This window comes from Lampris incognitus, chromosome 12, assembly GCF_029633865.1.
Source record: "Lampris incognitus isolate fLamInc1 chromosome 12, fLamInc1.hap2, whole genome shotgun sequence".
Taxonomy (NCBI): Eukaryota; Metazoa; Chordata; class Actinopteri; order Lampriformes; family Lampridae; genus Lampris; species Lampris incognitus.
In genome coordinates, this window is record NC_079222.1 from 33,979,108 (window position 1) to 34,123,286 (window position 144,179).

The following is a 144,179-nucleotide window of genomic DNA, read 5'->3' on the forward strand; positions in this document are numbered from 1 at the left end:
TGAGCTGGTCATCAACTCGCGGAGACACCTGTGCAGAAGGCAGGATCCAGAGGAATAGCTCGTGCTGGACAGCTGTCCCGAGACACGAGGGGCAGAGGAAAGAAGAGACGGGAATGGGAATGGAAATGGAAACAGAGGCTCCTCTGTTCGCACAGAGCAAGAGAACGCGATCTCAGATCTGTTTGTCAAATATCATTTCACACGGACACTTCTTCAACCGTAAAGTTATGCATAACTTATCACCAGCAGCCCATGCTGCAATAATTGAACAATCAGTCTAGCATGGTAAGTGGAAGGGCTTTAAAACAGATCACGCTAGGAGGCTTGTTGTAGTTAGAGGCTCGACGAGGTGAAGACAAAGTAGAAGTCACACATCACACGCAGGTACTACACCCTACGGTAGCATCCAACTAGGAGGCTCACTATTTAGCCCCCAGTGAGGTCTTCATGAGGGAACTCAGGAATCAGGAACACTTTCTCATTTCATTTCATGTACTCCCCCCCCCTTTTTTTCCCCTTCCCAGTTGTTCCTGACCAATCACCCCACTCTTCTGAGCCGTCCCGGTCTACAGACTACCACGTGCCTCCTCCGATACACGTGGAGTCGCCAGCCATTTCTTTTCACCTGACAGTGAGGAGTTTCACCAGGGGGGACGTAGAGCGTGGGATGATCACGCTATTCCCCCCCAGTCCCCCCTCCCCCGAACAGGCGCCCCGATCGACCAGAGGAGGCGCTAGTGCTGCGACCAGGACACATACCCGCAAAATGGAATGAAATATCGTTTCCCCAAGCCCACAGCAGTGCGAAACAAAGACAAAACACATATCCCCAAAACTACAAGAACTTCAAGAACACATATACCCAAACTAACACATATACCCAAACTAGAAAAGAAATAAATGAAAAAATAAATCACTGTCCAAGGGAACGAACGCCGGCCAGGATGACTGTCGGAACTGCCGGTCTGCACGGGCTAGCAGTTAGCTTAGCCTGCCTCGCTTCCGCCTCCCGTCAGGCCGCCGTCGGTGCCTCGGAACTGTCATCGCAACGAAATCCTGCACAGCTTAGTGAGTAGTGTAACGCCCCCGGTCTGGGTAATTGATTGCACACATTACTCATGATGCTTTATGGCTGCGTGGTGTGTGAACTGCAGAAGCCGCATGCTTGTCAATTCAACTGCGAATAAGTATGAAGGAGGAGGTTTCTGATTTGAGAAGCTGGAAATCTCACGTGCCGTGCATGACTGTCACAAGCAGCAGCTCCCCTCGCGCTGTACTCACATTTACGTTACAAGACTCCGGTTTCGAAGTGCAACGCCTATGTTCAGTTTGCTGAAAAGAAATAAAATAAAAATGAAGCATTTTCACTCATCATTCACCAGAACGGTTTGCACGGAGTGACCAATGCCCTCACTTCTGCATGGGGGGTTGATGGACTTATGATGAGTGCAACAAGCTTCATGGGTAATCTACCCATAAACCGAATACAGTCTGAAAGCAATATGAAAGCACAAGTGTGCCTCTTCGGCCTGTTTGTCAGGAGACGGTCTGCAAGAAGTGCAGTCTGCGAATCAGACAGTTGTGTGTCTCCCACCACAGAGAAAACACCTACAGCCATACATTATTGATCCCAAATGCAAACACGGTGCCGTGCAAACACGTTTTCAGCTGAATTTCATATCAGCATCCTCCTCTCCCGACGGGCCGCTTTCTTTTGCTTACATTAAGGCGCATATGGACTGCGCTGCACGTGACAAGAGAGCGGCGTCACGCGCGACTTACGATACGGCGACGCAAACCTAAAAGATCAGTCAGAGGCCGATGGTCGCCGCGTGCGTGTTTCCCGTAGCGCCCGCTCGTTTAACTTGTTACCCGTTAATAAAGAGATGGATACAAACGGATCCACGTGAGAGAAGTGTTGGTGCAGAGTCATCTTACACGGGGGGGGGGGGGGCAGTTGATCCTGTGTGGTTATACTCAATTTCACTTATTCTACCTCCACCCCCCCCCACCCCCAGGAGAACACACCCGGTGAGACGTGTCTTCACCCCACCCGTGACGTCATCTAAGGTGCTGGACGATCGGAGATTGCCTCCACTTCCGTCTCGCTGGCACCCTCGACGAACATTAAACCCGCGGAAGGCGTACGGGGGTCCGGTCTCTGCTTTGCTTCCTCAGGTAAAGGTGGACGGAAGAAAAGAAAAAAACAACAACAACAACAAAAGAAACAAAGAAAGAAAGAAACGAGACACAATATTTGCCCGGGACTTGCAGTCTATATTCGGGAAAAAACCCCCATTACAGGCGCGCACACTTTGCGCTGACAACACCACGCGGGAGGAGCTGGTTTTACTCGGGAGCGCAGCGGTCACAGGAATTCAAATATGACCATTTCTCAGTCATCCCCTCCCCCAAACATCTAACTCCCCCCTCTCCCCCCCCCCCACACACACACACTGACAAATGACCTGTGACGGGTCTCTGTGAACATGGCACGAAAGGGTCTGCTCCCTCTTCCCGGGGCTGATAAGGCAGAGCTGTACTACTACTTCCTCCTCCTCCGTCTCCCGCCGTCTCGTATGGAAACGAGCAGGATTAGCCTTGTCTGTAGTTAAGCTATGGTGGTCAGCTTCTGGGAGATTTGCAGATATTTCATGGGCAGACCGCAGAATTCAGTGGGTCGGGGCGCCTGTTCGGGGTGGGGGGCGGTAGCGTGATCCTCCCACGCGCTACGTCCCCCTGGCGAAACTCCTCACTGTCAGGTGAAAAGAAGCGGCTGGCGACTCCACATGTATCGGAGGAGGCACGCGGTAGTCTGCAACCGCCCCTGGATCGGCGGCAGCGGGGGGGGGGGGGGGGGTAATTGGACGGGTAAATTGAGGTAAAGGAAACAAAAACATGCTGCACTGATACATGCAGGATACAACCTTGGAGGGGAAAGGTTTGCTTCCAGGACAAACAAATTTGAGGTTGCAGTTGCAAAGTTGGGGTTGCAATTATAGATTAGCATGGTAAAGGTTGAGATAATCATGGTACAGTGTGGTTGTAGAACCCTCGAGAAATATGAAATGGGGGGGCTACTAAGAATGCAGTTCAAGTATGTATCTGGCACAAGAGTGTGACTGTAAAACAGTGGAAGGCCGCGTTCATTGCCTAACAGAGGGACCGCTTTTGTTTAATTCCTTATATAGGTACAACAAAACGTGTCAATTTTAAAAGCATGGAAACTACTCCGGTTATTTATTGCTAGAGGGAAATACGCTAAAAGGTTCTACTCCATTCATGGAAACTCTGAGAATTTGTTGGATGAAGGTTTGATATGGTCAGATTTTGAGTTATTTTGAAGAGGTCTTCTGGGCTCTGTTTGGATTAAGTGAAGGAGGAGGCGGAGGAGGAGGAGGAGGAAAGGAATCCAAATTCACACAATAAACTTACGCCATCCTTGTTTAGTCAGATGGTTTTCCTTGTGTTTAAGAGAGAGATCAAATGGGCACATCAATTACCAATTGTCCATAAATGTTACTGATGTGGGGCTCGCTCTCAGGATTGTAGAATAACTCAAATCTATGGCTCCAGTGGACCTCTGGACAAACATATATGTGACGGTGGACAACAAAGGCCCAATGCTCCATCTGCTCCAGGCATTTAGTGAAGCAAGTTCTGAAGTCCCACCTTTCTCAATTCATACTAAGACACATGATTTATTGGCTGTTTCAGTCTGCATTCAGCTTTTCTCTGCAGGTCCACAGATGTCTCACTCACACCAATCCCACCTCGAACATCAGGGATCAGGAACCAGGAACACTTTATATCATGTAGTTTCCCCCAGCCCACAGCAGTGCAAGACAAAAACACATATCTAAAAACTGCAAGACCACACGTATCAAAAAAACAAAAACAAAAAAATCACTGTCCAAGAGAACCAACGCCAGAATGACTGTTGGAACTGCCGGTCTGCATGGGCTAGCAGTTAGCTTAGCCCGCCCCGCTTCCACGCCCCGCCAGACCGCCCTCGGTGTTTCTTCTTCGGGCGCCGTTCTGGGCAGGGCCGTGGTCCCTGGGCCCACCGGACGCGACAGACCAAGCTCCCCCAGCCGATCCAACACCGGCTCTCTGAGCCAGACACCTTCGACACACTTCCCCGCACTCCACACGACGACGCCAAAAACACAGTCAACGCCAGGCGAGGCTGCTGCCAGACCGCCCTCGGTGTTATCGGAACTGCCGGTCTACATGGGCTAGCAGTTAGCTTAGCCCGCCCCGCTTCCGCGTCCTGTCAGAACGCCCTCGGTGTTTCTTCAGGTGCAGCTCCGGGCAGGGCTGTGTTCCCTGGGCCCACAGGATGCAGCAGACCAGGCTCTCCAAGGCGATTCAGCGCCAGCTCTCCCAGCCATCAAACGAAGATGTGGACAGACATGGATAGAGACACTGCATGGACGGTACTGGGTGAGGCCGCCGCAAACGTGAATTCGTGCGGCCATCTTCCCACATGCCATGCTGTTCTGCCTCAGGCTCCTCTCTATGTATGTACCGTACACAGTATCCATCAGGCAGTTTTATCTTTATTCAATGACCTACCTTCACAGAACAAAACATTTTTTGCAAATTCACAGATCCCCTGAAGGCCAATAACTGTCATGGGTATCACTATTTCTACAAAGTAGTTTTACATGGACTGACGTGGTAGCTAATCACGATTTTAGTTCACATATCACACTTTGCTTTTCTGAGAATACCATCATTTGCCAGAAAGTTAAACATCTCATTCCTCTTGTCTAAGTGAAGTGGACAGGGAAAAGCAGAGCCAACACAGACAGCTCACAAATCTGGTTGTAAATTAAAAGCTCAAAAGCTCTTTTTCAAATAGCTGGAAGGAGGTCGCTTTGTGGAAAGACACAAGGCCTTGCTAAGTATGCAAGTATGAACATGGTGCAGACAATACAGCTGAACATACACTGATGAGCCAAAATATTATGACCACCAGCCTAATATGCTGTGGGTCCTCCTTGTGCCACCGAAACAGCGCCTACCCACCGAGGCACTCTACGAGACTCTACAAGACCCCTGAAGATGCCCTGAGGGATCTAGCACCAAAACCTTAGTAAGCACATCAATGCTGCTGTTCTAAAAGCCCACGTCTGCATTTACCCCAACCAAAAAACCCTGGCTCAGCTGGGAAATCCATGCTAAACTCAGAGCACGGACCACCGCCTTCAACTCAGGGGACCCTGATGCCTACAAAGCAGCCAGATATGACCCCCGGATGTCCATCAGGGATGCCAAGAAGGACTAGATAGCCAAAGTTGAGTCTAATTACAGCTCTGACCCCAGACACATGTGGAGTAGATTACGCTGCATCACGGACTATAAAAGGAAAAACAGGAGCATTGTTCAGCCACTGCATCACTCCCGGATGAGTTCAACACCTTTTACGCTCAGTTAGATGTGAACAACTCAGCACCTGCTACATGTCCACCTGTGGACAGGGAAGCTGCCATGTTGACCCTAGCAATGGACAACATGACACGGTCCTTCAAAAGTGTCAACCCCGAAAAACTCCGGGGCCAGACTGCATCCTAGGCTGGGCTCTCAGGGTGCTTGCTGATCAACTGGCAGAGGCGTTCAGCAACATCTTCAACCTCTTGCTGAGTCAGTCCATGGTCCCCACCTACTTCAAAACACCCACCACCGTTCCTGTCCCCAAGAAGTCAGTGGCCTCCTGTTTAAACAACTACCGCCCTGTTGCATTGACATCACTCATCATGAAGCACTTCAAGCGGCTAGTCAAAAGCCCCATCTGCTCCTCCCTTCCCAACACCTTGGACCCCCTACAGTTTGCATACAGACCAAACAGGGCCACAGCTGCGCTCACCCACCTGGATAAAGGGAGAATATGTGGGAATGCTCTTCATCGATTATAGTTCAGCATTCAATACCATCATTCCCTCAAAACTCATCACTAAGCTTGTCGAACTTGGACTGGACACCTCCATCTGTAGCTGGATCTTTGACTTCCTGATGGGCAGCCCCCAGGTGGTGAGAATCAACAGCCACACCTCCTTCTCGCTGACCACCAACAGACGCACCACAGGGCTGTGTGCTCAGCCGCCTCCTGTACACCCCGTTTACCTATGACTGTGTTGCCAAGCACAGCTCAAATGTCATCATTAAGTTTGCTGACAACATGACCTTCCTGGGCCTCGTTATAGACAATGAGATGTCCTACAGAGAGGAGATGAAGGCACTAACCAGCTGGTGCCAGGACAACAACCTCTCTCTCAATGTCAGCAAAGCAAAAAAGATGGTCGTGGACTACAGGAGACGACAGTGAGGTGGACATCTACCTATCCTCATTGGTGATGCCGAGGTTGAATGGGTAAGCAGCTTCAAGTTGCTTCACATCACTGAGGACCTCTCCTGGGGGCCTCATGTATCAATCGTTACTATGGGTAAATCTGTGCGTACACACCCATGGAATGTTTTAACCCTCAAGTTTGTCTGACAGTCGGTAGCAAAGCATGATGGTTATTTGTAATTCCTTCTTCCTAACATCTATTGTCTACCTCTTGCAACGAGCAATCACCCAGGCCTGCAAAGACATCAGTGTTAGCCAGTCGGTGTCTAAATTCAGGGGTTACTCACGTTCTACACTGGCCTCTGAGACAAACTTAAGGGCTAAAAAATCCCATGGGTGTGTACGCACAAAATTGCCCATAGTAATGATTGATACATGAGGCCCCTGGACCCTACACACAGCCACCGTTGTGAAGAAAGCTCGCCAGCGGCTCTATTTCCTGAGGAGACTGAGGAAATCTGCTATGAACCTCTACAGATGAACAGTCGAGAGCTTGCTGACCGGCTGCGTCAAAATCTAGTCCAGAAACTGCTCTGCCCACAGTCGCAAATCACTACAGAGTAGTGAAAACAGCACAGCGTATCACTGGCAACAGACTCTCTTCCATTTAGGACATGTTCCAACAGCGGTGCCTGGGGGAAGGCAAACAGTCTCGTCAAAGACCACAGCCACCCAGCATGCAGAATGCTCTCCGTTACCGTCTGGTAAATACAGGAACATGGCTGCATGCACCGCCTCGCTTAAAAGTTTTAACACCAGGCCATCAGGCTTCTGAACTCACAAAATTAGGTACCTCTCATTGCATATCTACTCACCTGCTGTCTGCACTGTTTAGATAAAAATTGCACTATTCCATAAACTGCTGCTATTTAACCAGCACTGATACATACCCTCTGTGCAATGCACTTGTCACTTTTGTGTACATAGATCTCACTTTATGTATGTATACTGCTCTTATATTCTATTGATATCCTATTTACATTTATTTTATATTTTATTACTTATTTTTCTCCTTATTCTTACTGTAGCTTTTTTTTTTTACTGCTTCGCTGAGCTTACTCTCATCCAGCACATTTCATTGTATTGTTGACCCTATGTTAACCCACATATGCCCAATAAAACTGAAACTTGAACATTAGCGGCAGATCCTTCAAGTCCTGTAAGTTGTCAGCTGGAGCCGCTGTGGATCGGACTTGTGGGTCCAGCACATCCCGCAGATGCTCAGTCAGATTGAGATCTGGAGAATTTGGGGGCCAGGGCAACATCTTGAACAATTCATCATGTTCCTTGAACCATTCCCAAACAATGTGTGCAGTGTGGCAGGGTGCATTATCCTGCCGGAGGCCACTGCTATCTGGGAATACCATTGCCACGAAGGGGTGCACCTGGTCTGCAATAATGTTAAGGTAGGTGTCACATGTCAAATTGATGTCCACATGAATGGCCGGACCCAGGGTTTCCCAGCAGAACATTTCCCAGAGCATCACACTCCCTCCACCGGCTTGTCATCTTCCCACAGTGCATCCCGGTGCCATCACTTCCACAGGTAAACGGCACACATGTACACGACCATCCACGTGATCTAATAGAGAGTGGGACTCATCGGACCGAGCAACCTTCTTCCACTGCTTCAAGGTCCAATTCCGATGCTCACGTGCCCATTGTAGGCGCTTTCGACGGTGGACAAGGGTCATCATGGACACTGACCGGTCTGCGGCTACACAGCCCCATATGCAGCAGGGTGCGATGCTCTGTGTGTTGTGACACATTCCTCTTGTAACCATCATTATAATTTTCTGTGACTCCTGCGCCACAGTAGCCCTTCTGTCAGTTCGGACCAGATGGGGTAGCTTTCGTTGCCCTCAGCCACGGATGAGCCTTGGGCGCTGGTTTGTGGTTGTTCCTTCTCGGACTACTGTCAGTAGGTACTCACCACTGCTGACCAGGAGCATCCCACAAGCCTTGCTGTTTTGAGAGATGTTCTGACCCAGTCATCTGGCCATAACAATTTGGCCCTTGTCAAAGTCACTCAGGTCTTTACTCCTGCCCAATTCTACTGCGTCCATCACGATGGCTATGAGAACTGATTGTTCACTTGCCATCTACCGTGTGCCTTATTTTGGAGATGATCAGTGTTATTTGGTTCACCTGTGAGTGGTCATAATGTTCTGGCTCATCATTGTATGTGCATATTGATGTATAAAGCCTCAAACACAACCACCAACACACTCTAAGGACACCACAGCTTCTTAAGTTTGTTATCAAGTTTGTCACTGGCAACAGGACGCACAGTGCAGCAATTGCAAACAAAATGCTTACAGGGCATGAAGTCTGATGGAATCACATCCTGAATGTCACTAAATTGCCCAATTAACAACAACCCAAACTAAAAACTATAACTGTATACACTTTTCAAATCCAGCAAATGGTATGACAAATGATCTCTGTCCTTATGACCAGATGAAAGAAACACACAGAATTCATGTTAAGTAGTAATTTCCATACATATATTTAGATATATTCATATATTACACATTTAATACAGGCACAATGAAAAATCATAAAGTGAAGAAATAAGTGGCTGAGATATTGGTAAAAATGTACATTTCATGAGAATCATTTACACAATTTTGCTTTTTTTTTAAAAACTCTCATTTTTATATAACATAATAAAAAGAAGGATGTGAAATTGACCAAAAAAGAAAACCTAGGAAATGTTTCTTGTATATTTTGTAATGACAGCAAGAACCAGCTTGCTCCTTTTGACAAGTTCATGAGCAGTATACTCCTTTTTGAATAAGGCTTGTCCAACTTTGTCCAAAAAGAGTACAGCGACTAATGACTCCAATTGTACTTTAAATTTCCACTTTGCAAAATGTGATGCGGTGATTTCAAGACTCTAAGGGAACTCAGTGTGTACTCCATAACAACATTTGGCTGATTAAAGTACAGAGCGAGACACCAATCTAAAAAGTGATGGTGACATTACAGAACTGGAAAGCTCCGTCATCCATTTCAAGTTAGTCAAAGAAGGTTGAATCAGCCCAACTGAACACAGTGTTTATTGACAGATACGTTTCATCACTCGTGTAAAACAACAAATAAACAATACAGTACAATACAGATGCATAACGACCGAAACCACCGACCAGTTTCATATGCAAATATGGGTTTTACGATTATAACTAGAGTTTCAATGGCCATGTGTACTATTCAAAGAGGATTAGGGAATGTTGCAATCACAGCATCGCAAGATGGAGACAGGTGCATAACAACCGGAACCAATGACCAGTTTCATGTGAATATATTCACATTGAAACTGGTCGTTAGTTTCGGTCGTTATGCACCAACGACTAGTTTGAAACTGGCCGTTGGTGTATACATCTGTTGCCATGGTTTTGGTCGTTATGCACCAACAACTAGTTTCATGTGAATATGGCTGTCACACCCATGTTCACATGAAACTGGTCGTTGGTTTCGGTCGTTATGCACTGTCCATAGTCACATGAAACTGGTCGTTGGTTTCGGTCGCTGGGTGAATATGGGTGTCTGGTTGTTGGTCTTGGTCGTTATGCACCAACAACCAGTTTGAAACTGGTCATTATACACCTGTCGCCATCTTGCAATGCTGTGACTGCAACATTCCCTTAATCCTCTGTGAATAGCACACATGGCCACTGAAACTCTAGTTAAAGGTCACACCCATATTTGCATATGAAACTGGTTGTTGGTTTCGGTCGTTATGCAACTGTATTGTACTGTATTGTTTATAAGGGTGGGATATCTGAAGCAGTGTTGTAGTACTCGAGTCCAGGACTCAGACTCAGTCCGACTCGAGTCCTGATTTTCAGGACTCACGACTCGACTTGGACTTGAGCACTGATGACTCGGACTTGGACTCGAGCACTGACTGCATTCAGACTCGGAAGTTGGAGATGAGGACTCAGACTTGTTAATTGATAAAGACTGTTTTTTTGTTTTTGTTAGTTTTTTTGTAAAAGGCCCTAATAATTCGGCATAAGATATTGATAGCTATATTAATACTGTAACATTGATCACCACATTCTAATAGAATGTAAGATCAATGGCTTTTGTACGTTGCCAGAGTGGAGCACTGGAGCCCATCTCGAACTCTTGGACTCAGGTAATGGGGACTTGACTCGGACTCTTCTTTGGGGACTCGGACTTGGACTTGAACACTGGGGGCTCGACTCGACTCGGACTCGAGGTTTAGTGACTCGACTACAACACTGACCCGCAGTCAGTTTAGACTAAAGCGGTCACTTAGTTGAGTGATGAAACGTATCTGACAATAAACGTTGTGTCCAGATGAACTGATTCAACCTTCTTTGAGTTTCTTACCTGGATTATTGAGGAGCATCAAGACATTTCAGGTTAGCATCTGCCTCTACATTATAAATAAAGGCCTAGTCTTTAGCCAGGTGAAGATACCTGTAAAAAGGATTATAAAAATTATTTTAGAAAAGATATAAAAAAAAAAACATGATCAAGATTGCCAAATATGAAGCTTGCAATCAGAAAAATCACCAGCAAGCAGTTTCAAGGTGGACATAAAGTGAGTAAAAATGAAGTCGTCTAGGTACACAAGATTAAATGGAATCTGGACATGAACGCACATTTCATCAAGTCCTCTCTGACGGGTGAGATGGCTGCATGACGACTTGAAGTTAGAATCAATTTGCAGTCAGTTTCACATCTAAAGTCACAGCACAGTACGGCTCCTCCGCCAGCTTAATGCACAGTGATAAGGGGGTCGCATAAAGGGCATTCTAAACTGTATTGAAATATACTGCAAAATAATTTGTTCTCACTCCATCAAGGAGAAGCACAACACTTTCAACAGCGACACTTCCGCGTCGGCATACAGTGGGAACAGAATGGGAGGCTCACTACTGATATGATCAGCACCAAGGACTAAACGTGATGGCAGTGTGTCACAATACCATCTACTCACAGTTACTTGCTAATTAGTGTTGGGTATTTAATGCATTCTGATAAGGAATTGGCCCGGTGATGCAACTACAATCATCGGCATTGCCTTCGGCATACGAGGGGTAAGAGCTATCGCCGAATTTGAAATAGGAGAGAGTACTATAAAAGTGTTCAATGGAAAAGCCAGAGCATGAGCCATTCATTTCACTGGAAGACAGTTTGGTTGTACAAAGTGGACACATTTTCCCTTCAACATCCCAGTAAAGGACTATAAAAACACAATTGGCACAAGGTCGGTGCTATTCTCATTAACTGTGCTTTCGCGTACAAAACAATTAGAGAAAAGTTAGATTCAGGCACGTTTCTCCGTTATTCGGGCACAAAAAGTGTTGCCAACATTTATAAAAAAAATTAGTCTATGATGTATGCAAATGAAATTATATGCTCACACTTTTAAGGGGTAGCATCCCTTGAATGTTTGTTAAGAAAAGTGTCTGATATTTTTCATGCTTCATATGCGAGACAGCTGGGAACTTTCTTCTCCAAGAACATTACTGGCTTAATAATTACAACAACAAAAAAAAAACCCAGCCTCATTTTAAGGAAATAGAAATTTACACGAAGTTTTAAAAAGCTTATGTTGATCATCGGCAGAGACCTAAACTGCCGTGGATATAGCTACTGAAAAATCAGATAACCCAAATTTGGGCAAAAGCACAACGACACACTTTGGTTGCCTGTTTATCCACAGTAATAAGAGGCACTGAGGTCAGATTTTTTTTTTTTTTTTTGCATTTTGTGTGAAGCACTTCAAAACTGCTTTCAAGATATCAAGTCGAGCTTGTGCTGCAAGTGTGAGAGAGAAACTCATACTGTATAAGACAGATTCTTCATTGCTCCATTGCACGTCATCGAAAAGATGGGAAAGTAAGAGAAATCAGAAGGAGGAAAAAGACCATCAGCAAGTTTTACAAGTTGAGAATCGAGTCTGCTTATATTTACAAAGAAGGGGAGAAAGGGGGCAAACAGGGGTTAGTTCTTCTCTTCTCATCCCCTCCCACCCTGAAATTTGTAATTTTCATTTTTTACGAGTCCATGAAAAATACAAGACAGGAAAAGAAAAGGAACACTTAAAAGAGGCCAGAAGATTGTTAGTGCACATTTTTTTCGTTCTTTTTTATGACTTCATATCATAAGAGATTTACATAAAACCCATGTTTCTCACATTACAAAGAGTGAACTGGTCAGAGAGAATTAGAATCTTATATCTATACATTTTCCTGAAAGATTGTTTTTTTTTTTTTAATTTCTTTTAAACAGTGTTCAGTACTCAGTGCTGCTTTTCTCTAGTGAGATTCTTGCATCCCAGGTAAAAGCGCATTTATACAAACTGCACTCAGGTGGGTTCAGAAGGTGTTTTAAAGTTCTGTGTGTTCAACCTTCCTTTGGGCGAGAACTTCTCCAGAATCAGAGTGGTGTTCGGGTCTAGCAATCTGCCATGTAGCGCCCTGGGGAAACACAAACACACCAACAGAAAGCCACTTTATTCTTGTCGTTGTATTCTGATGATGAATGTGTCATCTGAATGTAACCCATCCTATTGTATAGGAGCAGTGGGCAGCTGCAGCACCCGGGGACCAACTCCAGTTCTTCTTTCCATCGCCTTGCTCAGGGGCACAGGCAGGAGTATCAACCCTAACATGCATGTCTTTTCTTCTTGCTGTTAGGCAACAATGCTAACCACTGGGCCACTGTGCAGCCCCCCAAAATAATATTTAATATATAAAATAACAACATTTAAGTGGTTTTGCACTGTCTGCTTAATATCAGTGTGTTGTTAATAGCAGCATTTTAAATTGAGGCTGTTGAAAACTGAATTTTGCAGTGGACCACCCTGAGACAAGCTTCTGATGAGACAGCTGTCCTACATACCTGTGGCAAATCTTTTCTTGTTTAGAGAGAGTCTATATCCAGTACCCTGCAGCTCCATATCCACTCCAGACAGGGTGCTCCCCTCACTCATAAACTGCACCGCCAGAGTTGTAGGGGTTGACGGGCCATTTGAAAGGTCAAATTTAGCCCTCAAAGACCCTGTACCTGAAGTCAAACACGCATACCTCATTACACGATCCATTGACGGAGGCCCATTCAGCTCTCAGCCGCCACACAAATTCTTTTGACTTTACAATCCAAATTACTGTGATTCATGGAAATCAGCATTAAATATATGTAGTCTGTCAATAAACATTACTCCTCAATTGATTGTTGAACCACAATTATACATTGCACTATGCTTGTACCTTCATTCTCAGACTTTTCTGAGATGTCGTTCAGTTTCCATAGAAACTTATTCTGCTCTGAATTCCTGAAATAGAAGAATTGATTGATAAACTTAACAGAGGCAACACTCAATCAACATAGTGTTCAGTGATCACAGAAGGTCGAATCGGTTCATCTGGGCAAAACTCATCTAAGTAACCTCCTAACTCTGAACTGACTGCAGGTATCCCCACCCTTATAAACAATACCATGGCATAACGACCGAAACCAACGATCGGTTTCTTATGCAAATTGCCGTGACTTTTCAATGGCGATGTGAACTATTCACAGAGGATTTGGGAATGGTTGCAATCACAATGTTGTAAAATGGCAACAGATGTACTCTTAGGGGGGCCTAAGAGTACATAATACATTACAGTACATTATTTCATCTCATCTCATCTCACCATCAGCCGCTTCTCGGGGTCGGGTCGCGGTGGCAGCAAGCTAAGTAGGGCACTCCAGATGTCCCTCTCCCCAGCAACGCCCTCTAGCTCCTCCTAGGGGATCCCAAGGCTTTCCCAGGCCAGATTGGACATGTAGTCCCTCCAGCGAGTTCTGGGTCTGCCCCGGGGTCTCCTCCCAGTTGGCCGTGCCCGGAAAACCTCCAAAGGAAGGCGCCCCAGGAGGCATCCTAATCAGATGCCCGAACCACCTCAACTGGCTCCTTTTGACGCGAAGGAGCAGCAGCTCTACTCTGAGCTCCCTCCGGATGTCCGAGCTCCTCAACCTATCTCTGAGGCTGAGCCCAGACACCCTATGGAGGAAACCCATTTCAGCCACTTGTATCCACGATCTCACCCTTTCCGTCACTACCCAAAGCTCATGACCATAGGTGAGGGTTGGAACAGACTGACTGGTAAATTGAGAGCTTTGCCTTCCGACTCAGCTCCCTCTTCACTACGACGGTACAACATCCGCATTACTACTGATGCTGGGCACATTACATTACAGTACATTAATAGTGGAGGTGGGTGGCCGATGTGTTTTTTTAACAAGATAAAGACACTGACGAGGTCACTTAGATGAGTGATCAAACGTTTCTCTCTCAATAAACACTGTGTCCAGATCAACTGATTCAACTGTCTGTGATTTTCTTACCTGGATTATTGAGCATGCATAAAGACAAGTGTTCTATGATATTTCACAAACTTCTCTTTAAACAAAGTTCCACTTCTCACCAGATGACGTTGGGCAGAGACTGCACGTTAGTAACCCCTCCATCTACTGGCACTAGGATCTGTACATTGGTGAGCATTCCGGGGGAGGCCATGGATTCTGGGTTGTAGCGGTAATCTAGCCGCAGGTCTGTAGTGCTCGGCGCACACTTCCAGTATACAGCAAGGTTAAGAGGAGTGGACTGGGTTCCATTAGACACCACCTGCACACGTGTAGAGCACAATGGCTCCAGTTCAAACATGAATGCAGCAGGTCAGGGTGGAGCAATGAGGGTGGTGCTCCAAATATCTTCGGTAGCATATTTACACAGAGACAGTAGGACATACTTGCAAGGTGTGAGTGCCATTTTCTGAAATAAAACCTTTAAATTCAGATTGGAAAGTTAAAGTGTTTAAATTGTGATGATTCACTTTGCTAAAGTGAAACTTCAAGCTTTTACTACGATGGTGGAAGACTTGATGAATTTATATGGTCATTATCAGTACACTTTTAGTTTAGCTGCTCCATTGACAGATTGATTGCATGTTTGATGCTCAGACTACCTATAGAACATTTCATATATTGAAATAAAATGTATTGCACTTTACATGAAAAAAGGAAAAGTCAAGCGTTTAACTGCAGATAAAAGAACATGTGTGTGTGTGTGTGTGTGTGTGTGTGTGTGTGTTTGTGAGTTTATTGGTATTTTTTTTTTTGGATTCTCCCCCCCGTTTAGATGATGGATGGATGTACTTGGCCAATTATCTCACTCTTCCGAGCCGTCTTGGTCGCTGCTCCACCCCCTCTGGCAATCCGGGGAGGGCTGCAGACTACCACATGCCTCCTCCGATACATGTGGAGTCGCCAGCCGCTTCTTTTCATCTGACGGTGAGGACTTTCACCAGGGGGACGTAGCGCGTGGGAGGATCACGCTATTCCCCCCAGTTCCCCCTCGCCCCTGAGCAGGCGCCCCGACCGACCAGAGGAAGCACTAGTGCAGCGACCAGAACACGTACCCACATCCGGCTTCCCACCTGCAGATACGGCCAATTGTGTCTGTAGGGATGCCTGACCAAGCCAGAGGCAATACGGGGATTCAAACTGGCGATCCTTGTGTTGCTAGGCAATGGAATAGACCATCACGCTACCCGGACGCCCTCTCGTGATTGGTAATGTTGAGGCAGCTTGGCTAATGGAAGTGGGTTGGGAGTAGTGTTCAGGTAGTGGGGTTGTGAATGTCTTGCGTATGTATGCATATAAGTTAACAGTGGGGCTGGGTGGCCAATGTGTTGTTTTAACAAGATAAAGAGCGGAAGAAAAATATCACATGCTGCAGTAAAAAGATAAATAAATCATCAAATAACCCATAATTGTGAAAATCAACATAAACAGGACCTAATTAAAAATTAAAACTAAAGCTGGACAGTACCGTCTGAGTGAGGGCTTGATTTAACTCAATAACATGCGAGCAGAGAGTGGAAACTAAATTGTGAGATAAACTGTTGTTGTGTTTGGTTGAAATGAAAACCTGGATACTCCTGGATGCTGGTGATGCAGGTTTGAACATCTCACAATACTGCAATCTGATATCAGTGGAATGTGCAACATATGCATTATGTTTTGGAGCAGTTTTCACTCACTGACCTGATATTTCAGGATGTCCACATTATAATAGGAAGCTGCAGGATTTTGCTCTGAAGCTTTTCTGAGGTACGAGGTCAGTGCTTGCATGTTAAACCAGAAGTCCTTCGAATTTGAGTCACTTTGAGAAGGATCACTAGATAAAAGGAAAACAGTCACACACACACCCATACACACACCCACACACAAGCATACACACACACGCACCCATGCACACAGGGAATGATCACAGGCTCAATTATTCATTGCTCTTCTTGGCGTTGTGTGTATAGCTCCAATAGCTTGGAAAAAATGACCCTGTTAAAACAAACCAGCTATTAAATCATGAATTCCACTTGATTCAGTTAGTCAAGCAGTGTGGTCTTGGGACAACCCACAAAAAAGGGAGAAATGTAAAAAAAAATAAAAAAAAATAAAATCTAGCTATCTAGATGGGCTGAAACGGCTAAAGAAAACTAAATTTGGTAAATTTTAACCTTTCAGTGTTGTCCGAGCTATATAATATTTTTGCAGATGTCAGCCCAACAAGGCTTCTGCCTGTTGTTCTTGCAAACAAAGAAAATATATAAACACATTTGATGAAGACCAAATGGGCTCGTCTGGACAAGAGTTTCGAAAATACAATAATTTGTGCTTTATTACCGTAAACATGGTACGTAGATAGGGCAGGATTTACTATTTACTCAAGATATGACAAGAGCTAAAATAAATAGACGGTCCAAAAAGGCAGCTGCTGCTGCTGGAGAGACATCAGCTGTGCAGACCTGACTACCGAGGACCGCTGGAAAATATTTCACTTGCAGCCTAATAACAGGCTAATGTCAGAATGCAAATTGAATTTCCGCTCAATGACGCACTCGCCTCCCTTAATCTTGAACCCATCTAAGCTCCTTTTACTTCACCAGGAATTAGACAGACCATTCTCCGATGCTTCAGACCATCTGAACCTCGGATGAGCCGACCTTTTTGAAAAACTACTGCAAAATGTTACGTACACCTGTACACTTTTTACTCAAGACTTTTAGTGAACCCTTACCTGAATAGTAGCTGCTGGTTGGGTAGAACTTGCTCCAGCTTGCTGATGTTTTTCAGCTTGAACGTGAGCACGGCAGGGGAGGGGTTGGTGGTGAACACCTTAATTATTCCCATGGGGAATGACAGCGTCATGTCCCCTGTGATCTTCACAATGCACCTGTGGACACCAGCGAGAAGATACAAAATTGTATCTTGGATGAGCTCTTATGTAGTTGAGGAAGAAAAAAAAAAACAAAACAAAAAAATACGTGTTCCACATATTTAGTCTAAATATAAATAACATGTAGTCAATTGCTAGCTAGCAACTGCTAGCTGCTAGCCCATGCAGACCGGCAGTTCCGGCAGTCATCCTGGCTGGCGTTCGTACCCTTGGACAGTGATTTTTTTTAGTTTGGATATATGTGTTAGTTTGGATATGTGAGTTCTTGTAGTTTTTAGATGTGTCTTTGTGTTGTACTGCGTGGGCTGAAATGAAATGACAAATAAAGTCGTCCTGATTCCTGATTGATTTAGTCTTTTTAGCTCAAGTTTTTTTTCCTTTTTTTTTTTTGATTTTTCTCCCCAGTTGTACCCAGCCAATTACCCCACTCTTCCGAGCCACCCCAATCACTGCTTCACCCTCTCTGCTGATCCGGGGAGGGCTGCACACTACCACATGACTCCTCCCATACACATGCAGTCACCAGCCGCATCTTTTCACCTGGCAATGAGGAGTTTCACCGGGGGAACATAACACGTGGGAGGATCCTGCCATTCCACCCAGTCCCCCCCCCCCCAACAGACGCCCCGACCGACCACAGGAGGCGCTAGTGCAGCAACCAGGACACATCCAAACCCGCAGACACGGCCAACTGTGTCTGTAGGGACGTCTGATCAAGCCAGAGGTAACATGGGGATTCCAACTGGCGATCTCCATGTTGGTAGGCAATGGAATAGACCACCACACTACCCGGACGCACTTAGCTCACAAGTTCTCTAGAGTGCATACAGAATCTGTTTTTGGTGGCATTCGCTACACCAGCTATATGTAGAGTAGAGTCCTGCACGGGTCCGTTTTTTGAGACCCACACCTGCCCCGCCCCCGCAACGTGCAACGCCGTACCCGCCCCACAACCCGCACATATAAACCATTACTTCCGCAACCCGACCCGACCCGGTGACACAAGACCTGCGACCCCACCCGAAACCCGAAAAATGTAGGCCTAATAATAACCATGTCTGATCTGTTTTCAGTGTTTTTCAACATTGTCGACAATTCATGTATAATTCTGGTACTTCAATTAAAAACATATCACATCTGAGATAAACACTAACATACTATTAGAGGAGAGCTGTTGCGAGGTGTGCCACGCCATGTCCCACAGTGCTATGACACAGGACGCGCTCGTGTAAGCTAAATATGCGCAGATTCTACGCAGAGCAACTGATCATTATATCATGGATTCCTGTTTGTTCAATTACAACCCTTGTCAGATGTTGTGAATATCAGCTGAATATTGCACAGTCTATGCAGATCTGATCTACATGAACGCGTGGTAGGTAAATAAATGGATGCTGACATACAATGCCAATAGCTTAAATTTAATGTTATGCTTGACAAGGTCTGTCGATAATAGGATAAAATATCTAGGAGTACGCCAAAAGCCCCCCAGACATTGGACTTCGCTCTTGGAGAAGAATTGTCGGCAATCTGATATTCTCCACAAGCTATTTTTGCCCTCAGCTCATCAGCCATTTCAATTTCGAGCGTGCTGCAGCAGCTTAAACGCTTCCGGGCTAACGACTGCCGACAGCCGGATATGATTGATGAGGTGAGAGGTTAAAAAAGAAAAAGAAAAAAAAACCACATAGTAAATACTATTTTTAAATGTTATTATCCCACACCCGCAACCTGCACGCATGTTCCTTTGTTTTACCTGCACCTGAACCCGCAAATAAAAACAAGACAAAATATCACCCGCCGACGACATTTTTGCGGGTCACCCGCCAGGTACCCGACCCGATGCAGGACTCTAATGTGGTGTCATTTGTATTGTCTTACACATGCACCCCACCAAAGACATTGGCAAACCAGGAAGTGAGGGTTGTCGTTTTAACATTCGCAGATTGTCTGCCAGTGACATTACTGGTGGCCACTTTTCCGCACAACTGTATCAATACTAGATAAGACTGGTACAGGTTTCACTGAACCAATAGCTCTAGGCCCATACTGGTTTAGTCTGGTTCTGCTTGGAGCTGTGTGAAACCATGCAGTGGCAGTATGACAGCCCTGCACTGTATCTACACTGCATTGCTTGAAATGTTCCATTTGCTAATCCTTGCAAAAATAAGCCTTCTGCACAGCAGCAATTTAACAGCAGTTAACCAATAAAAGAGTGTATGTTTTCACTGCCCCAGACTATAATCTGCCCCATGTGGGTTATCCACTCTGAAAGAATGGTGTCAACCTAACGTAAATCTAAAACATTCCACATTTGCACAAAGGGAGTGAGAGCGAGAGACCCACATTGCGATGGGCAACACACCATTGGTTTACTTATGTGTGAATGTGGGTTTTGCTATCTGGGTGAGGTGACATAAACCAAAGTTTGTATGGAGGTCTTTACAGAGTATGTGCTGCTGGTGTTGCAGTATGTGCAGCACTACGTAACTCATGTAGTCTTTTCTCAAATAAGGACAAAAAAAAAAAAATGGTCGGGTATCGAGCCAAGTTGGGATCTTTGAGTAGTCGAAGGTCATGTGAGACTCACTTAGTGGGATCAGCTCCTTTGAAGTAAGCATTAACTGACTCGGTGAAGGCCACAGCAATTGGCAAAGCATCTTGGGATGCGAGGGTCACAGGGCTGGGACCGCGAGACGTCCCTAAGAATAAGAAATGCACTAAATTGCAGTTATGCTGGATTAAACGGTACTTCTCCTGGCAATGGACCAAGCCCATTCATTCAGTTAACTCATCAGATTAAGGGGCTTTATCGATAAGAGATGCATTATAAAATTTACAATATTTCATATTTCAGTCATTCAAATATGTATATAAAAATATGTATATAAAATTGTACATTATGTTATTTTAGGTAGTTGGACACATTCGTGCAAAAGTCAAAGTTAGCGACATGTTACAAGTGCTGCATCTTTTTTTTTTTTTTTTGGATTTTTGTCCCCCTTTTCTCCCCAATTGTACTTGGCCAATTAAACCACTCTTCCGGGCCGTCCCGGTTGCTGCTCCACCCCCTCTGCCGATCCGGGGAGGGCTGCAGACTACCACATGCCTCCTCCGATACATGTGGAGTCGCCAGCCGCTTCTTTTAACCTGACGGTGAGGAGTTTCACCAGGGGGACGTAGCGCGTGGGAGGATCACGCAGTTCCCCCTCCCCCCCAAACAGGCACCCCGACTGACCAGAGGAGGCGCTAGGGCAGCGACCAGGGCACATACCCACATCCGGCCTCCCACCCGCAGACACGGCCAATTGTGTCCGAAGGGACGCCCGACCAAGCCGGAGGTAACACGGGGATTCGAACTGGCGATTCCCGTGCTGGTAGGCAATGGAATAGACCGCCACGCCACCCAGACGTCCCAAGTGCTGCATCTTAAGTTATAGATTACATCATGATGACTCCAGCGTTCTCTCTGAATTACAGTTATTATGGAAGAGGATGAAGAACAACAGAACATACACCAGAAGAAAACTCCGGTTTACAACATTAGATAATGCCAGGAGCTGACGATGTGGACAGAGCTGAGTTTGAGAGACGAGCTGAACATTTCAAGATGGAGCGCACACAGGACATTGTCAGAAGAATACACTCATCATTCATCCAGCCCCGTTCAGGTGTTAGTTAAACAGACAGCCATGTTCTGTTGTATTGACTGCAACCCTACCTGCTGGCATTTCACACCGCTTCTCAGAGGTCGGTGGCTTCGTTATGAACACATCATCCTCTTTACAGGCCAAATTAAATTCATAAACAAGAAAAGAAGAGATGAACCAAACCCAGAGAACAAAAAAGTGAGATGGGATCATGCTATGCACAACAGTAGGCCCACACCTAGATGACAGTGGAGGTAAGGGGTAAGCTGACTAGGCTGATGTAGTTATACAAATATGAATGGGAGGTAAGGGTTGCAGGTTAAAACAATATTCTCCACATCACCGAACTCTAAGCAGGGTAGGACGGATGCAAGCAAGATGGAAGGCAGTCTTTCAGAGAAAGAGTCGGGAAAGGCAGACTCACGTTGGCTTAGGAGAAAGAGAGGAGACGGAGAAGAAGAAAAGACCAGCTCTGGCTCTGGAGAAGAGAGGGAGGGGACATAATTTTGCTCAGGTCCTGCAACAAAAAGAACGAAGGAGGGAGGATGAAGAGTGAGGAGGAGAAAGAAAACTGCCCATTGAGTCGCAGGAGGGGATTGGTGAGGGGCTGGTGAAGAGGTGGAATTTGATAGGAGAAAACTTGGTAACTGATCAGGACAAGTAAACTAAAAGTAGAATAAATGGACAGTGCAAGAGGACAAGAAAGGGTACTTTTTTTCTGAGGACAGAAGAACAACACTGACAAGCTGAGTGACATGGGCATAGTGAGCGTGTCCTTACCAACAGTGGGGGTGTTGCTGGCACTGATTGAGGCATTAGAGGACAGGGAGGAGGAGCTCTCTGCCCGGGCCAGTGGTGCCGCAGGAGGAGGGCTGGCATTACAGGTCTTGGGTGGGCTGAATGGCCGTACCTAATTGATTGATTGAAGTCAAGCAAGCAGCCATTAAAACATAATCTTAGCATCACTAACAATCACAGAGATTTCGTCCGCAACATGTCCGTCCAGCCGTTATCCAAACTGCTTATCCTACTCAGGCTCGCGGGGATGCTGGAGCCTATCCCAGCAGTCATTGGGCGGCAGGCGGGGAGACACCCTGGACAGGCTGCTAGTCCATCACAGGGCTGACACACATACACATACACACATTCAGACCAAGGGACAATTTAGTACGGCCGATTCACCTGACCTACATGTCTTTGGAGTGTTGGAGGAAACCGGAGCCCCAAGAGGAAACCCACGTAGACACGGGGAGAACATGCAAACTCCACACAGAGGACGACCCCCAACGTTGAACTACCCCGGGGCTCGAACCCAGGACCTTCTTGCTGTGAGGCGACTGCGCTAACCACTGCGCCTCCGTGCCGCAATCAGTGACATGTTCAATCTCTAAAAGCAGTGTTATTTTAATAGCTGGTATGTATTCACCTAGAGGAATCATGCAGCTACTCACAATTTCATTGATTCCTGTGAGCTTCCCAGTGGGGAGTTTGGGTCTCGAGGAGGGGCGCGGTGGGGGCACTAGGGTGCCAGCTGTCAACGGTGTGGTAGGTCGGTTTGGGGCTGTAACTATACACAGAAAAAAAATAGAAAAATAACATGGGAGTCAGTGGAAGTTAAACATCCTGCTCAAATAATAAAAAAAAAAGATCATTAACAAAAGGCTCACATGTTACAGTGTTACAACAACGAATCAATTCCAGAAGACACAACACCATCATGCATCACAACCTCTACAATAAAATCACACAGGCAACACTGGACGTTGAATACTACATGTGCAATAACACATATACATTCCAAAACAAAACAAAAAGAAAAAAACAAACAAAAAACCCCCCACAATGTTACAATCACAAAATCCTTTGAAAACAAGGCTTCAGATTAGTAAGAGCATCCAAGAATAAAACAACAACAAAGGAAAACAACTTGCTTCAACACACTAAACCAAAGCAACACAATACTTTCCAATAGATAAGAAAAGAACTGAAACGGATGCAGTTAAAAACAAAAAAATTAAGCAAACTCTTCAAGCCAAAAAAACAAAACTCCTTATCTGTGGCATCAGTGATGCTGTTACCATTAGGCATTTGGACAGATGGCGCAGTGGTCACCGTCTTATCTGTAAGCACAGAGAAGACATCGGGGCTGCTGTCCTCTCTCAGTGCACTGCTGCCCACCAGCTTGTCAGCAGAGTCCTCAGATAATTTATGGGCTGACCTGCCTGTACTGGACTGGCGTCTAAGGGGATCCTTTACACCTATCCCTGGGACCTGACTCAAAGATGGAGCAAAATTATCATTGAAGGCAATCCACTGGCTCTGAGACCAGTTCACGGAGGAGAAGATGTCTACGTTCTTCAGGGGGTTGACAAGCGGAGGGCTCTTGATGGGGTCCAGTGGCTCAGCTGGTAGGGTGATAGGGGCACTCTGTGCTCGTGCAGGGATAGGCTTGAGGGCTTGGAAAGGGTCTTCCGGAGAGGACATCGGTGAAGATAAAGAGTGGACGTCTTTGGATTGCTGGCTCTCAGCCAAGGGAGGAGAGCGCTCTTCTTGTAGCGCCATCTCAGCTGAAGAGGCAGTGTATTGGACAGAGCAAAGCAGGATGACAATTGCAATTAAGAACAAAGAAGGTAAACATTTAGGACAACAGCTATAGTGACACAACAGTAGTAACTTGCATAATATTCTATCCCTTTAAATGTATATTAATCTATCATTTTCTCCCTTTTTCCTCCCCAATTTCCCACTCCGGCCAATTATCCCATTCTTCCGAGCCGTTCCGGTCGCCGCTCCACCCCCTCTGCTGATCCGGGGAGGGATGCAGACTACCACGTCTCCTCCGATACATGTGGAGCCGCTTCTTTTCACCTGACAGTGAGGGGTTTTGCCAGGGGGACTTAGCATGTGGGAGGATCACACTATTCCACCCCAGTTCCCCCTCACCCCCGAACAGGCGCCCCGACCGTCCAGAGGAGGCACTACTGCAGCGACCAGGACACATACCCACATTCGGCTTCCCACCCGCACACACGGCCAATTGTGTCTGCAGGGATGCCCGACCAAGCCGGAGATAACACGAGGATTCGAACCGGCGAGCCCTGTGTTGGTAGGCAACGGATTAGACCGCTACGCTACCCGGACGCACCCTTCTTAGTCTGTCTCTTGAGACAAATATGAGGTTTTGCTGTATAAGATAACCGTTTCTGGAATACAGTGCACAAGCTAATTAACATCTTCCTTAATATAACAATAAAAATAAGGATGAAAAATAAATTTAAAAAAATGAAGACATGTATTATGCAATCAAACATAAACACCATGTGAGTAAACACTGCATTGTCGAAATTTGGGCTAGCTGATCATAACACACTTAGAGTAAATAATGGCATCATAAAGTACGACCTGCAATTTATGAATTAGACTTTTTATTTTAATTAATGGACATGTGAGTCAAGATTAGTGCTTAAGGAAGTTTTCATCTAAAACGAATTAATCAAAATATGTTGGGCACACACATTTTACCTGATGTCTCTGGTAGAAAGACATCAATGTCATTCATGTGAGGAGACTGAGATGGAGGGATCGATAACAAAATATGGGCTAGGTCTGACAAGGGCGGATAAAAGATATTAGATAACCAGAACAGTACAAGTAAAAACAATACAGAAAAAACACTTTCACTTTGAAATGTACATATAATGACAAAGTAAAATTACAAAAATCTCAAACAGAAAAAAAAAATACAAAAAAGTTTCTGGTCTGGTCAGTACAGGAACTCTTGCCTCAAGAGCAATGTTGAGCGTGTCATGAGTCCATTAGCAGCTGGTAAAACCTCCACACTGTACACAGAGAGATTTAACGGGCCATAAGTGGGGACTTAAATTCCATCACAATATCCTAATCAGGGCACTTTACGATGCTCTTTTGACTTTTAAGCTGGGACCTTTGACAGTAACAAGACACTATTTGACAACATACGTGCCAGTGGGCTTTATAGCCGGCCCTCTGACCTCAGCTAGGTGCCAATTAACTGTGGATTACACCTAGCTTAGGCAATGGGTCACTGCTGATGTCACTCCACTTAAATGCTGGTGTCATGTACATAGAGGCATGAGAATCACACCATCACTATGATACGCTGCATAAACCCTGCCGTGACACAAAAACAACCAACTGCATGAGTGAGAAAACAAACAAACAAACAAACAAAACAAAAAAAACCTAAACAAACAAAAACATTTTGCTCCGGAAACACGAGGTATTAACAATGTTAATGTGAGAGAAGGGGGGCACAGATAAAAACTCAAAATCTGTTGAAGCAACACATGGTTTTTGACTTATGAAGAAAGACATATAATACTATCCTCAGCAGAAAAAAGTGCCACATACAATATTAATCTTTAAAACTTAACAATACATTGCATTTATGCATGGAAGCAGCCCAGGTAGAGAGAGAGAGAGAGAAAGAGAAGTTGACAGAGAGAGCACAATAGCGAGAGATAATGACAACTATACAGACAGATATAAGTCTGCAAAGACACACAAATACAGAGATAAAACCAAAAAAGTGTTTCTTTGCTTAACTTGCACCTGGAAAAATTCACCTTCCATGAAACTCATCAGTCAATACTTGATCGACGCTGCTGACAACAAGCAGGCCAATAACTTTATGTTGTGTTTGTATCTCCTGATGGGCCATTGCTGTGCGAGCTAGGCTAAATGAGTCAAAAGACAAACTGCAAGTTGGGAGAAAAAATGGCTGCTACTTTAATTCTCGAAAGTCGAGTATTCAGTTGACTTTAGGGGTCAGCGCCTCCCTCTGGGACTGCTCTACGAGCAAAGACTTCCAACTGAGTAACTTAGGAAAATAAAAAAAAGGAGGGAAAGGACACAGCACAGCGTATGGAGGGATCTGGGATCATAGGAGAGACCACAGGAGAAACTGACTGGCTCAACAGGGAGAATTAGAGAAAACTTGCGTACTTGTAATTGAGTTATGTCTTCCAATCTGGGGTAAGACTAAGAGCCAGAGAGTTTCAAGGAAATACAATACCTCCAGTTTTTTTTCCTCTCTCTTTGGGGAATCAACATTTAACTGGGGTTTGGTTTAACGCAAAAACAGAATGTACAGTACAGTGAAGACAAAGGTAAAACCCGAAGGTGTGGAGAAAGAATCAAGACACAAATAGAAGTAAGTGCTCACCCGTTGATGAAGACATAGAGGAAGAGGACCCTGCTAGGGTTGGGCTAAATGGGTCCAGAGACAGCAGGTCATTATTAGTCAGTCTGCTGGACATACAGACAGAAACAGAAATAAATGGTTGTCATTAGCAGTTCAGTGTGTCCACAGCCTTGCATTTGTCTTCTGTTAACACGCAGGGAGACTTTCCGTTCTCATACTTACTCATTGTAAGATGTTGGCAATCTGGTCTTTGTCAGTTCATCACCTACGGTGAAAGGAAAACAAGCATAAAACAAAGCACAACAGACGATGATGGGAAATACAAATATTTCTCAGCAAGTGAGAAAAAGTCACGGGGAGAAAAAGTAACATATAAATAGAGTCCAATTTCCTCAGAGCTGACGACAAACCGTGCAAGGTGCTGTGACCAGAAAAAGGCTTTGCACTAGCTAGTGTTGCCAGGACCTTGCCATGAGAATATATATATAATTACGTGAATCACTGGATTATTTTGCCCTTTGGGTTGTTGAGCACTTTCCCTACCATTGAAGGTTTCATATCTGTATCATATATAATTTCATATCATATACCATACATATATATCATACTATACATATATGTAGTGTTATGTGATCACATCACACTACATTAAAAACAAATAAAATATAAGCTGAGGGTTTGTTTTTGGGATCAAAATATGAGAAATATGTCCTGAAAAGTAAGAAAATAACATTTGCACTTGCACGTTTTGTCTGTTCTTCAAGTTCAAACCCTTCGAAATCACTCCTTTAGAGTTTCATTGAAATTGTATTGTCTTTACTTAACCCCAAGAAATTCCTAGATAAGTGGCCATAAGAAATTTTACCATGTACATATCATGGTATACCATAGTAGTACTATGGTATACCATGGTATACCATGGTATTATCATGGTGAAACAGCACGGCATGCAGCTTTCTATCAAGTGAATGGGGCCACTTTAAACTGTACATCGTTAGATATTGTGTAATCATTGCGGGGCCCTTTCTGAGAAGGGACTGTGTGCAGTTGGTAAAATTGACATGGAAAGATATAACCATCATTAAACACACTAGTACAGGTTCAGTATGCTAGTGCTAAGCTAACCACAGCGCTAAGCTAACCACAGGGTGACTCTGGGAGCATGAACCCTGAGCGTTACGAGTCGTGGGGTCAAGTTTGATTGATGTGAGTACAATACATTCATCTCTTTATGGACTGATGCTGTCTTCGCTGCAGGACCTCAGGGGTGTCTTTATCAAGCGCCGTGTTTCAGCAGAAAGACAAATCTGACTTTCTTTCCCAAGTTTAAGCTCCATTAAATCATAAGCAGAAACAATCGTTTTTTCAGAAACGGTTACGCGGAAAATAGAAGAAAGTGAACTCGAGGTGGAGTGTTGGTTCACGGCTCCTTCTGGACGCTTTTCTAAACCGTGTTAAAGCTGAAGACCTTACGGGTCGTGACGGGTTCCTGGCTTTTAAACTCAGCCGAGCAGAAAGCGTTCGTGAAAACACTCGGGCCGAAATCAAACAAAGCAAAACAAACAACGAGGGCCCTGGGTTTAAAGGAGGCAGATGGGTAATTTCTGACATGCAAAAAAATAAATAGGTGATCAGAAAGTTATTATTTGCAGCTTGGAAGAGGGATAACTCGCGAAGGCACATTCGCAAGAGAGACGGCCTTGTTTACTTTATCTGGGGAGTCGTTGGTTTTGGCAAGGCTTTCTGGATTTTTTCCTTTTTAAAAACAACCTCTTCAAAAAACCATCCCGGCCAAGTGAAAGCGTAGATCACGCAGAAGTTGTAGTGGCGAACCCCTTTAAAGTCATCTGGCATCACACACACACACACACACGCACACACACACACACAGACACGCACACACAGACGTCAAGACGGTCAAGAGAAAATACTCACTAGACTGGTTCCTCCGCATCTGACCCTGCAAACAAACAAAAAAATCTGCCATTAATCAATCACAGCAAAGACAAACAAGGCCCACAATAGTTTTCGACGCAAAATACACCGCCCACCCACTTAAACGTCTCCAAAACTACTGCCAAATTAAGCAAACAGTAATTTATAATAACACAACCACACACAAAAAAAAAAAGTCAAATGGAGGCATGTTAAAATTGAAGTACACATTTGGCTCCTTGTGTTAAAGGACACAGACTATGTGCAGTTGTGTTACACTGAGTTCAACAATGTGTTTACTTCTTAAAAAGTTCCACTTGTATGCAACTTTTTCTGCAAACTTGAAATTTACTATATACATACTTATACGTGAAGACGACAATCCAACGCAAATGAAAGGTGATTAGTACCACCACTAGTGTTTATGTGAACCGTGCAACACACTACAAATACACAAATATGTCTTATGATACAATTGACACTCTGAAAAGGGGTGCAAAAATGATATATCAGGATGAATTCCCGGTGGCAGCGGAAATTTTCCACTTCGCAGTTAGAGATAGTAAATCACAGGATTTTTCTCTACTCGCACATACCAGATGCTAAACCTAGTGTGAAAAATTCGGCAGCACAAGACCGTGCATATAACCCCATGCAACGATCAATCAGGGACAATAGAGAGCATGCCCCCCAACACTTCCAGCAACTTCCCATACCGAGTCAGGACGGGGCATAAATCTGCCATGTCGTGCTGCAGGAAAATAGATATGCGCTCCTGGGCCACCGACTCGATGGAAACTTACGGCATCGGTTTCAATGAGGAATATATTCGCACACAGATGGATGGCGGTGCGATGGTGGGGGGCTGAACCAGAATCAAAATGGATTTGAGGAACATAGCTAAAGCGTTAAACCACCAAAGCACTATGAGGCCAGGGTTTAGTCCCACAGGCGCTAAGCGGCAAATGGGTTCAATTACTGCTCTTGCCGGCCACACACACACACACACACACACGCACGCACACACACGCACGCACACACAAACTCTCACTGCTATTTCAATAAAGGAACACCACGAAGGGCAACCAAACAGGAGGAGGACTGCAAAGAAAGAAAAATGAGGGCTGGGGGGGGAGGGGGGGGGATCTCTCAATAATTTATACCAGATGATGCAATGTTTGTCATCACCTAGACTACATGCTTCAGCCCCGAAACATCCGCCCGTAACGCAACTGTGAACGATAGGAATCGATTCGCGTCTTTCGTCGTAAAATGTGAAAGCAGTGCCCAAAAGCAATCTGACGAAACACAGCATATTACTATTTATCATATAGTTTTCATTTCACGATCGAAATCAAAATAAAAATAAATAAATAAATAAATGTTTTTTTTTAAAACACGCAGACTCATCTCTAAACTTAAGTCCAACTCTTTTTTTTAAATTAACTACACAATTTTTACTCAAGTGAAAAGAAACCCTGCCTACACACGTTTAGTGTTACATGAAATTAACCTTTTAGGAGTCAAAAATTACAAATGGAACCTTAAAACAAGCATGTGATTCACAAGTTGATAAAACAGTCCTAATAAAACACACCAAACTATGAAACAAACAACAAAAAAGAAAATTGAACGAGGTACATTTTTTAAACAATGAGATGGGAATCACTGGTAAGTAAGAAAGAGGGCAGCACAAGTTAAGGACGAGAAGCTCAAGGAGTCCCGTCCAGCTTTTGACTGTGCAGAAGGGGAGTGTGGCAGGCACAACACACGAGACCTCCATCATGAAACCCGGTGTACACTCTCACTCGCTCCAACACAACAACAACAACAACAACAACGTGCACATGCAAAAACACATGCACAAGCTGTGTATGTGTGCAAATATGCACAAGCTGTGTATGTGTGCAAACATGCACAATTTGAGTATGTGTACAAACATGCACAAGCTGTGTATGTGTACAAACATGCACAAGCTGTGTATGTGTGCAAATACGCACAGCTTGTGCATGTGTGCAAACATGCACAGGTCGTGTATGTGTGCGAACACACACAAGCTGTGCATGTTTGCACACATGCAGTAGTGGTTTTAAATTTTAATGGCAGGAGTTATTTTTATAGTACGGCTGAGAGGGCTTCACAAACTGAATGATGCTGGGAGACAAGACACTGAATGAGGAGGTCAGCGCTAGTCATGATGTCACTTCTCAGGCCAGGCTACGTTGCCTGCTGACCGTTTCTTCACGCTACCCCCCCCCCCCCCCCGGGGACATGTCTGGATGGGGAGCTGTGCGTGCACATCTTCCTATTTCAAATCTACACTTAAAGGCTAGTACATAAAAAAAAAAACAAGGTATCTTGACTTTTGCATGACCTTTCCCGGAAAGGAAAAACGAGAATCGGTTCTGCAAAACCGAAACGGACATAAAACTAAAACATCAGGTTTACAAAAACACACACCTTAATAAAAAAGTTTGGCTTGACAAATGTTACACATGGCACAAAAACTTGTCCAGTGTACATAAAGTAAAGCCTAAAGTAAGCGTGACTATGTTTTTACAACAGATAGCTCTGCTAAATGGCCTTTCCACAGGCCTGAAGGGTGGTAAGATGTTCTGCTGTTGCCCCCTAGTGTTACTAATGAATGGACAAATGCTGGAGTGCTCTCTTTCTTGCAGAACTCAAGACCACCAAGTTTGTATCCAAACTCTGGCCGTCTTTTTGTTAGTTATGAGTGTGTCGTGTCACCCTACCGAGGTGGAGGGCGACAAGATGATGTTTCCGATAGAGGCCTTGAGCTCATCGATGGTGGCTCGGTTCTGATGCGTGCCGTTGTTGGGCTGGACCGGTTTGATCTCCACGTGAAACTTCCTGGGCTCGTCTTCATCCTCGGAGTCACTCGACGAATAGAAGGAATTCTCTTTGGCATGTGCACATGGGAGTTAAAGAAACAGGGGAAAACTCTCGATGATCATCTACAACGTGGTCAGCGTTTCATAACCGCGGGGTATCAAGGGGGCGTGCAAAGGAGCGTTAACAGAAACACCACCATCTCTTAAATCTCCGATCTCACAGTTAAAACAGAAGCTGATACACAGCCCTGCTACGGTTTTACAAGCTTCTACAGAGCTGAGTATTCCACATGAAGAGGATATCGTTTTCGTTGGCCTCCGGTCGAATACAGAATCCCTCTTCATCCACTCGGGGAACGTTCTGGAAAAAAAAAAACAAAACAAAAAGAAAAACAGAACAGAAACACCTGATTGAGAGAGAAGCCAACGCTACCAAAATATTTATCTACGATGGACATTTTCCCTCTAGAAATTCTGGTTGTGCTATATTTATTTATCCGTTTCAAAATTCATCCACGGTAATGCTTTAAGCCCTGTATTTATTTCATATATACACTATTGGATTGCAAAGGAAACTGTACGAATGTTAAATTATAAAACACAAATAATCCCCCCCCCCCAAAAAAATGTGTAAACATCCTTACGACTGATTATTAAGTAGCTTAAGGAAGAAAAAAAACACTTATGATATCTCACTTTACATGTTACTCAGACGTAGTCTTCAGGATTGTTTGGTTGGATTTTTTTTTCATAACAAAAGCACTTAAATAATGCAAAATAATGCAAAAATGCAAATTCATGATAACTGTATGTGAAAGAAGGTCACTACCATCTCTAGTGTGCATGTGCTCGTGTGTGTGTGTGTGTGTGCAGTGTGGGTTCACTTACAGCATTCTGGAAATCTATGGCCCCATAGTATCCAGGGGGAGCACCGTTGGCAGTGTTCTGCAGTCCCCATACCCGGCGCATGAATGGATCAATGAATGAATGAATTAACAAATCGATTCACAAACAGGAGGAAATATAGAACGATGAACCACTAAGTATTTTCCTGTCACATAATCACGAATCAGTCGAGAGCCATATAAATAAGTGAGTGATGAACATTACCATCCCCTGCTGATCACAAACAACAGACGACAAACCTAACATACTTTAAATTGATAGAATATTCACAGCCGGCCCAAGGCTTTATGGGGCCCTAAGCAGAATTTGATTTGCCCCCCCCCCCTGCTAAACCCACCTCCCACCACTGACAATATTATGTCCATACTTGATCATTACCATACCATTGTCGGGAGTTACTACTGTGCTGGAAAGTCTTAAAATAAAGCGGCAGACAATGCATTTACTGAACAAGTTAACTATTTTAATTGCTTCTGAACTGTGCAAAAGTGCAGAACAGTAACAAAGAAATAAATGATTTTCTTGCATCAAATGCAAATGCAAAAACAGACAGTATTAAATAAATTAAACGGAAACTTAAATAATGACATACAACGAACAGAGGAACTTCTAACATCTAACAATATAACAATAATGCACACGAACCTGACCCTAGCTCTGACATAGGCAGCAGAAATGATTAAACCAGTAGCATTAATTTGTCAGCCTGTTAACATGATTTCAAAATATTTAGTTTTTGGTGATTACTACTGATATGATATATCACACACACAAAAACATATATATTTATCCACCTGTCGGGTTTGACATTTCAAGCGCTCTGGGGGCCCCCTGCTGGTGCGGGGTCCCTAAGCGACTGCTTTGTTCGCTTATGCCTTGGGCCGGCTCTGAGAATATTGATTAGCAGTGTCATGATATACCGGTATTGACGGAAACTGTGATCGTTAACAAAATAAATATCAATATCATGTTACTAATACACATGATAATATCGTGAAAATAATCCAGCGCCTCTCAAATCGTTAAATCGTTTCCGTTTCTTCCTGTTCTCGCTGTGCTGCCCCACACCCACACACCTGATGTGACGCCATGACGCAGTAACTGGCTAGCTAGCTAGTCACTGGCTAGCTAGCCAGTTACTGTGTGTGGTTACTACTGCCGTGCAAAATGTCATGAAAAATGGAAAGAGCAATAAAGTATGTAAGGATGTGGTCAGTGGACATTAAATGACAGTATATCAGAGTGGTTAATTGTCAGCCGGCGGTCTCACACACAAACTCTCCATCCTGCTCCCCGACAGTGGTTTAGTTTCAGGTGACATTGTGTCGATGGCAGTTGTTAGGCCTTGTGGTTGTTTTGTTTCTCACTTCATCTGGTTGCCTTTTCAATATCCTTAAGTGTAATTGTTCTTTTTGTACGCTTTTTGTACAGTTATGGGTACAGACTCTCTCTCCACTTCCCTACACTCGTATTTTGAGTATAATTCATTTGTCAAAAAAGAGACAAGACGCACAATAAACAAAGTTAAAGATGAATTTGACAGATAGCATTAATTTTTTTTCTTTCAAATTTTCTATAAATATCGCAATAATATTGGTATTGTGAATTATTTTTGGCCGCGATAATCGTGTAGTGAAAATCTGACATCATGACAGCCTTAATTAAAATGATAAGTAAAGAAAAAATAAATAAATATATACTCACAGCAGCTTCAACTTCAGCTGATTCCCTGGAAAAAGTCAAGAAGGTCACAAAACGATGAAAAATTCCTTAACAAGAACGTCTGCGAAAAATACTGAAAGGAGGTTGGTTCAGTGATGTTTCTGATCGTATACATGAATGTCTTCACTTACATTGAGTCAGAGTCTTTGTCTTTCCTGCGGCCGGGGATAGCAAAGGTTTTCCTCTTCCTGGGTTTGGCACCTTGCAACAAAAATAAAAGTATTTTAACGGTAGGCAGGAAAAAAAGCACGTTAACCACGTTTTAATCACAAATAAAAACCCAGCGTCAAAGTAATCAACAACGAAGCGAAACTCAGTACAGTACAAGGATTTTGCGAACAAACTTGCTGTGCACGGTTTAAACTTTGCTTATTTAAAACGACACATTTTCACGTCCGTTACGCTTTTAAAATTGATTCCGCGATTGTGCGAGTTGAGTTTTTTTTTTTTTCCCCCCCAGTGGAATTTTCTTACCTTCAGTAGCGATTGCTGCATTGCACTCCTCAAACTCAATTGGTCCTAATGAGACAAAAAAAAAATAGGTTAATTTGACATGGAAAGGGTCAATGACCTACTGCTGGGAACCCTGTGAAGGCACATCACGCAACGATCACAAACATATACATAAACACGCAAACACAGGCACAGGCACACACGCAAACACACTTCGGCGAACATGCAGCGTGCAGTCAGGCGTGCTACACGGGCAGCAGCGTATACAAACAGGGCTCTCGGCCGGTCCCACAGGGCAGACGGGGTCAATAGCGGAGTCAACTGAGTGTCTGGTGGCCATCACCAAGATGAGACTCTCCCTCCTCGGGACATAAAAAAAAATATATACTACAAGACCGTTTTTTTTCTTCTTTCTTTCTGACACGCATACAGAACCCCGCCTGGGGCACGGGACGAGACAAACTCGACCCGAGAACAATTCAAAATCAAAGCCGTGCAGCCGTGCTACTCACAACAAGCGTCGGGTCTACGGAGCTGAAACTGGACCCATGACGGACATGCTCAGCCAACATAAACTCTTCACCATAAGTTAAACACGTCCAACATTACATTTAGTGGTGGGTTTTAGCTTTCGGGTTTTTAAATTGCTCTCACTCGCAAAAGTCGCACTTCATTTTGAACCCAGAGCAGCCAGAGAGAAACCAAAGGCAGACACGGACACTCAAACTTGGGACATTTATGACACTCTTCTGCCACGACAGACATCATAACGTTGAACAAGTGCCATGTTAAACCTGCTTGAATCATGATGAGAAACCATGATTTCATGAACAGAAACTGAAATCCACACTAACAAATGGTTCCAGTTACTCAGGCCATTGCCGGTGTCGTCATGTGCAACACACCGGTTGTTTAGTCTGAACACAAAACGTGGATCTGGGTTGTGCATGATTCATATGAACAAATACTGTTAAATAAGAAGTAACAAAAATAAACAACCCCCCCCCCAAAGTTCACAGTGTTCATTACTTATACACAGTTGCTCTTATTTCCCTAATTATTGTCCGTTAGAAAGAATCGGTACTGAGCTAAAGGAGGAAAAGAGAATCATTTCATCTGCATACGGGTTATAGCTGTACATGTGTAAGGGTCTGCAGCGAGTGATGCCAAGCAGAGTCAATACAGCCAACAGCTAAGTTATTTTACATGTTATATTACTACTGCAACTTAACTGGGGTAATAGTTCCCATCTTCCTTAAACGAACATGCAAGCTGCCCTTCCTATCAGACCAGTGGTAAAAAAGACTGATTATATTCAAATATAAAGTCAGGATATCTATAGGTAGGTAGAGGTGTGTGTGTGTGTGGGGGGGGGGTGAGCAAGAGGGAGAGAGACGGAGGGTGTAAGAGAGAGGACAGAGAGACACTGTGTGTGTGTGTGGGGGGGGTGGCGACACAGGAAGTGTGTGCATGTGTGTATGAGGGAGAGAGCGAGAGAGACAGTGTGTGTTTGTGTGAGAGAGAGTGATAGAGTGAGAGTGAGACTGTGTGTGTGTGTGTCTGTGTGTGTGTGTGTGTGCGTGTGCGTGGTGAGAGAGAGACAGCGACAGAGAGAGAGAGAGAGAGAGAGAGAGAGAGAGACAGTGTGTGTTTGTGTGAGAGAGAGTGATAGCGAGAGAGTGAGAGTGAGACACTGTGTGCGAGAGAGAGAGAGCGACAGAGTGAGCAAGACCGTGTGTGTGTGTGTGTGTGTGCATGTTGAGAGAGAGACAGCGACAGAGAGAGAGAGAGAGAGAGAGAGAGAACAGAGATAAGAGTAATCTATACAGAGGGAATAGGAGCCGCTGGCAGTATTTTAAGGCACTAACGTGCCCTGACCTGAAAAGAAAACAAAGCTAATGATATTTACTGGACACGTACACAGGAGCTGCGGCCCGACAGTCTCTCCCCGGAGAGCGCCGGTCGCGAGCAGAACTGATGCATTGTCTGGCGTGTGCAACGCTGGGTGAAGTGCAGGGAAGCGGCGAGTCACGAGAGGCACGCATCACGCCAAGCGAAGTGGATGAAGTACACCGATGACCAATCTACTCTACTGTGCAATACCAGGCCTCTTCACTGCCAGCAAACGCACAATGGCATTAACACTGTGCACGTCACATCCCAACCGAACCAACAAAAAAAATGACACGGCCATTCAAGAAGTCTGTCTCGGGGTGGGGGACAGAAATTCAGGCCGTCCATTTTATTAACCGCAATGACGAGAGAAAAAAAAAGGGAGATTAAATGAATATTTACAATAACGAGGAAAAACCTCATTATCCTTATTTCATCCCAATTTAGACTTGATCTTTCATTAATTTAATCCGCTGCTATTGCCAAACTAAAGCAATTGGAAAAAAAAAAGGAAGATCCGGAGAGGAAGCAGCTAGCGTAACGTGTGGTGGTGGTGGGGGGGGGGGGGCAACAGTTACATTCACGGGGCTTTGAGACATCCAACAAAAGCTGCCGTGGGCCGATTGTGAAGCCCAGACGGAGCAGAAACCCCCCCCGCGACCAACACCCCACTATTATATCTGACAATATTTACCCACACCGACTGCAGAGCGGCCCCCAGCACCAGACACCCCGTTCTTACCCCAGCCTGGGCGGGGGGGGGGGGATTTAGGAACTGTTTAAACGTCTCGTAAACAGACAATCCGGCTTGTTTATACGGGCGAAGATGTTTCTCTTCCTCTTCCTCCCTGCTTGGCGAGGAAAAGCATGCAGTCACGCATGAGCGGCGAGTGGTTTTTTTTTTTTTTTAGATTGCATATGCTTCACATGGCACCGGGAGTGGGAGAGGGGAGGGGGAGGGGGGGCTTGCGTGTCTGGCCCGCCGCCAGTTGACAGCTCAGCTGGATATCGGTGAACACTCCGAACCCCCCTGCCTTGCAGCGTGTCACTTCGGGATTGTTTCCGCAATAGAAAGTTTATTCAACCTCTCTCTCTCTAAAGGCACTGGACCGGCCATCCGTTGCGGCCATTTAATCAGGGGACGGACGGGTTATTTTTCTGACAGGGCCGAGGCTGCTGTGCGATCCCTAATGAACAGCTTGATAGAGGAGGAATTTCCTAACCGTTTTTTAGCCTCAATTAATTCTGCTGTCCAAACAAATGAGGGCCACCACTCGGCGGACGTAGCGTCTGGACACGGGGGTCAGTCACCGCCTTGTATTCGCCAAAACACGGCACAGGTGAAGCCTCGCTGTCCATCGCTTGAGGTAATGAGTACAAATACTGGCAATACCGGCATGTGCCGTGACACTTATGGCGGAGCTTTACCGATTCAAATCTGCAATCGTGTGAAATTCACATTGCTAAGAGGGGGAACTGTAAAAAGTCCTACAGGAGTTACTAATAAAGCTGAGATTAATCTGTGTGTGTGTGCAATGTGCACGTGTGTGCATGCATGCTTGCATGCGCGTGTGTGTGCATGCAAGCATGTGTGTGTGTGAGTTAAATATGTGTGTATATGTGTGATATGGGATACTGAAGCAGTCAGAAGTGTTCCCTTGATTACTGTGGCATGGCAAAGTTTACACAAGAGTCATTGTTGAGCCCTGACCTCCTGAGAAGGGCGGTTCTGCCTGCTTAGTCCACAGGCCAAGCAAAGCCCCCCTGGTGTCACATGCTTACTGGAATGCCAAGCCTGCCTACCTTTACAGCAGATTACCGTGATTGACTCTGATGGCGCCCTCCCACTTCTAATTACCTGTCTCCATACACCCCCTCCCCACCAGGAAGGAACATGCAGCGGGGCCCTTACCACCGACCCACTCGCGTACTTCCAAGGGTTCGGCAGATAACGGACGCAGAGGTGTCTGTGCTGTTATTGTACTCACATATTTATATTGTACGAGTCCGCGGCGGCTTACCTGGTCTGTCTTTCCCCGTTCCTTTGCTCTCGGCCAGTTTCTGTATCAAGCCCTCCACCGACGTGTTGTCCATATTCCGCACAAACTCACCGTGGACCTGGAAACACAATTCAAAACAAACGAAGCACATTCAGTTGTCATTTTCATATGCACAAACCCAGGGAGAGAGCGGATTCAGAAGAAGAAGGAGAAGAGGAAAAAAAAGAGGCTACGCTGAATCCCGACTAGAAATGAAAAGGGCACATCGCTCTAATTCACCTGTCGCCCTTATGTCGCGATAAGCGGCGAGTCCCGCTCTTCCCGAGCCGTCCCGGTCGCTGCTCCACCCCCTGCCGATCTGGGGAGGGCAGCAAACTACCACGTGCCTCCTCCGATACATGTGGTCGCCAGCCACTTCTTTTCACCCGACAGTGAGGAGTTTCGCCAGGGGGATGTGGTGCGTGGGAGGATCACGCTATTCCCCCCCAGTTCCCCCCTCGCCCCAGTACAGGCGCCCCGACCGACCAGGACACGTACCCACAACTGGCTTCCCGTCCGCAGACACGACCGATTTTGTCTGCTCGGACGCCCGACCGAGCCGGAGGTAACACGGGGGATTCGAACCGGCAACCCCCATGTTGGTAGGCAATGGAATGGATGCCCCTGAAATAAATGTTTCATGGCTCCAAATATGTTATTGCGCACCCCTGTGGCAGTGTGTTTGAAAAAGAAAACCCTATGAATAGAGAATAGGGGAGGCGGTGTGACAACCCAGACACAGACCAGATACAGGGAGACAGTCTGAGGCGTTAACGCCAGTCCACGTCGTACAACACAGGAGACGTGGCGAATGCACTACGGTATTGTTGCGTCTCTGGCAACGTTTGTTCTGCCCTCAGCTGTTTTTCCCCCCCGCCATATTTGGTCAGTAAAGACAAATGTTGATACCGTTCCAGTAAGTCGGTCTGAGCTGGCAGTACCTCCCGCCCTCTGGGTGGTATCAAAGGAAGCGGCATAGTGTTTGTTTGCTTGTTTGTTTTGGACGTGCATGTCGGGCTTTGTGCCTGCTGAGGCGGAAGTGAAAGGGATGTATGGGCACGGCATGAGGAACAGGAACTGACTTTGTGCCGTCTCACCGAACCATTTAGTTGTGCGTGATACTGTTAAGCACAGAATGGCCCCGCTATCTTCCCCAAATACACGCATACACACACATATGTGCCTCCCCTCGGGCCCCCGTGGCGAGGTGGAGTGCATTAGCCTTCTGTGCCCTGGAAGGAGAGACTGGGGGGAGGGTGATGGGGGGGGGGGTCGCCTCGGTGGAGCAGAATGCTCACTGCAGCACACGCAATCTGTCAGGTGGTGCTGCCATGAGGGAGGACGCTGATGTCATCACCTGCGTGCCACGCTCGACTCTCTCTCTCTCATGCGCCACATGCACAAATATACACAACTCTCCACATCCAGGAATCTTTTCTTACACATGCACAAAACATCCGCCCGCAAAAACACCTCACCGACACGAGCTCACTTATAAAGAACAACGCAAAACCCACACACACTGACAAACACACCTGCACTGATGTTACTTAACAGTGCAGCTCATTAGTGACTTATGTAAAGGGAAACACACAAGTTGTAGGTTAGTCTGTGAACTAATGTATCCATCCATCCACGTTCAAAATCAGATAACATCCCTTCATCCATCTCTCTGTCCAGCCGTCCGTCCATCCATCCATCCAGGTTTCAAAATCAGATAACAGCAATTTTATCAGTATCCTAGTAGGATAATTAAGTACTGTGACTATCAGGCACATTTTTTTTTAATCTTAGTCCCTCCCCCCATTTTTCCCCAATTGTACTTGGCCAATTTCCCCACTCTTCCGAGCCGCCCCGGTCGCTGCTCCGGGGAGGGCTGCAGACTACCACATGCCTCCTCTGATACATGTGGAGTCGCCAGCCGCTTCCTTTCACCTGACAGCGAGGAATTTCACCAGGAGGATCACACTATTCCCCCCCCCAGTTCCCCCTCCCTCCCGAAGAGGCGCCCCGACCGACCAGAGGAGGCACTAGTGCAGCGAGAAGGACACATACCCACATCCGGCTTCCCACTCGCAGACACGGCCAATTGTGTCTGTAGGGACGCCCGACCAGGCCGGATGCCTTTGCCTTAGTTTTGACCTTTCTTTATAGTGTGTTTCCTTCGTTTTGGTAATCACTTTTCTTTCTCATCCGTGTACTGGTACTCGTGAGTCTGATGACGGCTGACACAGGATGGGAACCACACCACTGCCACATCCTGCATGTCTGTTAAAACTGCTAATCTTGTCAATTGTCAAAGTTGCGTTTTAAGCTAAAATTTAACAACTCCAGTCTTGACACCATTAAGCTGAAGAACAACTTGAGGCGTCTTACTTTTAAGTGATACTTGCGACTGACACTTCTAAAGTATCAATGCTAGTAGAGCACTACAATAACAGGCACCTATAGTAATACATAACGGACACAGCAAAGAAATACACTTTAACTTACACGTCAGCATGGTGGCATAAAGACAACGAAAACAGGACCTTAATTTGAAATGTAAGAGATTCCTCCGCTAGGATCCACAGAGAATTTAAAAATGACTCAGGATAGGTAAAGACAAAAAAAAAACTATTTTACGTAAAACTTTAACCAGCATCTACTGCTTTTTAAAAGCATTTTATCTTTGGGCTTGCAGAAAGTATCAAGTCTTTCAAGTCAAAAGGTTCAAGTCCAAGTGAAGTCATGACTCACTGGTATAGTCAAAGTCCAGCTGCAAGTCTTTTCCATCTTCGTTAAGTCAGGTCTAAAGTCATCGAATTTGTGACTTGAGTCTGACTCGAGTCCAAGTCATATGACCCGAGTTCAAATCCTGTGACCCGAGTCCAAGTCGCGTGCTCAGAGTCCAAGTCACGTGACTCAAGTCGAAGTCACATGACTCAAGTCGAAGTCACGTGCCTCGAATCCAAATCACGTTACTCGAGTCCAAGTCACGTGTCTTGAGTCCAAGTCACGTGTCACGTGACTCGAGTCCACGTCTCTCATTACAGGATAAGTTGTGAGCTTCAATCTTGAAACTTTTTCTGTGGAAATCCCACCATTCCAGCAAAAAAAAAAAAAAAAAGGTTCTAAGGAAGCGCTGAATTGGTAGATAATGTCCAAGTCATAATCTGAAAATGTAAACTGACACTATTGTTCTCCTTTTCTGGGAACAGAAAAGCACAACTTATGAAAATTATAGAAGACGATCTAATCTTACAAGCGATTCAAACAATTTGGTAAGCAAAACTACACTAAAGTTTGATGAGTCATATTTGAAAATTAACCACGAGTGAGTTTATCTCTGGTATGAGTTTCTTCACAAAATAAAACGAAGTGTACAGCTCTCCCTTTTCAATTCAACAGTCCTGCACTCTCTCAATAGCACAGGTATGCTTGTTCATCCACAGAAAATTGTGGATTGTATGTTTGCTTGAATTCAAGAATTGTAAATTTCCCTTCTGCAGCAAACAGACCCACTGTTCTCCCGGAAACCAAGAATTATGAGGAACACACGATGAGATATGATATGTGATATCTCTGTAATATCGATACTGACTTTGCTCTTTTTCTCTCATCCTTATATCTCCTTCACACGGAAGCGGCGTCTACCTCTTCTGAGGGATGGGATGGTATTCATCACATAATCATCACCGCCCAGGCTCGGTAACGGGCAGCAGTACTGTCTGTCCTTCACAGGAACTCTGTGACTGAGTAACCTGCCTACCATCTCTCCACACCCTTGTCTTTTTGTATTTCTGCCTGAGCTGTGGCTGGGATTGATACACTGAAAGTGGGGCTGTGTCTCCCTCTATGGACAACATCGGCAACACAACAGCATTAGTGCAAACGGCAGCAGGACCCAGGTAATCCAAGTGGCACGAGTAATATTGGAATGTATAAATAAAAACATATTTCTTCAACTAAAGAATAGATTAATTTAACAGTGATAGCATGTGTTTTTTGTACAAATCTAATTAGAAGTGTACTAAGTGCACTCAACTGAACTTCATAACTTTTGGTTCTGTTATCTAAATGTGCACCTAGATACAGAAGAGACTCGTAGGATATTTCAAAGCTCTCGGATATACCTTTAGTTTGCACGCGGAAGGTGTTTCAGATAGGCCGAGAGGGAGTTTTGATCAGTTTTTAATTGCTCAGCATAAAAGGCTGAATGGAACATTTCCTGGTTCTCAGTTAAATGATTAGAGAGATCAAAGACTACACTAATTGATATGACATGCAGCGAACCCAATGAGCACAGCGTCAGGTCAGCAAGACACCCTCCCAACCCACAGGAATGTGTGTGTGTGTGTGTGTGTGTGTGTGTGTGTGTGTGTGTGTGTGTGTGTGTGTGTGTGTGTGTGTGTGTGTGTGTGTGTGTGTGTGTGTGTACTCACCTCTCCTATCTGAATGTGTGTCTCATCAACAGACCGCGAAAACGACTGTATGATCTCCTTCATGTGAAGAATGTGGCTTTCTTCAATGTCCTGAAATTTCTGAGACACACACGGGGAAGGTTGTTATGGCGCGCCTTTGGGAACAAATCGTTCAATCATTTGGAATAAAAGTGGCTCGCCGCCACCAAACATCTGCATCGTGTTGTCATTTTGGGTTTAATAGGTTTGAGATTAAAAACTGGTTAAGGACACAAGAGGGAAATGGGACTTCCTCATTCCGTCTCTGCCACTTCCTGTCTGTTTGGGTGTTCGGTAAATGAAGGTACTCGCGAGGATGCAGATTCTTAGCACAAAGTGGGCAGGTATTGGGAGCATGCGCTCAATGACACACATGAAGGGGGGTATCATCCATCAACCTAAATACTAGCGTTTCCTCCCATCTCCGTCTGGCTATGGGTTTGGGAGTAAACCGAGGAGAATGACTATAAATAATCATAAAATGGAAAATCACAGTGCGGATAGAAGGAGGATGAGACTTTCCAGCCACAACACACACACAAGACAGATACATACACATTCCTTCGAACGAAACGCACACACTCACAGACTCGCACTTTTTTCGTTTGTAAAGATAATACCTAACATGCACTTGAACGCACGACCCATGCAACGACCCACCGACGCACACACGGACAAAGAGCACACACATGCAGGATGCTCAGTGATGTCAGAGAGAACATGTGTGTGGTGTTTATAACACATGTCCACATGTGTTGCGTTTGAGATGGGCTGTACACAACCACCCTGGGAAGCATAGCTGCTTTCTCTGGGGGAAAATAAAAAAAAAACAGGGTTGGCTAACTGGAACCATTTCTGGTGGCAGGGCCGCTGCGGTACAAGAGGATATGGAGTCCAAGAGGAAATGGAGTCAAAATTCTGATTTTAATTTGGAGTTTATCTAATCAGGTCCTAAGATGGAGCCAATTGGGGCTTTCCACAATGATTCCATTACAAAGAAGAAAAAAAAAGAAAAAGAAAAAAAACACAATCTAGAGATGTTGTGGAACGAAATGCGGAACTAACACTCGTGTGTACACACACACACACACACACACGAACCTGAACATTCAGACACTAAACCGTGTAACAGAAGACACAAACAAAACAGACTAACAGGTTACACAACAACAGTGTTGCATATCGCACAGCAATTGAGTGTAGAGTATGTGAACACACAGGTTTGATGTCATCGAGACGCATACACAGGACGAGATAAGTCAAATACACCCATACCTGTGCAGTTTCTGCCATTTTCTGTTCAAACTCAGATTTGGCCGTGGCATATTTCTCAACATAGGACTTGTAGGTCTCTGTGGCTTTTTTGGCCTTCACTCCAGCCTGTAAAGCAAAAACAGAGACAGGCATTTGCAACCTTTGTTCTGCACATCGCAAACATGGCCATTTGCCCTTTTGGATGAGGTGGCAGGGGCAAGAAACCAAGACTCGCTCACTGTGAACTGGTTTATAATTTTGCTCTTGCCAGTTGTGTTGTGAAACTTAATCATGTTTGTATGGTGACTGCGTGTGCGCCCATGTGTACGTGACCTCCCACCTTGTCCACGTCTCTCTGGGTGGCCCCCTCCTTGCGGAGCCGCTCCTGCTCCACGGTTTTGGCGTTGTAGTTTTCCTTGGACTTCTGCAGCGCCTGCGAGATGGTCTGAATGTTCTGGACTGCCTCCAGAGTGGACGCCACCTCCTCCTTCGTCTTGTAACAAACATTCAAGGAATTCAAGGTAAAAGCTCAACAGATTGAATCACAAGTGTTTTCCAATTATGTCTCCGTTAAAACTAAAATAGTTTCTTTGTGGGTGTCTTGGTGGCGTGGCAGTCTATTATGTTGGTTACCAACACGGGGATCGTAGGTTCGAATCCCTGTGTTACCTCCGGCTTGGTCGGGCGTCCCTACAGACGCAATTGGCCGTGTCTGCAAGTGGGAAGCCAGATGTGGGTATGTGTCCTGGTCGCTGCACTAGCGCCTCCTCTGGCCGGCTGGGGCGCCTGTTCGGGGGGGGGGGGGGGGGGGTAGTGTGATCCTCCCACGTGCTATGTCCCCCTGGTGAAACTCCTCACTGTCAGGTGAAAAGAAGCGGCTGGTGGCTCCACATGTGTCGGAGGAGACATGTGGTAGTCTGCAGCCCTCCCCAGATCGGCGGGATGGGGGGGTGGAGCAGCGACCGGGATGGCTCGGAAGAGTGGGGTAATTGGCCGGATACAATTGGGGAGAAAGGGCATCTGGGTAGCGTAGTAGTCTATCCCATTGCCTACCAACATGAGGACCGGCGGTTCAAATCCCTGTGTTACCTCCGGCTTGGTCGGGCATCCCTACAGACACATTGGCTGTGTCTGCGGGTGGGAAGCCGGATGTGGGTATGTGGCCTGGGAGCTGCACTAGCACCTCCTCTGGTTGGTGGTGCCTGTCGAGGAGGGGGAACTGGGGGGAATAGCATGATCTGCCCACGTGCTACGTCCCCCCTGGCGAAACTCCTCACGGTCAGGTGAAAAGAAGCGGCTGGCGACACCACATGTATCGGGGGAGACACGTTGTAGTCTGCAGCCCTCCCCGGATCGGCAGAAGGAGAGGAGCAGCAACCAGGATGGCTCGGAAGAGTGGGGTAATTGGGAAGAAAAAAAAAAGGGGGGGGGGTCCAAAAAAAAAAGTTTCAAGTACGGGCACAACTGAAACTAGTAAATAATCCTGCGAAAATATTTAGGAGTTTAAAACCCCATGCGTCCAGGATAGTTAGCATAAAAGACTGTGTCCAACTGCATACAATTTTACCCCAGTGGAAGTTTTTTGAGAGTAGGATCATTTTCAAACATTCAGTTGCATCTAAGTTTTTTGAAAGCAGCATAAAGAATACAACAAACACACATAAAGAGGATGCAGCAGTTTCAGTTATTGTGGTAGCACAGTAATTTTTGTCTTAACTGTCCTCACTAAACATCATGAACCTTGCTTATTACTTTTTATGAAATAATGGAAAATCATCTTTTCAACACAAAATTCTCATTTCTGTTATACTGTTGAGTACAAATTCAGGACAGCATAATTCAACATTTTGAATTAGGCTTCTCGATATGTTACCTAATAGTACCGTGTTGGATGATAGTGTTGATCAGTCTTCTTGCTCTAAAATATACATGCTAGTACTGGATTATCTTGCTGGTGTTACACCAACATCTGCGACTGTCAGAAATTGTGCCCTTTTCGTGACCGCTTCCTGTGCATTCAGGACCGTGTCCATTTCAAACAGAACACCGGGATTTGCAGTATGAAAACTAACTGGCAAACCACCAGAAATTAAGGGCAACCGTGTTAAATCCATAACTGTGATGTTCCCTTCACATTCACAGGTGAGGACAACGTTCTGACACCTGCCCGACATAGCAAAACGATAGCAGTGAACTATTCGTCTCAGTTCAAGTAGAAACACAAGAGCAATCACAAACAGATTCGTGACTTTAAATTTTACAGGATGCCTCAACCCAAATCTCTACCTTTTTGTGTGCCTTGGCTTGCTCGTCCACATATTTCTGCACTTCTTTTATCAGTTCCTGCAGCTTTCTCACGAGCTCCAGGTGACAACTGGCCAGCTTCTCAGTGGAGGTCTTGAACACATCCCACACTGGTGCAAATGTCCTGGGAAACAAGCATGATGACAGAAACAACTCACACACAATGACTTTCACACTGAGACAAAGTCCACCTCTTCCAGGGTATAAAAGTTTTATACTTACCCGAGCTGAGAAAAGTTGCCGGCTGACTTGGCAAGCTTTGTCATCGACCTTGCATAGGCCTCCTCGATGGTGCTCCTTGAGCAGAACAAAAAATCGACAAATAAAGATGACCTGTGATCACTCCATTATCCAAGCAGATTATCCGAATTCGGGTCGCGAGATGCTGGAGCCTATCCCAGAAGTCATTGGGCGGCAGGCGGGGAGACACCCTGGACAGGCCTCCAGTCCATCACAGGGCCGACACAGTCACGCCTAGGGACAATTTCGTATGGCCGATTCACCTGACCTACATGTATTTGGACTGTGGGAGGAAACCGGCGCACCCGGAGGAAACCCACACAGACACGCAGACAACATGTAAACTCCACACAGAGGACGACCTGGGACGACCCCCGAGGTTGGACAACCCCGGGGCTCGAACCCAGGACCTTTTTGCTGTGAGGCGACCGCGCTAACCACTGCGCCACCGTGCCGCTAACCCCACGTTAAATCTGATAAAAGAAGGCAGTTGATCTTTAAATCTCCTATTCCTTATTCCCTCTACCTTTATCACTTCCTGTTCCTGCAGATTCAAAACTTTGTTGGACATTTGGGCATTATTTCAGCAGAAGGTTGAATTATGCACATGTCATTTACTCAGCGTCTCACTGCAGTCATGTCACATGACCGGGTCACTCCAGGGGAGGCAGGAAAGCACATACATACACAAGTTCACACAGGCATATAATCACACAGTCAGGCGAAACCACAAACACACACAACTTAAAATAGCACGGACAAAGGGATGCACACAGAAACACCGATACGCAGAATGGCACCACCACCAGCAAACATGAAGCAGAGATGGGAGCTTATTATGCATTAATATCTCCATGTATCTGTGGGCTAGTGCAGAGCAAACATTTATTTGTACAGTGTTTCTTATTTGAATTATTGTCAGCAGTCAATTGTGCCTTTTTTAATAAAACATACAATGCCAGTATTTCTACACTGCTGACAAACACAACTTTTTCCCCTTTGCCATGCTGTATGTGTAGTAACTAAAGGTACAAATACAGTGTGGGGCCCTAGCTATGGCAAAGCAATATGGATTACATACCATGAAGTGCACAGAACGCTTTCGTCCATCAGAGGGCGCCAAAGTGCAGTGTTTGAAAGGGAAAAGCCATGAGGCATCATAACCAAATAAACTGATATCTAGGCTGCCAGGGTCCGCCTGCATGTGAGCACGGTTTAACAGCGCTACCTTTATAAGCACAGTTAATAAAACACAGGTCTCGGGTAGAAACAGGCACCTAGGTATCTGGAGAGCCACTTGGAAGCTTTCCAGAGAGCAAACTACCATTCCCCCTGTATACGTAATCATTAATTTGAATTTATAAACATAAACATGGGAATGTTAAAAATTAATAAAATGTGCACAATGCAAACAAACGAATGAGTCAGTCAGGAAAGGAGGATTCTGAACAGGTCAGAATTTAAACTCAACCTTCACAAACAAGACACTGGTCATCAGGTCCGACCATTATAAAACATTAATTTGCATTTCTTTTCTGTAAAGGTCACATATAATCTACTGCGGCACCTGTCCCAGCTGAACCAACATGCTGTGGGTATGGATACGCCGCATGATTAGCTTTTAGCAGGGTTAAATGTCTTAGCAAACACTTCTTCTTTTGGCTTGTTCCATGTTTCTCAGGTTCTCAGGGGTCGGTCGCCACAGCGGATTAGCACAACAAGTAAGGAAATGTGTGCTTGGTAGATGATTTCTTTGTTGTAACAATGCTTCTTGGCCCCAAATCTTATACCGTTGGAAAGCCTGTTTATTTCCCTTTTAAATGGCGCCACATTTGTAAGGAACATGCATTTGTGAGATGAGCAGCAGAGCTGAGTATGTGGGATGCGCCCATGAAAAATTTGCCAAATCTTCTCTGCCATTGCCAAACAGCTTATTTTGCTGCTGCTATTGACTCTTGTTTTGAGCTTCTGGTACCCCAGCTGCTGACAATAAGGTGCCCGATATAAGATTTATTGCCAAGAAGCATTGTTACAACAAAGAAATAATCTACCAAACACACATTTCCTTACTTTTTGTGCTAAGTTTAGTTTCCGTCGGTACCATGTGAGGGCACAGCACCAATGGCAGCCATTGTCAACCCGGGCCTCAACCGATCCAGTATGGTCTTGTCAACCTGCCTAACGATTTGGCAAAATTTTACGTTGGATGCCTTTCGCTGACACAACCGCTAACCAATCCATCCAGCCACTATCCAAACTGCTTATCCTGCTGTCACGGTCGCGGGGATGCTGGAGCCTATCCCAGCAGTCATTGGGCGGCAGGTGGAGAGACACCCTGGACAGGCCGCCAGGCCATCACAGGGCCGACACACACACAGATTGCCACCTAGGGACAATTTAGCATGGCTGATTCACCTGACCTACATGTCTTTGGACTGTGGGGGGAAACCGGAGCACCAGAAGGAAATCCACCCACACACGGGGAGAACATGCAAACCCAGACCCCAAAGGTTGGACTACCTCAGGGTTCGAATCCAGGACCTTCTTGCTGTGAGGCGACCGCGCTAACCACTGCACCACCATGCTGCCAACCGCTAACCCTATACACTGTAAAAAATAATCTGCTGATTTAATTTTAAAAAGTAAGGCAACGAATTACAAGCCCTTTTCTGAGTAATCTCAACTAGAGTATGAAAAACTCAAATGATCAATGGTCACTTCTCCATAACATGGGGGCTACCTAAGAGCCACCATAAAGACAGACAAATCTGATATGTGTGTGTGTGTGTGTGTGTATTATGAAGAAGTGATCACTGATCATTTGAGTTTTGCACACTTCAGTTGAGATTACTCAGAAAAGGGCTTGTAATAGGTGGCCTTACTTTTTTAAGTTAAACCAGCAGGTTATTTTTTACAGAGTGTGGACGGGGGCACAGGCAAAGCGCTGGACGCCATCCCAGTATTCATGGACTCGCGCCCATGCCTGTCGCCTACCTTAGCAAACACAGCAATCGATAAAAACACAAGAAGCTGGTTTCCGCTGAATAAATGTATAAAGCTTAGTGCTGGGTCATTTATTAATCCTTAATGATAGTTTGAGAATGTTTAGCTGTGGATTCTGGGAAAAACAGAACAATAAAATTGTGGATCGTCATTGTACGGTCAAACGTCTTTGCTTTTCAATTGCAGCAGCAGGTGGAGGGCTATAAAAACACGTTTCACACACAATAAAGCATATTTCGAGGACAAACAACTATTTCTATAGTACTGAGGTTGTATTATCTTATTGCAACAATGACCTGCTATTTAATAGTGCTTACTATAGGGGAAGACCCAGGAGCCAGGCGCCTTCAGAGAGGATAAAAGTAGGTAAAGTTTTCAAAGTCTATTGACAATTTTGTATTTATTAACTGCTTTTTTAATTTAGAGATACTGTATTAATCCCTGTAGGGAAACTATGCTCTGCATTTAACCCATTTTAGCTGTGTAGCTGGGAGCAGTGGGCAGCCGCCGTGCAGCACCCGGGGACCAACTCCAGGTCATCTTGCCATGCCTCGGTCAGGGGCACAGACAGGAGTATTAACCCTAACATGTCTTTTTTGATGGTGGGGGAAACCGGAGCATCCGGAGAAAACCCACCCTAGACACGGAGAGAACATGCAAACTCCACACAGAGGACGACCTGGGATGACCCCCAAATTGGACAACCCCGGGGTCCGAACCCATGACCTTCTGGCTGTGAGGCGGCAGCGCTAACCACTGCACCACAGTTATGTATTTTAATTTTAATTTTTTTCTTTTTCTTTTCCCCCTTTTTCTCCCCAGTTGTACTTGGCCAATTACCCCACTCTTCCAAGCTGTCCCGGTCGCTGCTCCACCCCCTCTGCCGATCCGGGAAAGGCTGCAGACTACCACATGCCTCCTCCGATACATGCGGAGTCGCCAGCTGATTCTTTTCACCAGACAGTGAGGAGTTTCGCCAGGGGGACGTAGCGTGTGGGAGGATGACACTATTCCCCCCAGTTCCCCCCCCCCCAAACAGGCGCACCGACTGACCAGAGGAGAAGCTAGTTGCAGCGACCAGGACACATACCCACATCCGGCTTCCCACCCGCACACATAGCCAATTGCGTCAGTAGGGACGTCCGACCAAGCCAGAGGTAACACAGGGATTCGAACCAGCGATCCCCGTGTTGGTAGGCAACGGAATAGACCGCTACGCTACCTGGATGCCCTCCCACCGTTATGTATGTTGTCTATGTTACCACAATTTCACAAGTTTTATTTCTAAATAAGAATTGGGCATACGGGTGGTATAACAACTAAAATAATGCATTATGAGCAGCTTGGGGGAAATTGTGAACATCGCCCTCGAAATCAAATTCAGATAAACAGAACACAAGGAGACAACACCTAGACACGCAGGGTGATTATAGGATATGTGGGTAATGGTTTTTGATTCATCAGAGGAAGAAGTGGCTGCATTCTTCTTCCTCCGCGATACACGAGACCATCGTCTTACCTTTCTCTGATGAATTCTGTCAGTTCCTTGGAGGAGATTTGGCCATGTTTCATGTTGTGATAGAGAACATCGAATCCATTGTTTTTTTCCCCCTGCATTCCCGAGGAAAACAGAAAGACAGTATGAACAGATCAGTCACGAGGGCAGGCGGTAGTTCCATCAACAACAAAAAAAAAAGACAAAAGAAAAAGACAAAAGTAAAGAACACTTCATTTAAGCACCCTACTTTACCATGAACACCCTCTCCACTAGAAGATTTCTGACAGTTTGCACGGTTGCCAGCTGCATCTGAAGCAGCTTTTGGTCCACCATGGTCATCCTGGCCATAGTCTTGACTTGATATGCTCAGCACCGTTCTACGATGACCTGACTTCTAACAGATAATGTCCACAACGGCTACACCGCCGACTGTCTGTCGACAGCAACCGAGTCCCTGTAACGATATCTGCTTCTTGCACCGGTGGATTAAAAATGCATATGCTACCACTAAATAATTCAGATGAAATGAACATGTTTAGCTGAATCCCTTGAAAGTTCAGACATTATGAAAAACAAAAAAAACCTAATTTGACAACAATACGCGACTACATCTGTTTATTTTACTGCAAAAAAAAAAAAGTCAAAAAGCGGTGCATGGTACTTAACACTGTAAAGAGAAAGTACAATGTACTTCCAATATTGGAACGATGAGGATACAAGCCCATTCTCTCCCTCTCACTTCCTCTCTGATCACGGTGCAACATATTCCAATATTGTGCAATAATAGCCGGTGAAGAGTTAATGTGTCCTATTGTGCAAGCCTACTCTTGATCCATTCGTATGTCAAAGGCCAACCCTTTATGTTCAGTGATGCCCTGGAGAAAAACAAATTCTCAAAAGCACAAAATGCACACACAATGAGGAACGCCTTTCGCTTATTGACCTTAACACCAACCTGGGAGTTGGATTCAGTGTGCCGGTTGTGGTTCACCAGCTGATACTCAATACAAACCCCAATCTGTGGTTCAGTAACTAAGTACTTGTTGCTGCTGTGCAGTTTGAAGTATTGGCAATATGGGGTTAACTTTATTTTACCCTCCATATGCACATGAAATAAAGGTGAGGAAATCTGTGACAGATTAAAGGGCTGAGCTTGCTCAAACCAGGTTATGTCAACAAAGCAAACAGAGTGAAAGGAAAGCACCCTTGTACGCAATACATTTTATTGACCTATATACAATATTTTCCTCAAATGAGCCGACCAGCGAGATACACGTCCTGTTAGAAAGAGAGCAATCTAATCCGAGCCTCAACCTTGTGGACATTTGATGTTGTTGCCTGCAATATTTAAGTCCTAATGACCCATATGTATTGGTTATAGAGTGCAGTTTCTGCAGCCTACAAAACAGCACTGCAATAATCACAAGAAACATATGAGGCAAGAAACATAAACACAACTGGCCAGCAAAACAACACAGCAGGAGTATGAGAGAAAGCATAACTCCAAACAGAGCTGAGAAGCATAAAGCGGAAACTCCATCACATTAAATCGCTACGCTCATGAGGGAGACCTGCAACATCAAAGTGTGCACAAACACAGGAAAAATGTTTGAGGCATTTTTACTTTCTCCCCAGGTTATAGGATGCCAGATGCCAGAGTTCCTAACAAGCACAACAGAAACTATTTGAAAGAAGAAAAAAATAATAAAGCCACTTTATTTTGTCATTGTACGGGTTATAATGAATTTCTCTGCATTTAACCCATTTAATTTTAATATAATATAACTTTAATTTACTTTTGTTCTCTGCATTTAACCCATGCTATTGTAGAGGAGCAGTGGGCAGCTGCAGTGCCCGGGGACCAACTCCAGTTCTTCTTTCCATTGCCTTGCTCAGGGGCACAGGCAGGAAGTATTAACCCTAACACGCACGTCTTTTTGACGGTGGGAGGAAACCGGAGCAGCCAGAGGAAACCCACGCAGAAACGGGGAGAACATGTAAACTCCCCACAGAAAGGACCAGGGACGGCCTGGGGTTCGAACCCAGGGACTTCTTGCTGTGAGGCAACAGTGCTAACCACTGGGCCAACGTGCTGCCATCTGCATCCCAGAAGAGCTGCAACCTAGCAGAGCGATAGCAAAGATCAAGATAAAGGGTTACCCCGCGTAAAACCAAAACGGTCTGGGTTTAAAGATAAACCATAAATTGCTCATTGGTCTTTGAGCTTGTTTGAGACTGTGTGACTGCAGTGAAACACCAGTGAGAAGTGACGCCACACAATGCCAGTTACTCAAACCCCTTATTCTGAGGACTCATTGACAGTGTGTCTCGTAAGGGCTGATTAATATTTCAACCGCATCTCGTGAAACTCTTACGCACTTGCTATGTGGACTAAGACCAAGTAGTTATACTCTCCACCCATATCCCAATAAAAGACATGTTGATCGGGTGGGAAACTAACATAAATGTTTTAGTTATCCATTCATCCATCCATCCATCCATCCATCCATCCATCCATCCATCCATCCATCCATCCATCCATCCATTATCGTACTCAGGGTCGCGGCCTCGCGGGGATGCTGCAGCCTATCCCAGCAGCCATTGGGCGGCAGACGGGGAGACACAACGGACAGGCCGCCATTTTTTTTCCTCATTACGTATCTTAAGATGTGGAGGTCATCTCAAATAAAGACATAAAGATGTGTCAGCTCTATAAAAATATAAACGTGCAACGACGTCAGCAGAGTTATATCGACAGAGACCTGCATTGTGTACCACTTGGCTGGTGTAGGTGGAGAGCGCTAGCTAGCAGCATGTGGCTAGTTAGCGAGAGCTCCGGGATAGCTGATTAGCTCAGAGAGTCGACGGACAACGAGCTGGGGATTTCCACACTGCTACTTTACTCTCTGGTACATACATCGACCGGGTCACTATGTTAACCGATCATACATGAACAGTAAAACGAAAAATATAACCTGCACCAACTTGTCACAGTGAGGGTTCGCTGTTGCGGACGACGGTCGAAGCAGCACTCTGCTTCTAGTGCGTCACAACTAAAAAAAAAAAGGAGCCACCCTGTGGCGCTATTTGGTATTGCATTTATATTTACCGGACTGACCGTTACTTGGATATCCGTCCATCCATTATCCCAACCGCTTATCCTGCTCAGGGTCGCGGGGATACTGGAGCCTATAGGCAGACTTGTGTTTTGAGTCAGCTGGCTTTTGGAAAAAAACAAACAAACAAACTTGTGAGGACATTACTTTGTGATGTCTGTGAATGTCCTCATTCATCCGGGTCATGGTTATCCAAAGGAGTTGAATCAAGTGCAACTGGACTTGGTATATATATATATCCCTGAAGACGTTTCGCCTCTCTTTTGGATTACTTTGTGATGAAGAGTAAAACCTTGGGAACAGGGGCTTTTACTCCCTCAAATAGAGCTTTCGGACAGATAGAAAAAAAGTTCAATAAAACATAAGCCTACATGTTTAAACAAATAGCAAATTTTTTGTCGGTGATGATAATAATAGTAATAGTTCTAATAGCTAGTAATAATAGCGTTGTTGCAATCTCACCACTCCTTTACTTGAATACTGCGGCGTTAAGCTGCATAAAGCGATTTCTGTCCATTTTCTGGCAGGCAGTAGCCCCGCCCCCTCCCTCCCTCCCTCCCTCCCTCCCTGCCTCGCAGGCCAACGTTACGTCACATTTTCCCTTGTTTACATGCAACTAAGTTGCATTGTGTACCAGCCCGGGCAATTCATAAAAAGTTGCAAAAAAAAAAAGAAGAAGTTAGTTGCATCAAAGTTCATGGATCGTCAGGGCAAACTTGTCGCTGGATGTTAAGTCACTCTGCAAATCTGTACCTGTTCTTACCTTAGGGCTTAGGCCTGGGGTCTAACTCGCGAAAAACGGGAAGCAAACCGGCTGCGGAACCCAACTCCTCCTTTTCCATCAGTCTCGTCTACCGGGTCAGCCCACACGAGGGCGCTCTGCGCTGTACCCGCTCTGTTCTTGGCTACAAAACGTAGGCCGGTCGGGAATGTAACTAAATCTTCCCCACGTTCTGCTCCTATCGGTCTGCCTGATCTCATTGGCTCTCCTCCCTGTGCAGTTCCTCCTGGACTTGTGTTCCCAGTTTGAGTTGCAAGTGGCTCGGGTTTTACGGGGTGGGGGAGGAGGGACTTAACGGAGAGAGGGTGGATCCATTTTGAAGACTAAACAAAGAGCTGAACGTTAAAGTGGCAGTAGACAACTGTTTTTGCTTTAACTTATCATTATTCTCACCGGCCAGAACGGGCCAGAACTGACAACAACTGCATGCAGACTTGCTACAGCGCCTCTCCTCCATGGGCGAGCCGAAGCTAGGAACTTCCTCAACGACAACATGCACGACTACTATCTCAGCCCAGATTCCAAACCGGTGAAGGTAACTGGGATGGAAGATTTTCCACCTCTTCCCGTTGCACCGTCTAAGCCTCCTGCAGTTAAACAGAAAAGAGTTGACGACACGGACACCACTACCGTTCTCTCCCAAGTCTCGCCTCTCTCTCGCTCCTGATAAACAGCACATCGGATGCCCTGGAAAAGATGGTCGGTGACAACTCCAGCGTGACTGCAGGATTGAAAGAAGTCAAGGAAAACTGTAGGCTGATTGCGGGCGTTAAAGAATCATTTGATTGTGCTGAGTTAAAAACCATGAAGGCCAGAGATGATCACATAGAATCACGGATCATAAAATATAAAGCAAACTCTGACACCTGAGGAACGGATCTCTCATTTTTTTTAAAAAAAATTTAATTTCTAGTTTTTCCCCTTATCCCACCCGATTAACCCAATGGCATATGGCCGGAACTCTTGTCGAATAACTCGTTTCCACAGGAAGGAGATAGTCGTAACACCAGCTTCCTTCAAACTCGTGTCGGCTGCTCTCGCCATTTTACACGCTGAAGCCTCGCATGGATCGCATTACCTTCAGGCCGCGAAGGAGGCGTAGGGAGAAAGCTTTCGGTTGCTTGGCTGCAGGCGCCCGGGTGGGCCAGAGGGGGTCGCTGGAGAACGACGAGTCCCCGAACACTACACCGATCTACACCCACTATCCCTCGGGTAAGGGTGGCCTAATGAATGCCTTACCGCGTGGACGCTCTGGCCGTGACCGGTTACGACGAGTCCGGGATACGAACCTCCCAGCCACATGACGAGCGGGTTGCAAGAACGGCGGTTTAGTCCGCTCGGCCATCAGAGCGGCCCCCGGATCTCTCATTTGGAAAGCTACTCACACCACTGGAATCTAAAACTCTACGGCTTCGATGAGAATGAAAAGCAGGACGTACGACAAGAAATAATCCAGTTGTGCCAAGCTCGTCTTCCAGAGGCCAAAGATAAGCTACCAGAGGTCACTGATTGGGCCTTGGCCCCAGGAAACCAAACAGCACCCAACTCAGAGGCATCATCCTACAGTTCACTTCTCAGATCTATCGCGAAGCTGTTTGGCTTTCTGCGAAAACTTCAACCTTTCCGAATAATAAAAACGTGACGCTGGCAGAGGACTTGTCCACAGAAGACAGAGCAAGAAGGGATAGGCTGTGGCCCGCCGTGGAAAAGGTACGGAAATAACACAAGCTGGCTTTCTTTGTTGGAGGCCGTGCTTTTGTGAATGGAACTGAAATATTCCCTCCTTCAAGACACAGTTGGTGTGCCAAATTTAGCACGAGGTACAATCAGGGTACAGTTTACAGTGTTACTTAATATGTTTTGTTTTTACATGAGCAAGTTAATTAGAAACAAGATGCCCTATGCTAAAAGCTGCTAAGCTGAATATGTAATTTATGTTGAAGATATGTACAAGTACTACTTAAAAGATGCTGTAGGGTATAGTTGGAAGCAGCTACTTTTAGTTTTTTCATTACCTCTTTATTTAAAAAGATGAGAAAAATAACATTCTTACAACTTTCGAGAGGATATTTGCCACATTGAACACATTTTACTGTATTTTCATGTTCACATAATGTTACTTGATTCTGCACCATGTGTTCACATTTGTCCTAAAAAAAGGTTTGCTGCTCTCATCCCTTTGTTAGTACATTCTTAGTGGTCACAAGTTTTCTGTTTCGGTGTATTATCACTTATTTGGTCTAGCAATCTATTCCCTTTTCTTATTATTCCTTTTCATTCATTATACTTCACTAAACGCAGAAGGCTAAGAAACGACGACAAATGTAAAGCTACATTTCCATATTGCATACAATATAATACTGACTATTGCTTTATACAACAATCTCCCTCAACTAAACAGGATGCTCATTTCTGGAGATCACAGTGGGTATGTGATTTATGGTTGTCTCATGGGTCAGAACGCTCGGCTGGTGTTTGCATTTTGAAAGAAACCGTTTTTATGGGAAAGTTTTAATTTCTGACTAACAAAGATGGCCATTTTAATATATTCCTTGTACTTGAAATTGCAAACTTCAACTACATCATAGTTAATGTTTATGGTTTTAACTCACAAACAGAGAATAACATTTATATTGACAGATTAGAAAGACGACTACCTCACTGGTTATCGAAATTTCCAAATTCTTCCATAATTTCCAGTGGAGACTTCAATAATGTGCTGGATAATCATGTTGACAGATGGCCTTCAAGGAGTTCAGACTCCTCCAGTTCTCAAGTGAAGAAGTTCATACACAGACTTAATTTAACTGATGCATGGACGTATACCCATCTACTACAGAAATCATATACATGGTGCAACAAGTCACAATCAAGCCAGTCACGTATTGATTATTGGCTTATCTCTAAAGATCCCCCCCCAAAAAAAATCACAGATCAGTAATCAGGAACAATTTATTGTCATTTCTTAGACGTACTTGCATACACAAACAAATGCAATTTCGTTTCCCCCAGCCCACAGCAGTATAACACAAAAAACACACAGCCAAAATGTCCCAATTTTTTTTTACATTTTTGATATTTTACCGTCATCATTATCTGATCATAAGACTATCCATATTTCTATTCCTTTATCGTTTTCTCCACTACTCCTAAATCCACATACGGGAAACTTAATACCACTATTCTTAAACATAGTGTTGTAACTATTGAAATTGAAAAAAAATTAGTAAACATTACTGGAACAAAGCTCTAAAGGAAAATGTGTATGATAATAATTGGAGTTGTTTAAATATCAGATTGCTAAGTACTAAGAAGTTGTACTCACTGAGTCAGAAAAGACTGAGCAGTGTAGGCTGGATGCGGTGAGTAAGTGTAAAGCTGAAGGAGCATTTGTTAGATCACGTAGAAGATGACTCATAGAGTGAGAGCAGAACTCTGCATATTTTTTTAGACTAGAAAGACAACAATCTAAAACAACACTATACAGTAACGAGAACTGATGGGTTGATCACTGATGATCAAAAGAAAATAGCAAACAATTGTGCTCAGTTTTAAAGCAACCACTGCGCTTCCAAGTACTGCCATCAAATATTAATCAGTTGAGTGAGGCTGACAGTGATTTTTGTGACAGACCCATTTCATTGGCTAAAATCCCCGGTGCTATAAACAATTTGAAAATCAATAAATCAACTGGGACAGACTGCTTCACAGCTGAATTTCATAAACAATTTTTGGCAAGCTTAGCCCCGTTTCTAAAAGAAGTTATTCACAGAAAGTACTAACGGAGGTTCACTCCCTCCTACATTATCTACTACTACTGTTAGGGGTCGCCACAGCGGATCATCCGTTTCCACCTCTTCTGTCCTCTGCATCTTCCTCTGTCACGCCAACCCACCTGCATGCCCTCCCTCACCACATCCATGAACCTCCTCTTTGGCCTTCCTCTTTTCCTCTTCCCTGGCAGCGTCCTTCTACCGATATACCCAGCATCTCTCCTCCACACATGTCCAAGCCATCTCAATCTCACCTCTCTTGCTTTGTCTCCAAACCATCCAACTTGAGCTGTCCCTCTAATATACTCGTTCCTAATACTGTCCTTCTTCATCACTCCCGATGAAAATCTTAGCATCTTCAACTCTGCCACCTCCAGCTTCGCCTCCTGTCTTTTCATCAGTGCCACTGTCTCCAAACCATACAACACAGCTGGTCTCACTACCAAGTTTTAAACCTTCCCTTTAACTCTTGCTGGTACCCTTCTGTTGCAAATCACTCCTGACACTCTTCTCCATCCGCTCCACCTTGCCTGCACTCTCTTCTTCACCTCTCTTCCACACTACCTGTTACTTTGAATAGTTTATTTAAACTTATCCACCTTTCCCACCTCTACTCCTTGAATCCTCACCATTCCGCTGCCCTCACTCTCGTTCACACATATGTATTCCGTCTTGCTCCTACTGACTTTCATTCCTCTTCTCTCCAGTGTATACACCTTCACCTCTCCAGGCTCTCCTCAACCTGCTGCATACTCTCACTACAGATCTCAATGTAATCTGTGAACATTATAGTCAAGTCAGTTTTGTTTGTATAGCCCAATATCACAAATTTGCATCAGGGGGCTTTACAGCATCACATCATCCTGTCCTTAGACCCTCGCATCGGAGGAGGATCAACTCCCTAAAAATAAAAAACCTTTAACAGGGAGAAACCTCAGGGAGAGCAACAGAGGAGCGATCCCAGGATGGAAAACGTGCAATGGATGTTGTGTATACACAATTTTACAGAATACAAGATTGAAAGAGGATACCAGAATTATAATGAAATTATAAAATACATGAAGAATATGGAGAGGAGGATGCCAAGCAGTGTCCAGACGCCACCATAATCCACCATAGTCCACCATAGTCCTAGTCCACGGAGACTCCTTTCTGATCTTGTCCATCAAACTGTCCATCACCATTGCAAACAAGAAAGGGCTCAGAGCCAATCCTTGATGTAATCCCACCTCCACCTTGAACCCATCTTTCATTCCTGCCGCACACCTCACCACCGTCACACTTCCCTCATACATATCCTGCACCACTCCTACATACTTCTCTGCAACTCCCGACTTCCTCACACAATACCACACCTCCTCTCTCGGCACCCTGCCATATGCTTTCTGTAAATCCACAAAGACACAATGTAACTCCTCTTGACCTTCTCTATCCTTCCCAATCAACATTCTCAAAGCAAACATCGCATCTGTGGTGCTCTTTTGTGGCATGAAACCATACTGCTGCTCGCTGATCATCACCTCTCCTCTTGATCTAGCATCCACTATTCTTTACCATATCTTCACGCTGTGGCTGATCAACTTTATTCCTCTGTAGTTACTACAGCTCTGTACATCGCCCTTATTCTTGGAAATCGGTACCGTTATGCTTCTTCTCCACTCCTCAGGCATCCTCTCACTTTCCAAGATCGTGTTAAACAATCTAGTTAAAAACTCCACTGCCATCTCTCCTAAACACCTCCATGCCTCCACAGGCATATGTTGGCATGTGTCTGCATTATGTCAGGACCCAATCGCCCTGATTTCTAAATCTAAGAGATCCCCTCATATTAAATAACTGACACCCAATCTCTTTATTAAATAACGATTACAAAGTCTTTGCTCTTATATTGGTTAATAGATTGAGATCTTTTAGATTTTTGAAAAGCCTTTGACCCCTAGGAGCATGATTTTAAGATGATTGCACTAAACTTCCTTTGAAAATCAGTTATACTTGGAATATGTTATACAGCAATATGTTATACAGTTACAGTTAAATATGTTATAGTTATGAGTTGTGGGGCAGTCCTAGAGTGAATGAACCAGCCCTATCATGCTGGTCTCCATGCCAGACTCCATCAAGAGGTTCTCGAGTGACTTTCAGAAAGTTAGTGAAATATCAAAATTTGCATGGGTTTCCTCCGGGGACTCCGGTTTCCTCTAACAGTCCAAAGACATGTAAGTCAGATGAATTGGCGTTACTAACTTGTCCCTAGGAATGAATGTCTGTGTGTGTATGTGTGTGTGTATGTGTGTGTGTATGTGTGTGTGTATGTGTGTGTGTGTGTGTGTGTATGTGTGTGTGTGTGTGTGTGTGTGTGTGTGTGTGTGTGTGTGTGTGTGTGTGTGTGTGTGTGTGTGTGTGAGCCCTGTGATGGCCTGGCGGCCTGTCTAGGGTGTCTCCCCGCCTGCCGCCCAATGACTGCTGGAATAGGCTCCAGCATCTCCGCGACCCTGAGACCAGGATAAGCGGCTAAGACAACGGATGGATGGATGGATGATGTCAACCCTACGTCCAGGGTGGACAAGTCATAGGATCAAGAAGTATAAGGTGAATACCCAAGCTTGTCTAGAAAACTCAACCCAAGGGAGAAAAAAAATGCTACGGTAGAAGAGGAAGGGCTGTCCATCAAGACAGCTTTGGGGCACCAACAATCATCATCGGCGGTCACTCAGAGTCGAGTATGACTGTCCTCCCTCTGGATCCTCAGATGGGTTTACAGGCTGATCCTGGAGCCACAAAATGAGAGGACATCTGTATGTGTCAGCTTTTTACGTGGAGTGGCTAATGCGCCTGCAGCCACCACACGGTCCTTGGCAGGGGGAGGCCAGAGTCCAATGGCTTGTAGAACCAAAACGATTGGGTACCACCCTCTGTTGCAGCATTCATCCGCCTTCACTGCTGTTGTGACCTGGAGACATCTTCCGCCAGTTCCGCTGTTGAGGTCATTGTTGGATCGCGCTTTATCTGGAACCTCCACCTTGACCAATTCGCCTTGGAAAACCCTACCAGGAGCCAAGCTCCAGACGGCAAAGCTCTTGGGACCATTGGTACATGCAAGCTTCTCCACCACGGCAAGGTGGTGATCCAGGAGATACCATCTTTTTGGATGCCAGTTCATTCTCCTGACAGATCATAATTCCATGGTATTGGTGTAGCGGTCTAAGCATCGGCTCTGTGTCGATGCAGTTGCCCACTGGGGACTGGGGTTCGCGCCCCGGTCTCGTCAGATCCGACTATGGCCGGACTCGACGAAGCAGCGATCATTGGCAACGCTGTCTTCAGGAGGGGGGCGGAGTCGGCTTGTGTTCGTCACGTGAATGCGTCTCTGTGTGTGTCGGAAAAACAGTGGTTCGGCTTGGTGTCGCCTTGTCACGAAAGTGGCGAGGCGGTCTCCTTCGAGACTGCCGGCCGGAGAGATGCAGTTGGCGAACGCATACAGTGCGAGGGTGGGTGTTTGAATTAAAATAGGGATCGATTGGCCACTAAATTGGGAGAAAAAAGGGAAAAATCAGAAATAAATTTATAAAAAAAAATAATAATTCCATGGTATGAATGACAAAAGGGGCACAGTTGTCGAAGGATGGTCATTCATCATGCAAGAGGCAAGTTTTTCTGTAACCTCAGATGAAGAGCACAACAAAGTAATGCAGATGTTCTGCCCATGAGAGATGCACTCAAGGTGGCCCTACATTTGGCGACTGAACCAGTCTTTGCTGATGTAGGCCATTCAGACTTAAAGACTGTTCTTAACCACCGCTATTGCCTGCTGTCTTGATCCAATTCACACTAGGTTGACAGGGGACAAGTAGAGGGTTTCACACTGTCTGGTTCTTCATGTCTTGTTCTAAAATGTTGTGGAATCTAGCAGAAACAAAGAGTCGGGGGGAGCGCTAGTAGACGTGCTTTTCCAGGGCTCCTCTCCATACTCGAAATAATTTGGTCACTCAATATTTAATTTAACTTGCCGGTTTTTCTTCTTAATTTCCTATGTCTAAAAAGCCCCAGGATGACAAAACCGAAAGCCAAAAGGGGGAAGAAGCAGGATAAAGCCCCAAAGGAGACTGATGGTCAACCGCATTTGGAGCTAGCTGAGCAGGCCGCAGCAGCCTCAGAGGCGAGTAATGAGCCTTACGCAGAGTCCACAAACATCCTATCCCTACCACGATGTATGAGCAAGACCGACCGATCTGACGACTTGAAGTACCGCTGGCATCTTTGTTGAGTCTCGGTAACCGAATAAAGGAGGTGGAAAACGCTAGCTCCGACTATGACTGCCGCCTCTTGCTTGTCGAGCAGACGTGCACGAAAATGCAGTCAGAGAACGACACACTTCTCAGGAAAGTAAGTGACCTCAGGGCTCGCTCCAGGCGGCAGGATACTAAAATCATTGCCCTACCTCAGAAGATCAAGAACGGATGTCCAACGGACTCCTTGACGAAGCTTATCCCTGAGCTGCTGCGTGCTGGCAATTTCTGTAAGCCGCTGGAAGCAGATCGAGAACATCGCCTGGGAAGGCAGGTTCCTGAAGGTGCCGCGTAATGATAGCACGGATTCATCATTTCCAAACGAAGAAGAGAATACTACAACTGGCCCGCCAGCAGTTTCCCTCTGCACTAAAAGGTTCACTTCTTTCCCGACTACCTGGCGGAAGAGATTAAGTAACGCCAGGCTTCTGATGATGCCCGAAACCGACTCCAGGAGCCTGGCGTGAGGAACGGTTTCATCTACCCGGCACAGCAAAGCGTCACCCATGGCACCTTCCGACCAGGTGTTTTCTTCCCCGCGAGAGGCTGAGGCTTTTGCAGAGACTTTGGTTTGAACATTAATCACCCATTCAGTGACATGGCGTATTTTGATATGTGATTTTAATTTTGCTGTCACTCACACCGGGACATTTTCATTCATTTTCATTTGTCCACGGAGAGGGAGCAGAGGGTCCCTTATCAACTTATCTGCCATGTTCATATATGGTCCAGCAACCCCTAAGTGAATATGTGGGGCTTTCGCTCTCACTTTGTTTGGGAAAGTGGGGCGGGGGGGGGGGTAATGTACTTATTGTTCCTGTTTTTTTTTAAACTTATTCGTATCATCTGCCAGTGTTTTACAAGGGCATTATGTGTGTACACTGCTACTATTCAAACTCGACATGCATCCTGGTTTCCCTTCTCAAGGTGGTGGCATTACTTTCACTAAGCTGGACTGGGAGACGTGCACAAACGAGCTTGAGTGTCTTTCTCATTTATAATCTCTGTCCGCTGACATCATATATTTACACGTAACACTCATTAGACCCGCAGAAGAAAAGTTGCTTAGCTGGGCAAACCAGATTTTTCAGTCCACGTTCTCCAGTAAAGCCAGGGGAGCGACAATTTTGATTCATCAGACTGTTCCATTTAGATATGTTTCTACTGTGAGTGATCAAACAGCCGATATATTTTGGTAACTAGCCACATTTATTCATTTCATGCTACACTCACTAACGTATATGGTCCGAATTTTGATTACCCAGCCTTCTTCCGTAAGATGTTTAATTTACTGCCCGATCCCTCGGATAACACATGATTATAGGTGGCGATTTCAACTGCGTGCTTGATAATTGCTTGGACAAGTCAGCCCAAACAAGTAAATCACCTACCTCCCCCACGGTTTTGAATAACTTCATAACTTCCATAATTTGGTTGATATTTGGAGACTGGTACATCCTACAGACAAAGATTATTCTCCCCCCCCCCCCCCCACAAATACACAAATTCAGTCTTTTTCAAGAATAGATTATGTCTTACTTGATTCTAAATTGATGTCACAATATTTTAATTTCTGACTATTCCTCGACTTCATTAGTTCTTGACCTTAATCGTAAAAGGCAACAGTATAACTGGCGCCCTCACCCATCACTGCTCTCTGATGCATCATTCTCACATTTCATAGCTACTAAGTTTTCAGAATTCCTTGAAACCAATGATAACTTGGATGTCACAGACTCTATTTTATGTGAAACCTTTAAAGTTGCGATTAGGGGCCATATCATTTCAAAAAGGAAAGACAAAAACGCCTCTTAGAAATTGAAACTGAACTATCACAATTGGAACTTATTTATAGAGATTTCTCCAGCCCTTCCATTTTAAAATATATTCTTAAAATTGAAATATGAATATAATATCATCCTATCTGCTCGGGTGCGTGACCAACTGTTTAAGATTACACAAAAAAATTTTGAGCTGGGGGATAAGCCCCAAAAATTATTGACCCAACAGCTAAGAGTTTTACAAGCTAGTAGAGCCATGCACAAAATCAAATCAAAATCTGAGGACATTGTTATTGCTCCTAAAGGTATAAATGATTGCTTTAAGGAATATTATGAATAGTTATACATGTCAAAAGCAAAAGGGGACATTTCTGATTGGTTGGGGTGGCTGAATCTCCCTAAGTTGAGCGATGCTGCTCGAGAGGCTTTAAATTCTGATGTCACCACTCAAGAGATTTTGGACGCTATAAAATCATTCCCCAATGGCAAGGCCACTGTCCCAGATGGTTTTGGCATTAAACTGTACAAAAATATTCCAGGAAGGTGGCTCCCCTTCTTCTGAGGACGTTCACGCGTTCATTTGAAATTTGGAAACTCCCCTGTACACTACATGAAGCCAATATGTCCTTATTACTAAAAGAAGCTAGGGGTGAAACTGAGCCTTCGTCTTTTCATCCTATTGCATTACTGAACTCAGACATGAAATTTTTTATGACGTTATTAGCAAACAGGTTAAATAAACATATTCCACCCATCATCCATGCTGATCAAACTGGCTTTGTCACCAATAGATTTGTATTTTTTAACGTCAAAAGACTAATGAAGATAATGTACCATAGGTGTAGGAAGGGTACTAAGGTGGCTGTCCTTTTCCTAGATGTAGAGAAGGCATTTGATCAGGTGGAATGGGCCTATATGGTGAAGGTATTGGATGATATTTGGTTTAGTAGCCAAATTGTCTCATGGATTAAAACACTGTATGCTCACCCATCTACCTCCATCCTGACAAACCAAGAAAGATCTGTGCCAGTCTTGTTGCATCGCAGCACATGAAAGGGCTGTCCCATCAGCCTGTTGCTCTTTGCAGTCACTGTTGAGCTCCTCGCCATCAGTATTAGTGATCACCTTTCTATTGAACCCATCTGATTGAGGAATGTGGATCATCACATTTCCCGATACGCGGATGATGTTGTCCTCTTCCTATCCCAACCTGTTTCCATTTTGCTAGATCTTGTAACGTCATTTGGTGACGTTTCAGGATATACAATTAATTGGCAGAAGAGTGAATTTATGTCACTGGGTGCTGACCTTAACACTGAATGTCTGCATAATCTCCCTTTCAAAATTACGGATAAACTGAAGTATCCTGGAGTAGTTCTGCCAAAAGTCCCTAAACTAATTTTTAAGATGAACTTTCTTGAAAAAGTGGAAAAACTGAGGGGAACGTTGAAAAATGGAGGACCTTTCCTTTTTCTATTGACCCTTTGCACGTGACGTCACGTCCCACTCGTGGGGAATATGAACGCCATGACGGACGGCAGGAAGTGATAGACCGGAAAATTCAAAAGCGAACAACAAAAACAAACAAAATATTGTGTCGTATGAGTAGCTATTATAGTTTACATTTAAGTGATGGCTACCAATAGTCAGAGTAATGTTGTGGAGTTGTCCTGTGAAGTGAGTCACCTTGTAGGACGGCACAAAGAGCGATATGTGGAGAAGCTAGCGATAGCAGGGTTAGCTACCGACCCGTACCTTCTTCCTACCGATGTGTTCATGGATCTAGCAAAACCGTCCAGTCTGCCCGAGTTCAATCCACACGATCTGTACCACTATGTTACCAACGGAGTGTCCCCATACACAGGTGCTGACCTAAAAGCATACCAAAGTCTGGATGCTTACCAGTTCTTTGTAGCTGGTTGGGTTACAGAATCGCGGTGCTACGCTCACAGCAGGGGGACGTACCTCATAATGGCAAAGGTAAGACATAGCTAGCCAGCTGTGTATTTTTTTAACCTGTTTCCCCTAGGATGCAATCAAAACTCAAATCGACTGTAACCAAAAGCAGCTCATACTTTCCTTGCCATTTCATAGTAGGTTACACAGTCTTGCCATCTAGCTAGCATTTGGGCCATTCCATAGAAAGTGTTAAGTTTGAGTCCACAACATTCAAAGGGGACAAGGAGGCATAATAAAACTGTCAGTAATGTTTTCAGTGTCTAAAGCCACTGATTCAAGTGTACTGGTTAGCATGAAGCAAAATACAATTAAATAATAAATCTACAATTTGTATATTTTTAGCTGTTCTTGTTAAATTACAATCATTTTCTCATGTCCACTCTGACCATTTCTCACATTCATGTAAGGTAACACTTAAAAAATGTCACATAAATCTCAGACTTTTATTGTTCTTATGAGCAAAAATACTTCCCTCTTCATATGAAATTTTTTAATTAAATTAAAAATGCATAATTTTTGGTTAAAATATATAATATATACATATATTTAATTTTTGGTTAAAATATAATATATATATATGATTTATAAGCTTTTGTTGGGCCCACCTGAGTCCAAAAAACTGGTCTCAGACTTTGTAAATATATTTTCTGAACAAGTGAATTATGCTATACACTCTGAAAAATGCCTAGGAGAAGGAACTGGGTATACAGATTAGGGATGATGTTTGGGAGGAGGCCCTTAACAGGACCGGGTCTTGTTGTATTAATGCTAGGCATCAATTAATCCAATTCAAAGTGATGCACAGGCTTCCTTATTCAAAAACTAAATTGCACGGAATCTTTCTTATCATTTCCTCTCTACGTGATCGATGTAAATCTGTAGAAGGCTCTCCAACCCACCTTTTCTGGACATGCCCAAAACTGTATCATTTTTGGTGTGACATTCAAGTGGTTCTCTGACATGTATGGCTGTGTGTTTGAACCTGATCCAGAGATGGCACTATTTGGGTTTTCTCTTTCTCTACTAAACCAGTGTCTCCGTGCAAAGCACTATTATGTATGGAATGGTAAGCGCAAAGAAAGTAATTTTAAGGCTCTGGGAGTCAGATACTGTGCCTCAGGTTAAGACTTGGTTAACTGAGCTCACTGGTATATTACAAAGGGAAAAAGTTTGTTATGGCATGATGGCCAATCTTAATAATTTTTTTGATATATGGCAGCCATTTCTGGATCACCTTGCTCAGTACAACACTGAACCTGACCAGCAACAAAATACATAGTGTGCCGTTCACCTCTAATATTGAGTGCTAAGATGTGTTGTGCTAGTGATGCAGCGGTGTAATTCATTATTTTCCTTAAATACGCCCTGTTTCTTTTTTCTCCTTTGTTTCTTTTTTTTAATATAGGTTTCTGTTTTCTGTACTGTACAGTGGAAAATCCCAATAAAAATATTGTAAAATAATTTTAAAAAAAAGGAAACCAAAGAACAAAGACCACAGAAGAAGAGAGCAAGATGACCGGCAGACTGGTAATAGCACTCTCATCCAAGTCAAAATGTTGGTCAAAGTATAGTAAATAAACAAATACAGAACACGAACAGTTAGTTTTTAGCATAGTTTTTATAGCTGTCTCGCTGCTTCAAACTCACAGTCAAGACACACTGAAGAAGACTGCTTGAGAGATGGCCACGGCGAAGACTGTATAGGTTACTCTGCATAAAGAGTAAAGGCGGCTCTACAAGAGCCATTGTCTTGGCCATTGTCATGAAATGTTTTTTTTCCCTTGTGTGTGCTGGTAGAATTTATTATTGATAAAGTGACTGCATGACTTTCCCGTTCCGTTTATGTTCCAAAGCTTCAATTCCATTGGCTGTTGCCAGAGCTGGTCTCTGATTTCAGTCTTTGACTCATTCACACTATGCCATGCAGTTGTGATAAAAATCAAACTTGCTTAGACAGCCGCACAGACTGGTCGGACATCAGCCGGGAGGAATGGAACCATGAGTCTTGAACACTTTCCCACAAGAGGATAATCTGCCCCTGATTATTGTGTGGTTTCACTTGGCGAGGACAGCCTGATGCAAAAATTGGCCCGATTCTCATCAAGCGTAGAGCCGTCCTCGGGAGAATGTTCGCCCCGTCCAAGCCAGAACTAGAGAAAGGTAATGTAAGGGTCTGAGGGCCGGGATGGAGAAATGCCACTACATTCCAGTTTGCAGCTCCGTTCACTTATCACTGACAGAATTGGAGGCAATCCAAGCCGGAATTTGGAGTATCTGCAGCTAGTCCCATACCTGCAGCCACTCAACTCATCATGGGCAGCTTTCCAGAATAAAAGCTCGGTGCACACAGTTGGTGAATGGTTGCTTGGAGAGACAGACCACCCATGGATACTCGACCAAGTGGACCACTGCTAATTTGGGTAGCAGCCAAGGATTGGGTCACCCCAAGTCAGATTATAGTAGTTTGTAGCTCCAGAGCAAACCAGCAGTGTTGTGTGTCTTTTTTTTTGTTTTTTGTTGATAAAAGCAACTTTCTGTTAATCATTAATCATCTCTGTATCTGATTGATGTGCAGTCACTTGCTTATTCCTCGTTACAGCGCATACCTAATAAGTTAGTAATACTGCTAAATAGCAGTTAAATAGTAAGTATCCCGCAATAAACCCATAAAGAAACTGAATAAAAGATGGAAAATAAAGCTGAATATATAATACGTAATGGATAATATTCATCAATTTATTGGTAGTATAAAACCCCAAGAACTATAAATAATTTAATTTCCCAAAGCACAGAGGTGTCAAGCATATTATAAAGGACAAAGTCAAATAGAATTAAGAATCTGCCTCAACTAACACATCTAAAGAGTTTTTGTGTCCTAACTGATTTGCTCTAAATGACTGCTAAGTAAAAGCTATGAAGAAAAAAAATCACTTCACATGGTCACTGAGGCATTCAGCATTATGGAAAGCTTAACACGACTCCCTCTCTCGAGACAGACTGTAAACCGTGGTCTCAAGCGGGTCTGTAGACCAGGGAGCCCTCAGCACATAGGGAGTAACACAGACAGTCCTATGACGTCACGCTGTCTGCCCCAGGTCATGTGATGGGGAGGAGTCTGTAAACAGTGCAGTGAGCTGTCACAACCTATCAGACCAACAGAAGCACACATAGGGAATGTGTATGTCAAAGCACATACTGGCAAAGTGCAGTTGTGGTACAAAACCTGGCGAAGAAGAATGTGATCGTCTGTGGATTTGTATGCAACAACAAAACCTTGGTCATAGTCTAAACATGATAAGACTGCGTCCCCATAGCTAATAATCTCATTTTAACCCACTTCCTGATTCCTATAGCTCTAGCGCACATGTAATCATTTATTTCATTAATTTATATCCTGATTTGAGAGTTCTTAATATGCAAGGTGTAACAGAAACGTCATTACTTTGTGAGTAATTTTAAGCACATAAGAGTAATTGAAACCATCTGGAACATAAAGACTCTGTTGACCTGGACCCTCTCATCCGCTCAGGGGGTTCCCACTGTCTTCCATGGCTTAAACAATTCTATATTATCACAAACACCTAGAGGAAACAGTACAGGCTATTATTTAAGACCATGGTGGTAAGAAATTGTAAAACTTGTCTGCTGATATTGTTATTATTCAAGGCTTTGTTGAGGGAAAAGAAACAAAAAAAACAGGCCACGATTCTGTATTTGTATCACTATTATTTGTCATTACACTTGAGTATTTGTGATTGTGTGTTAGCAATCTTGTACGAGACGCAATGTGAGACTCCTGAAGACTGCACACTACCGTCTATTGGGGAGAGAAAGCTACAATACCCTGGGGCTGTTGTCTGTCTCAGCATTGTCTGCTCATCACTGTAACCTTATTTTCCCCACTGAAATGCTAGGGGGTTATGGAACACACTAAGCATGAGCCTATTAGAGAAATCTTGACTATTGTCTGTTATGCTCAAATGCACTGTCTGCTGCAGTTGTACCAACATACTGACTAATTCACTGAGTCAATTTTGTGCTTATGGGGGCAGTTTACATACATAAGCAGACATCCTGTGAGCGCTGCAAAATACAGACCATAGAGACACAACCTAACTGCACATTTCAAGAAAAACAACAATGCCCAACTAAGTTGTGTCAATCTCTAGTTTACCAACTGGGCAGAAGTTTTCCACTAACATATGAATTGATGCAATTTTGACGGATACTTCATGGTGTTTCCATGGCAGGCTTTTGATACACTGATGAGCGAAAACATTATGACCACCTGCCTAATATGCTGTGGGTCCTACGCGTGTTGCCAAAACAGCGCCGGCCCTTCGAGGAGTGGACTCCTACAAGACCCTTGAAGGGATCCTGTGGTATCTGGCACCTAAACAGCAGATCCGTGAAGTCCTGGAAGTTGCGAGGTGGAGCCACCATGGATCGGGACTTGTTGGTCCAGCGCATCCCACAGATGCTCAATCAGATTGCGATCTGGAGAATTTGGAGGCCAGGGCAACTCCTTGGACCATGTTGAATCATGTTCCTCAAGACATTCCCGAACAATGTGAGCAGTTCGCATTATCCTGCTGAAAGAGACCACTGCCATCAGGGAATACCATTGCCATGAAGGGGTGTACCTGGTATGCAATAATGCTTAGGTAGGTGGCACGTATAAAATTGACGTCCGCATGAATGGCTGGACCCAGGTTTTGCCAGCAGAACATTGCCCAGAGCATCACACTCCCTCCACCGGCTTGTCATCTTCCCACAGTGCATCCCGGTGCCATCACTTCCACAGGTAAACGGCACACATGTACATCGCCATCCACGTGATCTAATAGGAAATGGGGATTCTTCGGACCAGGAGAACTTCTTCCACTGCTCCAAGGTCCAGTTCCAACGGTTGCGTGCCCATTGTACACGCTTTCGATGGTGGGCAGGGGTCATCAAGGGCATTCTGACCGGTCTGCGGCTACGCAGCCTCAGACACAGCAGGGTGTGATGCACCGTGTGTACTGTGACACATTCCTCCCATAACCACCATTAGAATTTTCTGTGACTTATGCCACAGTAGAGCTTCTGTTGGTTCAGACCAGACGGGACAGCCTTCATTGCCCATGCAAACTGATGAGCCTTGGGTGCCCAACACACTGTCACTGGTTTGTGGTTTGTCCCTTCTTGGCCCACTGTCGATAGGTATTCCCCACTGCTGACCAGGAGCACCCCACAAGCTTTATCATCTCAGAGATGCTCTGACCCAGTTGTCTGGCCATAACAATTTGGCCCTTGTCACAGACGCTCAGGTCTTTACTCCTGCTCATTTCTCCTGCATCCAAAACGTTGATTATGAGAACTGATTGTTCACTGACCATCTGATCTACCCAGACCTTGACATATGTGCTCTTGTTTGGAGATTATAAACATTATTCAGTTCACCTGTGAGTGCTCATAATGTTTTGGCTCATCAGTGTACATAATTATCTTGTTTATTCAGCTGAGAGCAGATGATGTCCATATTAGAGATCGTTGTCAAGATTATATCTATGAAAAAGTGTACAGTGGGAAAAATAGAGAAAATACTTGTGTTTATTCGAGTGTATATGCACTTCTATACATCATAGCATCATCTCTTAGCAGTATGGAATCAAGACCAGTCAGTCTAATGTTGATAATATTCATTATGGTCAAGGGGAAATTGATGTATCTCCAATTGCTGGGTATGTGTGTGTCCTGCATATTAAATGAACAGCTGATCTATCCTGTCACTGGCTCATTGAAGGGCACAAAGGGCAGATTCAGGGATCACGGGAGTCTTTGCTCTCTTTTTTTCTCATTTGGCTGACAGATTTGGCGAAAAGATTTTGGAATGCTTAATTAAACAGGTCCATTATCTCCTCCTTCAACATTATTCTAGTATTTTAGGAGAACATCACGAATCCTTATTTCTAAAATAAAGAGATAAAACAGCATCGAGACATACTGAAGTAAATATGGAAAAAATACCTACATTTTCTGAATTAGAAGACTAGACACAGATAAAAAAAAAAGTAAAGAGCTCTCGGCAATACACACTTGATACTGTTTGCTTATTAAAGAAAGTCAACCCACAAAGATGCTGCAATTTTATACCACCTTGTCACACAACCTTTGCCCACTGGAATGGTGGCTATTTGTAGCCGAGTGTCGATTTGGCAACGTATCTCAATCCATTTCACTTGCCAACTAGAACGCATGAACCTCTGCCAATTTCATGTACACGCCACATTTAAGGTATGAGCACAAAGATGTCTTAAAATAAGATCTCAGCCACTTACTATGTAATGAGAGCTTTCGATTTTGGCGCACTCTACAGCGGCCTGATAATTATGAGAAACAACAAAGCAGAGCCATTCCCCTTCAGCTATGCTGCATCTCACTTCCTCAACCATTCCATTCATGTCTGTGGCAGCTCTTCAAGCCTCACTGGGCCCAAGGAAAAAAGGTGATCACAACCACAGATTACAGCCTGTACTCAGGTCTGTCTACATGCAAGTCTGTTATAATCACGCTATGATCCACTTAAAGCACATTTAAGCACAGTTACTTTAAAAACTATAGCTGGCACAAAGTATTTGTAGTTTAGTCTAATCTAAAAGGGGAGCAGTAAAGGGGGTAGCATGACCACTTTCAATCTATTGGTTTCTTGTTATGGATTTTTTGTGTGTGTGTTAAACATGAAAGGTGAGCTCTAATTACTTAAGTAGAGAGGCGGATATCCAGGATTCATACAGTTAACCGAAAAAAAAGGAAGACTTCTTCTTCTTCAACCTGCTATATTGTAGCCACGTCAAATAATGTGGAAGTCAGAGGAAAACCCGCCAGACGCTGAAATGTGGACACACATGCTGCAGCACTAAGCGGTAAACGTTAACGGCACACACCGCAACGACGTGGGCAAATTACTAATCCATATTCTTACTTTTTAACTGTTCTCCAATTTGTCCCAACATCTGGCCTCTCATTGAAACTTTGTTACGGAAGAAAATGACGCGTTTGGACAGCGCTGTGAACGACACCGCCAATGTCCAATAGTTTTCACGGAAATGACCACAGACGTTCCAAACCACCGCGTGACAGCCAATTGGCGGAAGTAAAGGGTGGGCTTCCCTGCGCTCCCATGTTAGATAGGTCCGCCGAGGCCCCGATGCCCAGGGTGGCAGAATAATAATCGCGGAGAGACAGGAGGCTCAGTGCATGCGGTTATTAACCTCGGACACCATACTTGTTATCGGCGCATGACCGCTTCGGCATTAGAAGCGGAATAACACGTCGTTATTGGCTGACACATAGCCCAGAGGAAAGCAAAACGAAGGGAAGACAAGTAGTAGTAACGGGCTTACACACATTTAACAAAACGCACCACCTACCCAGAAATTCTCTAGGAAGTATGGCGTTATCATCTTGCTTAATTCCTCTTCGTCGCAATGGATCCGCAGCTTTTCATGTAGCCTTTTTATGTAAAGGTAAACTGTTCCTCCGTCCTCCCCCCGTTTCTGTTGTGTATGCCTTTTCCCCGTTTTCCTTCTCTCCCCTTTCTTCTCCCTTCCCACCTCAGACTCCACCTCCGCCGGTTTAGTCGCTTTTGCCTCTAAACTGTAATGGGGGAAAGTCGGCGTGAAAGGTGGACGGGGGAAACAGCGCCACCCACGGCGAGTCGGAGAACGACAGCCGGATCGCAAACGTTACCGTTTGCCCGTGCGTCCGTTAAGGAGTCTAGCCGCGTGCTCGTCGACAGTTCGGCCGCGCGTCCGGCTGTCGTCGCGAGCCCACGTAGCCCGTTTTAAGCTCGACTGGTCGCAATGAAACGTCTCGGGAAGACGAACGGTGGGCTGCTGAAACCGCAGAGAAGAAGGCGAGACCCGCTGACATGAGCTGAGATGTTTGCGTAATGGCTTTTGGGCACCGCAGGCTGCCCCGTGAAACTGCGAGAGGAAATACCACGTCGACTGATCACCTGCCTTTGTACCCTTTATTCTAAAATTGGCCACCCTGTGCAACAAAAGCAGGGGGGGGGGAAAGGGAAGATGATTGAGTCACCTGCAAAGCCATAACCCAGGAGCGACGGACAATTGGAGGGATAACGTTTTTCTTGCGCAAACCCGGTGGCTGCCCTTTCATATTGCCAAATACAGACACGTTCATCTGTTTGAGAATTAAAGGAGAGCCCTGTTTCTCAAGTAGGAATTTGAATCATCTCAAGTCGGACCAAGCTCCCACTTTACACGGACTGTCATTTAGATAACTTCCCCCTCCTGGTGTGTTCGGGTCGAATTGGATTTATTTATACATTTTTCTCTCTGAAAAAAATGTTCATTTAATCTGATTGCCATAAGGTCCCGTGACTTTGTCCACACGTGGCACCCGAACACCCAAAATAAATGTTGATAATTCTCATTAAAATTGCGGATGTTTCATTTAACTTTTGTACACCTGTGGTGTTCCCCGCTCAAAAAAGTGACCGGTCGTTAAAAACGAATGGGTGTATAAAACTGAATTCAGGCACATGCCCATTAATCATACGGACACGCTTCCTCTCCCGTGCTTGTGTGTCTGAGCACGTGCGCGCGCGCACACACACGCACACACACACACCTCATTCCCCTTCTTGGCTTCCATCCCCGCAGGAACCTTCCCCAATAGAGTCTTTCGCGCACGAGAACCACACCTATTAGTGTTCTCACAAACAATCGCAACATTGTTTCTATAATATATACAACTTTTCTCGCAGCTCTGGTATATAAAGCTTTCCTTTTTTTTGCTCACAATTCATTCTGTGGTAGCACAATGACCATACGATAAACAGTATGTGAGGCCCCTGATCCTATCTTGGATCAGGACACTGGTGAGTAGAAGAGAAGCCAGAAAACTGACAGTGAAGATGCATGAGAGGATGACGTGTCAGAATTTGAAGACAACACGGAATATGATCCAGACCACACATAGGCAACCGGTGGCCCGCGGGCCACATTCGGCCCCCATCCTCACTCAGTACGGCCTGCGGGTCAATTTCCAAATGTCAATAAATTGTTGGTTTCACAATCGTTGGAAGCAATTGGACCACATTTGAACCGGATTCCAATTGTAATTATACTGTCCACTGATAGAGGGCGCGCCCTCAAAACACAAGAGGCCTGTAGCCAAGCAACTGCTTGCACATGGTCTCGTCTTGTCCTCAGCGGGCCTCTTCTGCAATGACACACAACGAGGACAGACATGAGTGGCAAAAAAAGAAAACTTGACCTAGAGAACCGCGTTTTCCAGGCAAGATGGGAAACAGAATATCTTTTTATGGAATTCAAAGGTAAACCTTTGTGTTTAGTGTGCCTGGAAACAAGATCAGCCATGAGGGATTTCAACTTGAGTCGCCACTACAACACCACACACAAAAACAAATATGGCATGTACACCGGAGGTGCCAGAGCCGCTATCATCGCTGACCTCAAAGTAAAAATACACTGACAGCAGGGGCTTTTTACCAAAGCCATGTCTACACAGGAGTCCTCTTTCAAGGTGTCCTATGCTGTTCCCCTTGAGCTTGAGCTCGCTAAAGCAAATAAGTCCTTGTCAGATGGTGAAACAGTGAAGCTATGTGCAGTAGAGATGGCTAAAGCTTTTGGAGATGATAACATGGCTAAGAACTTTGAAACAGTCTCTCTGTCCCGTCGCACGGTGACGTGAAGAATTTGCCATTCAAAATCATGTCGAGGGGAAGCTAGAACAAGTCAATGCATGACTGCAAGTACTTCACCTTAGCGTTGGATGAGAGTACAGATGTGATGGATGTTAGCCAGCTTCTCTCATTTACACAAGAGTCATTGAAAGTTCATTTGAAGTGCATGAGGAGTTATTGAAATTGGTGTCTTTGTATGACACTACTAAGGGCAAGGATGTTTTAATCCATCCATCCATCCATTATCTTAACCGCTTATCCTGCTCTCAGGGTCGCGGGGATGCTGGAGCCTATTCCAGCAGTCATTGGGCGGCAGGCAGGAAGACACCCTGGACAGGCTGCCAGGCCATCACATGGTGTCCTGTTAAAAGTGTTGTAAGTGAGCATGGGGTCTTTAACAAGCTTTCAGCTGTTGTTACCGATGGCGCACCATCAATGTGAGGATGATGCACTGGATTCGCCGGGCTCCTCCAACAAAGCAGCATTGCCTGTCCAGTATTGCACTCGTACATCAGGTGGGTAATATCATTGCTAGCTAACTATTAATATATAGTTATGAATGTGGGTTTTTCTTTGTGAGAATGTTTATCATAGTCTAAATCCTATTTTATTTTGACCTTACAGGAGGCCCTCTGTGCCAAAACAATGAACTTCAGCCATGTCATGGATTTAGTTACCAAGGTTACCAATCTCATTCGAGGGGGGAACAGGTCTCTCAATCATAGGAAGTTTGTAGCCTTTTTGGATGAAGTGAGTGCCGTTTATGGGGATTTACAGATGCACACTGAGATCAGATGGATGAGCTGCAGGAAGTGCCGGGAGAGGGTTTTTTTTTGCACTGCGCACTGAAATCCCGGTGTCCTTGGAGGACAGCATTTGATGCGATACAGATTTTCCTATTCTTTCCTTGGCCTTCCTTGTGAATATTCCCTCGGACCTTAATTCCCTTAATATGCAGGTGCAGGGCAGAGGCCAAACTGTGTCGGATCTCTATGCACACATGAACACATTGAAGCGTAAATTAGCCCTGTTCAAAGAAGGCTTTTCATCCGACCATCCAAATTTGGCGCACTTTCCCACCTGTGAAGAGATGCGTAAAGATGTGCCCAAATGTGAGGAAACATTTCTCAAGTACAGAGCAGACGTGGCGACACTGCAGCAGCAGCAGTTCAGGGAACGCTTTCACGATTTTCACGCCATGCAGCCACGAATCGCATGACATTACATTACAGTCATTTAGCTGACGCTTTTATCCAAAGCGACTTACAATAATTGCATTTAACGTAGGAAATCAGGAGAACTCATCAGAGGGCATGAGTGCATCTTCTCTCTAAACAAGCATCTAAGAGCAAAACCAGTGCTAAAGTAAAAGCACGAGAAAGAGCTTTTTTTTTAAATGAGTGAATACAGTAAGTGCTACGAGCGAGTAACAGGATTAGTAGTTCTTGAAGAGGTGAGTTTTCAACCTGCGCTGAAAGATGGGCAGCGACTCCGCTGTCCTGACGTCAGTGGGGAGTCCATTCCACCACTGTGGGGACAGGACAGAAAAGGGTCGATCGGCAGCAAGGGCCTCTGAGCGACGGGGCAACCAGGCGTCCTGGGGCAGCAGAGCGAAGTGGTCCGGCGGGGGTGTAGGGCTTGACCGTGGCCTGGAGATAGGAAGGAGCTCTTCCTTTCACTGCCCTGTAGGCTAGCACCAGAGTCTTAAACTGGATGCGAGCAGCTACTGGGAGCCAGTGTAGGGACATGAGAAGGGGAGTTGTGTGGGAGAACTTAGGGCGGTTGACCACCAGACGAGCTGCAGCTTTCTGAACAAGCTCCAGAGGTCTGATGGCCGATGTCCAGGGCCTGGATGAGCCCCTGTGTCGTCTCGTTGGTGAGGAATGGACGAATCCTCCTGACGCTATAGAGGAGAAATCTGCAGGCGTGAGCAACCGACGCTACGTTTGCAGCAAACGACAGTTGGTCGTCCAGAATCACACCCAGATTCCTCGCAGTCCGAGTTGGCGCCGCCACGGTGTTGTCAATGGTGATGGCCAGGTCTTGGTGCTGGCAACCCTTCCCCGGGAGGAACATCAGCTCTGTCTTGTCCAGATTGTGTAGTGTATTCACTGACCGCCTCTCTGCTGCTGTCAGTGAGCAGCTCCCAGAGTTGCAGCTTGAACTTTGCGAAGTCAGACCCCTTCTTTCAAGCAAAGCCCAATGAGAGAGGAACTTCATTTTGGAGACTACTACGCAAGTCCCGCTTTCCACTCCTCAGGGATTCAAGCAGCTTCTCAACAATGAAGCACATCAAGTCAAAAGAGAAAAACAGGCTGACGGATGAAACTCTGTTCCAGCTCATGCAGAGTGGATGCACAAATATTGACGTTGACATTCAGTCTATTGTACCCCAGCAGCAGAAGCCACAAGTAAACTGTATTCTGATCCACATATGGGTGAGTTTCAATGGCTTCATCGGTGTATGAACGTGTGTATGGGTGAATGTGAGGCATACATTGTAAAAAAATAAATAAATAAAAAGTGCTTTGTGGTCGGTAGACTAGAAAAGCGCTGTATAAAATGCAGTCCATTTACCAGTTTGAGCTGAGCTAAATCCATGTTTATTTGCACCGTGTCATGGAATGGGAGGGCAGAGTGTTACGGACTAGTCGGGTCTAGGCGTTACGCAATACTAGTCCTAACCTGGAGTGTGTAGAGAAGATGGAAATGAGGGAAGAAACAGAAAGAAGGACTGATTTCCAAGACCAGAGAAATAGCCGGGAGGTGGGCTAGCTCACAAAGGTAGCAGGCTAGCAGTTAGCAGGTCCCTTCGACAAGGCCTCGGCCATATGGGTCTCGGCTCCCGTAAGCGGCGGACTCCATCTTGGCAGGCCAGTTCAGTTTAGGTTGATGGTCTTGAGCCGGAAAGGTGTGAACTTGTGGTGTCCTTGTAGTGTTCAACCTGACGTATCCTGAGGCATATGTATGCAAACTTCCACCATTAATTAACTCCAGGGGACGCACCCGCACCCCACGGTGACGTCCTCCTATAAACACTGCTTAACCACCCCCTCCAATCATTTCTCAACGAAAACCAGTCCAAGTATGTAAGAAAAGAAAAGAAAAGAAAGAAGGGAAAAAGACAAATATAAATCACTTCTGACACAGAATAGAAATGCAATACAAACATGAACATTAGTTGTTGCACTTAGTCTGGATGTTAACTTTTGTACTATTATTGAATGATGATTTCTGATCACCTCCGGCTTGTTCGGGCGTCCCTAGAGACACAACTAGCCGTGTCTCTGGGTGTGGGTATGTGTCCTGGTGGCTGGTCGGTCGGGGCGCCTGTTCGGGGGGGGGGGGGAACTGAGGGGAATAGCGTGATCCTCCCACGCGCTATGCCCCCCTGGGGAAACTCCTCACTGTCAGGTGAAAAGAAGTGGCTGGCGACTCCACACAGCCCTCCCTGGATCGGCAGGAATAGTGGGGTGGGGTAACTGGACAATTGGGCAGAAAAAGGGAGGGGCAACAAAACGTGGAAAGTCAAAATAAACAAGTTTATAGCACATAGGAGCTAATTTATAAGCAATTTCAGAACGCATGAATGATGCAAACTAGTCAGCCCAGTCAGCACGTGCACTCAGGACTGTTGAACTGTTGTGTTGAACTGGTGTGTTGAACTGTTGTGTTGAACTGGTGTGTTGAACTGGTGTGTTGAACTGTTGTGTTGAACTGGTGTGTTGAACTGGTGTGTCAACTTCAGAGAGAGTCCAAACCAGTTTCGAGGCCACGTGGAAACTGGATCGGACGGAAAGCCCTATGAACAGACTTTCAGTTGTGTTGGTTCGTGTTTTAATTCTTCACAATCAAACTTCGATTTGAACAACCGTGTTACATCTGAATGAGCTTGTCAACCCACCCATGTTTTTATGTCAGTTGTCCTTCGTCATATAGATGTTATTCGAGGAAAACAAGTGCAAGCTACAACTGACATTTTGATTTCTACCCTCACACTTTGCTATAACGCAACTCAGAGGGCAACTGTGTCACGTGACCCTGGGCTCACTGGTGAGCTAGCAGCATTACACACACACACACACACACACACACACACACACACACACACACACACACACACACACACACACACACACACCTGTAAATAAGACCCACTGACCTAATTTCAGGTCTGTAAACTGGAGAGGCTTGCAAATCCCGTTTGGTGAAAAACACATGGAACAAGGCATACATCTGGGAAAATCACCCAAATTAATTTAAGCAGAGAGAGAGAGAAAACGAAAATGTACAGCAGAGAAGTCAGTCCATAAATACACCAAAACACTGTTGTATTTATACTTTCGTAGGCCCACATTTCTCAAAACAAACAAGGACAGGACTGTGTAGACGGAGCACATTAAGTCGCGCTTCTTCAATTTTAGCGTGGCAAATGGCCGGACTGCCACAAACCATCCCACTTAGACTTGGGGACAAAAACAACACGGCACAAACACATGCACGTACGTCACACTTGCCCCTGTATCCCATGATGCAATCCTTACAGCCCCCCCCCCGCCCCAATTGGTTTTGGCCAATTACCCCACTCTTCCGAGCCGTCCCGGTGGCAGCCCGGTCGCTGGTGGTCCCAAACTTCTTCCATTTCACAATTATTGAGGCCATCGTCCTCCTGGGAACGCTCAGAGATTTAGAGATGATTTTAGACCCTTGCCCTGAACTATTTTTCACCACAATTTTATTGCGGAGGTATACAGTGAGTTCCTTGGACTTCATGGCTTGGCTTTTGGCCTGACATGCAGTGTGAATTGTGGGACCTTACTAAATACACAGGTGTATGACTCTCTAAACTATGTCCAATCAATTCAATTTGCCACAGGTGGACTCCAGTCGAGTTCTAGACACATCTCAAGGATAATTAAAGTGTAACACTGAGTAAGGACCAACTGTAGCACAGGAATAAATATGCACAATTTCTACACTAATATCAATCAATGTACAGGCTGCATGTATTGGCAATGATAACGTTGGATACGCTCCAGGGGGATATAATAAACAAGGATGTGTTTGGTAGATTATTTCTTTGTTGTAACAGTGCTTCTTGGCAATAAATCTTATATCAGGCAGCTGATTGTCAGCACCTGGGGTAACAGAAGCTCAAAACAAGAATCAATAGCAACAGCAAAATAAGCTGTTTGGCATTGGCAGAGAAGATTTGGCAAATTTTTCATGGGCGCAACCCACATACTCAGCTCTGCTGCACATCCCACAAATGCATGTTCCTTACAAATGGGGTGCCATTTAAAAGGGAAATAAACAGGCTTTCCAACGGTATAAGATTTATTGCCAAGAAGCATTGTTACAACAAAGAAATAATCTACCAAACACAAATTCCCTTACTTTCTGCGCTAAGTATATATATATATATATATATATATATATATATATATATATATATATATATATATATATATAATTAACAGATATCAAATAAAATAACCATTCAATGTATACTGAATTCTTTCCAATAGGAAAATTGACGGTATGTATTAAGATCATAGTGTTAAATGCATTTGTACAGAAATAACAAAATAAACTGGCCAATAAAAAGAAAAAAAAAGTTTGTCTTTGTTCAGTCAGAGTCCATCTACCAAGATCTTAGCTGTCAAGCGCTTAGCTGAGTAGAAGAGACGAGTGTGCTCCTTTGCCTGGACACACGATGGCGCAAAAGCTGAAAAGTCACACCCTCCACGCGCGCGGGCCTGCACTCTGCTCCACGAGGCTCACTGGTTTGGGCTCGCCATCTTGTTTCAGAATCCACTTTTGGTAACTGGTATTACAAAACAAAAAACAAAAACAAAAAAACCCCCCTGCATACAGCAGTTATTTTTTTGATTAAAAATTAAATTAGAATCTGTATCTCTGTTCTGTAAAGTATAATACCTTTTTTCCCCTCTGCCTATGAAAATATGAATTCGATGATGCAATAACACATAAAACTGTGTAGCTGAATTAACTCAGAGTACCCGAGCATCTCATGGCTTCCAACACAACACAGCAACATTAGTTACTACATTTTCACGATCAGTCTGTGTCCGATTGGTTTTGAGAGTCTCTAACATACTTGACTAACGGGCCGGACCCTTTAGTCGACTGGTTAACGTTGTCGCTTGCGGTGCGGGAGATACAGGTTCGCGTCCCGGCTGTGGCAGTTCCTGGACTACCCCCCCCCCCCCCCGAATTCGCTACAATACTTCACAAAGGGGGCGTAATGCTGCACATGGCCACAAAATAAACATACCACGGAGTGAAATTAGCTAGCGTGATAAGCTAAGCTATTATCAACGTACAAAGAAAGAGATGACGCTCGCCGGTCAAACTTTGGTCCTCGAGAGTTAGCAGTCTTCTTAGTGTGAAATCCAAAATACAGTACTTGTTCGTGAACTTAAGAGAAACTTATAAGCTTAATTATGATTTCACCACGGGGATGTCTCTGCTCCGGCCGTTTGCATAAATCAAAGGGGGGGGGGGAGCGATCTGCAGCGAGTATGCGCCCTCTACTGGTGAGAACGGGGAACTACGTTGGAGTTAACGCCATATAGTTACAGACTACAGGAAGAAATGGAAACGGATGATCCGCTGTGGCGACCCCTAACGGGAGCAGCCGAGAGTAGTAGTAGTAGTAGTAGTAGTTGTTGTGCAGTAATTATACATATTCTACATTACCTCGCTCTGTGTGTAATCTATGATGTTACATTATAATTCTGTTATTTTTATGTATTTTGTGCATTTGACATCTGTTGCATGTTTGTCCTGGAAGAGGGGTTCCTCCTCTGCTGCTCTTCCTGAGGTTTCCCCCATATGTTTCCTGATAAGGTTTGTGGAGTTTTTCCTCATTTGGGTCTAGGGTCCAAGGTTACCAGATGTGTATGTCATGTATCATTGAATATTGATTGTAAAGCCCTTTGGCTTTAAAACCAACATAAATAAAATAAATTAAAAAATAAATAAATAAAAACCAAAATAAATAAAAATAAATCATAAATAAATCATAAGTAAAATACATTTGTAAAACCTTGATATTTTGGGCTATACAAATAAACTTGGCTTGACCAAAATTTGGGGTGCCACAGGGAGAGGTTCTGGATATTTATGTAAATGTGAGATTTCAGTTTTTGATTTTTAATAAATTTGCAAAAATTTCTAAAAACAAGTTTTCACTTTATCATTATGGGTTACTGGATGTAGATTGCTGGGCCAAAAGGGCAATTTTATCCATTTTAAATTAAATCTACAACACAACAATGTGTTGTGAAGGGGTCCGAACACTCTCAGAAGCCACTGTAAGTAACCTCGGTATGTGACCCTTCAGTAAGGGTTAAACTTTTACCTCGTTCAACATGTCTGGTAGATCATCCTTTGGATATACCCGTGAGGCTACTGCATCACATAAGTACATACAATCTTAGGAGAGAGACAAAAAAAGGGACAAATTTAGGGAAAGCAGAATTTCAGCTGTTTAACTTTTGCATCCTTTTTGTATCCTTGACCTCATTATTAGTATTGACCTCACCTTCGCTACACCATTTGGCTTTACACGGATCATCTTGCAAATACCTCGGGATGCATGCAGGATAGTTTCCCTCATTGTCTCCAAAGTGTCGAAGGGAACAGCACCTGACAACAAAGCAGACAAAATTCAACAAATCAAAATAAATGTTAATTATAACGCTCATGTGGTTAAGGCACCGTCTGAGTAATCTGAGAGCAGCTGTTATTTTAGCGTTGAGGAAACCTTCCGCTTGCCTAAACGACTTGGAGCAACCATCGTATTGAGGCTTTGAACACGCATAGCTGTCTCAGCTCCGTATTTTGTTTCACCGGGTAAGCTACTTAAGCTTAGAGTGCACAGAATTATTCCATACCCATTAATTCCAAGACTGGGCAATTACATGGTTTGCTCGATTTAAGAGTCTCAAACACTTAACACTGATGGAAGAACTCACCCGAGCTTTCATGTCCAGTTCTCTTTGTTTCATTTTGCGGCGGACGCTGCCAAATTACACATTATTAGGTCAAAGCAGTCAAGACTGTAAGGCTCAGGGCGTGGAGGAGTTGTTTAGATAGATTAATAAGCAGGGCGACAACTCCAGAGTGCTCAATCCTGGCTCTGTGGAACTCTGGGTAAGGACCTCTAGTGTGTGTGTGTGTGTGTGTGTGTTTGGCAGGCAGCCTGGCACAGCAGCGCCACCAAATGGTACCTGTGTACTTCAGCATAGACTTTGGGGCGTTGGGCATGTTAAGGGTTTTCACCAGCTGGTGAAACACCTTGGCAATGGGAGGCTTCATTTCAGGCCCTGTGATTATATATATATATATATATATATATATATATATATATATATATATATATATATATATATATATATATATATATATATATATATATATATATATACATATATATGCTGGGTGGTGCGGTGGTTAGTGCAGTCGCCTCACAGCAAGAAGGTCCCGGGTTCGAGCACCAGGGTAGTCCAACCTTAGTGGGTCGTCCCGGGTCCGTCCTCTGTGTGGAGTTTGCATGTTCTCCCCGTGTCTGCGTGGGTTTCCTCCGGGGGCTCCGGTTTCCTCCCGGGGCTCCGGTTTCCTCCCACAGGCCAAAGACATTAGGTCAGGTGAATTGGCGGTACTAAATTGTCCTTAGGAATGAATGTGTGTGTGTGTGTGTGTGTGTGTGTGTGTGTCGACCCTGTGATGGCCTGGCAGCCTGTCCAGGATGTCTCTCCGCCTGCCGCCCAATGACTGCTGGGATAGGCTCCAGCATCCCCGCGACCCTGAGAGCAGGATAAGCGGTTAAGGTAACGGATGGATGGATGGATGGATGGCTATATATATAAACATATATATAAACACACACGTGTACGTGTGCGTGTGACTGTGTGTACGTGTGCGTGTGCGTGTGTGCACGCACATGTGTTTCTACGTGTATCTGAGGGCCTTGAACACACTCAATGGTCAAAGCCAGAGTAACCTTGGCGAATTTAATACAGCTCTGGTGCACAGGCTCACAGTAAGGCAGGAAGCCACTCTGCGAGCCAACGGCCAGATGTGGCAGGCACTGAGGACGATGGGCAGGAACAGAATGAACAAGCACATCTGGTCATCACATGCATCACTTTGAGCCACAGTAAACTGCAGTGAGATTTATGCAACTGATAAATGTACATTACAAACTAACTTAAAATATGCTGCTACTACTACTACTACTACTACTTTTGGCTGCTCCCGTTAGGGGTCGCCACAGCGGATCATCCGTTTCCATCTCTTCCTGTCCTCTGCATCTTCCTCTGTCACACCAGCCACTTGCATGTCCTCCCTCACCACATCCATAAACCTCCTCTTTGGCCTTCCTCTTCTCCTCTTCCCTGGCAGCTCCACATTCAGCATCCTTCTCCCAACATACCCAGCATCTCTCCTCCACACACGTCCAAACCACGCCGCCCGGACGCCCTCAGTATGATGATTTTGAAGAAAAAAGTGACAATGAAAAAGTTGAAACGATTGGATTTGGTGGATCCATTCCAACCATACTCACATGAGCCCGAGTATTCCCGAGGAGGAAGTACAACAACCAAGGACCGAGAGGGAACGACTAAAGGCAAGGACCGCGCACACTACAACAGCGATTAATACGCAAGTGCAAGATAAAACTACAGCAGGCTGGTGGTGCAGCTGTGGTCATTACTCGGCAATGCTATCTGAGGGAGAATGCAGATGCTGCAGCAGGGAACGGGGCATCCGGGACCTGATATTACAGGAGGTCAGAGGTGACGAACACGACGAACCCACCTGTGTGACAAAACACCCTGACTTTGCTGAGCGGACAACATAACCGGAGTTGTCCCAGTGGGTCCACACAGCACATTGTCTGCTGAGTAAGTGACATTTATTTCTGACCATAACTGTTCCAGTTATAACCGTTATACTACTAATAAGACACGTTAGCCCCTAGCTAACGGGTCTGACCCTTTAGCCGAGCGGTTAGTGATGTCGCCTTGTGGTGCAGGACACCTCGTATCGAATCCCGCACCGGGCAAGAAAATAACCGGTTACATCGGTGGCAGCGGTGGGATCCGGAAGTACGCAGATCCTCAGAAGTCTCTTGGGAGCGCGGGAAGAACAAAGCGCGAGGGCGTGCTTCCGGGAGAGGGTGACGACTGTAAACTACTAATAAGACACGTTAGCCCCCTAGCTAACGGTTCTGACCCATTAGCCGAGCGGTTAGTGATGTCGCCTTGTGGCGCAGTACACCCCGTATCGAATCCCGCACCGGGCAAGGAAATAACCGGTTACACTATGGTAGAAATAGCCTACTTTAGTTGGTTGTTTCTCCATATTATCGGAGGGTTATTTCAAGGTTATTACCTCGTCCGGATGCGAGAGCGCGGCATGCTAAGCTAACTGCTAGCCCATGCAGACCGGCAGTTCCGATAACACCGAGCCGAGGGCGGTCCGGCGGCGACCTCGCCTAGCCTTGACTGGGTTTTTGGTGTCGGCGTGTGGAGTGCGGGGAGGTGCGTCGAAGGTGTCTGGCTGGCAGAGCTGGTGTTGGATCGGCCGGGTGAGCTTGGTCTGCAGCGTTCTGTGGGCCCAAGGACCACGGCCCTGACTGGAGCTGTGCCCGAAGAGGAAACAACGAAGGAGGTCCGACAGGACGCGGAAGCTAAGCTAAGCTAAGCTAAATTAAGCTAACTGCTAGCCCATGTTTGTAGACAGGCAGTTCTGACAGTCATCCTGGCTGGCGTCCATTCTCCTGGACACGGATTTTTTTCTTCTTTCTTTTCTTTTGTTTTTCTTTTCTAGTTTAGATATATGTGTTAATTTTGATATGTGTGTTCTTGGATGTGCTTTTGCCTGGGGGAAAGGATGACAAAGTGTTTCTGATTCTGATTTAACATGGGCTCCATTGCATTACTGTTGTAATTGTTGGCACAAGATCTTGTTTTGCAGCAGGCTTTTGCCCTCCTTTGTCGTCATGACCTGTGAAACGATTATGGTCATCAGCTCTGTTGTTTTCGGATCGAACTGAGGATTTCTGATGGCTTCCACCCACTAGCTACATAACCCTGGGTCAGAGGGGGAAACTGGAATCTGTGTTCTGTTGATAATTGCATTGTTTGTACACTTCCACAACTGGGTACTGAACAGTTCCAATGCAGGCTGTAAATTAACGTTATGCACAGGCTGACTGAAATATAGCTGTTTTTATGTTTGTGTGTCAGTAGGATAGGGCTGCAACACAGATGAAAGTGAGCACCCTGCATACCAATGAATGAATCTAAACACAATCTTCCCCTTAAGTACCTGGTGCAGAAGGTCATTAAATGCAAGAATGTCAGCCATGCAGATGACAGCATGCCAGTGCAAGAAGAGACATGTATTCAGCTAACTAAATGCTTTTATTCAGGCTGCTCTAAGTCAACAAAAGCATGTACTCAGAGTATAAAAACATGACCCAGGGTATAAAAACATGACCCTGGGTAACATCATTGCAACCACTTTCCAAGTGTCATACAAAGAACAGCAACATCACCCTCAGGAATCCAGTAGAGGTTTAAATCTATTCAATGGATGTTTGATTTTCAGGTTGAAGACATTTCACCATTCACCCTGATGGATTCTTCAGTACTAACGCTGGGTGAGAAACCTCTTATTCCCCCCCCACCTTTCCCCCTTTTTCTCCCCAATTGTACTTGGCCAATTACCCCACTCTTCCGAGCCGTCCCAGTTTCTGCTCAACCCCCTCTGCCGATCGGGAGAGGGCTGCAGACTACCACATGCCTCCTCCGATACATGTGGAGTCGCCAGCCACTTCTTTTCACCTGACAGTGAGGAATTTCACCAGGGGGACGTAGCGCATGGGAGGATCACGCTGTTCCCCCCAGTCCCCCCCACGCCCCCTAACAGGCGCCCCGTCCGACCAGAGGAGGCGCTAGTGCAGTGACCAGGACATATACCCCCATCCCCACATTCCCACCCACAGACACGGCCAATTGTGTCTACAGGGGGTGCCTGACCAAGCCGGAGGTAACATGAGGATTCGAACCGGCGATCCCCATGCTGGTAGGCAACGGAATAGACACCCAGACGCCCAGAAACCTAATTATTTATCTCCGTGGTAGTGGCATGGCTCTCTTCAAAAATGGACGTGAGTAGGGATAGCCGTGGCGTGGCACTACCACAAAGATAAATGATAAAGGATGTGTCCTGGTCTCCGTACTAGCGCCTCCTCTGATTGGTCGGGATGCCAGGTCATGGGAGAGGGGGAACTTGGGGGAATAGCGTGATCCTCCCACGCGCTACAACCCCCTGGTTAAACTCCTCACTGTCAGGTGGAAAGAGGAGGCTGGTGACTCCACATGTATCGGAGGAGGCATGTGGGAGTCTGCAGCCCTCCCCGGATCAGCAGAGGGGGTGGAGCAGCGACTAGGCCTGACTCAGGCTGTGTTCAGCTGGGGAGGAGAACACGTCCTCAGTAGAGAAGGTAGTGTCTGATAACTCAGGGGAAGTCCCACCCATATCCCTGGCAGAGGTGTCTGAGGTACTTAAGAAGCTCATCGGTGGCAAGGCGCCGATTGTGGATGAGATTCGCCCTGAGATGCTGAAGGCTCTGGACATTGTTAGGCTGTCTTGGCTGACACGCCTCTTCAGTGTCGCGTGGAGGTCGGGGACAGTACCTGTGGACTGGCAGACTTGGGTGATGGTTCCCATATTTTTAAAAAAGGTGTGCTCCATTGCTCAGCCTCTCTGGGAAAGTCTACCCTCAGGTGCTGGAAAGGAAGCTCCGACTGATTGTCGAACCTCAGATCCAGGAAGAACAACGCAGATTTTGTCCTGGCTATGGAACAACAGACCAACTCATTACCCTTGCAGAAGTGCTTCGGGAGGGGCATGGGAGTTTGATCAGCCAGTCTTCATGTGTTTTGTGGACTTGGAGAAGGCTTATGGCCGTGTTCCCCGGGGCACTCTGTGCCTGTGGGTACCGGGGCAGTTGCTACACGCCACCCAGTCCTTGTATAACCAAAATGAGAGGTGTGTCTGCGTTCTCGGCACAAAGTCAAAAAAGTTTTCGGTGGGTGTCGGACTCCCCCAAGTTGTCCCTTGTCTCCGATTCTGTTTCTGATACTCAATGACAGGATCTCAAGGCACAACCAAAGTGAGGAGTGTGTCAGTTTTGGGAACCTCAGAATTGGATCTCTGCTCTTCGCAGATGATGTGGTTTTGTTGGCTTCATCAGAATGCAACATCCAGCACGTACTGGGGTGGTTTGCAGCTGAGTGTGAAATGGCCGGGATGAGAGTCAGCGTCTCCAATCCAAGGCCATGGTTCTCTACCCGAAAATGGTGGATTGCTCCCTCTGGGTTGGAGACGAGTTGCTGCCTCAAGTGAGGGAGTTCAAGTATCTCGGGGTCTCGTTCACTAGTGAGGGTAGGATTGAGGGGAAGACTGACAGGCGGATTGGTGCAGCAGACCGCTGTGGTGAAGAGGGAGCTGAGCCGGAAGGCAAAGCTCTCAATTTACCAGTCACCCTCACCTATGATCATGAGCTTTGGGTAGTGACTGAAAGGGTGACCTCGCTGATACAAATGGCTGAAATGAGTTTCCTCCGTAGGGTGCCTGAGCTCAGCCTTAGAGACAGGGTGAGGAGCTCGGACATCCGGAGGGAGCTCGGAGTAGAACCGCTGCTCCTTCGTGTCGAAAGGAGCCAGTTGAGGTGGTTCGAGCATCTGATTAGGATGCCTCCTGGGCACCTTCCTTTGGAGGTTTTCTGGGCACGTCCAACTGGGAGGAGACCCCGGGGTAGACCCAGAACCCGCTGGAGGGACTACATGTCCACTCTGGCCTGGGAACACCTTGGGATCCCCCAGGAGGAGATGGAGGGCGTTGCTGGGGAGAGGGACGTCTGGAGTGCCCTAATTAGTTTGCCTCCACCGCGACCCGACCCCGGAGAAGCGGTTGATGATGAGATGAGACGAGATATTACTATCCCCTTTTAAATGTTAATATTATGATGAATATATGTTTAATCATTCTTAATGCTCTTGCCATAAGGGAAAAGATGTTCACATTGTGGACCTCTATGTTGTGCCCACCTGGAAAGACATAATTTAGACCCACTGCTTTGTTTGCCAGTAAGTTCTTTTTGTTGTGATCATACACACATCACCCAAGAAAACACTATATTGGAACACAGACACAGAAGTGTTTCTGTATGCTGAGGTGCATTATTTTGTCCCATTATTATTAGGAAAGCTTGAGCTCCAAGGATGCCGTACTGTTACCCGCTTGCAGGCAGCAGGATGAAGCTGATCACTATCTGCTCTGTGTCCAGTGTCCCTTTATGACCTTTGTAGGTTTTTATTTTTCAGCTCAACAGAAGGGGTTAGTGTGTTCTGTTTTCATGGATAATGACAAAATATCCTATGCAGGTTAGTTTGGTAGCTGAGAGACAGATACTTTATCTCGACTCTCTTCGCCCTGATGGTTTTGGAGATGAGGCCTACAGAACCATATTTAGGTTGACTAAAATCATTTACCGGACTTGTTCTATGGCCAAACCTGTTCTCTGGCTGCAAGTTCAACAGGGAGCCTTGTTCTCAGGCTACAGACCTGATCATTCAATTACACTTATAATTGTGTTTTCTCTGGATTGCCAGACACACTGCAGCCTTCATTGACCCGGGATCCTGGACTAAGAAAACAGGAAGAGACTTTGAAGTACATCTTAACTGATGGAATTGTGTAAAGCTATACAAGTAAATATGTTAACATATTTAAACAAGCTGTCAGTTATATTTCAAGCTCGTTTAATTTCGCATGTACTTTCTATTTTACAGTATTTTCCTCAACAGACGACAGGAAGTTCCTGTGGCGTCTTCGTGCTGATGGTAGGCATGTTTGATTCCCATCTGTTACATGTAGATGTCACAGTGTGTTACAGTTTTCTTTGTATTGCAGTGTGCCCTCTGCATCTGCACCTCATCCCCACTAATATTCACAGAGGTAAGCTGTTTTTTTTATTTCCTAGTCAGTATACCATCAAATGTACTGGTAAATGTGTCCATTTTTTAATTTGACTTTTTTTTAGTGGGAAATGCCATTGTTTCGCTGGTGGTGGTGCGTTCAGCTGATGCAGATGTTTTGCATAGAAGGGTATGACTGACACTACAGATACAATTCCAGTATCTTGGCTATATTAAGTCACTGTTGTCAAAATGGTACAATGGTATTCAAAGGAATGGACAGAGATGTGCCTACTGGACAGAGGAAGCATCCCATCTCCTTCAGGGAGCCAAACTGTCACACAGCAGGAAAGTTGCGATTGACGGGGTTGAAGAGGACAATTACAGCTTAGGAGGGTCATCAGTGAACTTGTGTGTATATATATAGATACTAGTTAAAATGATAGTTGTACATGGCAAAAATAAAGGAGTGAAACCAAATGTGTCTATGTGATAGATTCAGAAATTGTTCCTTTATTTGCATTGTACTTGTACAAACCCACACGATGTAATCTTTGCAAAGAGGAAGTGGAAAAGCACTCATTGGCACAACTGCCCCACACCCTCCCAGGCCTCACCCTCTTCGTTCCAGTCTCCCTAATTGTCTCCCTTATCTTGGCCACGCCCCCTGCCCTAGTTTCTCTATCCCGTTTGTGTATGTATGCGTGCTTCAGGATCGGAGGCAGGCGTAAGGCAGGCAGAGCAGAGGTCCACCACCTACATCTCAGCTACGACAATCAACCCTACTCCTTTTTTACTCAGCCCTGCCACATCCGCCTTGTCAGATTGTAGTGCCTGCTCAGTTCAATTTACGCTTCCAGCCTTTATGTTGAGACATTGCTTGTTACCCGTTTCCTCATTTCCTCATTCGCTGACCTTGCTCTCCGTGTTTCCCACAGTCCTGACTTCTCTGTCCAGCTCCTGCCTCCAGTTGTTGGTCTGTCTCTATGGAACCCCGTTTGTCTTCCTGCTCCCCGGTTTGGTCAAGGTTCCCCTTCCCTGTGCGCTCTTGCCCTGGACCCAGTGTTCCCTGTCTGCTCCTCTACCGGCTCCTCATCTGGCCTGGCATTGAAAGACTTGTTTTACTGAAACCCTGCCTTGAGTCTGTCTGTGTCGGGCTATTGGGTTCAGCCTTGCAGCCCTGGTTAACACTCGTGGACAGTACCACACTCTGGTAGCTTGCCACAGGTGTGAATGACTGAGAGAAAAGGGTGTGTGCCTGCTGTCTGGTCCTTGTGTCTAGCAGAAAGCAACAACTTTTTAAAAGGCCTTAAAATACAGTAGGAAAAGCAGAAGTGTTTTGCCTCATTGGTTAGTGCTAAGTGAGAAGTCTATTAGATTACATCCACTGATGCAAACAGACAAAATCCAAACGTGACACACACACACAAGGCTCCGTGCTTGGACCCCTCCTCTTTACCATCTACATGCTTCCCCTTGGTCAGATCGTCCACCGCCACGGTTAAAGTTTCCATTACTATGCTGATGACATGCAGCTTTATCTCAGCACTAGACCACCCTCTCAGCTCCCCTCACAATCCCTTGTCAACTGCCTCCACCAAATAAAAAATCAGGATGTCATCAAATCTACTCAAGCTAATTAGCAATAAGACTGAGCTCATGGTTGTGGCTCCCAGGGTGCCGCTCCGGAAGGTTGGAGATCTTCTTCTCAATGCCCATCCCCAGAAGTCCGCAACCTTGGTGTCATTCTGGATTCCACCCTCTCATTCCAGTCACACATCAAATCCGTCACCAAATCTGCTTTCTTTCACCTCAAAGACATCTCCAGACTCCAGACTACGCTCGGACTCCATGGCAGAGACTCTCATCCATGCCTTCCTCACTTCCTATCTGGATTATTGCAATGGAGTCATGTCTGGGGTACCTAACAAAAACATAGACAGGCTTCAGTATGTGCAGAATTCAGCTGCCAGGTTGCTCACCCACACCAAGCCCTGGCAATACATCACTCCCACCATTGTGCACCTTCACTGGCTCCTGGTCAGATCTCGCGTTTCCTATAAAATCCTTCTGCTCACCTATAAATCCCTCCACACCCTTACCCCCCAGTACCCCCCAGTACCCATCAGACCTCCTCAACCCCTATATTCCATCCTGGAATATGTGGTGCACAGACACAGGTCTGCTTTCAATCCCCCACACCAGCCAGCGGACTTCTGGGGAAAGAGCCTTTAGTGTGGCAGCCCCCACCGTTTGGAAGTCTGTTCCAGTAGAGATCCGCAACACTGCTTCTTTGGACAATTTTAAAAGACTACTGACAACCTACCTTTTTACTAAGGTATGGTCTGTAGTCTTTTGATCTTTGTTTTAATCTTTTTTTGTTCTTATTTAGTGTACAGCGTCCTTGGGTTCCTTGACAGGCGCTATACAAAACTAAGTTGTTGTTGTTGTTATATGCTATCTGAAACTGTGCTTCAAATGCATTAAAATTCAAAACTTAACGACAAATAAAATATAGCACATTTTGATTGACCATGTTTGTCAAAACGTGTTCATCTTTCACACATTTAGGAAAATTGGAGCCAATTATCTATTTCCATATTTCCATTGCTAATCTTGCAGTATTGGTCCTAAATACTTACTGGGCTCAAAATATTGTATAAATAATAATAATAATATATAAACAACAACAGGCTCTCGATAATTTCTGTGGGATTTTGCTTATTTCGTGTTTTGAAACCTGCAAATTTGTTTGAGCACGCTCACGTAAGGGCGATTCAACGGCTCTCAACAGATTGAAAAAGTATTACAATGTTACACAACACCCTTCAAAAGGCAATAGTGGAGAGTGTGTGGAGCAGTTCAAGTGGACCATGCCGACATATTTTGGTTGTGTCCACATGTTCAATCTTGATGCCTATCTCGTGAGAAATTGCTTGGTAAAGAGACTGTCACCAAATATTGGCTGCAGAGAAATCCTCCGAATATGGACCTTTTTAATTTCGCCTACAGAAAGACAAAGGGCAAAAATACTGGAAAAATGGGAATCTCATTTAAAGGAAACTTGTTGATTAGGGATTTCCCCCCCCCCCTCTCTTCTTTCTCATTAGGGCAACATTGCTGAAATCCATGTGCTGAAATCCACCTGTACCTGTATATCTGTCGTGCTGATGATAACAAGCAATGCCTCTTGTTGTGTATTTTATTTGTTTGTATTTTAAAATACAGTGCTGTTAAAAATAAAAAGTGGAAAAAAAGGCAATAGTCATTTGAGATAGGTTCGCCGTGAAACAACGTAGATCTGTTCAGTATGGCCTACCAATCGTTTTAATAATTGGGAATGGGGCTTAGGTGTTGCGTAAATTTAGCAGCGTGCATTATTAATTGATTAGGCCTCACGGTTTTTCAGGCGCGCCGTTTGCGTTGACGTAATCAGAACGTCTATCCGTTAATATCCAACAGATGGCGGCAAAGAGCCGAGCTGCCGGTAGGCTGCCACATAAAGTAGACGAAGAAGAAGAAGAAGCAGAAGCAGAAGAAGAAACAGCGCATTCTGTGCGCTGTTCCTCAGCGTGTGGCGGACGAGCTGGTTTATTTGCTCGAATTTGTCTGTTTTTTGCCGAGGCGTCTGAAAGAGAAACGCGGATTTGGCTTTACTGTTTTTTTATTATTATTACGGAGCAATCTACAGCAGCGAGGGCGCCCGGAGTTGGGAAAACCACCTCGTCGGTCTTGCTCCACTTTGCTATATCTCTCGGACTTTTTTCCTCTTCCCTCCCTGCGGGCTGAAGAAACATGAGCTTCCTTTTGTGAGTTTCTGAAGTGAGCTCGTTGTGACGAGCGCACGCTTCGTGCAATTGCTGTCGTTATGTGTGTTTGCGAGAATTGGCTGTGGCACGCAGTACGCTAACGCTAGTTAGTAGCCGACGATAGCTTAGTTGCGGGGACGGACCACTTCCTGGAATTGCCAACGATGCCATATATGATGCGTGTCGCTCGTCCATAGATCGCACCCGCATCGAGCGGTGTTTACGTTAACGATCTAAGAACGGCCACTACCCGTATTCGGCCGGTAAACCCCAGCGCTTTTCGGATTAACGTGATGGTGAAACGAAAAGGGGGAGGCGTGTGATGTGTAGTCTGGCCTTGCTGTTTTCTGGGTATGAGCGGTTTGTTTACGCAAGCTACCTACACCAAGTTGAACGCGACCCGCCGTGGCCCAGTATGGCATCGAGCAAGGTTACCCGGCGTGTTTGCTGCGTCTGAATGAAGTCCGGTTCGGGGTGGTGACGGGGCATTACGGCGGAATGCGCCCTCCCTTGAGGATCCTAGCGCAAGGTGACGCAGAGAGACCTGCGCAAAAACGCCAATAGGACCCACGGATGAAGGGACACTTGGAAAGACTGTTGTAGAAATTGTCCCCGCCTTAGATTTTGACGGTATTGTTCATTTCCAAAAGTGATTTTTTTTTTTAGATTTGGATTTCTCAACCCGGTCCTCAAGGACCCCCTATCCTGCATATTTTCTTTGCAACCCTGGATAGGTACCTGTTTGTAGTTATTCAGCCAATCAGCAATGAATTTTGTCAGACGTTGCACACCTTGCATAATTAAGTGCTGCGAGATGATTGGTCAAGTAAGTACAAGCAGGGCTACCTATGCAGGGTTACAATGAAAATTTGCAGGATAGGGGTTCCTTGAGGACTGGGTTGAGAAACACTGGATTAGACTTATTGGATCCAGTTGGATGAGCTAGATACCAATCAGCGTCTTAGTACTTCCAGCCCCAAGGTGTGAGGGTCTGCTGACAGTTTTGACCAGTTTCGGTTTGTAATTGTTTTAAAGTTAAGGGGACCAAACCACATGTCTAACGAGAACGGTCACTGAAGGGTAGATGACACAATTTCACTCAACCCCCTTGGTTTGAGGTTCCATGTTTGTTAAGAAAGCCATTGGCAGATGGAATGGAGAAGTGGGCGGAGTTATAGTGGTGGTGGGGGGTCCTCAGCACAACTGCATTTAAAGAATATGGTTCCTTGGAAAAAAAGACTACATAAAAACTTCAGGAGACAAGGCAGCGATGAGCATTGCATTGGTGCATTGGTGGAGCTTTGTAGCTAGATACATTATTCCAAGATAATTCAGCAGCGATTTTTCTTTTTCTTTATTTTTTTTGTGTTGATAAAGAATCGCATTTATATATCAGTACAAGAGAAAGAGTAACATGATTCCAGGGGTTAACAGTGCAAAGTGTAATAATATATACACAAAGGAAAGAAGGTAAAAGAAATGCCATAAATTAATTTACCTATCTTATAGAGCATGCAAATATTCTGGGTCTTTGGTGCCTTTTGATTCTGTTTCTTATCCAGGCTACTGTAATAATGTGTAATTTCATCAAGATTTTTTTTCCCCAACAATTTATTTTTATGTATATAGAATTTTTCAAAAAATTCTAAACTGTTGACTATGTAGACATTCTTTTCCATTATATTATTTGAGAAATAAGTCAATATCACTACCATATAGTATAACTGTTTGTCCAGTTTTGCTAGATAAAAAAGTTTTTCACATTATTCCAATATTTTATAATAGATACAATAGAAAAATAAATTACATATTCATTACTTGTTTAGACTTCAGATTACAAAAATAGTCAATATCCAGTTTAAACATGTCCAAATGTGCTTTACTTGATATAGTCTATACAATATTTTAAATGAAACCCCTTTCGCCTTATTGTTAGTACATTATTCATCTGTTATTCACCATGCCATTTCCAAGTTCAAATCACCAAAAATAGATAAGCAGAAGGATCTAATTGGGGAAATATTATCTCCTAAAATTACGTTTATTTCCAGCGATGTCCAAATTACCAATGATAATGTTTCTTCCAGTCCATTAATAGCATTGTGTCATCAAGAGTTTTTCAGTGTCTGTAGAACCCCAACCTTCGGAAGGGCACCAAAAACCATGCCATATTTTTTGGGTGTTATAGGGAATATAAACATATTCATAAATTCAACATAGGACAGTAGTGAGCCGTCTTTATTTAAAAGCACCCTGCCTAAAATAATGTTGAAGCATCAATGAGCTTTATCATTTGATATGTGGTTTGGTCCACTTAGTTTTAATGGTAATTAAAAATCAAAAATGGTCAATACTTATTAGGCCATCGTAGCTTGTGGTTAAGATAGTAAGACGCTGAGTGGCATCTAGCTCATACAACCGAATGCGACAGGTCTAATTCATGTATTAAAAAAGTATCTTTGCAAATCAGTGATTTCATTAAAAAGTATAGCAGCAAGTGGCAAGGAAAGGGCCCATGCACCTTAAAAGCTCTCACACATAAACTGTGTGATCCATCTGACATATTTCATGGATCCTGATACTTTTAGGAGAGAGGATTTAAACGTATAGGTAGGTGTTTTTCCTGCTAGGATTGAGGCACAGCCACAGCTCCATTAGTGCCCGCTTTGTTAGCTGTAGGGTCATCAGCCACGGACCACTACTCATTGATGTTTTGCCCCTTATACTGGAACATCTCATGGTGGTGGGGCAGTGAACAGGGACGTCTCCCTGGCAACCCCTACAGCTAACCTTCAGGAGTTGCTCACTTCCAATGCCTTGTCCTGTCTTCTAGGCCAGAGCCAAAAGCTTGCCTTGTCCACCTCCTCTGATACCTCCCTGGTTGCCTGTGCAGTCTGGCTCCCCGTAGCCCCAAGTCCTTGAGCGGGCACATTGTTATAAAAATACTTGTTACCCCTTTTTTCCCCCAATTGTATCCGGCCAATTACCCGACTCTTCCGAGCCTGTCCCAGTCGCTGCTCCACCCCCTCTGCTGATCCAGGGAGGGCTGCAGACCTCCTCCGATACATGTGGGGTCGCCAGCCACTTCTTTTCACCTGACAGTGAAGGGTTTCACCAGGGGGACGTAGCACGTGGGACGATTCACGCTATGCCCCCCAGTCCCCCCCCCCCTGAACAGGTGCCCCGACCAACCAGGGTAGGCGCTAGTGCAGTGACCATGACACATACCCACCTGCAGACACAGCCAATTGTGTCTGCAAGGATGCCCGACCAAGCTGGAGGTAAAACAGGAATAACACGGGGATTCGAACCAGCAATCCTCGTGTTGGTAGGCAATGGAATAGACCGCTACGCTACCCAGACGCCTTGTTGAGTCTCTGCACTTCGCGACCAGGTCCGCATATTTTGCCTTCTTCCTTTCGTGGGCTCCCTCCAAACCACTGCTCCTTAGGGCTGTGCAATATGGCGATCTAAATAAATTGTGCTGACAGAAAAACATCTACTGATTCATATGATGCTCTGTCGTTTATTTCGTTGTTTCGTAAATCACGCTCTTTTACAACAATATTTTTTTCATTTGGAGTCTGTCCATCTTTTGTGTGGCTGACGTTAATAAATTTCTCTTACTGGCTTTTTACTTGCGATGTTTTTATTGCACTTACAGTAACATAATTAGTGTCGTCGTCAACTCTCCGACTCTCCACCGCTGTGTGGTGTCTCCTCCGCTCCGCTGAGCTTGGTGTGTGGAGGGGCTCAGCCCCATCCGTGGGGAAACAGAGCGGAGGAGCGGAGACAAGAAACTAACGTGACCATAAATGACAGCAAAACGCTGTAGAGACTTTATTTATGTTATCCACCTGATTTATGTGCAGTTATTTCAGCTCAGTGTGAGAGTGTCTACTGTGTTTTGCTGTCATTTCTGGTCGTGCTGCTCTCCTCTGCTCTCTGTGGTTCAGTGAGGGTGGAGCTGCCCCTCCACACATGCGCAGTATGTACACATACTTGGAGGCGGGGGGCACGGACCAGAAACTATTTATTTTATTGAATTTGCAGAAAATGTGATCGGTATTGCTATTGAGATATGAAATGACCTATATGGGGATACGAGATTTTGGTCATATCGCACAGCCCAGTTCAACCAGCAGTGCTGATTTTCTAGCTGTGGTCCACAGCACCATGTCTGGCCACAATATGGTGCTGCAGATTTTCCCTGGAAAATTAAGCTGCCTGTCCAGGTTCACTTCCATTCTCCACTCCAACCCTGGTGTCAGGAGCTTAGGTGCTGGTCTCTTTTTGGTGTTAGCTGCAGACTCCCCCTGCTTGAGAAAGTAGGTCCTCTGTTGGCTCCCTGCTGGACTCTCATTATTTGCCTCATGTCTTCTTTTCTCCACCACCTCTGCCTCTACCTCTGCTACGTGTCGCCATCTAAACTGACGCTTTGTCAGTGTGGTTTTTCAACCTGACAGAACATGCTGTACAGAGGCATTGATGGTCCCGCAGAGGTCAGAGGTTTATTCTGTACCAAACCACTGATGGAGGTTGCGAGGACAGGATAGGGTGTCATAGGTTGCCCTGATGAGAAAGCCGAGTTGAGCCTGTGGCAGTTTCCAGACGTCTGCCCAATTGATTGCTCGACTCACGACACCGTCCCAAGTCGTCCAGCGTCCCTGCTGCCCCTGTGCCACAGCCTTCAATCAATCAGTCAAGTTGCAATTTTTTATAGCGCTTTTCTGTACTCCTCCTGATCAATCCTGGTAGCCTCAGAGACAACAAGGTCCTTCCTCTCCTTGCTTGATCTGGACCATAGGCTGGGTGGGTCACCCAATCCAAGGCCTGCCCACCCTCTCTGGATCCTGCCCACCACCTCCTGGTGTTGCAGTCTGCTCACCGCCTTCTGCACTTGCCCTCAACCCTCCATTTCCTTCCAATCACCATTCGGACATGCATGTCCTTCACTGCCTCATTGGAGGAGGCCCTTAACTCCATCACCAGCCTTACCGTCTCTTGCCTGTACCTGAGGGTGATAGATTTCAGGGGTAGCGGGAGTGAATTCCACCCATACAATCTTGCTGCTGAGAAGCACCCAGGGAGCCCTAGGTATTTGCGAGTGAATGAGTTGGCTTTGGTGTCCATCATGCTTACAGCTGATGAGGCGACTTCATACAGCTTTAGAGGCGACACTATCATTGGGTACAGATTGACGTGAAAACGCCACACCTTGTACTTTCCAGGTAGCTGGCTTGAGTCAATCTTTGACAAGCTTGCTGAAAACTACTGAAAGATGGTTTTCTTGCTTTCCTTGTCTGAGAGATTGGATGTATATTGCCTTCCCAGACGTCGGGTGGGTTGGTCTTTGATGCGGGGGATGTTTTCCCCTGTGGTGAAGGTGGCCATACCATTCCTGTCCCCTTTCTGGAAGAAAATACTCCTTGACATGTGTGGCTTGAGTTTCATCCTCACCCAGGTGGTCAGCTTGCCTAGCCTCTCCAGGAGCCTGGACATGCATGGTGCAGTCCATAGTAGGCAAGTGATGTCATCCATATATCTCCTTAGTGGGGGAAGCCTCCGGCCTACAGGCAGCTGGAATCCACCCACCACCTGCTTTGCTCCAATCGGGATGACTTCAAATGCTGCTACGAAGAGGATGAGAAAGATGGAGCATTCCATTGGAATCCCTACTTCCAGCCCCTTCCAGCCAGTGGTGAAATTTTGTAGTGCGATGCACATGTGCATATCCTGGAAGTAGCTCATAACAATGGCCATGATGTTGTCTGGGATGTAGTTGAAGTCTAGTGCAAAGGAAATGAGCTGGTGTACTGAACCGTCCGCATTGGCTAGGTCTAGCCATACGATGTGCAGATCTTTTTCTCCCTCTTAGCAGTCTGGATCTCTTGGCAAATCATTGAGGCATGTGCCACACAGCCTGAGAAACTTGGGACCCCGGCCTTCTGGCAGCTGGTGTCGATATAGCCGTTCACCATCAAATAGGTGGTCATCCTTCTTGCCATCACAGAGAAGAAAATCTTCACCTCAATGTTGAGTAGGGCTATGCTCCCGAATTGGTCAAAGGTCATGGAGTTGTGCATTCTAAAAGGACCTGTGCAATAGACACTGCAGTTGTTCCTCCATTGCAGTGACGAGGACCATCTAGTCATCCTGTAGGGATCGATTTCTGTGGGTGCGAAGACGGCTGGTTAGTCCAATCCATGCCCTGAATGTTCTTTGGCAGTGTGGGCATTGGATAGTGGAAGTAGCTGGAGGGTTGCTGTCACGGTCTTTCCTGGCTTGCCTGCGGCTCAGTGCTGCAGCAATCCTGGCGGCCTCACATTTGTTTGCACCATTTCGGACAGCCGCACGCCACTCTCCTCTGTTCAGAGCTTTCTGTTCCCACATGTCGTAGTTGATGGTGAAAGCCTTTAATGAAACCTTCAAGGTGTCTGAAGCGCTTTTTTGTCTATTAACAACTCTTATAGCGTTGAATTACTTGTGAAAAAGTGCAGCATCAGCAGTAATGTGGACGTTGTACCGGACCGTTTTGGTGAAGAGGGAGCGTAGCCAGAAGGCAAAGCTCTCAATTTACCAGTCAATGTTCGGTCCAACCCTCACCTATGGTCATGAACTTTGGGTTGTGACCGAAAGGGTGAAATTGCAGATGCAAGCGGCTGAAATGAGTTTCCTCCGTAGGGTGTCTGGGCTCAGCCTTAGAGATAGTGAGGAACTCGGAGTAGAGCCGCTGCTCCTTCGTGTCGACAGGAGCCAGTTGAGGTGGTTCGGGCATCTGATTAGGATGCTTTCTGGGCGCCTGCTTGGGTATGTCCAACAGGGAGGAGACCCTGGGGTAGACCCAGAACTCACTGGAGGGACTTCATGTCCAATCTGGCCTGGGAACGTGTTGGGATTCCCCAGGAGGAGATGGAGGGCATTGCTGGGGAGAGGGACATCCGGAGTGCCCTACTTAGCTTGCTGCCACCGCGACCCGACCCCGGAGAAGCGGCTGATGATCAGATGAGATGAGATAATGTTGAATTATCTCTGCAGAGAAAGGATGGCAAAGTTGTAGGTGTTAACTGTGTCTGTATGGCCAACAGAGAGAAGTGCTGCAGTCATACAGCAGCACTATTTTACAAGGTAAAAAGATGCTGTGACCCATGGCTTCACAGGCATGGGCTGCACTGCCAAAAGTGTGTGCCTGGAACCAATCTACCCAGAAAAATGTAGTGCCAGACACTGTTGAAAACATTGAAGGGCCAGACCATGGACCTAGGCAAAGTACGAAAATTACATCTACAGTATTTGAGACAAATGCAGATGCAGATCCCCTGAGATGGCTGACTTAGAAAAAACAAACAATAATATTAAATTGAAATGAATAATACCTGGAACCATTTTACATCATGTGTTTACTGCGCAGCCACAGGAAATGCAAATATAAATGAACTTCCCACAGATCATGCAATGTAGTTTTTGAAAGATATGTCAAATTTCAGAAAGATGAGAGAGAGAGAGAAAATAGAAACAAACACAAAGGGCCAGAAATGTCAATTTTGACTAGACCAAATAAAAATTACAGCCACCAGTAGCGAGGCAATTGAAAGTGCCAAAAAGAAAAAAAAAGAAAAAAAGCAGACCCAAGAAACTGGGTGGAAAGAAAACTGAACTGAGAGTTTGTTGGAAGCACAGCCACTAGGTACGGTCAAACATCTGAGCCTTTGGCTAGAAGATGTTCTGAGAAGACCACGGGGTAAACTGGAGACGTCAGGTTCAGCACATGATCTGTTGACTATTAAAGGCTCAAGAGATCTTCTTTTCGGGGTGGTGGGTTACCAGATGATACCCCCCGAGGAAAGACAGAAAAACAGAGAGAGAAAAAAAATGCACTTACATATTCAAACAGGATAATATAACATATTTAAACCAAAAACAATCACATGAAACAAAACATTTGGACAGCATTTTAATCAGAATCTCTTGATAAATTGTAAATATCATGGAGGCAACGACTTAAACCTATGGTAATTCCCAGAAAAATTGAATTAAACTTACACGATGATGTTCATATCCCAATGTCCCATATGCACTACAGTGTATGGGTGTTCTTTTGTTGGTTTACCATCCTGAAAGTGTATTCCACACACCTTGAGAGTGGTATAGAATAATGAGGATGAGTAACTAATACCACATAACTCACAAAATGTTCCCCATTACGTTACAGTAAATTGTATTTCATGTCATAGAAATTGCTTTGCACCAATCAACTTAAAACCCACATGTGAAAATGCCACCCAAATCTTGATATCACGCAGCCATGTGAAATGTAATAATAACCTTTAATTCCAAATGAGTGAAGAAATAATGTTACGCTTTTGTAAAGGTTGGGTCAATTTTCCAAATTAACTAGGCTAATTGATGACAAACTGGCATAAAAAGTAGACATTATTGACTGCCTGCCAAGTAACAGTGAAGTTGTCCATGGATAAAAAAAAAAAACAAACATGCCCTGTGATGGCCTGGTGGCCTGTCCAGGGTGTCTTCCCACCTGTTGCCCAATGACTGCTGGGATAGGCTCCAGCATCCCCTTGACCCTGAGAGCAGGATAAATGGTTTGGATAATGGATGGATGGACTCCTACTAATCAAAGGGCTGCCGGACACCATTGTACGTATTCTGTTTGTGATGCCGACCGAGTAATGTTTACTTTGTGGTCATTAGGTTGCCCAAGTTTGAGCAACTAAAGTTATATTTACCAATGTTGCCACCGTTAGTAGATTGATTTAATTTATTCCCTGCAACCAGCGCAGCCCCTAGACGTCTTGTTAGCCCACTTAACGTTAGCTAGCTAAGCAGTCTTAAGCTAGCTGACTTTAATTGTTCACCATGTTAGGCGAGGCAGACGCGTGCTGCTAGCATGATGCTAGTCGTTGTGAGATGAGTAGAGATTGACTACTGTTAACCAAAACCTACCGTGCTGTTGTTATTGGGAGCAAAAATCAATGTTTGTTATTATACTTCAGCCACTTCACACAATGATATTTTGCATTTGTCCTTACTGGGTTTTGTTTAAATGTACATATTCCTCTCAGGTCATAATTACTTTCCCTCAACTGGAACAACCCCTGGATACTGTCATTCATATCACGATAAAGATGCATATCACGATATAGGTCATTCATATCACGATAACGATTCATATCACAATATAGGTCATTCATATCAGGGTATAGGTCATCATATCACGATAATGATTCATATCACGATATAAGTCATTCATATCACGATAACGATACATATCACAATATAGCCCATTTTCTGTAAATTTAATGAATAAATAGTTTATATAAAATGATCACATGGAAAGGCCTATCTCTTATTACATTTTTAATTATATACCTGACAAATAAAAGGTACTTACTCATATTTGATTATTTTTCTCCTTATATTTAAGAACTTTTGCGCAAGTTTTCGATTAAGCATGTCACAAAATATAAAATATTTCTTCCTCTAGTTTGGCCCGAAACTCTGATATAAACGAGGCAACTGAAGTGAAGTGTTTCCGTCTTGGCATTGTGTACCTTGGGTTGAGTGTTCGCACCGACTCACATAACCCCCGTTTCTCAAACCGTGTAAATTGGGGCCATGTTTTTGCAGGTGTAAGTTGCAATGGCAGTCGTTCTCTCCTTCCATCTTCGTGATTCTTTGACATATGGTGTGCCGCGGGCAAAAGCGTCTTGCAACATCTGAGTCCGGGGTTTGTTTTGAGCACTCAACTGTGCTTTGCGGCTCTCATCTGTAGACCCTCGCCGTACTGTTTGACATGATTCTTGCGTAGGTGGTAAAAGATTCTTGCGTGGGTGGTAAAAGAGGCGATTGGGGTTTAAGTCTGTTGTGGGGACCAGTGTGCAGCATATTTTGCAAAGTACGGTTTTCTGGTCTGTGTCAAGACTTTTCATACCCAAAGCACGTCCATATGACAGAAGTAGCCCCTCTTAGGTACAAGCTCCTGTTTGGTCGGAGTCCTTCTGTTCGGAATTACCCCGTTCTGCGTTACATTCACAGCCCTCCATGTTTGTTTGTATTGCCTTCATGCAAATTTCCTGCCTGCGTCCCTGCTGTGCAAAGAGCGGAAAGGGTTGTCCATTCATTCATTCATCATTAGCTGCTCCCCCGGGGTCGGGTCGCAGTGGCAGCAAGCTAAGTAGGACACTCCAGACGTCCCTCTCCCCAGCAACGCCCTCCAGCTCCTGGGAGATTCTAAGGCGTTCCCGGGCCAGATTGGCCATGTAGTCCCTCCAGCGAGTTCTGGGTCTACCCCGGGGTCTCCTCCCAGTCGGCCATGCCCGGTAAACCTCCAAAGGAAGGCGCCCACGAGGCATCCTAATCAGATGCTCGAACCACCTCAACTGGCTCCTTTCGACGTGAAGGAGCAGCGGCTCTACTCCGAGCTCCCTCCGGATGCCCGAGCTCCTCACCCTATCTCTGAGGCTGAGCCCAGACACCCTACGGAGGAAACTAATTTCAGCCGCTTGTATCCGCGATCTCACCCTTTCAGTCACTACCCAAAGCTCATGACCATAGGTGAGAGTTTGAATGAAGATTGACTGATCAATTGAGAGCTTTGCCTTCCAGCTCAGTTCCTTCTTCACCACAGCAGTCCAGTACAACGTCCGAATTACTGCTGATGCTGCACCAATCCGCATCATGATCGTCCAAATGACAAAAAATATTGCCATAAGGAGTGTGATTTGTGACACAACACACTAAACAATAGAGCTTAATCTGAAACGATAGATGTTTTCTATCATTACATGATCTATATCATCATATCGCACAGCCCTACTCTAATCTACTTTAAGCACTCTTTTCAAAAAACATCCTTGTTCTCTCAGCTAAGCTATGTGTCCAATGGTGGAAATGACATCCCACAAAACTAGTGCAGAGGGTTTTATGGACGACGGTACAGAAGCTTATGCGCAAGCATTCTGGGACATGTAGGCACTGTGGGAAAGGTTGTCAGCAGAACACGAATTTCTCCATCGATATCGTATGCAGTGAGGGTTTTATTGCTTCAGTCCACTACATTACTCAGCAGTACTGATTGCACATGCACAGAAGCATTGGGAATATTCCTTTAACCACACTGTCGTTCTTCCTTTTTCAAATGTCTCTCAGTGGGAATCGCTCGTCCAAGACATTCAAACCGAAGAAGAATATTCCAGAGGGTTCCCATCAGTATGAGCTGTTGAAACATGCCGAGGCTACACTTGGAAGCGGTAACCTGCGTATGGCAGTTATGCTGCCGGAGGGTGAAGACCTGAATGAGTGGGTCGCAGTAAACAGTAAGGACAAAGTTCTCTCTTCTCCCTTGATGCATGTTTTTCAGTATAAAATCAATACGTATGTGACATCGTTAGTGTGATCACTTCTTTGCACTTTTACTTGCATATCCAATCCCCTTTTGGTTATAAGTGTTTATATGCTTTTCAGTAATCCTATTCCTAGAATCTCAGTACATACCAGAATCAGCTGGGGAGTTTTTTTTTTCATTATTGGTAATGAAGAAGTGTAAAGGAAGACGTCTTGGCAATCATTTTAAGTGCCACTTGCATTCATGCTGTGTTGGCATTGTTGATTTGACATGATGTCAAGATGATCAGGCCACTGGGCCTCACACAAGAGCTGTCTGTTAAGAGACATTGTGTAACTTTTGATTTTTTTTCAAGCTCTGGAGTGTGTTCACAACAAATTCAGACCCCTGCTACGTCAGTACACCTCTTAAATCCACTGGTGTCACCTCAGATGGTCTGGTGCAACACACATGGACAGTATTGTTGTGATACCAGCAAACCAGACATCATTTTTTTTCTCACAAGAAAAGACGGCGAGAGGCATCCCGGTAGCGTGGTGGTCTATTCTGTTGCCTAGCAACACGGGGATTGCCGATTTGAATCCCCCATGTTACCTCTGGCTTGGTCGGGCGTCCTTACAGACACAATCGGCCGTCTCTGCGGGTGGGAAGCCGGATGTGGGTATGCATCCTGGTCGCTACACTGGCGCCTCCTCTGGTCGGTTGGGGTGCCTGTTCGGCGGGGGTGGGTGGGGGTGGGGGGAATAGCGTGATCCTCCCACGTACTAGGTCCCCCTGGTGAAACTCCTCACTGTCAGATGAAAAGAAGCGGCTGACGACTCCACATGTATCGAAGGAGGCATGTGGAAGTCTGCAGCCCTCCCCGGATCCGCAGAGGGGGTGGCGCAATGACCGGGATGGCTCAGATGAGTGGGATAATTGGCTGGGTACAATTGGGGAGAAAAAAAGGGGGGAAAATCAAAAACAAAAACAGAAGACTACGAGATTTTAGACGTCTTCATTGGGTTTTTTTCAAGGCTCATTGTAATTTGTCAGTATCAGCCATTTAAGCCTGCTAAAATTCCCTGACGCTCTGTCTAGGTGTCGTAAACTGACATCATCTACAGCTTACAGCAGTGAGGTAGATGTTTTAAAAAGTCAACAAAAACGAGTAACTAAAATGTTGGCAGTGAGAAACGTCTTTAAACTGGAAAATGAGAGCAGCGCAGCAGCCATTTGTAATGCCTTGTGTTTCGGCTACGTAGTAGTAAGTGAGCCACTTTCAGCATGAACAATATAGTTTTGCTACTTTATTTTGTTAAAGAAAATAAATGAAAGTGATTTAAATGAAAGCAGTGATGGGGGGTATTTTTATCAATGCAGGGTTATTCCGTTTTCAAGCGTATTTTACCTCTGTTAGATTGGTTGCCATCTTGTTGTGTCTATAGGGACGCCCGACCAAGCTGGAGGTAACACGGGGATTCGAACCAGAGATCCCCGTGTTGGTAGGCAACGGAATAGACCGCCACACCACCCAGACGCCCAATACCTGTTTTCTAAATAATCTTTGACAGATTATGTAAAAATGGCTAAACAAAAATGTTATTACACTGCAGCAGAGGATTACATTTTATACCATGTTAATTTGACAGTATCTTATATTTTTATGAAAAACACTCGTTTCGCCAACTGACACAAACCGGTTACACCACCTGACCATGTTGCTTCTCCAGTCAAGCCAGTTTGTGGAGAAACTGATAGTCAAACAAGGTCAACCGAACTTGGGTGTTTTATTTTATTTCAGTTTAGAAAAACCATCTGACAACATGAATCATCCGGGTCAACTCATGTCTTCTCTTGTGATTTCAGTTAAGAAAAAATATCTGATAATGGATTAGGGTAAAACATGTCTTCAAAAAATTGTGTGTGTGAGAGAGAGAGTGAGAGAGAGAGAGAGAGAGAGAGAGAGAGAGAGAGAGAGAGGGAGGAAGGGGGGGGTGGAAGTGACAAGGAGAGGGAGAATCATGTGTTTAGGGTCGTGTGTGCGCTTTTGAAATGTTTCCAGTGAAGTCTATTCCTGTACAGAAAAGTGTGTATCAGTGTGACAGAACGTCTGAATTATCAGGCTGTGTGCTTGGAAATGTTTCCAGTCCTCGGTCATGAGTTTTGAATGACGCGAGTTCAAAGGTTCTTGCTCAGAGAATATGTGCAATTACATCGGACTCATAGTAGAATAAGAGGTCGGGTGGATGAGGCCAGATGAAGATGTTCTTCTCACCCAGCCATTGCATGCAGCTCAACTCGACTTCTTCACCCACCACCTGAATGACCTGTCCCACAAAAGGCTTACTTCCTGACCAGAAAGAACTTGCCTTTCAGATCCTGCTGATAGTCGGTAGATGTTTGGGCGATGTTTTCTGGTAGGTTGTGCAGATCTACTGCAGATGGACCATGGCACTTGCAGATACCAGGTCTTGCACAGAAACCTCAAGTTTCCCTCCACCGAATTACACCTGGCTCTTCAGAGGTCACTCGGTGAATTTTAAGTGTACCTTTCATGGCTCGGACATTTGTTTGAAGTAATTCATCGTACTCTGCGATGGCTTTCTCGAAAATACAGTCGTATTCGATGCTAGGGGGTTGATCCTTCACGAAGTTCCTCAACTGTTTGCAGAGGTGGGCAACCCGGCTTCAGAAAGTAAAAGTCCTGCCACGTATTTGTTCCACCCATGCACTACACCAGCTGAATTTAATTAGCACAACTCTTCAGGCAGGTCATCACCATGAAATCACCTTGTTAAGTGAATGGCTAGAACAAATACATGGTAGGGACCGTCTGTTTGCTAGTCAGTGCCTCTTTGGACTTGTGTATCCGTAATATGCTTTACAGCCCCACCCACTCTATCAGGAGCGTGATTCCCGTGCAGTTTCTCACTGAAGTTCCAAGTGATCCATTGAAAGCTACACAGAAAAGGCACTGTGCTGAGTAGATAAAAGTTTTTCTTGTTCCTGTATTGGTTCACTGGTCCCTCACTGATATGTAGAGTACAAAGTGGTGTGTTAGATTTGCCTAAGGCATCCCTCAATACAGGCTCCATGTGAGCCCATACAGCATGTTCATTATGGTAGGGAGAGGCAGAGAGCATGAGAAAAAGTTGCGGATAACTCACCACTTTTTCAAAAAACGCTGAACACTTGAAAATAGTTTCACATAGTAAGTTACATACATACATTACTTTAATCAAAATCATGAACTACTGATATCAGAATCAGAATCTCCATCTGTTTATTGGTCATGTAGGTTTGCTCATACATGGAGTTTGACTCTGCTTTCGTGGCTCTCTCAGTGCACCTAACATAGAACAACAACACTACAACACAACAATCTTCAGATGTATACACAAGGGTTGACTATCGATCCATCCATCCATTTTCCAAGCCGCTTATCCTAATCAGTGTCGCGGGGTGCTGGAGCCTATCCCAGCAGTCATTGGGCAGAAGGCGGGGAGACACCCTGGACAGGCCACCAGTCCATCACAGATTGATTAAGTCCGGGCGAAATAAGAGGCGATAAAGTGCAGTGGTGCTGAGAATATAGCAGAGATGCTGAAATAGATGTTAGCAGGTTACTGACATACATGCCTGAGGTAGATGGACATGACAGAGCGTACTAGTATACGTACAGTGTACAGTACAGTATATGCAAAATGGTTGGATATATTTGACAGTGTTAAGTGTTCATTTGAATGACAGCCCGCAGAAAGAAACTATTTATCTGATTGTTTTGGGATACAGTGCTCTGTAGCGCCTACCAGAGGAGAGGAGTTGGAACAGGTTGTGACCAGGGTGTGATGGGTCTGCAGTGATGTTGCCTGCTCATTTCCAGAGGTGTATAAGTCCTGAATGGAGGGCAGGTTGACACCAATGATTTTCTTTGCAGACTTAACTGTCCGTTGTAGCCTGTCCCTGTCCTGTTTGGTGGCCGATCCAAACATGGATGTGCAGAGGACAGACTGGATTATTGCAGTGTGGCACTGAATCAACAGTTCCTGAGGCAGGTTGGACTTCTTGAGCTGGCAGACAAAGTACATCCTCTGCTCGGCCTTTTTGATGATTGTGTCTATGTTGGATGCCCACCCTAGGTCCTGGGAGATTGTGTAACACAGAAATCTGTAGGTTTTCACCACGTACACCATGCTATTGAGTATGGTGAGGGTGTCAGTGTTGGGGGCTGCTCCTGGAGTCCACTGTCATCGCCACTGTTTTGAGCATGTTCAGCTCCAGGTTGTTATGACCGCACCAGAGGGCCAGCTGATGAACCTCCCGTTTATATGCAGACTCGTCACCATCCCGGATAAGGTCAATGATAGTTTTGTCATCTGCAAACTTCAGGAGTTTTAACAGACGGGTTACCTGAGGTGCAGTCATTTGTGTAGGGGGAGAAGAGTAGAGGGGAGAGCCTGGAGGGTGCCAGTGCTGATTGTCTTGGTGCTGGATGTGATTTTCTCCAGCCTCATCAGCTGCCTCATGTCTGTCAGGAAGTTTTTAATCAACTGGCAGATGGGGGCTGGTACAGTGAGCTGAGTTTGGAGTGGAGGATATCTGGGATGATCTCGTTGAACCCTGAGCTGAAGTCCACAAACAGGACCCTTGCGTATGTCCATTGAGAGTCGAGATGTTGGAAGATGTAGTGCAATCCCATGTTGACTGTGTCATCCACTGACCTATTTGCTCGTTAGGCAAACTGCAGAGGGCCGAGCAAGGGGCCTGTGATTTCCCTCAGGTGGGCCAACACCAGTCTCTCGAAGCATTTCATGGCCACTGACGTTAGGGCAATGGGCCTGTAGTCATTTAATCCTGTGATACGGGGTTTATTAGGGACCGGGATGATAGTGGAGCGCTTGAAGCGGGAGGGGACTTCACACAGCTCCAGTGATCTGTTGAAGATCAGTGTGAAAATAGGGGCCAGCTGGACAGCACAGACTTTAAAGTGACACACCATCCTGGCCTGGTGCCTTCCTGGTCTTCTGTGTCTGGAAGAGGTGGTGCATGTCCTCAACACAGATCCTGAGTGCGGGTGGGGGTTCAGTGGGGAGGGGAGAGTGGCTGGCAGGGAGTGGAGTTGATTGTGTATTGTGGCCAGAGAGAGTGAGGGGTGGGAAAGTTTGCTTTTCAAACCTGCAGTAAAACCCATTTAGACAGTCAGCCAGTTGATGGTTCCCTGCAGTGTGCAGGTAAGGTGACAGTTTTAACCACAGCTTTGCAGATTTTAGTTTCTGCCTGTAGGTTGGGAGACGATGAATCAAACAGTGATCAGAGAGGCCCAGGGCTGCACGGAGGACAGAGTGATAGGTGTCCTTTAATGTTGTGTAGCAGTGATCCAGAGTCCAGAGTGTTTTTGTCCCTGGTGGGACATTTAACATGCTGTCTGTATTTTGGCAGTTTGTGGCTGAGGTTTGCTCTGTTAAAATCCCCAAGGATAATGAGAAGGGAGTCTGGATATTTGCACTGCATGTTTGTAATTTGATCACCCATGCGTTTTAATGCATCTTTAACAGGCCTGGGGTGGGATATAGACACCGACCAGAATAAATGATGAAAATTCCCGTGGTGAATAAAATGGTTTAAGAGTCAATGAAAAGGGTCTCTAAGTGAGGGCTGCATGATTTCTTCAACACTGTGACATCGGTACACCAACCTTGGTTTATGTAGAAGCGTATGCCGCCACTTGGAACTGCGGCAGATGAAGCGTACTGTCCGATATATGCTCGCTAAGCCACGTTTCAGTGAGACACAGGGTGGCAGAGCTGTAAAAGTCCAAGTTTTTTCCGTTTATGAGTAGGAGTTCGTCCATCTTGTTGGCTAGAGAGCGGACATTCACCAGGCGGATTGACGGGAGCGTTGTTCTAAACCCCCGCTGTCGCAGTTTAATGAGCGCGCCGGCTCGCGTACTCTTCCGGCGTCTTGGTCGTAGTCCGCACAGGGTTTTACCAGCCAAAAGCTCGGCGAGTCTTTCATTAAAACATTCAGTTAAAGTCAGTAAAAAAGTCTGTTCAGTTTGTCCAGTGGACAGTTGGAGGCTTATAAGTTCTTTCCTGCTGTATGTGATCCATGAGTGGGCGCTGAAAGCTAAACAAATAAACAAGAACAGAAAAAGGTACAAGAGAGTGCAGAACCGAGGCTACCGTCTGCGGCGCCATCTTGATGACAATGGTTTTATGATATCAAAAAAGAAAAAAAAATCAACAGAATAATGAGAGTCAAATTGCTCTAACGCAACCAATTAATTCTTTTAGGAAGCTAACACAAAATTGGCCTCTAACAGAAAGATTTGTAATAGGAGTCAAATGGTGTAACTGGTTACTCCATTTGACATTTAAATTTAAAATCAAATTTTACAGGCATTGTCATGGACACCTATGTAAGCACATGACCTTGGTGTGAATATTTCAAACATAGTTTTATAATAATGATGAATGATCAATGTTTTCCTGGGGGGGTCATACAATTTTACATGTAAACCTAAGCATACCTTACTTACCATACCCTTAAAGTGTCAAATTATGTCAAGAGAGTTACAAACTGTGGCGTGCAGCAGTTAGGGTCGTCAGGAGTCCTGTGATTTCATTTCCTGTCACATGGTTTTCTTACACAACATTAACAAAATGGCTCCTTGAATAGTGTGGTTATTTGACCAAAGTGATTCCCCAAATTAATTATAATATTCAGAACAGTGACGTTCCATTACTTTCATTTACTATTAAATAGTTCTAATGTAAGTTTATGCCAAATTGTTGATAGGGCGTTTTATTGAGAATTTCACATTTTATAAGCAAGTTTTATTATTTGGTACATACTTTTTAAGGTTATGCCACGTTGGCGTTTTTGCCATCGTCCTCCAAATATTCTCTCAAAATTGATTATAACTAGAAATTTTAGACTAGGTCCTCAAAAAATGTATGTATGCAATTATTGTGTAAGTTTATTTTCAAATGTTAAACCTTTTAAATTTAACCAAACCATATGGACACAAAAAAAAAAAATTAGCGTAAACGTCATTGACCCAGTAGCTAACCACTGAGTGTGTCTTCATTCTGCTAAATGAAAGGAGGGGTGTCTGGGTGGTGTGGCGGTCTATTCCATTGCCTACCAACAGGGAACGCTGGATCGAATCCCTGTGTTACCTCCAGCTTGGTCGGGTTTCCCTACAGACACAATTGGCCATGTCTGCGGGTCGGTCGGGGCGCCAGTTCAGCGGAGAGGGGGAACTTGGGGGAATAGTGTGACCCTCCCACACGCTACATCCCCCTGGTGAAACTCCTCACTGTCAGGTGAAAAGAAGCATCTGGTGACTCCACATGTATTGGAGGAGGCATGTGGTAGTCTGCAGCCCTCCCCGGATCGGCAGAGGGGGTGGAGCAGCGACTGGAACAGCTCGGGGAAATGGGATAATTGGCCAAGTACAATTGGGGAGAAAAATGTGTGTGTGTCGGGGGGTGGGGGCGACTGTAGGGAGAAATAAATAAATAAATAAAAAAGAAGAGGAACGCTGCAGGAGCCAATCCCGAAAATAACCGACCTGTGTTCGTTTCAAAGTGTGGGAAAGTTTCTTAGATATTTACCATTTTATTGTACAGCACTGCTATATCATCAGTAGCTTTAACTCATGTTCAGCCATATTGTTTGTTTGACATTGGGGAAGGTGTTGATACGATATTACAGGTGACTTTCATTTAGAATGGAGCAAATAGTGATTCTTTTTACTAGGCTCCATGCGTAAAACCCCGGCAAAACCAGTATGTTGGCATGGTTACGCATGCGTGTCATTTGTGTTCATAATGTTAAGCTCCGGTTGCTATTTCTTCAGAAAAATTTGCGAATATTCAACCCTGATAAGTAGTTGAAAACATTTGACACAAACCCACCCGGAATAGACACCGGGTCCATATGGGAAAGTTACCCCGACAGCTCGGAAATGTTCACTTGATGTGTTTGGGCTCCTGAAAAATATTCTTGAATTTGATATGACCCTGCTTGACTAAAATATTTATTTTACATAGACAGCACGCCTTCTTCCCCCCAATTACCCCACTCTTCCGAGCCGTCCCAGTTGCTGCTCCACCCCCTCTGCCGATCGGGAGAGGGCTGCAGACTACCACAGGCCTCCTCCAATACATGTGGAGTTGCCAGCCGCTTCTTTTCACCTGACAGTGAGGAGTTTCACCAGGGGGATGTAGCACGTGGGAGGAGCACGCTATTCCGCCCAGTTCTGCCTCCCCCCGAACAGGCGCCCCGATCGACCAAAGGAGGCGCTAGTGCAGCGACCAGGACAAATACCCACATCCGGCTTCCCACCTGCAGCCATGGCCAATTGTGTCTGTGGCCGGAGCCCGGAGGTAACATGGGGATTCGAACCGGAGATCTCCGTGTTGGTAGGAAATGGAATAGACCGCCATGCCACCTGGACGCCCTTTGCCCCCACTTGTAAAACCCTGGCAAAACCAGCCGTTGCTACGCATCAGTGTCGACTTAAAACGGTGTTACATTCAGGCGGATACCTAGGTCTCTCGTGATTGGTTAGGGAAAATCGAGTCCCCCTCCACCATGGAAATCAGTTAAAGTGGAAGCAATCTCACTCAGACTGAAGATGGAAATGCAGTGTAACGACTTGACGAGTCTATCTGATATCAGGCAAGGTATCCAGAGTCCCAACCTCTGAAATTAAACAATTTTTTTTAATTGCATCTTTTAACTGTCTGTTTCCTTGTCAAACTTGACCTGTGCCTCCCAGGAGGCATAATCTGATATAGACACAAAAATTGGTGCAGGTATTTGTATGCTGTTTGGATTGCACAGTGAAAGGGGAACATGAAAATCAAGATGAATGTCAAGAGAACGCTAATGCTGCTATTCATGCTGTCATAAATATTGTTTTACTCATTAGATTCTTTTTTGTCTTCCAGCGGTGGACTTTTTCAATCAGATCAATATGCTGTATGGCACCATCACAGACTTCTGCACTGAGGAAAGCTGTCCGGTTATGTCTGCCGGCCCCAAGTAAGTGTATGGATGGAGATTTGCAGATATATGTGTATGAGAATGTACACATTTACTGGCATTTTAGATAAAATCAAACAAATGAATCATTAACTCGTCTACAAAAAAAAAAGTGAAGTGTAATGCTGATCATCTTATTTTTGTGTAGGTATGAATATCATTGGGCGGATGGAACTAACATTAAGAAGCCAATCAAATGTTCTGCTCCCAAATATATTGATTACCTTATGACCTGGGTGCAAGATCAGCTTGACGACGAGACACTATTCCCGTCAAAGATCGGTACGAAGAATACCTTGCTCTTCTATTCTGTCACAGCCTTATTCCAAATGTGTCTTGTTCTGGTTATACACATCTTTGTTCCTGTCTGTGTTCTATGCTGAATCCCCTCGACTCTGACGTGGGCGAACCCCACTAAATATTCAATGACATCAGTTTTGGCATTCCCGAAGAAGTAAGCAAAAAAGTCCTCAAGTCTTAGGTCTTAAAATCTAATGATTCAAGGGTTACGTAATATTCCACCATTGCATGGGCCGACTGCTAAATTCCCATCTGGTAAAACATGGAGCACACTTCTCTAGCCAGTCCAGTCAGTCAGTCCAATCAGCCAGTCCAGTCAGTCAGTCCAGTCAGTCGCTGAGTTTAGTATTGGTTTTAATTAAAGCTCAACTCATTTAGGCTAGTGGCGGTGTAAGAGCCAGTACTAATAGTTTATTTCTACAAATTTTTTTCCCTTGGGGAAAAAAAAAATCTCATATCATAGTCTATTTAGATGAGCAAATGGAAGATGCATAATGTTTGTTCTGTGTTTGAGTATGTGAGATTGGAAGAGAAAAGTAAAATGTTTAAGGGGAGAGCGACCGCTCGACAAGATGACAAAGTAATAAAGACATAAAAACGAAAACTTAATTTGTGGATACAAATCTATACTAAAAACAGCCGAGATAAGACAATAGGTAATAGATACATAGATATGGAAAATTAAGTAAATAAGTAATACCTCGAAAGCAATGTGAAACATATCTACTGCTTGTAATTGGAGCAATTCATGTTGGCATTTCAGACTGAAATCTTTAGATTTCCTTATTCAGATAGCACTTAATAACTTAACTTAAGCTTAACTTAGCGTAACTGAACTTAACATAACTTAAGCTTAACTTAACTTAGCTTGTCTCTATGGGGGCGCCCGACCAAGCTGGAGGTAACACGGGGATTCGAACCAGCGATCCCCGTGTTGGTAGGCAACGTAATAGACCGCCACACCACCCGGATGCCCTCTAACTGTACTTCTAACATGAATTGGACAGTTCAGGGACATCAGGTCAAATCCTGATCTTATTATTATTATATACAAGATATTTCTTGTAGAAATCAGGAGAGCTGTGGTACGACAGTCCTTGATTTACTGTACTTTTAAGAAGCGAGGTGTCTGTAACACATCATTGTTTCCATGTGTGGTACATTACTACAAGTCACTATGTCAAACATATTCTGTTTTATTCTACCTGAATCTAAATAACTACATCTCTAATTGTTTTTTTTTTCTTTTTCATCTGATTTTGTATTTCAGGTGTGCCCTTCAAGCGAAACTTTATGTCTGTGGCAAAAACCATTCTGAAGCGCCTGTTTCGGGTCTACGCCCACATCTACCATCAGCACTTTGACTCAGTCATGCAGCTGCAGGAGGAGGCCCACCTCAACACTTCTTTCAAACACTTCATCTTCTTTGTTCAAGTAAAGCATCTCTGACAAATGTCTCGCTGATTACTTCCTGTATGCGGGAGATGGGGATTCATATAATAATGTGTGTCCCCTGTCACTTTTTGTTCTTTTTTTTTTTCAGGAGTTCAACCTGATCGACAGGAAGGAGCTGGTCCCACTGCAGGAGCTGATTGAAAAACTGACGACCAAGGATAGATAAACAGCAATATAACCGTTTCTTTCTATTCGTTTTGCACAGATACCCACCCCACCCTGGCTGTATGTATGCAGTATGTACTATATATTTCTCTTTAGGGAAATAGTTTCAGTAAGGCCAGGAACAAGGAAGGGTTTTGATAGGTTAAGGCACCAGGACTAAGGCTATCAGGGATTACACACTAAATTGAATAAGCCACAGTTGAATATATTGGACAAAAATATTTTTAGCTCATTGGACGGGTCCTCAGAAGTCATGTCAGTATTTATTAGGGTTTTTTCCTCACGTTTAGAGTGATAAAGTCATGTTTAAGTTAGGATTGTGTTACACTGCAAAACTTTATTTTCCCTTTATTTGGAATTGCGGCAACACTAAAGCATGTCCACGTCTAAGACGACCACAGATTTGTTGGGTATTAACAAAGTTGCTGTCTGTTTGTATTAAAAAAAAAAAAGAAAAAGAATAGGCCAATTTTCAAGTCAGTTTGATAAGCACTAGTTGATTTTAAATTGTCCGGCTTTGCACAGGAAGCTAGGTTTATTAGCGTTCACATCGGTAGGGTAATTGCTCAAGTCTGTCAATACGTCAGAAATATTCCCAAGTGCCTGACATGGCTCGTGGTCGTCATATGCACAGTGAAGAGTGTATGAAAGATAAAGTCCACGGTTTTTCCTTGCCTGACATCCAATAAGAGATCGAAGGTCATTTACTTAGCCCTAAATGCATGTGTTGGATCTAAGTCCGACTGATTTGAAGAACATTTTTGTCTCTCGAAAACGTACAGCCTGACGACCCCGGCTCCTTTTTGATCCTAAATCTCTTGCGTCTTGAGTTAATGAGTGTTCCGTTATGGTTTTTCATAAGTGAATGTGTCTGAAGACAGAGCTGAGGCATGAGGTATATCATAGTGTTGCAGGGACTAAAAATTAACTCTCTATCCTTGCAGTGTATACTTGTGATATTTTTCTCTAAATCAATTTAGTTGATTTTTCAAAATGGGACTTGAGATTTGGGGCCATGCCAATGTTTTTTTTTTTTTTTTTTACGTTTTGACTTAATTTTGAAACAGGAGCACATTTTCACTCTTGTCAAGGCAAATTTTCAAAAGATTTGAAACTTTAAACTTTTATCTCGTGGTCCATATAAAGAGATAGAGGACTGTGTTGAAGCTCACACTACACTGTTTATACAAATGTAATTAATTGGATCCTGCTGCATCCCTCATCTTACTAGCCATGAAGCACTTTGAACAATTTTCCTGACCTCTCTTTTGCCTGAATGTTAAGTCTACATAGAGTGCGCTTTGTGAAAAGCTTTATTATGTGACTGATAATAGTTTTTACCTTAATATTTCCCTAAATGAATGTTGTTTAAATTGCTTAACCACCACTAAAATAGGCTATACGGCATATCGGCATATTCCAAGTGAGATTTTTTTGTATGCTTTAATATAGTCTGAGTTGTGTGTTCAGCAGATGCATGAATTTTTTTCCAATTTAAAAGTGTAGTTTCCTATGCAATAATTGTTAAGAAGCTCAGAGGGTTATCAGTCTTATCATTCAAAGTTCATCACTTTTTGCGTTATAGTGCTTACATTTTGCTGTGTATAATAGGAAAACATTGGATTTTCTTAAGGTTTTTCACCTTGCCCAATACGGTTTAAGAAAATGGGTGTTTTACATATATTTCAATTCGATATATCGAGAAAGGTGTTACACAGACGTGCAGACATGTAAATACAAAGCGCTAGAGCTCTTCGAATAATTGACACCACGCGCGGTGTGTTAACATTTTCTGAATTCATCATTGATTCTTTTCAGAGGTTAGCTTTTCCTATTTTCCAGGAGAAACAATCCGGTACCCCTTTCTCACTTCCCTCAATCAGGCTACTATGAATGTTACTGCTCCACAAATCTGAAAATGTAAGAAATCAGAAATCATTGTTATGAAATAGCCTAATCAAAGCCCCGCCTGTTACCGACATTCTTCCAGATTAACAGCTGATGAAATGTTTGTAAATATTGACATGATTTAGGGTTTGAATGCTACTGAATTGAATTATACTGTTTACGAAGGCAAATAAAAGGTGGTTTTTGACTCTTCGGAAGTTTCCTTTTTTAAAAATGTATATTTAATATTTTTTTTGTAATAACAAAAAAAAAACAAAAAAACAAACAAGAACACATTTACAAAGGAGGCAAATCAATTATTAAATCAACCCAACCATATTAAGAAAAAGAAGAGAAGAAGAAGGGGGGAGGGGGCCATTAATCAGGAGGCAGAGATTGAAGAGAGTTAAAAAACATCAGAAAGGGTTTCCATCTGCCGTAGAAGTTATCAGAGTGACCTCTCACAGAGGATTTGAGCTTCTCTAGTTAAGAAAGGACATGGTGTCCCTGAGCCACCGAGTGCTGGAGGGAGCTCTGGTGGACTTGCAGCGGAGAACAAGGTGGCGTCTCGCCAGTAAGGAAGTGAAAGCTAGAACATCTACTGGTAGTAGCCTTCTGAGAGACCAAATATGGCAATGTGGGGAGAGACTTTTCTAGTTTCTGCAAGTATTTTTGACATCACAATAGTGATGCCAAAAAACAAGATAATAAAGGACAGGAGTAGGACATGTGGGTGAGATTGCAGGATGCAGCATGTCATTTATCGCAACTTTCAGTGATATTGGGATGAATTTGTGACAATCGTGCTCTGGAAAAATGAACACTGAATAAATAGTGCCTTGGAACTGTGTGAGTGAGTCGAGCGCAAGTTGAGCTTGTGTGAATTTTGTTAAGAGCAACGTCCCACCAGTCATCATCCAGGCTCAAGCCCAGGTCGAGCTCCCAGGCAGCCTCAACTTAAGTGGCCGGTGAGCTGTCACGTGACAGAAGTGTGTTATAACTACTGAGTGACATTTGATGGGGATCGGCGCTGAGAAACTCATCCCAGGGGTGACTCGGAGGAAAGGAGGGGGGGGGAGTGGAAACAAAGATTTAACGCAGTGCCTAATTTGAAAATATCGAAAGAGATGAGAAGGAGGGGGATGAAATTCACATGACAGATCTGCAAAACTACTGTAAACTACTAATAAGACACGTTAGCCCCCTAGCTAACGGGTCTGACCCTTTAGCCGAGCGGTTAGTGATGTCGCCTTGTGGTGCGGTTATACCCCGTATCGAATCCCGCACCGGGCAAGAAAATAACCGGTTACACTATGAAAGATACCGTCCTTATCCAGATCTTAAAAAAAAAAAATTCAGGCCTTTGTGCCATACAGAAAAGTTGGGAGTCTAGACGAGGGTCGAAATAAATGAGCTGAAGTGGATGCTGCAATAAATTTAAAATGCCTTCTGAACTGATACCAAAGTTTGAGGGCGGAACGTACCACTTGGGTTATTTGTAAAGCCAGAGGGGTGGGCTGGGATAGGGGAGGTAAGCAGGGCCATGGGGGAAGATGAAACACAGGACCGTGCCTCTGACTTACACCACGGCAGACTCGTTGAATGAAGCCAAAGTGGGATTTTTTTTTGAGTGATGTGTCGCCCAATAATACATCTGGAAATTTGGCAGAGGAAGTCCACCATTGAATTCGCGTCTCTGGCGACGGGTGCCTTTCCACACCATAAAAAGCCAGAAATGGCTTGGTCAAATTGTTTAAAAAAAAAAAAAAAAATTTTCGGCAGAAATAGTTGGAGACCTTGGAACAGAAATAAAAAATTTGGGCAAAATTAATTTTACACACATATATATATATATATATATATTACTTAATTGAGCGTCAAATCGGCCTGGCGATGTAGCGGTAACACCACTCCCTTTAGGACCGGCGCGTCTTTACTTCCGGGGCGGAGCTTCCGCTGCAGTTGGACTTCATGACAGCTGTTGCCGCCAAAGTCTGAAAGACAAGCTTGCGTTGAGCTGATCGTGACGGTCGTAGGCACAGTGACGAAGACGATATTTAGAAGAAAAAAAAAAAGGGGGGACCTATTTGAAAACTATGGCTCCGATATCCAAGAGATCATGCCCTAGTTCGCCGAACGACTCGATGGAGAAACGGATAAAGCGAGTTTCCGTCGAGGGGAATATTGGTAAGTGGAGGACTCACTTCTGATGACGGCATAAAAGTGATTCACATACAAATACTTACGGTTAATTTTGTATTTTTTTGCAGCTTCCACAACTCGCGCCCTAACATTTTTGATTTTTGGATACCTATACATGTTGAACAACAACTGCACCATGTTTGCTTACGCGCCAATTGTCCCGAAATTGTTTTAAGCCGACATTTGTACATCGGCTTGATTGGTATTCCCCGGTGTACTGAAGGTGTAATAGTGTGTGAGAAGCAGCGGGTCATCGTGATACATTGTATCCAAAAAGGCGGAACCTGAACGTTCGGTGCACCTCTGTGTTTCCTCAGCAGCGGGAAAGTCCACGTTTGTGCGCCTTTTGGATGATTTGAACGCCGACTGGGAAGTGGTACCCGAACCCATCGCAAGGTGGTGCAACATACAGTCAGATCGCAGTGAATTTGAGGTATTGACACACTTTTGCCTTACTAAAAAACAAAAAACAGAAAAAAAAACAAGTTTAATGTTTGCAAGTAAAAGCGCGACGGTTAAGACGTGACAGTCTGGAGATCAAGAGGCCTTACATCAGATTTCTTTGCTTGGGTAACCGAATGAACTGTGGACCATGACAAGTAGTGACACTGTAACGTTCAGATTTGATTCTTAATGAACAGTCTTCATTTTGATTGAGGTTTCTTCCAAGGAAGGACTTCGAATAACCTTAAAACTATTCTGTGCAATTATTGCTATATATAATTTTCTTATGTCAGTCTCATTCCTGTAGTATTGCATCATGTGAAACATTTTATAACTTGGCAGTCTTAGTGTGTTTCCACATATAGTTCTCCTAAAAGGAAATGAACTCACTGAACCAAAAAAAAGAAAAAAAGATTTAGCAGCAGAATCACGTGTTCACAATGTAAGTGGACCCAAAACAGGTCTCCATTTCAGCACTAATGAGATCCCAGACCACTTCTTGTTCATACCAAATCCACTTTACAACAATTATTCAACCTAATTCAACTAAAACATCTCCCCCTAGCTCTATCTGTTAAAATAAAGGACTGGTTTAGGAATTCATCCACAACTGAAGTCCGGACAAAAGCCCACCAAATCATCAAGCAAAAAAATCTAATTTTGTCAACTAACCCCAACCTGACACAACCCTGATCTGACCATAAGCAACACAACCATATATTCCCCTGCCTGGCTTTCATTCAAGGAGCATTGTCCAACCTGGACAATTCCTTCATAACAACCAACTCATCTTCTTCATGCAACAGGCCAAACAACACTCCCTTCCCCTGAACCTTTTCTTTCAACCTGTCAGGTGATCCAATATAGAATTAAATCTCCCATATAAATTCCACAATGTGTAGCCTTGATGGACACATTTCTCAACTTGAGGGTGGGAAAAAAATATAACATCAAAAATGTAATAGACCCTCACTGAGACAGATAATGTTATGGGCCTCCCATGTGAGAAATGATTATCTGACATCCCCATTGTCAGCTCTCCCGAACTCTGGTCTTCTATCCTCTGCAAAGCATTTAACAGTGAACTGCTCCACAGTGGTTGTTTTAAGTGCTCCACATTCCAAATGTCAGGCAACTCAGTTGTTTCATCCTTGGATTACATAATACCATGACCACCTGCAGCATCCTTTCTTTCTTTATTGGAACACAAATTTGTAGATCAAAGGTGTTACACAATTTTTGATATATCTGAAACAACATGTGTGAATGCAAAGAAATACATAAAAAATGAATAAAATAAAGACAAATGAAAATTTGAAATTTGTAAACTATAATGTCCCTATGACAGGCTGTTAATAGCACAGTGTTTAGCGAGCTGGCAAATGTGCACAATTTAAAGGACCAGTCTCATAAAGAGTCATCACACAAAGACCATTTGATGTCCATAATGACACTTTAGCAACTCATGTCAAGTCAAGTCAATTTTATTTGTATAGCCCAATATCACAAATGACAAATTTGCCTCAGGGGGTTTTACAGCAACACAACAACCTGTCCTTAGACCCTCTCATCAGATAAGGAACAACTCCCTTAAGAAAAAAAAAAAAACATTTAACAGGGAGAAAAAATAGGACAAAACTTCAGGGAGAGCAACAGAGGAGGGATCTCTTTCCCAAGACGGTCAACGTGCAATGGATGTTGTGTTTACACAATTTACACATTACAACACTGAAGGAGGATAACAGAATTATAATGGACTTATAAAATTTATGAAGAATATGATGCACAGGATGACAAGCAGTGTCCAGATGCCACCAGAACAGCCCAGGACCCAAGCCACACGACCAGCATCATCATGTAAAAATTGTACATGGCCAATTACCCCACTCTTCCAAGTCGCTGCTGCACTCCCTTTGCCCATCCAGGGAGGGCTGCAGACTACCACATGGCTCCTCCGATACATGTGGAGTTGCCAGCCGTTTCTTTTCACTTGACAGTGAGGAGTTTCGCCAGGGGGACGTAGTGCGTGGGAGGATCACTCTATTCCCCCCGGTTAGCTTGTGTTTATCCCTGTTAGCTCTGGTGTGTTTTATCTGTTTATCTTTGTTTTATTTATTGTTTGCGAAGTACTTTTATCTGTTGCTTACCCTTGTTTTATTTATTTGACTGTGAAGCACTTTGTGACTTGTGTCTGTGGAAGGTGCTATATAAATAAAGTTTACGTACTTACTTATCGTGAAAGTGTTGTATGGGTGGACAACCGCTAGTAAGTTATGGCCAATTAGGGCCCTTATGGCTTTATATACATCAGCATAAAGTGGCAGTGAAAAGCCATAGTGGCAGATGATGAATTCGCATGGCATCACCATCGCCATATCTATCTGGCCACTTGTGGCTGTTTCAGTGTGACTGACCATTGCTGTCCTATTACAGCCCTATTTGGGTGAATGTGAGTGGCTCTTGTGACACAACACTGCACACATTTGCTTAGAGTTAAAAAACGGTAACTTTCCAGCCTCTCTTTTTCTTGGATCGCTGATCAACTCTGCACCGCACACAATCCCACAATGCCTTGGCCAGGCTTATTTGCATTCCATAGGTAATGAATGGAGGTTATTTGGTTGGTTGGTTTGGTAGTAAATCGTTTGTCAGTGTGGCTTTGCTGATACACAGCCCTTCTGCATCCAGTGTGAACAATGGGTTAGCCTCTCATTAATTCCTATGAGGAGAGGCCTAGAAATATTCTGGAGGACTGTGGGAAGGTGAGCATCCAAAAATGTTGAGGAGCAGCGGTGTGTTGAAAGTGTTGAAAGTAGAGCTCAGGTCAGATTTACACAAATTTGAGACATCTGGAGCATAGACTATATACAAAAGATGGATGTAGCACCTGTGACATCACCCACTGGTTTCTGAAGGGGCATTTTGAAGCCTAGAGTTTGGCTTTACGCTCGCTGCCATCTTGTCAGGTGTTGGAGCCAGAAAATCCAAGTTTGAGCAACAGCGTGGAGCTGGATAGTATCAGTATCTCCTAGTATCATTCTCCTCCAGCTTAAAAACAGCTAAGACCACTTGCTGTCGGAACAAGATCTGTGGTGCCACTGATGCTGGAAAAATGTTTTTTGCTTTTAACTCACTCCGCGATCCACCTCCTCCTCCCACCTCCACTCTGCTCACTCCTGACATGTTTGCCTCGTACTTTACTGATACGTTTTTGCCATCGGTAACCAGTTCTCTGAGTCTGACCAACTCTGTCTGCTACTGCCAGCTAACAGTGCCTCACTCACCTCATTCTCCCCCCTGACCAAGGAGGAAGTCTCCAAGCTTCTGGTGGACCCTACTGGAGCTGTCTGCTGGACCTAATACCATCCAACCTCTTACAGACCATTTCCCCGGCACTTAATCCCACAGTTACACACATCATCAACTCCTCAGTTACAACGGATATGTTCCCACTGCATTTAAGCAAGCTCGGGTCACCCCGCTGCTCAAAAAAACCTACACTCAACCCAGCCCAGGTTGGGTTCAGTGTAGTTTGGGTCCTACCCTTTCTATCAAAAATACTTGAGTGCATGGTCTTTAACCAAGTCTCCGAATTCCTTTCTGAGAACAATCTGTACGATCCTAATCGGTCTGGCTTTAAGCGGGGTCACTCTACCGAGACTGCACTCCTGTCGGTAATAGAATCACTGCATTTGGCTAGAGCTGCTGGTCAGTCCTCAGCTTTATTGCTGCTAAATCTGTCAGCTGCCTTTGACATGGTTAACCACCAAATTCTCCTCTTCAAGCTCACTGAGCTTGGTATAAGAATCTGCCCTCTGTTGGTTTATGTCCTACCTCTCAGGGAGATGTTTTGGAGTATCTTGGAGGGGAGACGTGTCCCAACCGCCTGACTTATCCACAGGGGTACCTCAAGAGTCAGTGCTCACTCCCCTTCTCTTCTCAATATACACCACCTCACTTGGTGCAATCATCTGCTCCCATGGTTTCTCATACCGTTGCTATGCTGACGATACCCAGTGCTTCTTATCATTCCCGCCAGATGGCCTCATGGTCTCGGCGCGGAAATTGTCATGCCTTGCTCTGCATGGATGAAAGAATGCCACCTTCAGCTTAACCTGTCTAAGACTGAGCTCCTTGTCATCCCAGCCAGTCCATCCTTACAACAACATATCAATAGCCAGCTCGCATCAACCCAACTCATGCCCACAGATTCTGCCCGAAACCTGGGTGATGACCAACTGTTGGGATAGGCTCCAGCATCCCTGCGACCTGACTTCAGATAAGCGACTTGGATAATGGATGGATGGATAATCTTTAAAGTTCATGTGGCCTCGATTGCTCAGTCATGCAGATTTGCCCTGTACAACATCAGGAAAATTAGACCCTACGTGTCTGAGCATGCAGCAATTCCTGGTATAGGCTCTTGAGATATCACACATTGACTACTGCAACTCCATACTGGCAGGTCTCCCTGCATGCACTTTCAAACCTCTGCAAATGACCCGGAATGTGGCGGTGCATCTGGTCTTCAACCAACCCAAAACAGCATGGCACTCCACTTTTCATATCCCTCCACTGGCTACCAGTTGCTGCCCACATCAAATTCAAAACCTTGATGCTCGTTTAAAAAACAATAACTAAAATGGCTCACGGCTACCTGAACGCCCTCATTCAGGTCTACACTCAGTCCCGCTCACTACGCTCTGCCAATAAAAGGCGACTGCCAATACCGACACAACAGGGCCCAAAGTCACTAGCCAGACTCTTCTCTTCTGTAGTTCCCCGTTGGTGGAATGAGTTACCAATGAGTTACTGATCCGCTGAGTCCCTCCCCATCTTTAAGAAGTTAAAGACCCAGTCCTTTCACGAACACCTCCACACCTGATGGTATTAAAAAAACAAACTTCTATGCACCCTATGCATTGCCTTTGTGCACTGCCTGTTGACACCTATGTCTTATCGGACTTGAACCCAGTTTTTTGGCACTTACTTGCATTGTTGCCTCCTGACTAGATCCTCGCTTGTGTTGTATTAACTCTCAGATGTACGTCACTTTGGATAAAAGCGTCCGCTAAATAAAACTGCAACATTGTACATTTTCCCATGTCTCACTAGATTTCCCGTTGGCAAGCACATTCCCTTGCCATATTGGCCAAAAAGTTGCCCGGTGTAAAGTCACCCTTACGTTATTTGTTGTCTTCACTTGGGCAACTTGCAATTACACAACTGTGACCACTGTGTAAACAACCAAAACCGGCACAGTTGCATAACAACCGAAATTGGCGGCCGGTTTAATATGCATGGCAATTTGCACATGAAAAAATGTGTTAAATTGCCGGTTTCAGTCGTTATGCAACTCTGGGTGGGGAGATCCGCAGTCAGCTGAGTCACGAAGTCACTTACATGAGTGATGAAGTGTTTCTCCCACTAACCTTTGTGACCAGATGAACTGATTGGAATTCCTCAGAAACTCTGATTGAACAGTACTTGCATAGCTTCCTGATGAATATCCACCTTCTTTCCTGTCTTTTGCGCTCTGCAGACAATATCGTCTGGCAGCTTATTGTTTTTTTGTTGAGTGGGTGCTACAAGGGGAGAGACTTGGCATAGGGAACCACATTGTCTTGCCTGCCTGTGTCGTACATCGCATAAGAGCCAAATATCCTTCCCTCAATGTTCAGTACAAGAGGGCATGCTTAAGTGGACAAAGCAATGGACAAGCTTTGTGATATGCAAGACCTTGTGGACACTTTTACCCTGAAGCTTGTTGGGGCTGATCTATTCTTTGTCTCTTGTCAAATTGTGTAATATGTTAAACATTTATTTTGATATTGAATAACACGTAACGTGTTTCTTTGGTTAAAATCTATATATAACTTTGTTAAAATAAACACTCAACGGTAGGGAAAGTGCTCAACAAATAAGGAGCAAAATAATCCAGTGAGTCAAGTAAATTCTTTATGTGACAGTACAAGCCTGTCTCATAAAGGATTTACTAAAGTCACTGGATTATATATATATATAGCTGAAAGTAGTAGTAGTAAATGTCACAGACATATTCTCAGTATTTATTTTTTACTACTGAGTACACTTTGTCCTTTTTCTGTCTAAAGTAATTCTAAGCGAAATTTGTAATGAAATGAAAGGAAACATTAGATAATTGATGGCCATCATCAAAGACAAACTCAGCGTAGAAAGATAGCGCTGGCAGTAGCAGCGCCGCAGCAGCAATGCAGTCTGGGTGCACACCAACACGCTTGGGAACCGTAGCAGTTCAGCGAAGTAGCCGTCACACACAGGTAAAGGTAAGTGGTGTGGACCAGGCCCTAAAATAGACAAGCACGCCCCTTCTAATTAGCAAAGGTGGGCACAGTTGCCCTGCCTCATTGGAAGTGACGCATAACGGGTCACGTTGCAGGAAAAACCGCCCTTACAGCGCGGACAAAGGCGACATTCAGTTAGTTTTACGCAAATGAGGACGCTGTACACAGTGCAATCAGTCATTTAACTTGACAAAAATGGGATTTTCTGGGATCTTATTTAACTGTTTATTTATTTAACTTGATTTTCTGGGATTTTATTTAACTTCCACCTGAGTCTATGTGAGTACACTGTGAAACTCGTCTGCCAATGGCCAAATGGGAAACACGGCGAGGCAGGCCAGCGGGTGTCGCTTGTCATCTGAAAGGCCCTGCATTTAGCATGCAGCTGCCATCTGTCTATAGAAGCACTGGTGACTCTATTAAATTACACTTCCAGAGGAACAGATGGCCCCGCTATGATAAACATGAGCCACCCTCTATCAACTGTTGAGCTGGCGCCACCCCCAGCCTCATTTCCAATGGTAAAACCTTCCCACAGAGCCGTATTAAGTAGGCTTTACGTCACACAAGTGAGATTTTCAGGGAGTTCCTGAACTTATCTCATATTTCATGCACAGGACTTCATACCCCCTTCTGTTTTATAAACTGGGGTGTACAGATGAAGCAGACTTTAAAGAATATTTTCTCATTATTTTTTTTAAACAAAATAAAATGTGACATTGCAGGTATTTTATGATCCAGGAGCAACAAAAGCTAAATTAATTGCGTGTTTATCGCTCTGTAAACTTGTCTAGCATCTCGGACGGGGGGCTGTGAGCAGTTAGGTGGCCCGTAATTGTGCCACTAAGTAAAAAGGAAGTGAATGATTCAGGCACAGCTTTGGAGGCTGTGATGTAATGTGTTGGTTGTGGTTGTGAGTTTAGGGGTGTGGGCGAGGGTAAGAAAGACACAGTAAAACAAATGTGAAGCTACGTTTTTGGTTCACGAGAGCAAATAGCTTTACTCAAGGCTTTTCATTCACCCCCTTGACCGGATTCAGTAAGAACTTGATTTGTGAGCTGATGCCACTGTCTCCAAATCAGCTGTGCTATGATTTTAACAAGACTATCACAATGACCGATGAATATAATTGTTCAAGTTGTGGCCAACTCTTCTTCTTATATCTGTTTTACTGTAATATATCATTTATTCTCTCCCAGAGTCCACAAATAGAGGTACTTAACACATCTTTGGTGGTCCATCTATGGTGTGTCCAAACAGAAACTTTAATCAGTTCATGTCGGACTCTAATTTAAACTTTCTTGTGACTTCCCAATTTGGCTTCAAGCTATGGGAATAGGTTAGGCTAAATTTCATTCATCAACCAACACTGCATTTTACTAGATCTTTATCAAATACTGTTCTTAAATATAGACACGAAAATGCTTTGGGGGTATTGCGTCACATCGTATGGGGATTTGGACGCAGTACTGCCATTTGCAATACTGCTGACAGCATGGAGAAGCAGCACAGGAGGAGAACCCAACGTTCCTCCGCTGATCACTCACAAAAGACCAGGCCTGCCAATGTACAGAAGAAGACATTAGGCCAATACAACTTCGTGTCAATGGCGTCCTGCACTGATATTGCTAGTTTGTTGTAGCCTGCAAATTTGTTTGCTGAGTGTAAAATGGTGAAACATGTGGTTACCTACCATCTACCATGTATCAATCTACTACTACTACTACTACTACTACTTTCGGGTGCTCTACCATGCTCTATACCATCTACCATGTGTAGACCATATATATATATATATATCGTCACCTTATTAAAATAATGGCCTAAGTCATATTTTCAAGTTTAAAAAAAAAACAATAAACTGACAAATTTTGTTTCAGCTTCAGTTTATTCTGTTTTTTTAAAAACTTGAAAATATGACTTAGGCCATTATTTTGAGAAGGTGACGATATATATATACACTACCGTTCAAAAGTTTGGGATCACCCAAACAATTTTGTGTTTTCCATGAAAAGTCACACTTATTCACCACCATATGTTGTGAAATGAATAGAAAATAGAGTCAAGACATTGACAAGGTTAGAAATAATGATTTGTATTTGAAATAAGATTTTTTTTACCTCAAACTTTGCTTTCGTCAAAGAATCCTCCATTTGCAGCAATTACAGCATTGCAGACCTTTGGCATTCTAGCTGTTAATTTGTTGAGGTAATCTGGAGAAATTGCACCCCACGCTTCCAGAAGCAGCTCCCACAAGTTGGATTGGTTGGATGGGCACTTCTTTGAGCAGATTGAGTTTCTGGAGCATCACATTTGTGGGGTCAATTAAACGCTCAAAATGGCCAGAAAAAGAGAACTTTCATCTGAAACTCGACAGTCTATTCTTGTTCTTAGAAATGAAGGCTATTCCATGCGAGAAATTGCTAAGAAATTGAAGATTTCCTACACCGGTGTGTACTACTCCCTTCAGAGGACAGCACAAACAGGCTCTAACAGGTACTATTTAATGAAGATGCCAGTTGGGGACCTGTGAGGCGTCTGTTTCTCAAACTAGAGACTCTAATGTACTTATCTTCTTGCTCAGTTGTGCAACGCGGCCTCCCACTTCTTTTTCTACTCTGGTTAGAGCCTGTTTGTGCTGTCCTCTGAAGGGAGTAGTACACACCGGTGTAGGAAATCTTCAATTTCTTAGCAATTTCTCGCATGGAATAGCCTTCATTTCTAAGAACAAGAATAGACTGTCGAGTTTCAGATGAAAGTTCTCTTTTTCTGGCCATTTTGAGCGTTTAATTGACCCCACAAATGTGATGCTCCAGAAACTCAATCTGCTCAAAGAAGTGCCCATCCAACCAATCCAACTTGTGGGAGCTGCTTCTGGAAGCGTGGGGTGCAATTTCTCCAGATTACCTCAACAAATTAACAGCTAGAATGCCAAAGGTCTGCAATGCTGTAATTGCTGCAAATGGAGGATTCTTTGACGAAAGCAAAGTTTGATGTAAAAAAAATCTTATTTCAAATACAAATCATTATTTCTAACCTTGTCAGTGTCTTGACTCTATTTTCTATTCATTTCACAAAATATGGTGGTGAATAAGTGTGACTTTTCATGGAAAACACAAAATTGTTTGGGTGATCCCAAACTTTTGAACGGTAGTGTATATATATATATATATATATATATATATATAGAGAGAGAGAGAGAGAGAGAGAGAGAGAGAGAGAGAGAGAGAGAGAGAGAGAGAGAGAGAGAGAGAGAGCATCTACGTGCTCTATACCATCTACCATGGATCAATAAAATCTCTAAATTAAGTTGATTTTACATAAATGGCAAACATTTCTCTTGTGTGCAAATTAACATTGTTTAAGATGGCAAAAACGGAAAGTGACCTACTACTGGCTTGCAACTTAATTTTGTGAAAAAGTGAATTTAACTTGGGGTGTAATTAACATACGGTAGCAGCCACACACCTGCACACTGTGCCTACCTCATGTAACTTGCTATGAGTAGTCTTGAGTTTTTAGCATAATGAAACATGGCAGCATTTTCAGGTGAAATTGGAATTAGGAGGCTGGACATTGACTTGCAGCATAATCAGTTCGTAAGATTTAGCCCAGAGGAAGCCGTGCAACATTTTGAAATTGATGTAAGAATCTCTCTTTCTGCTATGCTTTACAGAGGGTGGAAATGCTATTTTCAGCCTCTACTGGTTTAGGTTGTGGTAGATGGGTGTAGGTTGGATCATCTGTTATCTCACAGCACTTCAGTCAGCAGAGTGGAAATGAATGGGCTCCTCTGTGGTGCGGGACCTCTCTCCTCCAGGATTTCCCCTATCTGTATTGAAACGGAGGACCAAAGATGGCCAGGGGGAGTTGGGAGCCTAGATTACATGTCAGATTTGCGTCTGAAAGTAAAGATAGACAACACTTTGCATCCCGGACGTACGTGTAGCTTTAACCACTATAGTTCAGATGCAAGAATTTTTTTGATCATTGAATGCCCTTTCAGCACCACCCCAATAAGAAAAATACCACTGTAATTCTACCCATGGCTCAGCATCAGAGCTGATTTGCAGTTTCACTTCTGAGTATAATTCGTATAGTGTTCAAGTTTTGAAGATGATTTGCATATAGTATTTAGATTATATATGATAAGTAAGTGAACAGAATTACAGCTGGTTGGTTTTAACAAGTATTTGTTTCAGGGGGCGTCCGGGTAGTGTAGCGGTCTATTCCGTTGCATACCAACGCAGGGATTGCCGGTTCGAATCCCCGTGTTACCTCTGACTTGGTGAAGCGTCCCAACAGACACAATTGGCCGTGTCTGCAGTTGCTGCACTAGCACCTCATCTGGTCGGTCGGGGTGGCTGTGCAGGCAGGAGGGGGAACTGGGGGGGGGGAATAGCGTGAGCCTCCCATGCGCTATGTCCCCCTGGTGAAACTCCTCACTGTCAGGTGAAAAGCGGCTGGCAACTCCACATGTATCGGAGGAGGCATGCGGTAGTCTGCAGCTCTCCCCAGATTGGCAGAGGGGGTGGGGCAGCGATCGGGGTGGCTCGGGAAGACTGGGGCAATTTGCCGGGTACAATTGGGGAGAAAAGGGGGGGGGGTAGTATTAGGTATAATCAGAATCAAAACCAACTTTATTGGTCAAGTGTGCCTATACACACGAGGAATTTGACTCTGGTTCACAGCAGCTTCAAGTATTTTGCAGACATCACCCACAAAAAACAAAAACAAAAAAACAAACAAACAGAAGAAATAAATGGATCCACAACGGGACATTGGAGGCAAGCATGTCCTGCGTGTTTTATTATCATCCTATAACTGTAGCCTGGAAAGTGCTTCATGATGGCAGTTCTTTGATTTCTCCATCCATTGAAATTCAGATCTCATGTTTATTTCAGGAAGATGAAATCTCTGAGACCACTTTCCCGGCAGTCAACCCGCTGATCATTTTTAACCTGAATGGCTTGGCTTGCAAGTGAGGTTGCAATGTGTATAGATACAAACAAAGTTATGTACATATACACAATATAGATGCAAATGTTTGGCCTCCGGATCTGTAGTTGGCATAAATCTGCCTTTAAACTACAGTCCTATAAGGCAGTTTAGCGTCTAGATCTGGTTTTGTATTTTACCTATTTTCACCATCTTACTTTCGTGTTCTAGGAGCTAACGACGTCCCAGAAGTCTGGGGGAAATGTGTTGCAGATGATGTATGAAAAACCTGAGAGGTGGGCCTATACCTTCCAGAGTTACGCTTGCATGAGCAGGGTGCGAGCCCAGATCAAGTCCACCAATGGGAAGCTCAGGGAGGCGGAGAATCCAGTACAGTTCTTTGAGCGATCAATCTACAGTGACAGGTATTAACAGACAGAGCCGATGGTTGTCTGAATCCTGAGATTGCGAGGACATATTTTTGGTTGAAATTTCTTTTGCCCATGTTCAGTTTCTTCCCTTTTCCCCATATTCACCATGCTCTAGGTACATCTTTGCAGCCAACCTCTATGAGAGCGAGTGCCTGAGTGAGACAGAATGGGCTGTTTATCAGGACTGGCATGGCTGGCTCCATAGCCAGTTTGGCAAGCACATCAAGCTTGATGGTATCATTTACCTCAGAGCTGCACCTGAGGTAACCCTCTCTGAGTTTTACCTGCCTCGTTTTGTGCACTGCTACTCAACCAGCTCGAGATAGTATTGTTTCGGTATGGTAATTGCACCGTTTTTACTTTGACATCTGAAGAAGCTAATGTCTTAATTGGTCAGAGCCAAGAAAGAATTCAAAGAAGTTAACAATAACCGCACAAAGAGGTCAATTATTTCCTTCCTTTTGTTGTGTGTGTGTGTATAGAGATGTTTGGAGAGATTACACGTGAGAGGCAGACAAGAAGAACAAGACATTCCTCTGGAGTACTTGGAGAAACTCCACTTTAAGCATGAGAGCTGGCTGCAGCACAAGACGATGCAGTAAGAAACACCAACATCCAAACTGACTTCTATGCCGCATCATCGTCACAAATGTTCTGCATTCATCTGGAGACCCCACATGTATTTGTCGGACAGAAAGACGGGGTCTAGCAATTTTACTTCACGTCCTCTTTACGATCTGGCCGGTCTTTGACATCAACAAGAGGGACTTAGTTATGCAAAAAGCTGTAGGGCAAAAAAGGGACTGAAATAATCTCCCTCATACATTTGAAATGCACCTGACTCCTTTAAGTGTTTTAGAAATAGATTCCGCGGGAAACGGATTGTTTCTTAAGGCCGTTGTGGGCTATGCATTTCCTTACAGAGATAAATCTCTCCCCTAATAGAACTCCATCTCCTCTGGGAAGTAACTTAAGTGACATGACAAAGGGTGTTTCTTGCAAAAAAAAACATTTTTAAAATCACTAATCACTTTTCATTTGACCTCTGACCCACAGTATGGAGTTTGACTATCTCAGCAATGTGCCGATACTCACACTAGATGTGAACGACGACTTTAGAAACGATAAAGTCAAGTGTGCTGACATGATTGAGAAGGTAAGTAATTCTCAAGCCCACTTGGACAATAAATCTCAACAAGGTGTATATGTATATCTTTCCCATTTCACATTCAAATGGCTTTATTGGCATGACATAACAGGTGTATCCCATTCAAATCCTACAAGGATTAAAATAATCCCGTGCCTTGAAGACATGTGCACAAACTAGCAGACACACTTGCGCTACAACAAGTTTCACCTCCGCAAATGAGGTGTTTCTAATCTGCTTCTGTTTCTTTTTCCAGGTGAAAGAGTTTTTAAGCAAATTGTAATAAACCTCATCTGATGACTATCAGAAACTTGAGAAGGCCAAAGGACGTGAGCAGGAATGAAGACGTCGTTGTAGGACAATATGAAATTTGGGCAGCGATGCAATTTTTGGATGTCAGTTCGTAAATGAGATGTTTATATCAAAGAAAGTTGAATCAGTTCATCTGGACACAACTTTTCTTGAGAGAGGAATGTTTCGCCACTCATCTAAGTGACCTCTTCAGTCTCAACTGGCTGCAGGTATCCCCACCCTTATAAACAATACAGTGGCATAACAATCGAAACCAGTGATTGGTTATTTGCAGATAGGTGTGACCATTAACTAGAGTTACAATGGCCATGTGGACTATTCACAGAGGATTTGGGAATGTTTGCAATCACAGCACTGTAAGATGGTGACAGATGTACTCTTAGCCCCCCCCCCCCGGTTTAGGGATGGTCATTCCCTCTTAACATAGATGGCCTCTTTGACTCTCTGTTCAAACCAGCGTTCCTCCCTATCAAGCATGTGCACATTCTTATCTTTGAAAGAGTGGCCACTGGCCTGTAGATGGGTGTCGACTGTGCAGTCTTTTCCACATCATCTTTCCACCTCTTCAGTCGAGGTCAGATGCAGGGGCGTTTCCAGGATTTGAGGACATTCGGGGCTTAGCCCGGACTTCTGTTGGGGGGGTCCAGGGGGGATCTTCCCTCGGAAAATTGTTTTGATAAACAAGCTCTATTTTGACGTTTTTTTAATGCGCTCTGGCACCTTATTTACATTCAAAGTACACGCCTTAATCATTGAAAAATTGAAATGTGCGCCTCAAAAACTTGTTTGCTCTCCAGATTAATTGTGAATTGTGATGTTAAAATATTAGTGGTTGTTGGTAATTAGTATTAGTATTGAGTAGAAGCAGACTACTTCACAACTGCTATCATTAAACATTTTTTGACATGCTAACAGTACCAGACTAGAGAAAAAAAATGTATTTATGTTAAGAGTTTATTGGAATATTACATTTTCTTTCACTCACACACACACACACAGCATTTTCAGATACAGTTCATGCAGTGTAGTGCTGCACTGTTCAATGTGATGGTTAACTTTTGTTTGTGCCTATAGTAAAATGAATGCGTCGTTACCGTTTTAGTTCGTTTTATGGAAATTTGATATATTTACGAGAAAAATCCTGCTAAAGGACAACAAAAATATGCTGTGGAATCAGACGAGTATGGCCCGCTAGCTAAACGGCGCCTACAATCATGAGGAGAATTTCTCTTCGTCATGATTGTAGGTGCCGAATCCAATTTATATCAATTCATATTATTCAAAGTAAAGCGACTTTGAGTGTTATGTTCTATTTATAATAATAATAATAATAATGATAATAATATTAATAATAATAATAATTATTATTATTATTATTATTATTATTTTTATTATAAATCAACAGGCACTTTCAGGCATTATTGAAAAGTTACTACATAGGCTAAATTCTTACCCTTCCTTCTCTTTTGGATACATCCAGAAAGATTGAGTTGTCGTTTTCTTTTCCTGGACGCTTTGCCATTTCTCATCTGCTCGTCTCTTCCCGCTTTAACCTGTGTCATGTGACTCGGCGCATGTGCAGTGCGCACACACGCACACCGACTTAGTTTAGAGACCTGCGTTTATTTTGACAGGCTGTTGTGTTACGAAGACTATCGGATATTCACATCGGCTTACATTTGAAATTATATTCGGGGCTACACTCAAAACGTTGGGGGGCTTAAGCCCCGGCAAAATGACCTGGCGACGCCGATGGTCAGACGTACATCTGTCGCCATCTTACAGTGCTGCGACTGTAAACATTGCGAAATCCACGTGGCCATTGTAACTCTAGTTAATGGTCACGCCAACATTTACACATGAAACCGGTCGTTGGTTTCGGTCGTTATGCCGCTGTATTGTTTATAAGGGTGGGGGCAAACTGAGGAGGTCACTCAGATGAGGGAAGAGACCTTGTATCCAGATGAACTGGTCCAACTTCTTTGATTTTCTAATTGCATTATCGAGCATGCGTCAACTTTTTAAACAAGAGGAAGTGAAGTGATTATGAATTATTTAAAACTTCTTTAAATTAATTTGTCTTTTAATAATATCTTCAAAAGTGCTTGTGAAATAATAGATTATTATAAGGGTAACTAATAAGCTTAAAGGTGGAATTGCTGCGACATCCCATTGCTCAAATTATTAGCACGACATGTAGTCCACCTTTGGGGCTTCCAACTTCCAACTGCTCTCTCGAGTTAGAAAGCTCAGCCAGGAGATGGCGCTACAACCCAAAACAGTTCCGCTAATTTCAGACCGCATTAATCTTTTCGATCCGTTGCCTCTTCATAATCTAAAGACTAAGATTTGAAAATGTACTTTTCTGAGATTTTGCTTTGAAATTGAGTGATCACTTTGGCACCAAATCCATTATCCCACCTACTGCAATTGTCTGTATTTGAATTTTGTGGGTTTTTTTTGTTGTTGTTGTGAAGGCCAAGTATCTGTGAACTTGTTTCATCACTAAGTAGGCTAGGTTTCACATGTAGCCTCTGTTACCTGGACTAAACAATTGTTATAAACACGTGCAAATGTTTGCATTTTACGTATGGCATTTGTTTCACAGGGGTTATAATTAGCATTGCGTGTATTTAATGTTTATAATAAACACCTCGGTTTAACCATGTTCAATTCTTGTCTGTTGCTTCATACCTTTGTTTTATTTGTTTTATCTTAGTCATCTAATATTATTTATTATAAATATATATATAAATATTTATTAATATGTAAATATATAATTATATGTAATTATTTATATATATAAATATATGTATGTATATATATGTGTGTGTGCATATATGTGTATATGTGTGTGTGTGTGTGTGTGTGTGTGTGTGTGTGTGTGTGTGTGTGTGTGTATCCGGCTTGTTCCGTTTTTCAGGTCGCCCTGAGAAACAAAACTAGACCCGTTTTTCAGACCTGTTTATCAGGTTAGTTTATTTATGTAGAAATACACAGAAATAGTAGAACTATTTAACAACCCACCAAAGAACGGTGCATACCATGAGTATATTTACATTTGCCGTCACGTCGCCTTTTAGCTAATAAACAATATTCTTTCCACCCCTCACCTTGGAAAACCAGCCGGGTTTCTCATAAAGGAAATCTGTACGCGGAAAAGTGTGAAAATCCATTTCGCGTAAAAGTTGGGGAAAGCGCGTGTGCGCTAATGCTCACGTGATGTGATGTCGTGATAACTTGTGAGCAGTCAGAAATAACGAGGTGCCCCCCCCCCAAAAGTTCCCAGCCCAGCAGAACGGCCCTGTGTGTGTGTGTGTGTATGTGTGTGTGTGTGTGAGAGAGAGAGAGAGCGCGCTCCAGTCATAGACCTCACCCCCCCTGCCTGTGGCGTCACAGTGGAGGGATGGCGCTTTAAATATGGGAAAAGACAGGCTGCCTGAAGAGCCTCTCTCCGCGAGCCTCCGGTGACACGAGAACCGACCTCTTGCTGGAAGATGTGACCGGCGCGGCGAGAGAGCGTCGCTCGGTATGAGCCGTCAGTTGTCGCGTCTTACCCTTCGGTCGTAGAGGCGAGCGGACGGCGATACGCCCAGATATATTCGGCAGTGTGAATGGGAGGACGCCGTTTTCGCGCCGCTGGATTCGCGTAGTGACAGAAGCGCGACAGAGTTTGGGCAAAGCCCGCAGAACTGACGCGGAGCGGCGACGCGCTCTGGCAAGGCGACTCAGCCGGCAGGATACCCGGGTCACCGCTGAAGGCGCGACACCGCCGGCCGGCATGGCTTCGGAGAAGAGCAAGTGAGTTGTGCGGCGCTACTTTTACCTGTGAAACTTCCGCCAAAAAGCCCGTATGACGCGAACCGCCCGGCGTCGTTTACTGTGTGCCTATTTGTTTGTTTGTTTGTTTGTTTGTTTTTCTCAGAGGACATCACGCGACAGCCCTCAGCCATCCGCTGTGTCCGCACCCGCGCTCCGGCGTCGGAATGGCGCTCATTCAACGTGTTGCCCGGTTGACACTCGAGCATCGTGCTCGTGCGTAAATCTGGCTCGCGGCTCCCCCGGACTCGCGGCGCCCCCGGCTTAAATTACAAGGGTTTTGCTGTGACTGAGGCTGCGTAATACTCGCACCTCTGCCGTCTCCCTGTAAGAAAAACGTCGCCATTCATTAAAAAAATAAAATAAATAAAAGCTACAGCAACGCCGCATCCTAAGCCCCGAAACGCAAATGGGCAGCTGCCGTCGACTTTCCAAGAAACCCGTCACACTCAATTAACCAGGCGCCGGGTCGCGTCGTGCGGTTCGTCCCGGTCAAAATATAGCGCGGGCCGGCCTGTTGGGTTAAGTGATACGTTGTCACAACTTCCGCGGGGCACATGGCGCAATAGCCCCCCCCACAGTACTCGGCGTGAGCTGGCATGGGCCGTGTTGCGTAATGGCTCGGATGCCGGAGCTGCGATGTGTTTCGACACACGCGCAGTCTCACCTGTCATTAGGTGCATTTTTTAAGAAAGAGCTGCGCTAGAGACCCCCCCCCTCGCCCGCGCCCCCGCCCCCGATTGTCTTCACTTAGTCTATCGGCAGCTGCAGCGAGTGTACAGCTTGGCGTTTTCACGTGTTTTTAACTTGCAGCGTGAAGCTTAATTAGGACCGGGCGAGAGATTCGGGTGCATTTCTGGGCCCTTTGTTACTCGAGACTACTTTCTAGGTGTGGTGAAGTGTCTCAAAACACGATTTGGACCCCCCCGTTGAAAAATCATTAGGGGCTAAGCCTATTGAAACCAGGTAGAGTTTCATTGATGTGACGAGCCTATTGGATGACTGGGCGACCTCACCCCGATAGCACAACGGTAGACATTATGGACGAGGGATCGTCATTCTTCACTTTCATTGTGCACGGTTCAGTGAACGAATGAGTGAAATTCGTGTACAGTGGGGAGATTGTTTAGTCAGAGAAAGTCGAGTCAGCTCATCTGAACACAACGTTCATTGATGAACTGACTCAACTTCCTTTGACTCTCTTACCTGGATTACTGAGCATGCATAAAGACGAGACGCTTTAGTGTTTACATCGTGGCATTTACCTGTTTCTTCCACGTGGTATCTGTAAAAATAGGAGTCCCACAAAGCCATTAACCCTCACTGTAAGGGCTGGTTAGTAGTTTTTGCAGACTTGTGGGTTAAAGTGCAGAAAACTACAACTTACTGCAACCTCACGCCGTGTTACGTTGAGGTAAACCCACCCGCATCGTGACCCACATGACTGAAAACCATCTATGTTTAGCTGGCTAACAGTGTGTTGCATTGGGGGTATCTAACTGAAGCCGAGCATAAGGTCCCACATGGTGGACCTGATGGGTGGGATTGGGCACGTCACACTGTAAGGAGATGGGGATGATCCCAATCCCTGATCCTGAGCTGCTGATCCTGGGTCCTCACGCACCGGCAGGTTTATATAGCCACACCAAGTCACTAAGTGTAGACAAGAAGTGAGAAGTTGACCAAAGACGAATAGCAGATGGATGTAGGTGGCTGCTCGGGCCCTCGCCCCTTTTCTTGTCCGGTAACACGAGGCGAGTCACTCCAGGAAATAAAGAGCTCAAGAAGATGCTCTGGCATCTATATCGGCGTGAACAGCGTATCGGAGGATCTAACTCCATACAGCAAGTGTATCACAATACATAAGAGCTTCTGTTGTATAGTCCAGCACAACACGTAGCCTACTTTTGAGCCGAGCTGGAGGACAAACTCCCATTAGAGCTGAACTGTCAAAAGACTAGCCATACTAACTTACTAGCGTACTATCGCTTCACCCGTGCCCTTTCAAATACCTCTGGTTAGCATTAACATTCTTCCACTTTTTAAAAAAAAAAAACATGGCTGCTTTGTGAGTAAGGACTTACTACCGGTCCTCTCACTATGTTTTACGACCTCCCTCTACTCACTCTATCCATCACCCAGACGTCCATATTTTGTTGAGGACAAGTAGTTTTTGCAAAATTATACATAATAGTGCCCTGTGAGGACTTTTCCTTAGGAGACACTTTGCGTGTCTGCACAAACGAGTATGTGAGAAAGGGACGAATCCATACTTTCACAGTTCGGGGGTTAACGTCTTGGCAGAGACTGTCAGCAGTGTTCCCTCCCTTGTCTCTAATTGTAATCATATGGATACATATGAGCAACTTTGACCGCGTGCAGCTTGATATCATTATGGCTATTTTTGCAGGAACCAGCAGAAGTGCGCTCCGTACTCGGCGTGCTAGCGCGAATGTTGAAGGTTCAGGACAAGAAGGGGACAGCGTGGCACCGGCACATCTCGAGTTGCACTCCTCCCCAACCCGCCTCATAAAGGCACACAGTGAGAGAAAACTGATGGTTTTGATCTCTCGCCACAAAGTAGCTGCTTAGCGGGAATCACCCTTCTCCAGCAACAGTTGTTAAAAGGGGAGTACAGAGGCCGGGGGGCTGGTTGGTTGCAGCTCGGGAACAGAGGCGCCCTGCTGGGATACTTCTCATCACTTCGTCATGGAGTTGGTGGTTTGACATTATGGTGCCTACTTGTCAGTGCTTGTGTACCTCTAAATTTCTCAAGGCCAGATATGAATAGTTTAGTCGGTCCATTGGGGGAAACGCAGATTATCTTGCAGAGCTATCAGAGCAACAAATGGCATCCTTCCTGACTTTGTTTATTTAGGAGTTTGTGTATACGGCCCCCACCCCCTCATTTTTCCAACTGTCATGCTACTTGGGGAATTGGGAGTGTGAAATAGAGATAACTGTCTGTGTGCCTGTTGACATTCTTACCGTAGGGGTTAGACACAATATGGCAAGTTATATAAAATGGTTTCCACACCGCTTCTGGGGGAATTTGCCATGATGGTTGATCTCCTAGGTACTGATCTCACCGGTCTGGAGAATACTTTGTATTCAAAGAAATACGTATTTACCCACGGGCTATCCAACCTGTCTGTGGTATTAAGCACACCTTTTGTGGAAATGGATTAGCACACACTTTGCTGGACTGGAGGAGCCACATTCCTTCTTCTAAGGTACCAGGAAGAAACCCGCTGTAACTGAATCGTTAAAGGAAGCTTTTGGGCATGCAACCTTGTAAAGTTGCCCTGATCCTGAGATAAGGTACTTCAACACACAAGATCTTCTGTTTTCATCAGGATCCCGATGCAGACCGCACTGGTAGACCATTGACAAAGCAGCATACTGCTGAAGCTCATATGAAGGGGTTGTAAAAAGGTCTCAAGATCCATGCAAAATCCGTATCGACTTGGGTAGATAGAAAAATGGCATGTTTAGCTATTTTAAATGGGTTTTGCAGCTTTAATTTTCTTATTCAAACTCTTGCATTAGAAGTGCTGGTGAATTTTGTAAAATTTATTTCATTTTATTTCATTTAAACATCATGTTATCAAACCAAGTCAGCATCTAGTCTCTTGTAACTAATATGACATCCTGTTTTTAGAGCATCAAAATGGACAGGCTATCTGCTATTTGAATTATTCTGGTCATGATTTTCTTGCTCCTCATGAAATTCATGTGGATTTTCGACTCACTTTTCTCAATATTGTACAAAAAAAAAGAAGGTCATGTTCAGAATAAAGGAGGAAAACTGATGAGCTGATTTTCAAAATTGTTATTAGTTGAATAGGATAATTATTTGGGGATTTTTTTTATGGTAACCTAAATATATCATGAGGGTTGGCCTGAAAGAAGACGAAGGAGTTCACATCAACTACTTAGTGGCCTGTGCTGAGAAAATCATGCTTTAGCTGAATATTTCTGATATTGTTATTATTTATCCACTATTTGACTTTTAAATAAACGAGAAGATTGATAAAGTTTTATCATATTTACTCACTATGAAGAATATCTTTTTGGCTTTGATGCTTTCATTAGATAGCGTGGTGAGACGAAAAATGATTGGGAACGATAACCAGTGGCGGCTGGTGCTAAAAAAATTGTGGGGGGGGGGCGCGATTTACCTTGGCGCAGCACACCTGACAGCTGCTTTACTGTCTACACAGTCACAGAGTTATTAAGAAGGACAATGTAGCCTATAGAGTCTATCAGGGTTCGTAGACGGTGGATGATTGACAGTCGAGACGAGGTGTCGTGGTGGTGGGTGTGAACACGATTGACAGCCGCGAGAATTGTCCAATCACATTAGATCATAAGTCATTAAAACAATAACAATTCACGGCCAATAAAAGTGGGAGTGTCTGGGGCGCACAGAACTGCGCCCCCTGGAAAATCTGAAGAAACCAATCAGACAGCAGCCTCCGGTCACCTGCTCGCCACAAGTTTGAGGGCTTACATTAGGTATCGTTTGGCTGGCGCCCAGCACCAGAACCCAGGCCCAGCACCAGAACCCAGGCCCAGCACCAGAATGAAACGCACAACAAACAACACCATACTGCTGCTTTCTATTCAATATCCTAAAGATAATGCGGGCTAAAGCATGCAGGCTGATACATACATGACGCACTCTTCCACATGTGATCGAACGTTTGCAACAGGCATAATTTGCCCAATATTCTACAGCGCCCCATGGTGGCTCGGCGGTGACGTGCAGCCATACTGTCATTCACGAGAGAATGCTGCGGCGAATTCGGGGAGGGGGGGGGGGGGGGGAGGGGCAGCCAGGAACCGCCGCAGCCGGACGCCAACCCGGGTCTCCCGCACCACGGGCTACTACGTCAACTAGTCGACTAATGGGGTCGTTAGCCGTTAGCCAACCGGCTAGCGAGGCTACACATTCACGCACTACGATGCGTTTCGTTCTTTTGGGAAAACGTTTCTTTTAGCTCATTTGTCTCGGTGACGTACGTAAGACTCATTTCTTTGAAAAATACGTTGTTTGTGATTAGAAATGATTGTTGGTAATGCTTAAATTATTTTAAAAAATGGAAAATTGAAAAAGTA

General features: G+C 44.6%; 4 protein-coding genes across 4 annotated transcripts in view; 3 read left to right on the forward strand and 1 right to left on the reverse strand.

Moving 5' to 3' along the window:
* Positions 1-10,095: 10,095 nt before the first annotated feature.
* fcho2 (FCH and mu domain containing endocytic adaptor 2) lies at positions 10,096-74,231 on the reverse strand. Its single transcript, XM_056290274.1, has 26 exons — positions 74,103-74,231; positions 51,016-51,107; positions 46,476-46,550; positions 46,236-46,377; positions 44,290-44,442; positions 43,971-44,075; positions 42,678-42,776; positions 38,236-38,332; positions 34,343-34,387; positions 34,000-34,069; positions 33,851-33,875; positions 32,129-32,185; positions 31,544-31,601; positions 31,142-31,317; positions 28,389-28,413; positions 26,676-26,718; positions 26,475-26,560; positions 22,723-22,838; positions 22,052-22,181; positions 20,212-20,323; positions 17,463-17,618; positions 16,430-16,562; positions 14,809-15,008; positions 13,609-13,673; positions 13,241-13,405; positions 10,096-12,816 (listed from the first exon to the last, which is right to left on the reverse strand). Exons 1-26 carry the CDS (start codon positions 74,133-74,135, stop codon positions 12,794-12,796), a joined length of 2,481 nt encoding a protein of 826 aa, XP_056146249.1. The 5' UTR covers positions 74,136-74,231; the 3' UTR covers positions 10,096-12,793.
* Positions 74,232-94,980: 20,749 nt separating this feature from the next.
* LOC130121662 (MOB kinase activator 1B) lies at positions 94,981-119,655 on the forward strand. Its single transcript, XM_056290504.1, has 6 exons — positions 94,981-95,237; positions 106,404-106,570; positions 115,542-115,635; positions 115,784-115,917; positions 117,206-117,369; positions 117,479-119,655. The coding sequence occupies exons 1-6, from the start codon at positions 95,224-95,226 to the stop codon at positions 117,554-117,556; spliced, it is 651 nt and encodes a 216-aa protein (XP_056146479.1). The 5' UTR covers positions 94,981-95,223; the 3' UTR covers positions 117,557-119,655.
* A 1,820-nt stretch (positions 119,656-121,475) lies between these two features.
* dck (deoxycytidine kinase) lies at positions 121,476-136,568 on the forward strand. Its single transcript, XM_056290755.1, has 7 exons — positions 121,476-121,629; positions 121,962-122,077; positions 133,581-133,774; positions 133,896-134,043; positions 134,263-134,378; positions 134,837-134,936; positions 135,184-136,568. Exons 1-7 carry the CDS (start codon positions 121,539-121,541, stop codon positions 135,208-135,210), a joined length of 792 nt encoding a protein of 263 aa, XP_056146730.1. The 5' UTR covers positions 121,476-121,538; the 3' UTR covers positions 135,211-136,568.
* A 2,142-nt stretch (positions 136,569-138,710) lies between these two features.
* The window catches only part of LOC130121742 (electrogenic sodium bicarbonate cotransporter 1-like), a 57,516-nt gene continuing 52,047 nt past the window's right edge, over positions 138,711-144,179 (forward strand). The window contains exon 1 of the mRNA XM_056290612.1: positions 138,711-139,040. Within this exon, the coding sequence (XP_056146587.1) occupies positions 139,021-139,040 (20 nt within the window). The 5' untranslated portion in view covers positions 138,711-139,020. The remainder of the gene's footprint in view (positions 139,041-144,179) is intronic.

Excerpts from the sequence above, each read along its gene's own strand:
- fcho2 (XM_056290274.1), bottom strand. The coding sequence starts at position 74,135 with ATGATAACGCCATACTTCCTAGAGAATTTCTGG. Across the intron at positions 32,186-33,850 it reads CAGCTGAAGTTGAAGCTGCT|AACACTGCCAACGGTGCTCC; the intron begins GTGAGTATATAT and ends TGGGGACTGCAG. Across the intron at positions 31,602-32,128 it reads CCATAGATTTCCAGAATGCT|AACGTTCCCCGAGTGGATGA; the intron begins GTAAGTGAACCC and ends TTTTTTTTCCAG.
- LOC130121662 (XM_056290504.1), top strand. Across the intron at positions 106,571-115,541 it reads TGAGTGGGTCGCAGTAAACA|CGGTGGACTTTTTCAATCAG; the intron begins GTAAGGACAAAG and ends TTTGTCTTCCAG. Across the intron at positions 115,918-117,205 it reads ACTATTCCCGTCAAAGATCG|GTGTGCCCTTCAAGCGAAAC; the intron begins GTACGAAGAATA and ends TTTGTATTTCAG.
- dck (XM_056290755.1), top strand. The coding sequence starts at position 121,539 with ATGGCTCCGATATCCAAGAGATCATGCCCTAGTTCGCCGAACGACTCG. Across the intron at positions 121,630-121,961 it reads TTCCGTCGAGGGGAATATTG|CAGCGGGAAAGTCCACGTTT; the intron begins GTAAGTGGAGGA and ends GTGTTTCCTCAG. Across the intron at positions 134,044-134,262 it reads ACCTCAGAGCTGCACCTGAG|AGATGTTTGGAGAGATTACA; the intron begins GTAACCCTCTCT and ends GTGTGTGTATAG.